General features: G+C 33.0%; 2 protein-coding genes across 2 annotated transcripts; one reads left to right on the plus strand and one right to left on the minus strand.

The window, feature by feature from the left end:
- Positions 1-14780: 14780 nt before the first annotated feature.
- Positions 14781-83635, plus strand: LOC143252379 (hypoxia-inducible factor 1-alpha-like). The gene is given in 15 exon segments (XM_076504387.1): positions 14781-15104; positions 32453-32637; positions 39921-40066; positions 41964-42146; positions 43822-43959; positions 43961-44031; positions 44880-44986; positions 58376-58523; positions 59511-59683; positions 63948-64037; positions 64806-64993; positions 68600-68730; positions 69944-70557; positions 76099-76205; positions 79735-83635. Coding segments are annotated over 15 exon segments (2517 nt in total). The 5' UTR covers positions 14781-15060; the 3' UTR covers positions 79927-83635.
- A 3535-nt stretch (positions 83636-87170) lies between these two features.
- On the minus strand, positions 87171-104528 carry LOC143252380 (homeobox protein unc-42-like). The gene is made up of 3 exons (XM_076504388.1): positions 104378-104528; positions 100800-101047; positions 87171-87637 (listed from the first exon to the last, which is right to left on the minus strand). Exons 1-3 carry the CDS (start codon positions 104487-104489, stop codon positions 87290-87292), a joined length of 708 nt encoding a protein of 235 aa, XP_076360503.1. The 5' UTR covers positions 104490-104528; the 3' UTR covers positions 87171-87289.
- Positions 104529-140378: the final 35850 nt, after the last annotated feature.

The following is a 140378-nucleotide window of genomic DNA, read 5'->3' on the forward strand; positions in this document are numbered from 1 at the left end:
GTCGAAATTTCATCACTCTTTACTGATATCAGATATTCAACGAACCACATAATGTTTTCTTGTGATACAATTTATAGTATTTTAGAAGGCACCTATTACTGCAATCCAATATATTTTCTTACATGATAATAAACCAATTTCAAAATACATAAAAAGAAATTGTGATTATAAAGAGTTTTTGGCAGTAATTATGTCATATCTCAAAACCAATATGGCACAAGAATGTTAAATTGCACAGGGGTATTAAGGATATTATGTGGATATAAAGGCCAAAGTTGTCATATGATGCCATTGAAAGCACTGCTGTGACATAATGTCTCATCAATAATAACAACTGTTCAAAATGTGCTATCCTAGCATCCAGAATGCATTGCATTAATGTAACAATGAATATCATATTAAGTCCACAAATCTTATTTGGTATGCTAGCCACTTCCCAAGAATATTGTATCTTTGAGGCCCCATGATATACGTATTATTTCAGATAGTCCCACAAACAGAAGTTAACTAATGTCAGGCCCACTTAATGAGTTGGCAACTCACAAGAAGAGAAATGTGAAATTATTTTGCCTTGAACAGGTTCTTGCAAGATATGTTCCAACTAGTTACCAATAGGTGGAGAATCACCATTCTGCATGAAAACAATAATTTCCATTGCATTCTGTCATATGAAACTAACATTAGTTATGTTCATTGCACAGCACCCTGCACCATGAAATATACACGTTTGCATTTCACATGTTGATGGGTATTAGAAATGTTATGATCTAGTAATAAAGTCAGCTGTAAAAACCACACTACCCTGTCACCTTCGTATGATGAAGGTGTTTTGGATATGTTATATATGGATTAGTTTCCAACCAGATAATACAGTTGAATGTGTTGACAATTTCAAAATGAGTGAAATGTGCTACATCAGTCAATACTACATTGGCAGGAAAATGTTCAATAACTCCCAGTTCTATAATTAACAATGGTTAAATTCATTTTTTAAAAATCTTTAAACATAATGCAGCATGTCAGGAAACATTTCAAAATTGACTGAAGAGCTCAATAAACAATTGAAGTTGCCAAATCCTGACATAGGGTAACAAAACATCCATTGCTGCATCTATATGTACTTGAGCTGACTTTTTCAGACCTCAGCAACAGCTTCAGCTAACTAAGTGTTGATGAGCTCTATATAATTTATAACAAGTCCAACCTATCTCCTTGTATTTCTTTTGTAATTACACAACAACAACATTGGAATAAAGTCCTCTGCAGATGTTATGCACTGAGTACTGCTTTAATGTTGTAGCCTATAGTGTAATTACACTTTACTAGCTCATCTATCTGCAAACTTGTCAATTTCATGTTGGTTAAATGAACTACACTGCAATCAAAAGAGCCATTTATACCAATCAGAAATAAATCAAAGTGGCCTTCCTTTCACATGATACTCATTAAAACCCTGTACAATTTCAACTTCCTATACCATGATGTTTGTGAGAAATAGTGTGCTGAGCTGTGGAACTTTCTTTGTAATCACCTTGTACTCCAGTGAATGACTTTTACATGCACACTTAGTTTGGATCACTCAGAAAAACTTATAGCATTTTATGTATGGAGCTGCTGCTGTATGCTTCATTAAAACAAAAATAAAAGGAAAACTTAGTTCAAACAAACATGTCACTAAACTATATCAAGATCAAAATGTATTTTAACTGATTTCCAAAAAAAGCTAGGTGTTATATTCTAAGATATTGTTATGCGGTTGCTTAGCAAAATAGAACGTTTGTAACTGTTTTCATGAGTGTGATTTAAACGTAACTACTCTTAGTTATCTAATAGCATGATTACCAGAAAATCAGAAAACTGTTGATAATATCAAAAGCTTTACCAACCTTTTCACGTTTTTAAAAAAACCAAAACCTTTATTAAGTCTAATATTGTCTGTTTTTAATTTAGTGGTTTATTGGGTTTTAAGTTTATGCTGTTCCGGACAATAATTTCCATCGCATTCTGGCATATGAAACTAACATTAGTTATGTTTCCATCGCATTCTGTCATATGAAACTAACATTAGTTATGTTCATTGCACAGCACCCTGCACCATGAAATGTACACGTTTGCATTTCACATGTTGACGGGTATTAGAAATGTTATGATCTAACAGATAAGTGTCATATTCTGTCATATGAAACTAACATTAGTTATGTTCATTGCACAGCACCCTGCACCATGAAATGTACACGTTTGCATTTCACATGTTGACGGGTATTAGAAATGTTATGATCTAACACATAAGTGTTGCAACCAATCAAATTTAGCTAGGAACAAGCAACGCTTTACCAAAACGAAAATAAAAATGAATATACTTTCTAAAATTAACAAATGCTTAAGTTTGTTTTGGAATTTCGCACAAAGCTACTCGAGGGCTACCTGTGCTATCAGTTCCTAATTTACCAGTGAAAGACAAGAGGGAAAGCAACTAGTCATCACCACCCACCGCCAACTCTTGGACTACTCTTTTACCAACAAATAGTGGCACTCACCATCACATTATAACGCCCCCACGGCTGAAAGGGCAAACATGTTTGGTGCGACCGCGATTCGAACCCGCGACCCTCAGATTACGAGTCGAGTGCTTTAATCCACCTGGCCATGCCAGGCAATTATTTAGTTTGAGATATAACTGTGATATTTATAGTATAAGGAAGTTTTTGTATGTACATTTAGCTTATTTTGAATATTTTATATTAAAACAAGTGAAGTGTGTACTGTCCGTTTGATCACCAACAAGTCACAGGCACTTACTATAGAAGGATCTTTAGCCTACCCACATACGCGCCAAGGGGGAGCTTGGGTGGCTTGAGCCCCCCAAATGAGCCAAGCCCCCTCCTCAGCCCCCCAATATTGTTACCTACACATATTTATAAAATATGGAAAACATAATCGTCGTTGTTGCTTGACAATTAACATCAAAGAGACACAGATCTGTAGAATTCAACATCTTCATTATATGGAAGTATGTGTCATGCGTCCCATAGCAACGTACTGAATGCACTGAAACTCATGCACTGTATTGCCGCTCCCTGTGTAATGTCATTCTATCTTGAGCTTTGACGAAGATTAGACAACCACGTTAATTTCAAGTTACAACAGATCATCAGGGATTTTACTTGATAAACCAAAGGTTTCACAAGTATTTACCCATTAATTTCATTTATCTTTTATTGAAAAATAAAGCACAGCATGCATATATAAGTGTATTGTGTATAGGTCAAAACTATGAAGCATTTAGCCGGTGTTGTGTCCTCTGTGAGATCATTTTGCATTGTGTATCAGCCATCCAAAATTGTACTGATGATTGTGGCATACACTTAAAATTGTGACTTGCAATCCAATTAATGTTATACTTATGATTAGATAATAACCTTACATTTCAACTGACCAAATAATATTTCTAAACAATTCTAGAATGAATTTTAAAATTGTAATTGGGCTATTTAGAAGTGCCTAATTTAATGTAATGTAGTAGTTACATTATTGTAACAGGTGCTTGTCACACTTATGATAATAAGAACAATATCACAATCACAGTTTAGCCTGTATGAATCATGTGAACTTATGAAGAAACCAGCCTTTCTGTGAAGGTCAACTGCAATTTAGACATTTTGTTTTGGTGCTACTATGACCATTCAGTATCCAGGCCGCGGGTTTGCTTAGTTCGAGCGCACGATTCCCGCCTTGAACGCCTTAAGCGTATGATCACCGGGCCGCTGACCATGATGTACGCTCTTCGTACAGCTAACGATCGGCTCAGCCCGATCGAGATCCAGATGCCAGCCGCACGCCACCCCACCCCCGCTCACTCCCATTAGCTGCTCACAGTTTTACAACATGCTCTATCAAAGCTGTGTTTGTGTTCCCTAATTAGCCCTGTAATTTGACATTATCACCACCCTCTAATTAAGTACTAGTGCTATATGGTTAAATATAAACACTTTCTCTAACAGTATTTCACGGATATGTTCTGGATGCCAGGAGACACATCTTCTATGCCATCATAGACAGGATACTCAACGAGCTGAATAGAAGATTCTCCTCTGATGCCTGCAGTGTTTTAATTGGTGAAACTGCATTGAATCCCAAACAGTCCACATTTCTGGACAAACAAGCACTCTTAGGAATAACAGCAAACTATGGTGTGCCAATTGCCAGGAAGAAAGTCAAGGGGCAGGAAGTATCCACACCATTGGAGCTTGCAACAATGCTGGAGCCGTACAAGGATGCCTTCATGGATCTCCACAAACTTGTATGCATCGCTGTGACCCTGCCTGTCACTTCAGCTGCCTGTGAGAGAAGTTTCTCATGTCTGAAGCTTCTCAAGACATACTTGCGCAACAGCAATGGTAACAACCGCACCAGCAACCTTGGTGTCATATCAGTAAACTCCAGAAGGGCAAAACAACTCGATATTGATACTGTTATAGACACATTTGCTGCCAATCACCAGAACAGGCGCATTGTTTTGAAGTAATATTGACCATAAACACAACATGATGAAAGATAGTTAGCCTGATAATGACCTTACTTTTCCTCAGAGTGTATTAACTTCACATGGGATAATTCGGTTCTGCTATGTAAACTATGTCTTTATGTTATATTTCTTTTGATTTGTAGCTTTACTCTTAATGGTATATTAAATATTCAATCTAAGATGATCTTGATTTTCATTATTATTATGTATTACTTTGGGTGGAATTTAGGTGAGCTTCCTCTTTTACATACGCATATACACATATTTTCATAAGCAGATCATTTCTAATTTGTAATAATGAATTATTAATCAGAGTATGAGTTTCCAATGAAAACTGCATTGAAAACGCAGTTCAAAATAGCACACCTTTCTGAAACGTACCTTGGTATTTGCATTATTATTATTTACCATCTATACTGCCCACCACTAGTACAGCGGTATGTCTCCGAATTTACAACGCTAAAATCAGGAGTTCGATTCCCGTCGGTGGGCTTAACAGATAGTCCAATGTGGCTTTGCTATAAGAAAACACAAACACCATCTATACTTCATACTGATGGAATTTTGGGAAGCTCCTCCACAGTTTACCTCAGCCCCCCTCCAACGAAAATATCCTGGCGCCGCCACTGTTCCACTATCGTCAGATTGTTATTTATAAAGACTGGACTTTGTGCAGAAGAAAACCTGCAAATTTCTTTTTGTCAAAAAAACTCGTTTCACTGTGTGGTAGTAGCTACACACCTGTCACGTTATCAACAAGGTAACATGCATAATAACAAGAATTAATTGTTTTTTTAATGTGTAGACATTTAGATACACTCTAACATATACTTTATAAGTTTTAGTAGATGATGAAATACCTTCTTCACAGTTTTCATAACAAATAAAATGTGACCTTTTAGAATGAAGGAAATTTCTGTTTTCGGGATTTATCATTTAAAATTAAATAGATGGTGTCTTTTGAATACCGTTATATAAATATCAGTGATCCAGATTAATTTGTGAAAAACACTTTGATTAATTTCACCTTTTATTCCGATTTATGAAGAAAAATCCACATTTATGCTTATGAAGCAAGATTGTAGGTATGGGCATATATTTTTTTTAAATGTTCTTCGGTGATGCATAAATAAAAAAATGGCTATTTAGTTTCAGTGTCGTTATGGTGGGAACACGTGCTTCAGAAAATTCTTAAAATTATCTTGTTGTAGTTACTTCCTTTTTGGTTCTCTATAATAGGTGACATCTCTTCTGTTTGCAGGGACATTGCAATAATACATACAGCATCCGGGTTAAAAAGACTGAAATTGAAATTCCCTTTATTAGCCATTCATGACTGTTATTGACTGAATATAGCAGCTGAGCAATGTTATGTGTGAGAAAACGTTATAAAGTAATGTTATTAACTGGATAACGAAGTTGAGCTCATGTGTTGAATTCGGATGAGATTTAGTAGGATTGATTCTCACATTATAATGTTGCTATGGGTGAAAGGTGATCATTTTTGGTGTGACTGGGATTCGAACCCACGACCTTCAGATTACCAATCAAACGCTCTAACCTCCTGTCATGCTCGGCCACATGTCTTTGGGGTTCCATCAGTAAACGGTACGCCTGATATCGTGAGTGTCTGAGTCGCATGTTGATGAGAAACTGACAGAGGAGTTTTGTTTCCACTGTTGGAAATCGCTGTTTATGAAATTAAACAAAGTACTTTTCTGACATTCAAGGCAATTACTAAAGAGGGCCAAGCTTGCTACATTAACTATTTTAGATAGTTACCTGCCTGAAATAGCTGAGATCAGGTAAAGGTAGTATAAGGCCTGATGCTAAGTAAATTAACCAATTCTTTACTCTGTTAATTTTATTGATAGGGACAGCCCGAAATTGGGGCTCATATCACAGCTAAGATGTGCCAGTATTTCAAACCTGTTGGAAATTGAGCTATATATGAAACAGCTTGAACATTCAAAGCATAAAAGAAACCCACCAAAAAGAGTTTATTTACTTTTGTGGATGATTTGCCTCGCCTATGAAATAAAAGGGCATATAGTACAAAGATTCCAGAGTGTGGAAATATTCTTGTTGATAAATTCACTATAGGTCTCCAAAATTCACAGTGTGACGCCACATGGATTTAAAAATATCTAAGTTCTGACAGAAGGTGCTTGTGTGCAAATAAATTTGAAAAGTAAGCTTTGAGACAGATAGGGGAAAAAAAACTCACAGTGGCAGTTTTAATGGCTCAAACTCGGCAAGAACGAACAATTTTCAAAGGTAGCTATGTCTTAAAGAACTCAGGTTTAGCCCATAGATTCCTTACCAAAAGCAACTGTATACAACCATATTAATTACTAGTGGGTGGTAAGGATTTTTCGTGTTTCCCCTCACAACTGTGCTGCAGCAACAGATACCTTCCTTCAGAGGGCTGTAATGGAAGAGATGCTTAGTTTTATGTATATTGTGTATTGATGTTTGATTGCACTTTTCAGTCTGCTTTTAAAAATCTGGATATGATTCGTCAGTACATAGTAAGATAGGTTTGATAACGAAACCAGGAATGTGTGCACCTATGAGACACATTGTGCAAATAAATGCAATGCTTACTGATCCTGCATAGGTTATGGCAGTCAGAAACTGGACTCTACCAGTGTTACAATAGTTTGCCCTTTGTTAAGCTTTGTGTCATCGTATTGCCATTTTGGTTAATTTCTCCAAAATAGCTGTATCATTGTCTGAATAGACTACTAAACTTGAAACACATACCTTGTTTTAAGCTCTAGTGTTAGCATTTGACTGTCCATTTGTCCTGGATACAGATTCCAGTAATAGCGGAACTGAAAGAGCATTATTATAGAGGGCAAAAATTGCCTCCAATAACCATATAGTAACAACTCATAGTTCGATAACTCTTTGAACGAACTACACCTAAATGTAGCATTGTTTCCTTGTACTGCTATCATTATGTGTATTGCATAAGCTCACTATTTATTTAGATTATATTTCTCTGATATGGCTAGTGAAATCCAAAACCTGGAAAAAATAATTAAATGTTGTATAAAACTTTTTTTATTCGTCTTAGACAAGATCAGTAAGAAATAAACAGACAAACTGCCTTGGCTGATAGAATGAGCTTGTCTTTTAACTGAAGACCCACATTCTGAACACAGTGTAACTGGAAACAGCAACAGCAATGTTTGTTAATCATACATCTGATTTATAGTCGGTGCACAGAGGAAACTTTCACAGGACTTTACGGTGGTTGAGATCTCCTTTATAGTCGGTGCACAGAGGAGACTTCCACAGGACTTTACGGTGGTTGAGATCCGCATTAGCTGACATACATGACCCTCCACACTGTCAGTTGGGTGAGGTCAAGATAAAGCAAAAGAGATCTTACAATATAGAATTAATTAAGAAACAAATGTTCAGGCGTTAAGACTTAGTATGGTGTGACATACTTACATTATCGAAGTAACTCAGCACTGGCTAGACTGTTACAATTTTTATCAAATTGCTAAATTCTTAATACACTTGAACAAAGTCACAAACGAAAGCCATGCCACTGACGAGCCTTCTTTAGCATAAGTAAGTCCGACATAAAGTGTAATAAAAGTTAACGAGTCATAAGACAGTGAGAGTACTTCACTGAAAGACATCTTTTTATCTAAAAAAAAAAAACAGGAGGAGCAACGTGACTACTTTGGTACTTGAACAAAATGTCAGAGTTGGATATTCAAGACTGCTTCACTTAACAGTTATTATTCAGTTTATTTAGTGATTTAATGTTTAATAATTATTTAGTTTTCATAACCAGAGTGTTACAAGTTAATAATTTTAAAAGTAATAATTATGGGAAAATTGTTATGTAATTTAGTACGAGTCATACATTGCCTACGCTGTTTGATTGTTGAGCTAGGCTTTAGTAATACAGAGTGTTCGGAAAGTTACTGTGCACTTAAATATTTATTAACAGACATGTTTCAATATAGAATACAGTAGGTAAATATAAACGACAATTATAAACAATGTTGAAAGTGACTCCCGTTGGCATCAATACAGGTCTGGATCCTTCTTATTTTGTTTCTAAACACCGCTATCAGTTGCTAGCTTGAAATAGACTGAATGAATGCTGTTATCGCTGCTTTCAAGTCATCCAGCGTGCACGGACGATCTCGATACACTGCAGATTTTGCTGCTCCCCAAAGATAAAAGTCTGGTGGATTAAGATCTGGTGAGCGTGGGGGTCACACGTTTTTGGAAATAATGCGGTCTCCAAAACATTCCTTTAATAATCGCATAGATCTGTGAGATGTGTGGGGAATAGCACCATCCTGTTGAAACCACGAGTAATTGATTTCATCACTTGTCATCTGACCGATGAAGGTGTGAAGAATCTCCGAACAATAGCGCTCGCTGTTTATTGTGTTCATAAAGAAAATAGGGCCAATAATTTGACGTCTGGAAATCGCAACCCACACACCAACCTAGACATCATGTAGGAGTGTTTCGTGCAAACTGTGAGGATTATCGAATGACCACAATCTTGAATTTTGTGAATTAACGTAACCCGAGAGATGGAACCATGCTTCGTCGGTGAAAAAAGGTCACATCCAACACGTTAGCTGTATTCTCTTTCATAACTCGGTTAAACCATCTACAACAGCGTAATCATTTTTTCATTATCAGTTGCTTCCAGTTCTTGTACTGCCATTATTTTGTATGGGAAGAGCTTTAATTTCTTTCTGACGGCCTTATGAGCAGTTCCAAGACCAATATCATGCTGCTGAGCTAACTTTCGTAATGATTTTGATGGACTCTGCATCACACTGTCAGAAATATCCAACAATTTCTCCTCCGATAGCTTTGCTAGCCTTCCACAGCGTTTGGCATCATCCACTGATCCTGTTTACCGAAACTTATCAACAAGGTTACGAACTGCATTGCGATGTGGAACACGTGTATCTGAGAATTGTACAGCAAATCGCTGTCGCACCACATCTGTGTATCTACCACCTTCTCGGAATACGTGTTCGACGAGCCATACACGTTCTTCAGTTGTTAAAACCATGTTGGGATCAAAATCTGAAATATAATAAAATATGATTACAAAACTGCACAGTGACTTTCCGAACACCCTGTATTATTCACGTCACCTCACTGCAATCTTCCAAGTGTTTCTATTTATTTGTGATATTGTTGTTGCTAGAGGGTATGCCAGATCTTTCTGTCGATAATTATAAATACGTACAGATACAGCAAATTAAGGAAAGCAAAAACAGTTAGTGAAAGAAAACGTAAAGTTAGCTGGCGCGTGAGTGATTAGCCTTTACGGGTGATATCTATGGTGTTTTTCACAGCTACATTGTAAAACAGAAATAGGAAAAATAATTTACATTATCAATTGGGTTTTAAAGGAACTGAATCATCCTATGTGGACTGTTTATTAAAGGGAGCTGTTGTTTGTTTTTTGCATTTAAGCACAAAGCTACACAGTGGGCTATCTGTGCTCTACCCACCCCGGGTATCGAAATCTCGTTTCTAGCGTTGTAAGTCCATAAATAATAATGATAAACCAGTTGTTTTTAAGAAATATATATATATCCCCTTTTTTTCTTTACATTTTTTATCGCTAATAAATTTAGTTTCTCAAACTGTATTGTATTTTATCGCTAATAAATTTAGTTTCTTGAACTGTATTGTATTTTCTTAAAAGCAAAGAAGAGCACTAATTTATACTTCGCTCAGGACAAGCTAGTTCCTTAAGGTGACACTGATTACACTTGTTATATTACTTTTTATTTTGGCAAGTTTACAAGCAGACAAACGCTTTTTTGACCTATACTAGCACTGCAGTGGTCAGAACTTAATCCCTGTATATTACTTCACACTATTGTGGACAAAATAGAAAAAGAGGAGAGACAAACATTAAATAATCTCACACCTTATACTGTAGAGTAACTTAAAGAAAATCAACTTCTGTTTGAAAAAAATTCTTAATTTTTATATTAAAAATTTAGTTTCGGCTTTGTTGACTAATTAACATGTATTTTCGGTACTGTCAAAGTCGATTTTCTTTCACTGATTTCATTCTCCACAGACAAACAGGTATCAGGGGGCAAAAAATCTCAATTATTTTTTATTATTTCAAACAATTAACTTTAGTTTTTGTATTTTGAATGGTATGCCTTTTTAAATTTTTTATCAATTCTGAGTGTACCACAAACGTTTTTTCTAGTTTTTTTTATTTCGCGCAAAGCTACACGAGGGCTATCTGCGCTAACTGTCCCTAATTTAACAGTGTAAGACTAGAGGGAAGGCAGCTAGTCATCACTACCCACCGTCAACTCTTGGGCTACTCCTTTACCAGCGAATAGTGGGATTGACCGTAACATTATAATGGGTTCGAATTCCCGTCACACCTGCAACACTCATATTACGAGTCGAACGCCTTAACCCACCTGGCAATGCCGGGCTGTACGACAAACATTCATGGTTTTCGGTTAGCAAGATATTTAAGTAGAGTAGAAGTCAATAGTTCGAGAAAGCACAGCTTAATTTTATATATATACAATGGCATGTTTCATGTTTTGGTTCGACCACAGAATTGTCTAATGGTACAATCTAAGACCATGTTCACAAAATACGATGTATAGAACAGATGGAACTATAGCATCGCTACCTATGCATATTATTGATATCAGAAAAGCACGAATGCTCAAAAAATCTTAATACAAAACGACAAAAACATTGTGACTCGAACGCTTTCAAAATGAGGGCCTTACTTCTTCGGGAGCGTTGTCCTTATGTATTATTTGAACACATTTTACCACAGTTGTACTTTATTTTGTGTGTTTACGGATGTTAGTAGATTTCTTCTGTAGATGTCTACATAAAGTGCGAGTTTCTAACTGAGTTCTAGCTGGGTAAACTATTTAATTTTACATTAACAGACGTAACAGTGTTCATAATTTGTCCGCCTGTCTAAGCTTATTGTATAAAATTTAGCCTAGATGATAGGAGCATTAATGTGCAGGCATAAGGACACTCACACTACCAATGAATGAATTATCTATAGACATAGCAAATATTTCTCCATTTTTTATATAAAAGTAAATGTCTTTCCTTCATCACAGTTGGAGGAGAAAATTCAGAATATTCCTACCGCTCATCTAGCAATCACATGCAAGTTTTACAGTGTCACAATACTGTGTATGTGTCGCCATCTGCTGAGGCAGTTTGTAATATGACGCCAAAAGTCTTGGATGCAGTAGAATGTAGTTGGATTTTTCTGTCCTAACAACTTGGCTTGTTGTTACAGGAACGGTTTTGTTAGAGACGTAATCTCTTTTATAACAAATGGGTTCATTAGAAAGTCTCTTCATAAACTTGGCGATGAGAATATATTTTCCTATCAGTTGCCAACATGCTGAAGTACACTTTGCTAAATAAATATTGCAACCACGTTTTCAAGTGCACTACACTTACGAGCCTGGCAAACTGATATATTTTATACTAGATATTATAACTTCTCAGCTAGCTACAGAGTTAACTCAATTCCAAACATTCTATGGACATGGGCGTCGATCTAGCTTGCAGAAAAGGGGGATTATTAAAGGAAAACTTTAGATAACGGCATTAATTATAAAAAGTTAATAACGACCAACAAAGAATAGTGGTTTACATTATTCGGTAATCTTGACAACTATACTTCAGTGTGTGTGTGTGTGTCTGTGTTCTTATGGCAAAGCCACATCGGGCTCTTTGCTGTGTCCGCCGGGAAGGATCGAACGTCCTGATTTTAGCGTTGTAAGCCCGTAAACTTACCGCTGTACCAGCAGGGGACATATTTTATTCCATCTTATTGTTTGCAACACTATAGTAATGTAATTGTTGCAATAATACAACTAATAATAACATTTCAATATATTATTTTTAAAAAATGTCATTTACTTTATTATTTTACAAATAGATGTTGCCAGTACAGCAACATAAAACAATAAAAATTGGACTGCTAATTGGAGAAGTTTGTTTGTTTGAAGTTACGCAAAAATCTACACAATGGGGTAGCTGTGCTCGAGCCACCACGAATGTCGAAACCCAGTTTCTAGTGTTGTAAGTCTGCAGACATGGTGCTGTACCTTTTTTAAATATACTACACATGTCTGTGATGCATTTAATTTATTTTAGCGTGAGTTGGACCAAAATCACAACTTATTTTCTTTTAGCTTTAGGACGTTTTTTTTTTTTTTACACACTTGTATTTAAACAAAAGCATAAAATTATTGTTTTGCACATTTTCAGTCAGTAGCTTTTTAACCATTCGTTTAAAACATATTTTTACGCATCTATTGAAGTTGATTCTATCAAACCAATTAATACTTTTTAATATGCGGCGACTTATGAATTTAAGCACTGAAATCTCTTCTGTAAAGTACATAATGTTTTCTTCACACCTTACTGAAGGAGATACATTTAAGAAGCATCAGGACACCCTAAATTATGGTCGTAAGCAAAAGAAGTAAATTACTTTACATTTCACATCGGGTGTTATTTGGGACACAACTTTGGAAATCACCAGAGGACGAGAGTGAAGTCTAAAGCATCTTCAGACGGGTCACGTTTACAGTTTCTGACTGGTTTCATTTCTGAAAAAGGGCGTCCTTTATGATCCAGTCTGAAAAAAACAACACAAATTATGGAGCATACGTATTTTAAGAAGTCTTTGAAGTAGAAGATAGATACATGTTCCGTCCAACTTTGTCTTCTGAGAGTAAAGAGTACCTGTTTCACTCGTTCTTCCAGGATTAACGTCTAAGCCTAGAGCGTTAAGTACCACATCATATAAGCTATGCTAAAACGATGTTGTGTTGCTTGTATCTGTATCAAAAATTTCAAATGGGATGCTACTGAAAGTACTTCATGAAGTAATCTGAATCTTCCTTTCGTGATCCTTTGAAATGTAAAAGTAAACTCAAGTTTGTTTTGTTAGGTCTAGCAAGATGCAGCAACAGTAACTGTTTATTTCTAGTTTCATCCTTAATAAATGGCAGTAGGACTAGCATCAGTACAAGCATTAGTTCTGATTCTTGATCAGCTGGAATTCTTAACTTCTGCTACTGTGCTACTTTTATACTTGTTTGAGTGACGTTTCGCTATATTAATAGTATAACTGCTTATGGCCGATTGAGCACAAGTTTTATATTTATGTAAGGCATCAATATGGTCTCTCTATTTATAACAAAACTAGTGGTGAGCTCACAAAACATCGAAATGTCGTTTGGGTGTTCACAATGTCTGATGATGGATAGGGTAGTAAAAATCAGTTACACATTGTCATTTTTTCTCTCAGTACTATTAAAGGGTTCACTCAAGGTTAGGTTCCAGAGGTATTAAATGCTAATCTATGAGTTCATTGTTTGTTTGTTTTGAATTTCGCGCAAAGCTACAAGAAGGCTATCTACGCTAGCTCTCCCTAATTTTGCAGTGTAATACTAGAGGTAAGGCAGCTAGTCATCACCACTTATCGCCAACACTTGAGCTACTCTTTTACCAGTGAATAGTGGGATTGACCGTAACGTTATAACTCCTCCACTGGTGAAAGAATGAGCATGTTTGGTGTGACGGGGTGAGTCACTGTAAAGTTTATTTAATTTGGATATTCACAGAAAGCTTCTTAAAGACTACATTTACTAGCTATTCCTTATTTTTAATTGATAAACTAGAAGGAAGTAACAGCACATTCTGCTATTTCTTGACTATAGTAATTGAACAGCTGGATTTGTCCACCACTTTTATAATTTCATCTCAGCCCTAAAATGTGGAATGTAATTTTGTGTATTAACGATATGTTGAAAAACAACTTTGCAGTTACGGTTTGACATGCTAACACAATAAGTCATGTCCAGTCCGTTAAAGATCTTCCCTTGGTCTCCAGTATGCTTGCAATCAGAACTTCTCTGTAATGCTTTCTAATGGTAGTGTTGGATTTTTATGATCTGCATGAAACTTGTGAATTTTTTGCCACATAATAAAGCTTCGACAACACGATATTTCCTCCCATTCTTTTTATTAAATATTACTAAAAACAATATTTGTGAATAGGTTTTAAAGTGGTTCAATCTGTTTGGCTTAGTAAAGTTTCTGAGTTTTCTATTTATTAATTTTTTGTGTCACTGTCAGCTTTGCCTCCAGTTTGAGCCAATGACAGACAGGGGCATATTGACGTCAGAGTACTTGAGACATTCCAGTCAGTAGGTTAAGCCTAGCTACGAATCGAGAAAGTAGACGTAATTTGTTATGCAAATTATTAAACTCGTGGAGTACTAACGTTACAGGTGGTGAATATTTAACAAAGTGCAGGAAAATACTCATTAATTAGCATATTGTTACGTATAGCAGATTTTTAAAACTGCGTTAGCGTTGTTTTTCTAGTAATTTATTTTGGAGTTTATTGTGTTTGTTTTTTTCATCACTGATCTGCCACCGTCAACTTATCCACTATTTAGTGTACGAGTACGAGTTGAACTTGAAGAATGGCATTAATGCCTGGACATGAAGCGAATAAAGAGAAACGCAAGTAGGAAAACAGTCAGCCTGTGTCATCATTATAAATTTAATGTTAGGCTTTACCTAAGCTAACTTATAGTAAAATACTCTTCGTATTGGACTCTGGAATAATAGATATAAATTTAGTCAAGGTGTTTTAAGAGTCAGAGTCAAGGAAATTATTTGGAGGTTAATAACATAATACTTGGTAAAGGTCTAAGGGTGAAATTGAGTGTAAGTTATGTGGTGTAAACTATAATCACAAAAATATAGTTTATGAAATTCCTTGTTTTCATTCTTATGATCTTTCACAAAAACTTGGAACTTGATATCAATTTTAATAAAAAAAAAAGTCTATAGATTGAGATCTTGGGATAATTTTTATTATTATTATTTTAAGTATAATTTTTATAAAATTTAAAAAATATTGTTCTGTTGTAAATATAAATATTGTGGTATTTAATTTAACAATGGGACTATTTTAACTAAATAATAAGTAAGTGTATGATTGGTTTTGTTGTAAAAATGCTTTTAAACTAGTTCAAGTAACAATTATAAATAGTTTGTTTTTTATCAGGGAAGTTAATGTCATTCTTTGAGAGTTGTGAGAAGGTGATAAAACTTGTGTACAGAAAACTTATTTAGCCAAGTTTTTACTTTAACACACTGTCTTTCTAAATTGCCTGATAGTAGAAAAAAATTGTGGAAGGTTATTCAAACCATTTAAAAACTCTCACCTACATTTTTGTTACTTTTATAAAATCAAACCTTATTTATAAACATAAGTTTTTCATATTCATGTACCTATTCAACAACATATTAGGTGCATATATTGCATTATCATTTCAAACAGCATTTGACAAAGAATAAGTCTGCATCAAAGTTTTCAGAGCTTAAGCCTGTTTTATTTCCAAAAGACAACTTGAGTCAGTTTGGCTAAATTAGGTTTTCCCATTTTCTGTTTATCTTAATTGTTATTCCATGCCTTTTCAGGCTTCCATTCAAAAACAAGCTTGCAAGTGGTTTTGATTACTTAAGTTATTGTTAATTCTGTGCTCCAAAGAAAATAAGTTCTAAGTTTGTAGCACAGACTAACTAGATACAAGTTTTTGTCAGGGGCTTGGAGTTACCTCTGACAAAATATTTATTAGTGGTTAAAGGATAAGATTGGGAGTGAAATATTAAGTATTATAGAGAGGGAGTATAAGCTCTAAAACCTGAAGTCCAGGTTTTGTTAAGCAAAATTATTTCCTCACTACTGTCTTTAATTTGAGGAAAATCTAGCCATATGATGTGTTTGTGTGTGTGCTGGGAGTTTGAACTTCTTTTAAGTTCATGTTGAATAATTTTATGAATGTGAAAAATTAAATATAAGTTGGATATGATGTTTTTTGCTGGTAAGTACAATGTTCCAGAGTATCTTTTGTCACCTAATCATATGATCTTGTAGCTTTAAATGACTCATTGTTTTATCTACTATGTTGATGCTCTTCCTTAACAGGGAAACCAAAACTGCATGCAACATTTCAAATCAGGCCAAAGAGTGTATCATCTCATTCAAGGCTATAATAATCTTCTCCTTTAATTTAATAATCTAATAAATACACAAGAGAACTCTCCATTCTTTTTATCAACAGTACTAATACTGCTGTTAGGCAAGAAGCAAGTCATTTTCAGATGTTCCCAGTCCATTCTGATCCATTTACTGAAATTCTGGTTAGTTTGCCAACAGGTATAGAAAACAATTAAAATTACACTTGCTCGAAGGAATACTTGCTCAGGAAGATTACATTTCCTTGTGTAAAGTTGCATCTACTTATGAATTTATTTAATCCATGCAATGTGTTTCCTTTCATTGGTCATAGATTAAGGAATACAGATGGGGCCATACATTTCCAATTGGGAAAGAAACTAAAGAGTTGAAGTTGTTCAAGCAGAGTTCAGTACCTTGAAAGTGTGGGAATGTAATATTTTGACTTTGGCTAAGTGAATTGGTCAGAATAAACACCTCCTAGTTTTATTAATATGATCACTGAATCTAGAGATATTACCACTCAAGAAACTATGCATATAATGGATGTAAATAATGAATGACAGAATTTGAGAAAATGCTTGAAGGACACCAAAAGTCAAATTTTCCTGATCAGAAAATGTCTTTTTGTATGGCATTTTGTATTATATCTTACAACCACATGTTGTAAATTTTTGGAAGTGCATTGTAAGTTCTAGGAATTTGGTATACCCTATTCCTGACTTTGTGTTTGTATGTATACCTATGTCTCATGCATGTTAGGTTATGATTTTTTGGTTAGTTACTGTTAGAACTTGTCGAATAGTTTGGCTCATGAGGTACAATGGTGTGTACTGTTTGATTTGCTTTAAATTTAACTATTAGAATAGTTGCAATTAATTTTATTTTTATAGTTTATGAGTGAGTGATCTTGAGTGTGTTGTATCCTTAAGCAGTTTTTTTTAGTTTTCTTTTGTCACTGTCACTTTTTATCACAATGCTGTTTATTAATATTATTATAAATTAAACTTCATGATGAAAGAGTTTTGGCATTTTGCCAAAAGAAGCATTTAGGTTCAGCATGGGTTTTAATTCAGCTGTTACATTAGCTAATGGATAAGGTGACATTGTAATATTGTACTGTAAAACAGGAAGCACAAAGGTATGCACTCAGAAACTTTCCCATTGATGTTGAAATTTTATGTAAGAGGAAAGATTTCAAGTGTTGTAACTAATAAGTTAAATGCTTTCATTCCCCCCCCCTCCCCAGGTGGCTCAGCTGGAAGTCTGAGGCTTATAATGCTATGAATGGGGTTTTGATACCCGGGGTGGGCACAGCACAAATAGCTTATTGTGTTGGTTTGTGTTTAGTAACAAATGCTTTATTTACTTGTAAATTTCAAATTGTGTATTTTGTGACTGTGTTAACTAAAAATTGTGTGTTCAAGAAGTGACTGGTAAAGGTAGTATGCTTTGTGGGTTAATTGTTTAGTATTAATCTTTTCACTGCAGCTGGCATGTATGTTTCCCAGTGCTCTCACTGTGACCAAAATCAAGTCAAAGTTAACCATTAGTTTTAGGTCCAGGTTTAAATTGAAAATATTGAGTATTTGAATTTGGAGATATTGTGGGCTCAAAAGTTAAATTTGCATTACAATATGTTTAAATAGATTTTTAATATATTTATATGGTATGAAAAAAAAGGGGGGTCATTAATAAATTGGTGTATTAACATTTCCTTTCAAACTATGTTAATAACCTTATTAACATTTATTTCTACATGTGCTAAAGCTTGGATGTCTGTTGGGCTATTATGATGTTTCACACATGTTACAAAGTGCAGAATGGAATTCTAGTAACAATTTTAGGAGAGGTTCATAGGTCCCTGTCTCTGAAACTTGAGTAAACAGCTTTATTAGCATAACTTTGGAACACTATTGATGATGCATGTTAAGATGACTAAAGCTGTGAAAAGCTGTTATCATGTTATACAAGTCATTTTTATCAAACTATTTTATTTGAAATGTAGAATAACTGTTTTGTTACGAGTGTGTGTGTGTGTGTGTAACATCAATAAGCTGATTAATCTGGATCAATCTCACTTTAAACATTAATGGAAGTTCATATCTTACTACCTCATAAGCATAGGTATATTAAACTCATCATACTGTGAAAAGGATAGTTGAGATGCTGTGTATATAAGTTTTAGTTTTTACAAAGTTTTAACAATTTGAATATTGTTATAAAATAACCAGTAGTTTAAAAATTATAATTTTAATAATTCCTGATCAAAAAGAAGTTAAATGTATTGATAAGAACTGTCAAGAAACTAAAAAGTAATTAGTTATGTAACAAATTGACTAGAATTAAACTATTATAAATCTATATTCCTAAAACTGAACACAGAAGCCACAACTCTCCCTGACAATGTTAAAATGTATAATAAATAGGCAAACTGTGAGAACTAGTTGAAAGGATTTCGTAACAAAGACTCACAATTTAATAGCCACATAAAGTAGTTTTTCTAAACAAAATGTGACTGAACTTCTTAATTAAACAAGCATGTGTGTTGTATGTTTTATCCTCTCTCCCCACAAACACATGTACAGAATGTTCAATTTAATCCTGTGTCATTTTGCATGTCTGCCTATTTGTTAAAATTTTTTAGGTATATTTTGACACTTGTTTGTACAGTGATTGTGTGTATGTGTAACATTAGTTATTAAGGTAATTTATAATCCAAACATTTCTCTGGCTGCAGAAAGACTGTTTTGTTTAAATATTTTAAAGAAGTCAGTACAACCAAGCAAGTATTCACTCAAAATCTTTACTGTTTTGGTGCTTAAATGTTCAGTTATATAGTTGTTACCAATTTGAATATTGACAGAATACTTATCACTTTGTGAAAGTATCAAAATATTTTGTTTGTTTTCCAGTAGATATACTAAATACACTAGTAATTGAATTATCTCTTTTTTACTTTTTTAGTTCATTTTTTAAATATTTTCTTTCAGAGTACTAACTTGTAATATGCTATTTGTACTAAGCAGAAACACATTAAAAATGTGTAAAATATCATTCTGGATCTTAAATGATGGTAATTATAGTTGCATTAAGTTTTTGTAAAAGTCATACAGTGGACTAGCTGTAAGTTTATGGACTTGCAATGCTAAAATCTAGGGTATGATTCTCTGTGGCGAGTAGAACATACATACCCCCATTGTGTAGCTTTATGCTAAAACAGCAACAACTTTTGACAGTAACCAAATCCTTTTTTTGACATGACTGAACACAGTTTTGAATTTTCTTGGTTCTTGAGATAGTTTTCAGTGGTTTGTAATGGGTAGTTATAATATTGACTTTTTTTAGTAGTGACTGTGCAGGAATAATTTTTGAAGGTCAAATGGATTCTTCTTGTCATGAAAACAAAGAACCAGAATGTATTTATGTATGTAATCTGAGTACCCATTTGTGATACTTTTAATTTTGAATCTTCTTTTCAGTTGCAAGCACACATAACAAAAAATAGTTGAATTTATAACTGGTATCAGTATTATATACAAGGCTATGCCTTTCACTAAAGTTTCCAACCTGAAATGTTTTAGGCTTATATGAAATAGTTTGGTTACTTATTGTAGAAATTAGAATAACTAAGATATATATTGTGTATATGTGTATTAATTTTTTTTTATAATATTGTTAACATTCTTCTGTGGACAGTGCTGAGGTTACATATTTGTAAAATGCATTTTGTTTATGAAAGTGAGTTGTATCTCTGTAATAACAATAATACACTTTTAACATGAGCCACAAAATTACTGAACTTACAGTAATAAATATGATTGTGTGAATTCTAAAATGTACAAAATTTTCCTTTTATCCCAAACATTAATAAGTGTTTGATAATCTCTGAAGAAATAATTTTTAATATTTAATGCATGTAGCAGTTTTCTTATGTGTATATTCTTCAACTGAACTGTGTTGAAAAAAATTTTTTTTTCCTATAAGTACAATTTATATAGTTCTCAAAATATAACTACTGAAAAACATTGTGCCAACAGCTTTGCACTTGAGCTACATTCTATCATATTTTTTTCCAGATTATATTGTACCTAGAATTAAACTGTAAAAAGCAAACAAACTGTAAGGTTTTATTTCCCTTCTGCTGTCATTTTTCTGTGATTTAATGTTTCAATTGTTAACTTTGTTTGCTGTCCATTCTAAAAGTACAAATATGAAACCCATCACCAAAATGGATACCACCTCCATATGGTAACAAAGACAGGTGTAGAAGTTGATATGATCTCCTTCACACTTCTACAGTAAATCCAGCTATAGCAGTCTAATAAGAATAATTTTGTATCAGACTACTTCCAAAAATCATAAGTGTAAGCTTTTATTATGAGGTGGCATTATACTACAAAATGTAAAACCTATATAAGGAGTTGAATTAAAATGATCTACTTTACCCGTTCTTTCAACTTCTTCGTGTATCTTATTTTCCCAATTATCTATTTTCATAAATAGACCCATAATTATTATTCGTATACTTATCTTTATAATTCATTAGTCTTAAAACTAAGACCACCACCCCTCACACCATTTAAATGTTATAGATTTAAAAATAAACACCTGTAATGTAATTGCACTTTCAAGGACTTGCAGGAAAATAGATTTTTAGATTTATTTGTTTGATTGTTCTAATGGGTGAAAGGAGGGACCTTGATTGGCTAAATTGTCTTTAGTCACTTATATTTGACTGATTACAATATTAAAACAAAATTAATAAATACATGTAAATTTCTATGTCAAATTTTCAAAATAGAAATCTATTTCTATTGCTTTTAAAGTTTTCAAAATGCAATACTATTTTAAAAAGTATAAACACTATTAAAAATTTCTACCATATTTAAAACTAAAGAAAGAAAGAAAAAAGTTGGATTAAAAAGAGAGATTTGTAACGAGACAGCACTAATCAAGTATGTGTATATTTACCCATAATGATACTCCTTGTCAGGAAACAAAATGAAAATGTTTAAGTGTTGTGTTAGCTGTGTACAGACTTAGCTTCATGTGTAACTAACAGACTATTAATGTTTTATAGCATGGTGTCTGTACCATTATTTTTGTGAATGTTTAGAAAGAAATTTGTCTCAAAAGTCAACTGTATCTTGTCTGTTGAAGGTCATTGTTAACAAGGTTGTCTAGACTGTGATAAGTACAAGTATACTGTAAATCACTTGAAACTCAAAGTGCATTGAACATCATATAGTTTTTAGCTATCTTATCACTGTTACAAAAATTGAACTGTTATTTTTTATTTAATAATAAGAAAAGCATTTTTTAAGAAAGCTTGTATTGTACATTTACTCTAGTTTAAATATAATTTGTTGTATTTATTTGTCAGGTATTTTTCACTCAAATCTTAACCTGTACATTGTCAGTAGTCTAATTATTCATCACCAATTCCAAGTAGTCCATTATATTACTGACACTTGTATATGACAGGTTCTGGAAAATTGCACACTTGTAATGGTGCTTGTATCAGACTGGTAATCTCTCCAAGCAATTCAACATGTATATGCATGTTGTACAGATACAAGGATTTATTGAATCAAAGGAAGAGTTCTAGTTTACAATATTTACATCCTGTTTAGTTGTAATATACACCAGTTTAGTACTTTGTATTTGAACAGCAGTGGAGGTCATTGACCCCCCCCCAGCATTTTAAACAACATCAATTCAAGTACCCAAGTATAATTTGCCTTTGAGATTCAAATAATTTATTTCCTAAAATTGGCATTACTATTCATTTGTTATTAAGAATTATTTTCATTTCATATATATATAGCTTGTGGTAGAAAATATTTTCTTTGGAACATTTTATCAAATTGTTAGGTTAAGATTTACAGGCAGTAGCTATTTTGATGTAAACTTTCCATGTTTTCAGAAATGACTGCTGCTTGTATGTGTGCACATATATATATATATATATATATCCAATTAATACAAGTTTTATATTACTTAAAAATTTAGCAAAATTTACATTTTTATTTGTATAACAGAATTTTTATGCTAAAACTGGGAATATATACATATGCTGTTATAAGCATTTTTTTGTATTTTATTAATGATATGTAATCATCTAACACCAAGCAATTTAACCCTCTAAATGAAGATGATGAGTTACCAAGTTCACATACCACAACCTATTAAAATGTCAGTGTCTCCATCAAACATATTTTAGATGAGAGACATTAAGATGTTTCATAGGTGATTTGTACAGATATGTCATAATGGTGTTTGCCAATCAAGACAAAATGTGTTGGATGTTACTATTTTAAGGAGCATTTTACATTATGTGCAAAAAAAGTAGTGTTTTGAAAGCTTGGAATTTGAACATGTTTTACAAATGTTAATTTACTTTGAATCCTTTTGGCATGCACTATTAGGTTCATATGATTATTTTTATAGTATATTTTCGTTTATGGAGTTGATTATTTTTAGATCTAGAGAAATATGTTGTTTTCCAATCAAAATAAACAATTAACCAGAATACTGAATTTCAAATTCTCATTTGTATTTATTTAATTGTATTTTATAAAGAAATGGAATTTCTGCTTATGGTTTGATATGTAACATGCAAGTTAAATCTACAAATATCTTTTATCTGTTCATTAATTTTTGTGCTCATGCTTATGATTGGATACTGGCAAAGTACATCCAGTTCAGCATTACTAAACATTATTTATTGGTTATCTTGTTTCTAAAGTATAAAGTTCACAAATAAGTTACTTGTATAACTAGACAAATACAAGTATACAATGTGTGTAAGAATTAAGCAGGTGGAAAATAATGTACATGCAACTAAGTTTTGTTTTTCACATTTGCTCCATTAAAACACTTGAACATCTGGAAAAATGCAGCCTTTGATATTTTAGTCACTTCACATGGCTAATCTGTTTAGTTCAAGTTAAATTTCAATTCATTTATTGTTTGTTAAATCTTAGCAGCTGCTAGTGTGTTGGATAAATGTTTCCAGTCAGAATTTGGAAATATGGTATTATCCTAAATTTTAAATTATAAGATTTATCCTAAATTTAATGTGTTGTATCACAGCTCAAAATTAATGTTAGCTGACTGATAAATTGTTGTTAACTGTTGCAATTTTGCCAGTAAAACTTAAGTAATAGAAAACATTTACTGGTACAGAATGTTTTCAGATTCTTACTGCCAGCTATTAATATTCTCATAATGTGCATTTTGGTTACTGGTACTACAAGTTTCTAAGTATAGGAGGATAGTATAATTGTAAGTAACAAGAATATTTGTTTCTCTGCCAGTTTTGTGATGCCCATTTGAGTGTATAGCATATCCAGGTTAAGTATCAATAAAAGAGGGAAGTGAGGCTGCAGCTTCAACTTGTTTCATTGGTTGCCAAAGCAATTAGCACATGGGACAACCAACTAGACCCTCACTCTTTGGCCTCTGAACTGTAGTTTTGCCAGCATTATGGTTAGAAATTATTGTGCTGAAGTGGTTGCTAATTGAAGATATTAAAATAGGAATTACAAACTGCTTTTTTTTGTATATTCCTTTTAATTTGCCCCAGATAAACAGAAATGTTAATTAGGCCTATTGGAATTAAATGCTTTATCAACTTTTGCCATTCAGATCATAACTTTTAAAATACTTTTGTTTTTAATACAGGTGCTGCAAAGGTTGTCTTGTGGCCTAGATTCACCAATTTGTCTAAATTATGCAAATTTAACTTTTGTGAAAAGCAATTGCATGTAGTTAAGATTTTTGATTGTTAAAAGAATGTTTGAAAAGAAAACAATGACACAAGATTTATGCATGCAACTCGGACACATACAAATTTATTTACATTTCATACAAGATATAATTAATTATGAAACGGTTTCAGAGAAGAAGAATACTGTTGCTAGGAGCTGTCTAAAATTGCTTTTTCAAAAACAAACAAACACTTGCAATCACTTATTAATGCTAAAGGTGAGGGTTTTAGGCATGTATAATATTATTTTATATTGCTTTAATGATGCATGTGTATAAAGTTCTATTAATTCCAGCATCACATCATAAATTAATTTGCTCTGATTTCACGTAACATTCTGCCAGCTTAGTTGCAGTGTAACCATTCTTGAGCACTGACTCATTTCTAGCAATGTCATCACATATAATAAACACACATTGAAGATCTTGCAAGTTTTATTTTCCTTCCTTCCCAATCAACCTACCATACTCTTAGTACTAATTTTGGCTTGTATGTTCATTATATTGAGATAGATAATTCAACTTTTGTTTTTTTATGGTTTTCTTTAGAAGAAATAATGAACTAATGATATTGTTTAGCTTAGTTATCAGTTTTTAGTTATGTTAAAGTACCAACTCTCTTTCTGTTTAGAGAACATTGATTTTGAGTATGTTGGTTTGTATAATAAAACTTACAAACCATCACCAGGGGTGACTTGCAGATATTAATGTTGTAAAAGATTATGTAGATTTATAGTAATCACCAGTCACATGATATATAACTTTGTGGTGTAACACTGAATAAAAATCCATCCTTGAACCTGAAAACAAGTTAGTTTATGAAATGTGGTTAGAATTATTGCTCAGTGTTCTTGATATTGAAAAATGTAGTTTTGGAACATTGTGTTCTTCTGTGGTGAATTAGGTATTTCTTCTTCTAGTTCTCTTTCCTAATTACTTTGATATTTATTGAAATTAATATTGTTTTTTAATATTCATACCTAGTTCTGGCAGGGTGCAGGTTCACTAATTGGTTTTTGGAAGTGATGAAATATCTATTTCAGTTGTTGGAAAGTTTTATTTTAGATTTCCGTTGTTTTTTTTCAATAAATTGTTGTTTTTTATCTTTGTGCTACTATTTTGTTTAGTCAGCAGTTACAATTACACTAAGGGTCCATAGATTAAATTGGGTATAATCAGTACATTAATAGGTGCTAATATATGATAATTTTACTTTGTTTCTTGAGGAAACATCTTATTCATGTAAAGACAATTGTCTGAAATATGATTAACTGTATCTGAACCCAGCAGTTTTAGAATGCAATTTGACAGCATATTTTACTGTAAAACTAATTTTTTAAAGATGTATAACATTTAAAGGAACAAATAAAACTGAGTAAGAAAGATGTTTTTACAAAAGTGTTATTCCATACCTTTTAAGATTTAGGTATGTTCAGGTCAGATTAAAAAGTATAAGTGAGAATTGGTATAAAATGTTTAGATTCTTAAGATTAACACATCTTTCAGCTAAAGCAACTACATTTATGTACATATATACAGTGAAAGTGTATCATATGTGACCAATGTCAACAGCCTTCTCTGTACTTGTGTAATTAAGTTTTGTGAAGAGGTAAAAGCAAGAAGTGGGATTTATTATGGTTGTGTTCTTTGCCAAAAGTTGCTATTTATGAATTCTGAGTTTTATATCAATATCTTCTGATCAGGGTTAGCTATATGTTTAATACTGAAACTAGAAATCAACCTAGTTAATTAAATACAATTTTCTGTGCTCTTGATTGTAAATATTAGAATGCATTATTTCATCAGATTCCCATACCCTTGCTGCTAACATTATTTTTGGACATAAACCCACTAATATCTTTACAAGTTTTGGCCAGCTTGGGAAATTCAGGTTGGTCCTAAATACAAATCCTAAACCAACAGTGCAAAGCAGATTTAACACAAGTGTAACAATGAATGATACGTGAAATCAAAAAGTAAGGACATTTGAAATAGTAACTAAATTAATGTTATTAATAAAAGCAACAATAAGCAAGCAGTATAGCCCATATTACGTAGGGAACATAAACATTATTTCTTTATAAACTGGAATCATGCTATCTCTAGTATGCCAGTATACTGAAGAAAAGTCAGTATACCACTTCTACTACATGATGTCAGAGGTTACGCCCATATGTGACAATTCAAGACATACGTTTCAGTTTAAACTGTGTTGAGTCAGTGGCATCAACTTTCTTGTAGCACAACTAAAAACCAATGTTTATGAAGTGTAGAAAATTGCATATAAAACTTAAAAACCAAAATAATAATTGACATAACCCTTCCACAAGGTTCCATCCATAGAAGCTTTTTATTTAGGTAAAATCTAAGGCCTGAGTTTATCCAAGTAAGATTGCTTAGTTGGTAAATGCACCTACATTTACTTGTTAGTCAATGATGTAACTTTGAATCTCACTCGTGTGGTTTCAAGTTCCTTACAAAAGGTACAGTGATGTATATTTTTATCAACTTGTGGAATAAAGCATTTGATTATATCTCAGGTGGGTAGTTCAAGTTACTTACTTTCAATCTAATCAGAAGAAAATGTGTGTTATCTTTCCTGCTATAAGATTTGTAACAAAAAAGTATAGAATTATATTATACAAGATGTTTTGTGTTTTAACCCCTTCATAATAAACTTCTTCTGCACTTTGAAATAATGGAGTTTCCTACCTCCAATGTACAAGTGACATACATGTATGTAAAGGCATTTGTTATAGTCAAGGAAAATGGGTATGGTAATCTATTGTGTATTGTATATGTGCAGTCCAGAAAGTTAGGTATTGAGAACCAGCAATGTACAGTAAGCTCATATTTCTTTGTTGCTCCTGAATGGAAGTGGTTCATGTATAATATTTAAAATGTGTAATGTTAGAAACTTCTGATGAAAGTAAAATCTTACAAGTACTCAAATATTTTTTTATAGTACAGTTTACTTGTATAGTAGTTCTTTAACCTCTTTAATTAAATTAAAAGTTAAATGCTGTTAGTTTTTGTAATGTTTTTACAAACGCATGACAGTACTGTACAGTATGTTTATATTATTATAAATACATACTATACCTAGCTGTGTATTTAACAAGATTTTATCAGATATACTTTTCCTTGGTTTGGTGTTTGTCTTTCATCTTGGTGAATCTGATGTATGACTAAGATGGTAGACAAATCAGTTGCATCTACTTTTTGTAATTTCAATCTACGTTGTAGCACATTGGTATTAGATTCAATTGTACATGTATACTGTTTATAAGAATTTGAAGAATATTTTGAACATCACTTGCACATAACTTTGAAATACTTATGTATAGACTTGAAATTATCACTATACTGTATGTATAGTAATTCATCAGGTTATTAGGTTCATGTGTTCAAACTTTGTTATGTGATGACAAGTAATTAATGATTTTGTTTGAGGTTGAAAATAGTTGCTACTGTTTGACCTTGGCATAATTAATTGAGCATTAGAATAGCAGTTTAATTTATGGAGGTTTCTTACATGGTATATCATATGACCACTTTTCTTTTTTATCACAGTCCTGGGTGCACTTTTTTTTATCATGGTCTAAATTATCAAATGGGTGCTAAGTTACTTGGCAAGGTTTATAACAGATGTTCTGACCTGGACTTCATGCAATTTTTACATGCAGTGTACATAAACTTACATTAGCATAAAACTAAAAAGCAAAGCTTTATTTATATTTGATGTTTCAAAATAAAATGTTCTGTAGTTGTTTTTATTCTGCATTGCTCTTTATTATGATAGTGCTTAGGTTACAATGTACAATGTTGAGATCTTGCGTTATTGCTGCCTGATATACATAGTATATACTGAAAATACTTGCACATACAGTCATGTGAAAAAGTTAGGACACCCTATGGAAGCCTGTGTATTTTTGTAACATTTTTGGATATATAGATATTTTACCTCAATTTTAACAATACTGAGAGATTATATGAATATAACTAAACAATTAAAACTGAAGAAAAGACTTTTCAAAATCTTCTGTAAATGTAATTCTACAAAAATGCATATTCTAACTGAGGAAAAAGTTAGGACACCCCCACATTTATTCCCATTTAAAAAGAAATGTCTGAGGCCTTCAGAAAGAAACTTATAGCAGCTTATGAGTCTGGTAAGGGATTTAAAGAGATCCCAAAAGATTTTGAAATCAGCCATTCCACTGTCTGGCAAATAGTCAACAAGTGGAGGGCTTTCAAAACAACTGCCAACATGCCCAGGTCTGGTCATCCAAGCAAGTTCACCCCAAGACCAGACTGCAAGATGCTAAAAGAGGTCTCCAAAAACTCTAACATGTCATCACGGGACCTACAGCAGGCTCTGGCTACTGTTGATGTGAAAGTGCATGCCTCTACAATCAGAAAGAGACTACACAAGTTAAGCTTGCATGGGAGATGTGCAAGGAGGAAACCTTTGCTCTCTAAGAGAAACATCAAGGCCAAACTGAAGTTTGCCAGAGAGAATGTAGACAAAGACCAGGACTTCTGGAATAATGTTCTTTGGACATATGAGTCCAAAATTGAATTATTTGGACACCAGAACAGGGGACATGTTTGGCATAAACCAAATACAGCATTCCAGGAAAAGAACCTCATACCAACTGTGAAGCATGGAGGTGGAAGTATCATGATTTGAAGCTGCTTTGCTGCAGCAGGACCTGGACAGCTCACAATCATAGAATCCACCATGAGTTCTACTGTGTATCAGAGGGTGCTTGAGGATCATGTGAGACAATCTGTACGAAAATTAAAGCTGAAGCGGAACTGGACCCTGCAACACGACAATGACCCAAAACATACCAGTAAATCCACTGGCTGAAAACTAAGAAATGGAGAGTCCTGGAATGGCCGAGTCAAAGCCCAGGTTTTAATCCCATTGAGATGCTGTGGGGTGACTTGAAACGGGCTGTACATGCAAGAAACCCCTCAAACATCTCGCAGCTGACAGAATTTTGCATTGAGGAGTGGGGCAAACTTTCTTCAGACCAATGTCAGAGACTTGTAGATGGCTACAAGAAGCATCTCACTGAAGTTGTTTCAGCCAAAGGGGTAACACTAGCTATTAGTGGGTAGGGTGTTCTAACTTTTTCCTCAGTTAGAATATGCATTTTTTGTAGAATTACATTTACAGAAGATCTTGAAATGTCTTTTCTTCAGTTTTAATTGTTTAGTTGTATTCCTATAATCTCTGTTGTTGAAATTGAGATTAAATATCTATATATTCAAACATGTTATGAAAAAGTTGATATTTTTGCTCAAGTAAAGTGATACAAGACTTGTACATCTAATCCAACAGTGAAACATACCCAAGGTTTCTTGGCATACTTTACTGAAGATTACACCTACAGTTCCTGTTCTGATACTGTCAGACAGGAAGTCCAGTGTTTTTTAGTGGTACATTTATCCAGTCAATCTGCTAATCATTTTCATGTTTACATGTATATTCTGGATTGAAAACTAAAACACATTTCACTAATTTCATCCTTGGCTAGTCTTGTTTGTTGAATTAAATTCTACTTAAATCAGGTAATAAAACAAATGATTTAAGGCACTGCAAGTAGATTTGTAAAATACACTTAGATAAAAGTGCTAAAATATTTTTGTATATAATGTTTGTATAAATTTGACCTTAAATAACAAAGTTTTGTCCATTAATATGCTATGAGCTAGTATACTATAGATACAACTAATTTTTCTTGCTGTTATTAAAAACATAAGCGTTAATGTTGTAAATTTATAGCCCTTTACTTCTACCCCTTTTGCTTTGATAACTGTGTTATTATAACCCTTGTAATGATAGTTTTTTAATATCATGTAACTGTTTTGATATAGCTCACATATAGCTTCATTATATTCAACATGTATTATAACTAACATTGCTCTCTTTAAGATACATCATGTTATACTAACCAGAGAAGTTATTTTTATTTCATCATTTATGTGTATTAGGAGTGTGACTAGAGTTGTGTTATAGGAGTGGATGTGTAAAATACCATTATGTAGATAAGTTATGAAGTAAACAATTTACTTACAGTACGTGACACAATGCCAGTATATACCTGGCTTGTATTGGTTTTTGTCTGTTTTACATTGTATTTTTATATGTATGTATCTAAAAAGAAATACAAGATACTTTTGTACCTTGGTACAAGATTTGCTAAATTTTCTGTTGAACTAAAATGTTTGGATACTCACATTGTAAGCTTCAAATTATAACAAACATTTGGTTCTAATTTGTAAAGAATGTCTGTGGTGAAAATAACCAGTAATCTAATGTAAATTTTCAAACTTGTTTGCAGCCAGCTTCTTTAATTTTACTGTTACAAACTACATTTTTTATATTGCCACTTGTATCCCATTAATTAATTATGGAGTTTCACAAGACATTTCCAGTTTGTTTGTTTTTTTGTAAAGATTGAAAATATTTGCTTAGTCTATTACCTTATCAGAAAACAATGGGTATATAGCCCTGACACAGGAGTTAGCATATCTGTTTTAGGATAAGGTAACAGGCTAAGCAAATAAGACAAATAAGCAAAAATTAAGTTTTGAAGTACAAATTAGTCTCATAATGAAAGATAATTTGTACTTTAAACTTGATATTTGCTTCACCTAAAGTGAAAATTTATGAACTTTTGAATTCCAGATATATATTTTAAACATTCCTACAAATTAACATTATAATGAGTAATTTTGGTATCTACTGTTTAATCCACTTTTTCAGAGCCAATTTAGGTCTTAGTTTTTTTACAATTTGTGTGAATGTTTTTAATGCAAAATTTTCTCATAAGCTTATATTTTGAAAAAAAAAGTGCTTTTAAAAAACATGAAAATATAATGATCTAAGAACCAAATGTTTTTACACACACACATTTGCATGAAAATGAAATTTTCTGATTTTCATAACAGTTATAAAAGTGAACAAATGGAAAACTGTGAATTGATACAAAAAAATGCATGTGATAATGGTACGAGTATATGAAGAATATAAACAGTGGACGTCCAGAGATAAAGTAATTGGTCTAAGGAATATACATGTATGTGCTGTTTTCTTTAAATTTAAGTTTACACTTGCAACAAACATTTCATCCTAAAATACATATTTCTAACTGTTGTATCTTAAATATCATTTTAAATAAATATAAAGATTAGGTTTATCTCTATTATGCAGACTCTTCATTTATGAAATATTTTTCACCCTTTATGAGGTGTAAAATTACAAAGTATGTACTTCACTGTTTTTATTGATATTTTTATTTGTTTGTGTGGGAGAAATGAAAAAAAATTATGAATGGGTTAAGTTTTTGGATGAATTATGAATCTGAAGTATTCATAAAACTGTTGCAAGTTACGAATGTGATCACACGGTACTTACTGTCAGGAAGGAGAGTCAGCTTGTGTGATCATGAACTTTGGTAGCTCAGTTGATAGAACATTGACCTAAGGGCATTAGTTAAGTGTGTAACCTGAGGGCTGAAATTTCAAACTCTATTCAAAGAAGATTGAATCATATTGTGAAGCAGTACATTTATATTGCTGCCCAGCTGGTGTGAATTTTTATGACTGAAGACTGTCTGATCTGTGTTTTTATACGTGTGCTTGGCTCAGTAAGTGCTGAGAAGTGGTTTTTGCATGATATTGATATGGTATATATTATGTTTTCTAGTTTGATGTGTCAGATTGTGTATAATTTTACACGTTGATAACTGAGTAGACATTATGATTGAGACAGTAAAAATAAGTACATGTTTAATTAATAAAAAAAACTAGCCATGAAAATAATGAATGTTTTTAGGAGTTTTAAATATTTTTATTTCCATGTATAAACTATGCACTTTACATCTGTATTCTTTGATGTGCACAATCTCAACAATTTTAAAGTATTTAAGATCTAAACAATTGTATTTTTTCACTGTCTTGTGGAATTTCTAGCAACAGTTTAAAAAATTATGAATTTGAATCTTCCTGTAAATTTATTTGTACATATGTTTTATTAATCAATTTATTTATTTTTTTAGAAATTCTGAGAAACGAAAAGAGAAGTCTCGTGATGCAGCCCGTTCTCGCAGAAATAAAGAAACTGAAATTTTTTGTCAGCTTGCAAGCCACCTGCCCGTTACTTTTTCTCAGCTGGATAAAGCTTCTCTTATGCGTTTAACCATCAGTTACTTGAAAATCAGACAATTTCTTAATCCTGTGACAGGTAAAATTTTGTTTTTAGTATGTACTGCTGATTAAAGTAGCTTGATCACACTTTTTAAATGTGGTTAAATTTTATAGGTTATTTATGGATGTGACTCAACTTTGTTTTAGTTCTAAAATATTTTTCTCTATCAATATAATTTTCTCCTGTGGGTGTGAATAATTAAATTTTTTTAAAGGACTAGAAATAATTTTAAAATCAGTATAACACTTTTTTTTTTTCCTGATAATGCATTATTCTGTACAAACTTTTAGCTCAGGGACTTGCTCATCCATGTTTTTTTGGATGGGCAGTTGTGTCTATGAAGAAATGCAGAACTTTAAAGGTTGGATGAAAAGGCATTCAAAAATGTGAACTTTCAGTTCAATCAGTGTTTGTTTATAACACAAAACAATGTTTAAAAATTAATTAAATAGTTGTTAAACATGCATAAAAGTTGTATCAAGGTGTATCTCAGAGCATCTGTAATTTCAAGTTGTGTATTATATTTTTTCTTTATTTGGATTCAGACATTGTCAATTACTGAGTTAGTTTTAAAAAATATATAAAATTACTTTTTACTCATCATAACGAATAGACAAAAATGTAATCAAGGTAATTTTTTGATATTTTTAAAAGCCATTGCTGATCAAAAATTAAATAATTAATAGTACAGTACCTTAAGTAATGATAACTGTATATGCAGTGCACATGTAAAATTATATTTATAATGATAAAAATTAGTTTGTATCAAGATAAGTATGAATTGCAGAAAAACTGCCAGTTTAACATTTATTTTCAATATTGCATGGCTTACTAAAGTGTATTTTGTTACTATTAATTGGTATTTTGTTGTTTTTTACTAGAATTATAAAAAAAATTGAGCATCATATCACAATGTTTCCTTTGTTTCATCTTTGTATGCACACAGATACCTGTGTGTGTGTGTCTTTGAATTATACATATAAGAAACTGTGACAATAAGCTGGTACCAAACAAGCTACTATGTATCCATAATAATTGGTAGTCTAATACCAGTTTAGTAATGGTTTGGAATCATTTAGGTGTGATTCGATAATTAAACAATCTTTAAAGTATATTTATGTAGCTGTTTTGATTATTCGTTACATTTTTATTTTTTCAAATTAGAGGTAATACATTCCTGGCTAATAATTTTCTTGTTTCCATTAATGTTACATGAGAAACCCATGAAGCCTCTGATATATCAGAGTTTATAAAAGTCAATAGCTACTACAGACAACTTTTTTGGAATACATATTTCACAGACCTTGAAAGAGAGGGAACAACCCACTGCACTCATTACAAGAGTCATGCCACATGTACAGTTTGTTGGTGGGGAATGTTGTAATAAGAATTCAAGCTATAATTAATGCCAAAGGTGGGCTTCTTTGTGTCATTAAAATGGAGATCTGGTACAAACTTTCTTTCTGCTACTCTTCTGTGTATTTAGATCCAAAAGTTTTTGAAAAAATTATGTATAGAGCTTCAGTATCTTTATGCTTGAAAACAAGCTTTTGTTAAATATATAACTATGTATATCTCTAAAACATACTGAAACTATACCAAGTTACCTTTTAAATGTTCTGTGAAATTTGGGAATGAACTATGTTGAATAATGTATAAATTCAAAATCTCAAAAAATATTAGTTTGTATTTATAGGACTTTAATGTGAAGTCCTTTACTAACCATTAACAATCTAAAATATGTAAACAAGTTCAAGAATAGATAAGACATCTGTGTCATTTACAGATTTTGTCACTGATGTTACACGTTTTGGTGAGAAAAAGATAAATTCACAATTTTTTTTTTCAATATGAGCCAATTAAATATAATTTATTAAACTCTTAAACATTAGGATACTCCAATTACAAAATAACTTCAGTATAATTGACAGTTCTTTATTCCTGTATACTTACATTTACACTTACATCAAAATACAATGTGCCTAGGTTCCATATTACAAAGTCAAGCTAGACAAGTTAACTTGTATCTATCATCCACTTTAGCTTCAGTTTATCAACTCGACAGGCCTATTCTTATAAGCTGTTACATCTGTGTAAGATGTGCACATGCAGTTGATTGGACTTAATAAACATCTACAATCTATCGTATAGGGAACCTTATATTATAATAGCTTTAAAAAAAAGTTTTATATTGAATGTATATAATTAGGAGGGAAAAAACCAACAACAAAAAACAATACAGAAAACATGTCTCTCCCTACATCAAATGGAAAAATGTTGTTCAGATATACAGTTACGTACAGATTTATATGAAGCATTAATATAGTTTTACCAATATAAGTTATATTGCTACCACTTCTAATAACAATACACTATCTTAAACTTATCCAATTTAACCTTATTAAATTAATATCTGAAACTGTGTATATGCACTTTAGAAATATTAATTTTGTTCACATAATTGGTGCATTTGCTGGTTTATAGCTTGAACATCCTTTCAGCTCATTAGTATGGTTCATTAAGTGAATTAATATTACTTTAGTTGTATTTATGCACTAAATAAGTAATGTCTATCTTGAGTAAGTAATTTTTAGTAAGTTTCTAAAAATATGCTGCTGTGAGAAGTTTGAATTTATATTAACAAAATCTGTTTCCTGTTTGGAAACTTTTACTGTGATTTTGTTAACAGAAGTTGGTATATTCTTCAAAGGTTAATGAAACATATTTACAGGACCTTTTTAAAAACTGTGTATAAAGTTCAGTAATATCATATAAGTTTGTGACTGAGATAAATTAACTGTAAATCTGTTGTTAATCATTTCATCTTGGTCTCTAAAAAGCTTTTTGTATTTTGAATGTCTGCTACACTAACTCATGTGAAATTGATATAGTCAAAACAAAAATAGAAAACATTATAAGTACTGTCAGATTACAAGTGCACTATATATTTACTTCCTTTAAGAAGGTGGCTTATAGCTACAAGCGTAAAGCAAATAAAAACATGTGACCTCTTTTTTGTTTTTGACATTTCATGGAACCAGTTAGATGGTGTTAGATTTACAGCTGGCTGTTATTCACCAGCATTCTCAGAACTGATGTATTTATTTCAAACTGTTAACTGTAAACTTAGTAACTTCTAAAACCTGAGTGAATTAAATAAGAGTCAAATACAAGTAATATCTGTATTTTTTGTAAGCAGTTGGTATTTTATAAAACATAAAATATTTCTGTATTGTTTTCCTAATGTGTATTATTATAGAGTATAACTGTTTGGTAGTTTAGCAGTACATTTACAAACTATTTGGTTACATAAATATTTAGGCTCATTATTCTTATCCTTGTGTATTCAAGAGAAAGATTATTGGGTATATGATAAACTATAATGTGGAAGGTTTTAATATGTTAAAGAAAGTTGTTTTTACTCTTAAAACTAAGTAAACTCACTATTCCAATTAACTGCCATTTGTCCCTCAATGAGTCAACAGTGCATTTGGGTCTTATAAAACTAAAACTTTGAGTTTGCTTCCCCATGATGGACAGGGTGCAGATAGTCTGTCATGTAACTGACCATTTTGTTTCAATAAATATTTTGTATCGTTCTTCTACAATGACTTATACATACATTTGTTTGAAAACAAGTTTTAAACTATCATTTTATTTTTTTTCTACAAGGAAAGATTGTTGGAGTTGTTTCACTTTATTTCTTACTTCAACTGTTTTCTTTTCTGTAAGATTTTTTTTTCAACTCTGTTTTAATCTGTTTAGCTAAAAACTGTAGAAAGGGCAGATGAACAGATTGTGAAGACCATTTAATTATGTTGTGCTAATTAAAGATGAGGAATCAAGGTTACAGCTTATAGTAATTTTAATTCTGAATGTATTTAATTCTTAAAGCAAATGATAAAGGTTAGTATACAAATTATGTACCAACAAGAGAGAGAAATAAATTGAGGACTGTGTCTTTTTTTCTTCACGATATAATGGATATAGGCTAAATCAAATAGTTAACATTCATTGGCAAAGCTTTAGTGATCTAATAATCTTTGTATTTGAACAAATGTTTACCTTAGCTATTTAATAAAATGAAACTATTTAGCCAACTGTCATCCATATGTTAATTGATTCTGCATTATTAAAATTTACTTAGCTCAAAGATTTTCTCTTTTTCATCACCTTGTGGCTCAACAGAAAGTCTAAATGTTATAGTGCTGAAAAGCACTTTTCCAGCCCCTGTGATGGACACACAACAGATACCCTGTTTTATAGCTTTGTGTTTAACAACAAATGAACAAACCCTATTCTTGCCACACAGTATTAGATGAGGTTTTTATGGGTATCTATATTGTTTAAGCAAAATGTAGTTTGTGTTCAAAATGAATAACAGTGTAATAAAGAGCTTACTAGATTTTCTTTCTTTGTGATTTTTATAATTGGTTTTACCATAAACAAAAAACAAGTTTGTAAACAGAATGATATAGAAAGTGTATTTATTTCTTATTTAAATTAAAATTAGTTACTTTTATAAAATTGTAAGCTTTTGTTTTATGCGTGATTATGGAAGAAAAAGATGATGTGCCTAAGATCTACCATTGCCCACAACTGACTAAACTAGTTACATGTTTATGAAATTCTAAGAGTGTAAAGGAATATGTGTGACTTAGTTACTTAAAAATAGTATTTCATAAAGAGCTGTTTGATATACTCATAATATTCAAATCAAGTGTTTGACCTTGCAGTTGTTGTGACTTTTGTGTTAACAAAATGCTTACCTTTCAGCATGTGCACATACACACACATTTGTTGCTCTGTATAATAAGTGTTTTTGTAAAATATTTGAAATGCATGTAGGTTATACCATTTGTAATTGTGTATCTGAAGAATGCTAGAACTGTATATGATAGTAACAAGAACATGGACTAAATTTAAAATGTGTGCAATTCTTTTCACCCTTTACAGTATGTGCAGTGCTTGTCCTATCAGAAACAAACAGCACAACATTAAATGGTTTTGTTCATGGTATTTTATGATTATAAGTTTTTTCTTTGGTTATAAAATGGCTTAGAAATGTTTTTTTTTTTTATTAATGTAATAGCAACTCTTTTGTGAACTAGTGGTTGAAATTAAGCCTAATTAAGCAACAAAACAGACAATTGGTTCACAGTTTTGAGGTTTCAAATTATTTTAAAACGATGCTCTGAAGCACTTTATGTATGCGGCAGAGTGTGGATCTTGTATTTAATTTAAATTTCCATTTATTTTGTTTTTGTCATGTCTTGTATTCAGAATTAATGAAAATAACATAAACAAGACTTGTCTTAGTATTAGCCCTCTTTATAGTGTTTATAAATGGTGTACATTTTGAAAATAGATGTAATAGTAATGTTTCAAGTGTAAACTTTTATCATCCAATGATGTAGTTTTGTTTCATGATACCATTAGTGAATCAGGTGGTAGTTTAAAACGGAAACAAACCTCCCCACATTTACAGTGCACTAGCATTTTTATACTTAGTCATATATCTGGCTTGTTTAACTTTAAATGAACATTTTGAGATATTTTTAACACAACTAATTGACTTGTCAGGAATCTACAGGATTCCTATAGGAATCAAAAGCAAGGTTTAGGTTATATTACAGTGGAGACATTATAATGTGTTAATACAGGTATAAGTAACTTCATTTGTTAAATTCTTACCTTATTCAGTTTAGAAATATAAGCAGACTTTACTTAAAAAAATTATTTACTAAACATATATATGTAACTAAAATACTGATAAATTTCTGTTGTCTTTTTTTTTACAACTTTGCATATGGTATTTTGTAATTTTTATTTGTGATAATTATTTGGAAAGCCCTTAATATGCAGAGATTAGTCGCATTTTAAGAAACTTGTTATTGTAATGATGTTACTTTTGTTAATAACCAGGTATTATGACACACAAGATTTTTAATAAGCATAATAATATTAGTTATTTTCCACACAAAAAAAGAAACCTTCTCTATTGTACGTACACCAATATTAGTGCTTTCTAAATCCAAAGAAATAATATATCAAATGATGTGTAAGATGTGGTTTCCTTCTGAGTAATTGCCAAGAAAGCAGCTTAAAAAAATGGCTTTCATAAAACTGTATGAGCACAGAGTTCTTAGTTTTGTTTGTATCTAATTAAGTTCCAGTACTTGTAATCAGATTGACATACATATAATAATTTCCAGAAGTATCATTTAAAAAAAGTAAGGAATAGTGACAACTGTTTCACAGGACAACAGAAAAGAATGTAACAAAGAATAAACTTTTTGTTTTGGTAACTAATATATAAGGGTATTACACTGTTGTTGTTTTTTTTCTGTTATGTGCACAACATGTGTTAACATGGCAACATGAGATCTTCAGATACACGCTTCCTATTATTCATAATTATCATAATATTGCTTAACTGTAAGAATGTTACTATCATTGAATGTGCCGTCATATCATATAGCCCTGCTATTATTGTCACCTTATCAGCTTGAAGGCAGGGCATATTTGGGCTTTTATAGCAACATCTCTTTGGAGCGTGGGGCAACCTGTAACCCCATTTAATTTGTTCTGTGTAAACTTAATCTTCTTATAGATCTCACATGATCTAAAATGTGGGTAATAGCAATAAATTTATTTCTCAAATTTGCTTTAAGCTAGTTTTTTAGGGTAGAACAGTAAACAATGTACATGGTTAGCTATACAAAAAATTAGGTTTGTTAGTTTGCAACCCTTGCAAAATTTCTGATGTAAAATATCCATAGTTAAGTATTATGGAACTTGTCTTCAATTTTTGTGTAGAGCATTTAAGTAAGACTGTAAACTCACAAAACTTTATTTTTGTTGTTGCTGCACATTTTTAATTAGAAAGGGGGAGAGAAAACTCAAATTGTCTTGGTAGTTGTTTTTTTTTTAAATTCAAAAATTGATGCTGAGAATAATGAATCTCTCTACAAATACTGTTAAGGCTGGCTTATTTGTGTATTTCATCATAGTATGAAACACAACAATAAAACTGTTTGAAACTTATAAGAACTAATGTATGCTTGATTTACGTGACTGAAACTATTCCATTTAGACGTGCAAATACTCTGTACAAAAGACTTATTTTGTAGTTTCTTATATCATGTATTATTAAGCTGCAATTTCACAAATCCTCCCAAGAATTTACTTAATAAATGAACACGGAGGTATTTTCTGCATTTAGCAATCAGTGTTTCATAGTGATATTCCATCATGTCTGTATTTCAATCCAAAAAATGTATTTAAAATAAAAATGTTACATTTTAAATTATTTGCAGAAATTCAAAAAAGTCTATTACCTAGCCCCAGTAACTGGGATTCTACTTTCCTGAAGGCATTGGAAGGATTCTTGTTAGTATTATCAGAAGAAGGAGATTTTGTGTTTATGTCAGAAAATGTCCATCATTATCTAGGCCTTACTCAGGTATATTTTTTGGTTTTGTACCTTCACTTATATCTAATTTTTAATTCTATAGTGCCCAGCAGTGTTCATTTCTCATACCAACACTAAAAATAAAGCATATGACAATTTTTATATGGACACTTGTATAATGCAGATTACAAGAAACAGTTCAACAAACAACAAACATTATATGCCATAATTAATGAAGTGTGCAGAATTCACTGTTTTTTAATTTTGTTTTTCTTACCTCTTTTATCTAATTGGAACTATTGTGTGAATTATTCATAAATCTGTAGAATGTTTGTTTTATAAGCACTGTTTTTAAAAATACGCTAATGATTACAGAATTTGAGAGGTATATATGTGCATCCAATGCTATTCTCTTCCCAACTTGAACTTGTTGGATCTATAAAGCATTTTTTGTGCTTTGATCTAAGGTCTTAGTTTTATGTAAAATGTAGGCTGCATCATATTACTTCCCCTAAACAATTTTGAATTAGGATTAGAAGAGTACAACTGGGGCTGCCTAATGCTATTAAAAACAGTAGTGAAACTAAGTGCTGTGTTCACAAGAGTTCTGATGTGCAAGTAATGTTAAATTTCAAGGCCTCAAAAGTTGGCTACCCTTTTGAAAAATTAAAAACAAACAAGAACGGTTACAGCCAATCAGAAGAATCTAAGAAAATGTAGAACATGAAAACATTTACATCAGCATGGCCAAAAAAAATGATTAGCATGCTCTGCTATTAAGCTATCAGTAATGCTCAAGAAACTTGATGGAAAGGTGGTGACCAGTAATTAATGTAATTAGTTTAAACTGGCTGAATTAGGTATTTGTCTTAAACATTAAGATGTTTGTAATAGGTTCAATTCAGAACTTGTTTTTCACTTCCCTGTAAACAATAATAAAAAAACAAACTTTAATTGTAATTACCTAGATGTTTTTAAATTGGGTGTGGATTTACTCATGTACATCATCAAATGGATTTTTGTTATTACATATGAATTGTGTGTGCAGATATTGTCCTACATAAAAACTGTTTTTTTTTTGTGTTTTTTTTAAAGTGCCACACTTGTTGCTAACATCAGGAAAACCTTTAAAAATTTATAATAATTCTTGTATATTTGTAATACACAAGAATGTTTTTTCTAAAATAAGACAATGTTCCTTCTTGTAATGACAATATAATACAGGTAAGTACAATCAGAAATAACAAAGTGAAATGTGGAACCTAATCCATGAGAAATCAGGTATGTATAGCAACTAATGTTGGAGGTTTTATACATTTCTCTTGGCTGTGTTTAACTGTTAAATACAGGGAAATTGTACTGAAGAGTTTGTTTGAACACTTTTACTGAGAAACATATTTGTGAAATGTTTGTTTCACAACATCACTATACTATTCATTTTCTTACACTTGTTAATAAACTTACGATAAACAGAAGGTCAGCTTTATGTATAAAAATAACAAATTAATGAGTCATTATTATGTAACATAATTGTTACCAATTTTTATCAGTTTAATACACAGGAAAGTTGAAACCTAATGATTACTATGTGCTGAATTGTCATTTGGATATCCCTTATACCAATGATATTTTTAAGTTATTCAGACAATACCTTGTAAGCTAGTCTAATAGACTAGTAGCATATTTATATACTAAGCAAAAAATGCAAAATCTTGAGAAGCATACAAGGTGTGATAATGAAAATTAGTTTAACTGTTATAATCAATAATGAATGAATAACATTAACTTCAAAGGAAAATGAAGTATATTATTATTTCAAATACATAAAAACCCATTGTTTACTTGTGAGATTCATGCAGCTTACCAGAATATGAAATCTACATATATTTGTTGTTTTAACAATCAGTCCAAAGAACTGCAAATTTTATGCTATAACTTTTGTTCTTAGATTGACCTTCTGGGAAACAATATTTATGACTTCAGCCACCCCTGTGATCATGAAGAAATCAAACAAATTTTGTCGTTTAAAGACAACGAGAAATCAAAGCTTCCTCGATCATTTTTCTTTAGAATGAAATGCACGTTAACCAACAAGGGAAGAAGTGTCAATGTCAGATCTGCCTCTTATAAGGTATGGAGTGTCAAGTTTGTAACAATTCATGGAAATATTGTTTGAACTTGTACATTAGTGGTAGTCATAAGAGTCTTTTGAAAGTCTTTAACCACATCGACATGTAATTCTGATTCAACAAACTGATCAATATTTCGTACTACTTGGTGTTGCAGACCTTAATGCAATTATTAAATGTTTTCATGATCAGTTGTAAAAACTAAAATTTGCTTTTAAAAAGAAAATGCTGTGTGTATAAGAAAGTGTTAAGGATACCTTAAAGTATCACCTGAGTCTAGTTGGTTCAATTCTTTTGAGTCCTACCCTCATGTATAATTTGTATATATATAGTATTCAGACCTCTCCACTTGTCTCTATTATGTGTTATTAATAGTAGATTAATAGTAGACAACTTCATTAGATGCTTTTTTTTGTGTGTGTGTGAAATACTTTGTATAAAATTTAAATATGAAATTGGGTGACAAGTAACTTTTTCTTTGTGATAACAAGAAACCCACTTGAAGTAAAAATGCAATCTCAAGGGGCCCAGCATGACCAGGTGGGATAAGGTGTTCGACTCATAATCCAAGGGTCGCAGGTTCAAATCCCCATCGCACCAAACATGCTTGTCCTTTCAGCTGTGGGGGCATTATAATGTGATTATCACTCCCACTATTCATTGGTGAGAGTAGCCCAAGAGTTGGCGGTGGGTGGTGATGATGAGCTACCTTCCCTCTAGTCTTACACTGTTAAATTAGTGACAGCTAGTGCAGATAGCCCTCATGTAGCTTTGCACAAAAATCAAAAAACAAACAAGGTGGCTGGTATGGGTATTTGCACTTTATAATAAAGGCTTCTTCTGTAGGCTTTCACTTGTATCATGGACCATACTAGTTCTTCCCAGCCACACACTAAACTATAATGTTTTATATCTTCTTTGTTTAAAAACGTCACTTATTAGAAATCAAAGAACATGTAGAACATGTGCATAATTGTTTGTTTTGCTTTTTTTTTTAGGAGCTATGATGATTTTTTTTGTACACACAGGTATATACATTGTACAGGTTCATGCTTTTGGAAGATATTTGGCTTTTTTATTGAATCATTTTGGTCAGTTTTATTGTAAAGTATTCAAGAACCCTTTTCAACAGATTTCTTGTTAAAAATGTAAATTTCGTTTAAGTATTGTTTTCAGGAAATTTTTATTTTGGATGTAAACATTTTATGGTTCCTTCAAGTTTGAAAATTAACAATTTTTGGTGAATGCCTCTAGAAATAAAATTACACAGTTGAAAGGGTTGAGAAAAATCTCTTAAAACTTTTTTTTTTTTCACGATTAATATTGATAAGATCATGTTACATGGATATCAATATTTGTGTAACAGACGAACCTAAACACCGTTTCAAAGGAAAACCTTTTCCATTTAATTTTAATATATTTCAAAATCTTTCTTGCCTCACTTATTTTCAAGTTTTCTTATTTGTATGTGTATGTATATTCAGTGAGAGATCTAGCTTCAGTTTGACTTGTAGCAACTCAAAACTGATTTCCAAATTTTATATATAAATGCTCTAATTTTAATTCCACTTGCTAGACAAGCTGACAAAATAGAGTATTTGGCTATTTGTAAAGATGTTCTCATTTTAAAAATTTCAATTTTTGTTATAATTATCAGTTGTTTACTTAATTTTGTAGGTTATCCACTGTTCTGGATATATAATCAACAATAGCCCTCTTGTAAAAGTTGAAAAAGAATCCTCTAAGGATGTCACCCCTTCAACTAGCTTTTTCATTGCACTTGGTGAACCAATTCCACATCCTTCTAACATCGAAAGTTCCACTTGACAAACAGACCTTTCTGAGTCGACACTCTCTTGACATGAAATTTACGTATGCAGATGAAAGGTAAGAATTTAGGACATCTTTAATAAAGGTTTCTAAAGATTACATCCTACTTAATCACATTTTAAAGGTTACTCATTATCATTAAATTTCAAACTCTGCAATGACCAGAACTTCAAGTTACTTATGTAAACAATAGCACTTCTGGGATGTTACCTACTTAGAGATTTAAGTACAGTAGCACAAATATGTTTCATATGGTTAACTACAAAGTTCAAGTCAACAGGCACTTTTAATGATGTTTTTTTTAAAATACAATTTCTTTTTGTGTGTGTGTGTGTGTGTGTGTGTGTGTGTGTAAACATGCATACAAAAGTTTATATTTGTAAAGATTTTATACATACTTGGGTATAATTATGTTGAATTTGATGAGTTGTATTTTGTGTTTAATTCTATGTTTAGTTTAGGAGCCAGGTCATTGCATGGCATACTCTAACATGCTAACAAGTAGCTGAGTAGTCACGTGATGTAACAGTTGTGGACAACTGATTAATGTCTGAGTCATCTGATTTCAGAACCATGTATGAAAGTGTTTTAGTGTGTAATTCAACCTATTTTTTTCGTAAAGATGAATATGCAATGAACATTTATAATTATGGTATGAATGCCTTTGCTGCAAATCATTAATTATCAGAAATTACTTTTGTCATAAAACTATAGTATTAAGCTTATTTTATTTTTATAAACTACATTCTCGATTTGACCTGTCATGATTTTTCTGAGATGATTATACAGCACTTTCATCTTATGAAATATTTCATTGGTTACATTTAAAAAAAGAACTAAGTACTGTAGCCAAAATTTTGTGTTGTATGAAATAATATAAGAGTGGGAAATTTGTTCATTTGAAGGATTCAAGAATTACTGGAGTACAGACCAGAAGAGCTTCTGGGAAAGTCAGTGTATCAATATCACCATGCTCTAGATACTCAATTAGTGAAGAAGAATTACAAAATTTGTAAGTCATAGTTTTGATTTCTTGAAATGACAATTACTTACCATGAATACATAAATGGCTTCCTTATTTGATCACAGAGTAACATGTTTCTGTTCAAACTATTTTTGGACAAGTATTACAAAAGTAGAAATGATCTAATAAGTGCATAAAAGAAATTAGTGTATTACTTCAATGTACAGATACAAAATATGCAGCATATTGTGCCTAATTTAATAGAACATTTATATAACACACTGGTTATATTATCTTATTTGTGTAAACACTCAAGGTCATCTCATTTCATTATAAAGTAAACTGATTCTAATGATATTTAAGTTATATCTGAAAATACAAATATGTATTTATGTGTTCAAATTCTTTCATGTATGTCTTCTCTATATTTAAGTTTTAATGGTTACAATTACCTCACAGTGAAAGTAGCTAAAGTTGCAAAACTAACAGTATTGAAATGAGTGCCAATTCTGTTTCAATTTGATCTTCCATAAGCTAGATTAGTTTAATGGTTCAATAACAATTAAAATGTGCAATTATTGTAAAGGTTATTGTTACACGTAATAAAAGGATTTAACCTTACACAAGCTTGTGTATGTGTGTATATAGTATTTAAAAATTTTATTTGGGTGTTAACAGTTTTGAATGTTTGATCTGCTGAATGTTAATTTTTTGCCATGAAGTATTGTACAATTTTCTCAGTAATCTGTTTTGTACCTATGTTATTGTTTCCATGCCAGTCTTTTTTTTTTAATTAGTTGAAACACATTGTTTTTGTTTTTTTTATATCCCATACTTACATTAATGAAACAAAAATTTCTTTGATTTATTACATTTCTGCACAAAATATACTCAGTAAATGAATGTTACGTATCTGGATTTATGTGATATATAGTAAATAACAGAAATGATTTTCTCCAGTGTTTTAGTAGAGCTCAGTGTAAACAGCATTTCCAGTGGCCATCTAACAAACTAACTATGACCAAATAATTGAAAATATGTTAAGATGTGGTTTGCTTCAGCTAATATTGGCAGATACTTATTATGAAATGTGGAGTGCACCTGAGTCGTCTCAAGCTAGTCTTAAAGTCATTTTTAATGTCTTCTAAATAGTATTACTGTATATTATAGATCTTTAACCATTGAAATATGTTGCACGAAGCAATCCTATCATTAACCTGTCAATAGTAGGTGAGAATGTGTGTGTGTGTGTGTGTGTGTGTATCTTGGTGAGGAAAATAATGTCTTTTTATTCTTGAATTACAAATATCCAGCTTTAGTTGAATAGAACTTGTTTTGAAGAAAGTCAGATTGATAGAAAAATTTGATGGCACTTTAACGAGCAATGCCTTACTCATTGTTGGTTAAAAAAATTTAGATTTTGGCAAGAAATGCTTAACCTAATGAAAAATTCTTTGTTGGAACTTCATCAGTTCTACAAGGATGCCTATTTTATTTTAAAAGATCACTACACAGTTTTTTAGGTGGTGCATTGGTAACATTGTGGCATTCTAAAATTGTAAATAGAAAATTATAATTCTGTTTGTCTGTTACTTGTACACTTGTTCTTTTTTAATGAAAAATGTTGCTTAATTGTAAATAATATTAATATAGAAAATTTTACTACTGTTAAATTTCTGTATCTGTATACTAAATTGTAATGTCCCTGTGGACTAGTTTTCTGCCAATATTACAAACTTACTTTAATTATCAACATCTTATGTTTTATTTGGGCTTTATGGTTTTGTTCACTGGCTCTATGCCAGTAATGGCAATTAATTTCAAGTAAGTTTTTAACACTTGGTGGTTTAAAAAAAATATATAGATTGCAAAAATTTGACAAGATTTGTACTGTACATTCATGTCCTAATAACTTATCACATCTTATTTGTTCTGTCTGTGTGTGTCAGTTGCATTTCAAAAGACCCAAAAATTCGAGCTTATTTCAGATGGTTGACTTCACCTTCTGGAGTGAAAATAATAAACTATTTGAAAGTAAGCTTAAGTTTCTGGGTCTTTTGAAATTTACTTGAATTTATTGTTCATCCTTTGACACTTCTTTCATTGTGGCATGTGTTTGTTTAAATTGAAAACACAGTTTGAAGTCAACATGATGAATCACATCTGCCCTCTATAGGCAATCAAAATAAACTACTTTTGAAAATGCAGAAGCTTTAGATTTATTCCAGAGAACAAAAGGTATATTTTAAGTAAGATAAATTCCACATTCATGAGTGGTTGTCATGCTTCATTAATAGTTAAACCAGTGTTTCAGCCTGTGGAACTGGTAAATATATCAATCTAATCTTTCAGGCAAATGATTAATTATGTTTATTGAAACTGCTGTGTTTTGTAGTTAAGAAATCTATTGTTATGTAGACTCATTAAAAAGGGAGGAAGTAAAAGCATAAGGATGTATTGTCAGTACTGCAAGTACACCATAAACTTTCAAAAACTGTATGCCATGCATTAATAATATTTTGTTTTCCTTAATCCGGTACTGTGCTATTGCTTGAATGCTTCCTCAGTTGACTTGTGGTTATGAAAGTTTTCTGTATGTTTCTACTAGTTGTATTCTTCTTGAAATTGTTATTAGCTGGAGAAGTTTATCTACAAATTTGACCAATTGAGGAACTTATTGTCACTCTCAAACATTTTCTTCCTGAAGCAGTGACTTACTAAATGACCCAGTGCAAGGTATAATGTAGTGAGAAAGTTGGTCTTTTGTATCAGTTGTTTCATCTGTTGTCATAAAGTGAAATTGTATCACTTAGGACATTTTAATATTCTACATTCAGGCAAGACATCTGATTTTTATGACATTTGTGGGATCACTCAGTATTTTGTATGTATGAGGTATTGAACTCAAATGAGCATCAATTTATTTTTGTATGTTTTCAGAAAGGGTGAATTTTTGTTGTTGTTTAGACTGAGAAAAAGTTTAGTCTTTTGTCTAAAAGACTTTGTTTCTTACTCTGTGCTTGTTTTGCTTTTAGTACTTAATAATCTATAATATATATTGATAAAGATATTATTCTGATTTGAACATATTTTCAGTCAACAAGAGCATCAGATTTCATTTTAGAACATCTTAAAAACCATTCAGGTTTTATAACCCAAGCAGTCCTTGAACTTCTGCTTATTTTATCCCATTGTTGGTTCAGCTGATTTTGTAGTGCACCAGCAACCTAGGGAGCCACTCTGTACCCTTGAATGTAACAAATCTGTAGCACTTGAGTAAGGAAGCATATTATACTAATATAATAATAGGTAGGCAGATAATGATTTATAAGCATAAGGAAAAGTTTGATGGTGGAACATACAACTTGTTTCAACAGAACATTTGTCTGTCTTCAGGTATGATCAGTACTAAGCAGTCAGATTTACATATTACAAAAACAGTAGGGATTAAAAACAATGGATATAGTGTCAGCAGGTGACCTCTACCTATATTCTATCATATTTTATCCCTATTGTTTATGTAATGATATATAAACCTTGTATTGTTGAGTGCTGATCATATCCAAAGAAGGCAGACCAATGTTCCATCAAAACAAGTTGTATGTTTCATCATTAATAAAACTTTTCCTTATGCTTATAAATCATTGTTTGCCTTTCTATTATTAAGTCTCTGATAATTACTGCACAACATTTGGATAGTGTGGTAATAGAAAATTACAATAACTCCATTCTTTTAAGTTTGACAGTTTCTCATACATATGTTATTTCAGTGTGTTTGCAGAACATGCTACTTACAAACATTGAATATTTTTGGGCTGTCTTATAGATAATGAGGTTGGACCTTTCCAAAGAGTTTTAGATACATATATATACTTTAGGTACATTTGAAGACTTTCAAACATAGGAAACCTTACTTATGCAGCAGGGACTTTCTATTGTGTAATACTTAAATGCTGACCTTTTTCGTGTTCCACTTGCACATGGTCAAGGTGGGCAACCCACTTGAACATTTTTTTGGCTTTTTAGTTGATGATGAATTTGGAGACTCAATTTTGGTCTTTTATCTACTTTCTCCAGCAATATTGCATGTATTTTAGTGGGCACATATTTTGAAGCTGTATCTTTCTTGTTTTCATAATGGGACAATCAGTGATGTGTCAAGCATATTCTCTGAGAGTAATCACATTATTGTTTGATTATGTGACATCACACTCCCTTAGCCTTCGTGTGGAATTCTTTCTAGTAAGCACTCTCAACCATAAGGGAGATTTGTTATAAATTGTCTTTGATACATGTTATGAGTTTCACCAGTTATGTGTCTTTACTGTTTATTTTTAGGTGTAATCATATTTCACAAGGTTTGACCAATTTATGAGAATTAGATTAATTTAAAATACCTGCATCAAGCTAATAATGCTAAAAATATCTAGAATAAAAGTTTAATAATAAAAAAGTTAAAATGTAATAAAATTAGATATATTAAACATTCTAAACAATATTGTTGATGAAAATAACAAAATAAATATCAGAGTATGCTTTACATACAGAACACAACAACACAACTCTAGCTTCAAGTACTGAAGTATATTGCCTTATGTGTTAGCTTATATTAGTTTATATGTATCTTGTGGACTGTTTTGTACTAAGTTATGTGCATGAACTTAAATTATAAAATGGTCAATTTGTCATTGACAAAGAATTTGATGCTGAATAATGAGATTTTTGTATGTTTTAAGATAGACTGCATTAAGAGCAAAATACTGTTTTGTATTAACTTGGTGTTAGAAGGTTTAACTGGTAACAAACTGGGATATTAATAAAGATGACAGATTGTTGGGTTAATCTCAGTTGCACAAATGAAAGACAACTTGTGCCCATTGTTTTCTTGTTGTTTTGGCTAAGAAACAGCAAGAATCAAACAATATCATGATTGTGGACTATTTCTGGACTTTATGGATTTACTGAATATCCATTTTCTTTATTCTTTTTTATTGTGTTAGTTGTTGTACACAAATTTTGTTACAACTGTTATTTGTGGTAATATGACATTTTTCTGCTGACACATGAATTCAACTCTGGACTTATTTATGTATTTAGAGATGAACTAACTTATTATGTAAATTGTATTTAACTTTTTTCACCATGAAAATTGAATAAACTTGTTAGAATTTTCAATAATAGAAACATTTACACTGCTCATAAATTAGTGGAAGTAATTGCACTAATCAGTGTATAAAACCACTTTACAGTTCTTACTGCCTCCTGTACCCATGTAACTAGATCTCTGGATTAGCAACCAAACATCATTTCAGTCAAAGGTCTGACCAATGTAGCCTGATGTGTAAATGTTCTATATCAAAATGTTGTGGACTTAATATTTACAGATATTTAGAACTTTACATTCATCTTTCCTACTATAAAAAAAATAGTTTTCTGCATTCACATTAGCAACATTTTCTGAGTAGAAGAGATCAGTTGTGGCATTATTGGCTGGACATTTATGTTAATCACTTATCGGATTTCCAATATGTCGGAGGCTGAGCTCACTGATAAGCAATATTTAGAATTGAGGTTTTTAATTCTAAATTTGGTAAGAAATTTCTAATCTTGATTTTTTTTGTCTTTGGTGAAGCTTTATATCTAGAGCATCATGAAAGAAGATTAAGAAAAATGTTGGTACTGTCTGTAGTCTCAGGAGCACATCCTCAGCAATGGTGAAGAATCTCACCATGTTCACAGCCATAAATGACCCTGGCAACCAACGGGAATAAGGCTCAAATACCCAATTGGTAGCATTGCAGAGCAGCCTAATGGTCCAGCAAGATTGAAAGTGTAAAAATACCACTAAAAAAAACTGGTAGTGTACATCAGCACGTTACCTTAATGCTGAAGCACATAAAAAAAAAATTCATTCTGTGCATAGATTTAAAATATTAGAGGAAGCATTGCTCAGGAATGAACTTGGATTTCCTATTGAGTTCAGGCTTGTTAGAGAAGACTAGGCAATGATGGAAGTTGCCTTACCATGAGAAACAATGCCTTTGAACTGTTGTTGTCAAACACAGTTTCAGAAGACCATTCAACTATTTTCTTGTGGTATGGGACATTGAGTGAGCTGGCCTTCTTCAGCTGTGTGAGTACAGTAAAATCATTAAAGACTTTTGCATAATATTTTGGAATATCTGACATTACCATGTCTTGCAGAGAAAATGTAGGGACACGTCTTCTATAAAAACACCAGATTCTGCTCAGAAATATCCATTTGGAGCTGAAGCACTCTTAACAGGTTAAAACATTTTTTTTTTTAATCTAAGCTGCAGAAGAGGAATCATTATCTCAAGTTATCATAACAAGAATCATTTGTTGGCCACTACATGTTCAGCACAGACACTTCACCTCTAACAGTTTCTGCAATAAAAGGAGTTTTTTTTTTAGATCTTTCTTATTTGCAGAACTGTTAAGAAAGGTAGAAACACTATATCCAGGAGTAAATAGCTCAATATAAGGTAAAAACATTACAGCCAGAACTAGGTTGCCTGATGTAAGGTAGGAACTCTAGAGCCAAGTCTAGTCTAAGTAACCCAATAAACATGCTTGAATTCATTTTATTTTGTGGTTATAAACAATGGTTAAAAGTAATATTATGAAGGGACATCTTAAAATCTGTGATAGTTTGGTAATAAAATTGATAATTTAACCTAATATTTTTAATATCTTAGATTTGTTAACAAAATATTGCTCATTACATGTGAATAAATTATGTTTGTTCTAAAATAATAAAATATACTGGAAGAAAAATTATTGGTGTATTTGTTTTATAAATATTGCTTATCATGCAGTAAAAAAGTTTATAAATTTGTTACAAAAATGGTAAAATAGTGAAAGCAAAAATTTCTGATGTGAAGAATTTATTAATTTGAAGAAGCTGATAAAAAAAAAAAAAAAGATAGCTGGATACTTCATGTTATTTGGTTTTTAAAGTTCTAGAAATATCACAAGTAAAGAAAAAATTAGAATGTATTAAAGATAAACAATGACAACAACTGACATTACGTATAGACTGCATCATTCACAGAAATGGTGGCAAACGGCACATGTACTTGAAGTCAAAGTATGAATTGTCACTTCCTTCACTCTTAAAAATGTTAAGATATTGTATTTTATTAGAAAATTTAACTTTTGAAGCATGTAAATTGTGATAAATGAGAAACTTTCTGGGTTGGTCGTTGGTTAAAAAAAATTTAGTATTCAACAAAAAGAAAACTTATTACTAGGTAAGTTATTTGTAGTTTTATATTTCATTTTGGTAATAAGAATATTCTATATTTTTCAACATTTGAATGCCTTTGTTATATAAAATTTAACGTATGTGCCTAAATGTTATGCATTTTAAAACTGGTTCACACTGAATTATTTGAAAAACACAACTTTGTTATGTGAGATAAAAAAAATTTCTTTAAATACCTTTACCCATTTCTGAAGTAAATAGAAAATTCCTTTGTTTTATAGTATTAAAAATATATTATTTCAAAGCAGTCATGAATCAGGCTTTGTATATTCTTAGGATGATTGGCAAGTCACTGAGTCTCCCACTTATGTTTTGACCAATCAAAAACTGGAAAATAATCTAAAACTTGTGTTAAATATCAGCATATTATCTGCATTTTTTTTCAACTAATTTTTAAGGTTCTTTATGTAAGGACAAGTCTTGAAATTGTTATTGATTAGTGTTCAGTCTAAACAATAAAAAAAAAAAAAAACTTATTGTGTCATTGCCTAATATATCTTGTGAATATATCTATAAATAGTGGTATAATGTAATGCATAAGTTGAGTCCTTACTCTGTAATTTCTGAAACTTTTACAGATATGATGTAATAATATCTTCTACTGTTATGCAGCCAGTTGCTTTGAGGTTTATAAACTTACAATGTAACTTTATAGTTATGCCGTGTTATGAATAATATGTATGATACACAGTCTTTAGTGTGGTGGTGCTGCTTAAACATTGCTTGGTTTTAGTAAGGCTGAAATTGAACTATGTTTTTGGCATTATGTGATTAAATACTAAACTGATTTATAACCATATTTGATCTTTAGCTTGTGTCATGAGTAGTTTTTCCTCATAACTTAAGTATCATGATTAGGATAATAAATGTATAGTATATTATAAATATTATACTAACACACATTACAAATTTTTTATGTAAATTGAACGACAAATAAACTGTTTATAAACAAATAACCAAATATAGGGGGGTCAGAAAGTGTTTGTGCATCTACTTTAATGGTTAGTTGTGTAGCCTTTCAGGTGAATTTACTTGGTGAAATCTCTCCTCATAGCCCTCCATGATTGTTTGACAGTACTCGACTGGTATTTTCTTCCATTCTTCTTTACAGAAGGTCTCCAACTCTTGCAAGTTTTTTGGATGATGCTGACGAACCCTGGTCTTCAACTTATGCCAAACGATTTCAATTGGGTTGAGATCGGGTGACTACGATGGCCACTCCAGAATGCTTATATGATTCCTCTGCAACTGATGTGTGCTTAGGGTTATTGTCATGTTGGAAGATCCAATGACCCCAAAGTCGCAAGCTCCGAACATCATTCTTGATATAAGTGCCTAATATATCAATGTACTCTTCTTTTTTCATGATTCTGTTGATGCAGTGAAAGCTGCCTACACCAAAAGAGCTGAAGGAATCCCATAGCATGATTGAGCCACCTCTGTGTTTAACTCTAGGGACAGTATTCTTTGGAAGATTTCATTCCCCCTTCTTACAGAAAATATTACGAAAAGCCAGATTTTAGTCTCGTCTGACCAAAGAACACTCTTCCAATAGGTAAAGGGTTTATCTGTATGCTTTCTACGAGGACGGCATGCTATGAATCCAGAAGAGCATGACAAGTTCGTAACTGTAGGGGTGCTTACTTCAACCCCAATTTCCCTTACCAGTTTCTGTATGTCATTATGTGTTAAACGAGGGCTCCTACTAACTTCTCTGAGAACCTTTCTCTTGGTTCTCTCTGGAATTTTGGTGGAGCATCTGGAACAAGGGAGGTTAGCAGTTGATTCTGTAAGCTTAGACTTGGCAATTATACTTTGAACAATAGATTTCAGCACATTAAGTTGTATAGCAATACCGGAAAGAGAGACACGTGACTTGTATTTTACAATAATTCGGTTTTTTAAATCACCAGACAGTTGTTTCCTGTTCACCACAATGACCAAGCAAATAATGATGGAGATGGAGCTAAATTGCTGGAAGTACATTTTTTGCTGGCTAAATTCCAATAATTATGAACCCAGTGTCTAGTTCTGGAATGGTATAATGTAATTTATTTGCCAAACTAAACAAAATTTTTACGGGAATATCAGTTTTTTCACACGTTCTAAACTGTATGAGCACTTTCTGCCCCTCCTATTTTTGGTTATTTGTTTATAAACAGTTTATTTGTCATTTAATTTACATAATTAAAAAAAAAAGCTAAAAAAGCACTTGGGATGCAGGGGTACGAACACTTTCTCTCCTAACTGTATAAAATTATGATTATATTTTCTTTAAAGTATTTAATGGATTTTGGCAAAAACATAATAGTAGGGGCTGAACTTTAATATTACTGATTTCCCATAGCTGCAATTTCTGTGTTGATATGAGCATGGCAAAATCTCAAGTGTAAAAATCAGCATCAATAAATAAAGTCCATGCTCAGTAATGGTGAACAATTACCCATCTTACAGAGCAAAATAGGAAGGTGACAACAATCAAAATAAGCTGACAGTTCATTGTTAGAGGCCAGTAACAATTGTCAGAGATCTGTATAAAGCAAACTCTGTCATTTACAATGTCATGTTACAGTAGTGATATACAAGTCATTTACTACTTTCAACTGTGTCTTAAGGATTAGCAGCTAAAGGCACTCTTGCTGGGCAAGTCAGTATTCTTTTTTTGTTTCAAATGAATGTGTATATCATTAAAGACAGTTCAAGGAAGTGTAGCACCTTATTTGAACTGTATTAGGTTCAGGCAGTTTAGTTACGTTGTAGTGATTGGTATTTACTTGGTTTAATAATTGCATTTAAAGGTAAAATAACTTCTTTGCAAAAACAGTGTACTGTAGGAGATCAGGTTTATTTAATGATGTAACACTTTTTTTACCCACTAGAATTTTACAAGGTGAAAATTCACCTATTGATTCTCTAAGGATTGTTTCCAATTAGAATATATAATATCAGCAAACATTTAGAAATCACTGTTTCTGCTAATCACCATACCATTATGTAGTTCTCTTGAAACTACAGTTCAACATGTTTTTCTTGTTCCTCTGTCTTGGTCTGCCAGTTGCCATGCCAATATGTGGTACTCTTCAAACCATAGTTCAATATAGCTTTCTGGTGATGACAGTTCTGAATGAATTGGAGACACTTCTTATTTAGGGGTGGTGTAATATGGTGACTAAAATCAACCCAGTTTTCTGCTTTTCTACTATTGAACCCAGTCAATTGTTTAAATGTACATACTTAACAGTCAGACAGATACTTAATGTTGTAAGTATTACACTCTTCTCAGTTTTCAACTCTTGGACTTTTAACTGTAATAGACAAAGACGTGATTAGTAGATCATAGTTCTTTCGTTTCCAATCATATTTGTGCATGCAAGTTTTACACTGGAACATCTTTAATCTGTTCAGTGCCGTAGACGAGATAACTCGTCCAAACTGATTGGTAACACAGTGCCACGGACGAGTTAATTCACTCTCAATAATACCTAACTTCAACGCTAGACGTCAGCACCATACATGCATTTGACCTACATACAAATTGTTTCACTGTCAATCCAAAATGGCGTCACTGAAAAAGTTACAAAATGAAGAAGCATTAGAGTTGTATTGTACCAGCTGAAATACTTGGCAGTAAACAGGTTAAATAAGCAAATGAGTGGACATTTTTTAAAACTTGCCTTAATTTACAACCATGCCAAAAAAAGAAAAAAATGAATTAAAAAAAAAACAAACCTAGGCACCCTTCCAAATCATTTAAAAAAATTAATGCTATTTATTTAGTTTTCAGTAAACTTGCAAACGTCGATTTCATTTAATTATCCTTACGAAGGAACGTTTATTAATTCATGTTGATGATAATTTCCATGTTGTATCGTTGCTTAAAAACATTTCGTTTCTGCCGCCGTTTAAGGTATCGGAAATGAACACTTAGATTTTACTACACGTATTATATGTGTGTGTGTGTGTGTGTGTGTATATATAATCTTGGCGTGGCTATATAAAGAAACAGTTGTTTAACAGTGAACAAATGATGCAAATCTTCTAAGATAAATGACTATAATTATAAAAGCTTTTTTATTGATTAGGTAATTATAAAGAGCTTCAAAAGCAAAGTTATTCCTTTTTTCTCTCTCTTTTTCCATCTCTCCCAGATTATTTTTGTCATGTAGAGGGTGGAAAAAAAAATAGCTTGACGCAGTCATTTTAAATTCTGCTGTACAATGAGAGATGACATTGCATTAAAAACTGTTTCCCCATTTTTACTAGAACTTTGCTCTTTAAGCGCGAGGTGTTGCAATTTAAGATCGCTCCACTACCCGACGAAATTAAGTCGTACGTGCAACGCGCCAGATTTAGTAACGAGCTTTGGGAGACTTCAAGGCCTACACAGTTGTACTCGGTCTCCCGGGCCACTTTTCTAGGTAAGAATGCCATCGGCAGTAAAATGTCACAGTCTTAATCCACCGTTCATAAGCTCGGTGAACGATAATTGTGTTACCCGCGGTGTATGTAGTGGTTGGTCTAGGCTCATGGTCTGAGGTAGGAAGTTGTTTTTTAATTTTAAACACTGCTTGGGGATAGTTACGAATACGTAACCTACTACTCCAAAATAAAAATATTTAAAATCTTTATGAAATTTGCGGGCACTTGCTGCTTTTGTTGTATAACAAAGTTTGAACAAATTAGCTGTAATTAAAAAATTGAAATGTGCTAAAATAATAAGACACTACGTAACGGGTAATATGGGAAGCAAAATAATGTTGGGGTTTCAGATGTGTGACGAACTCCAGCTACTAAGGCTAAAGGGTACTATATACTTAAAAAAAAAAAAAAAAAGCATTTAAAATCCACTTGTAGCTACTACTAATAAAATAGTTCCAACTTAACGTTGAATTTATTTATTTTTCTGAGTGTATGAAATAGTTTAGAAAAAGTATGTTTAGAAGTACATTAATAGTAAGGGGTTTGTTTAAAAAGGATTTTGAATTTGAAACGCGTATTATTGAATTTGCTTTTGTTATTCATAAAGTGAATATTTTACTGTACTCGTTATAAAATAATTATGAAACGTAATCTCATTTGTGAAAAACGTTTTAAAACCTACATTCATGAATGTGTATCTGTCTTTTCTTTTTGCCGCTTTTAGTTTTTAAGAAAACTTCCTACAGTTGTACGTTTTCTTGTACATCTATTTCAGCCACATGACTTCTGCAGCTTACGTGCAAGGTTGAAGGTTATAAAAACTGTTAACTATTGAACAAGAGTTGCGTTGATTTGTACATTCTAGTGATTTTGAGATGTCTTTTTTTTTTCCTCCTAGTATATTTAGTTGATGTAATTTTTAAAAAATAATTTTTGATTTTATAACAAATTGAGAAGCACTGTTAAAATAATTCTGCTATAGTTTTGAGTAAAAAACATTGTTTTCAAAATTAAATGAACTGGTGGTAATGTTTTTGTTTTTATTTGGTAGACGTTTTTTGCTAAAAAAAATTAATTTTTAAAGTGAAATACTAACACATTTTATTACAACTGTACATAATAATAGTAATAGTATACACTTTATTTTAATAATATTGTGATGTATTATAGTTTTAAATATAGGCACAAGAGATGGAGGGGGAGGGGCTGTTGCCCACCTACTTTTTAAAAATGCTGTGACTATGTATTTTTGTTTGTTTCATCTGTTAACGAGTTGTCTCTACCTGGCAGGCAGGGTATTTATATCCTGAATCTGAATAAACATTCATTCAAATAGAGGCAAAAAATCAGTTAGGAAAAAAATGTAGATTTTTTCATTATTTAATTATATCAAAAGAAAACTAAATCTCAGTTCATGTATAATTTCACTTTGGAGAACATTTATAAAGATATGTTGCACCATTTTTCAGAAGCTGGTCATAATTTCTTGCATTATTTTGCAATTCGAACACCATATGATCATGTGATGGACACCTGAGAATTAGTTTTGGTGTTTAGCTGCCACCCCACCCCACTTTTGTAGTTTTTTTGCTGTTTCTGGAAATAGTAACATATAAGTTCTTTGGAGGAAAATAAGTTGTGGATTTCATTGTGGTCTGTCATTGTCAAATAAAGGCACAGAAATATATGGATACATTTGTGTGTATGATATGATACGATTTTCCCTCTAGTATTTTCAAAAGGACAGTGTGAAACTGGACCTTATCGTTTCCTTGCTAAACACGGAGGTTTTGTATGGATTCTAACACAAGGAACTGTGATTTATGAAGGCAATTCATCAAAGCCACAGTGTGTTGTGTGTGTCAACTATGTTCTTAGGTATGTCTTTAAAATAAATAACATTTTAAGAAGGACAGTAAAATGAGTTAGACTAAAAGTTTTTGTTTCAGTTACCTGGATCTCTTTACTGAGCTTGACTAGACCTAACCTAACATTAACCAAAATAAATGCTTCTGATATATGCATGTACACATTTCTAACTTGCAAATAATTTTTGTTATTACTTATTATTTTTGCTATAATATAAGACTGGTTTTTACAATATATTTGTAAATGAGGTATTTTCATTAAATTTTATTCAAAAACTTCTCATTTCTATACTGAAGGAATTTTTTTACAAGTTTGAAGCTTTAAGTTTTAGTTCATTTATATGTGAAATTAAAAAAATTAAATACCAAACTTTCATTACATAAGTTTGATTGTTATGTTTTGAAAATGTTATGTAATGAATGTTTGTATATCATTTTTACGCACAGATAATCTTTGTTGATAGAAAAAAGAATAAAATTCAATTATTACAGTTTGCTGATTAAGGAAAATAACTTGTATATTATGTGTTTTTAACTGTTTAGAAAAAATTGAACAAAATTTAACGTGGAATTATTACAGATTTGTCTTTATAACTAAAAAATAACTAATGGAGAAAGCTTACATTTGTTTGTGTGCATTACTGTGTTGCACAGTAGTATTGTCCTGTTATGAACTAATAAAATTTTGTGTACATATTTGGGTTGTATTTGAGAATTATAATATGGTACTAATTATCAATAGAAAGCTGCTTGCTAATATTAAGAACTGTCACATTTGACCATACAGTCTTTACTAACCAGTCTTGCTAATGATCAGCTGATTTAAGGTTAAGGTGATCTTGTCCAACATTGCATAGTGGAAGAAAAACTGATTTTCTTATGTCTGAACACATTTTCAACTAAGGACAAATTCATTAACTTTTAACAACTTTAGATTCAGTGTAAAAATATTCAAATTTCATTTTTCTACAAAAATATTTTTTTTTCTGAAATATAGTGGGATAGAAAATTCAGGTGAAGTAGTGTCAGAAGAACAAGTGGACAAGCAGCAAAAAACTCTGGTAGAAGTACCACCTTTAACAACTTCCACAGATAAACTTTTTTGTGTACGCACTGAAGATATGACTAAAGGCTTCCTGATGTTTTCAGATGAAAATGCTGGTTTGACAGGTAGAGTACTGCAGATGATTTTCAGTTAATTATGTGTACTGTTTTGTGTAAGAAGTATGAAATATTTCCTTGTAGTAGTAGCTTTTGTTTATTTATGGTTGTGGATAACATTTAAAAAACACATTTATTTGAATTTTCAAGAATTCATTCTACCTGTCTAAATGTTCAAGTTCTGAATAATCAATTATTTAATGTAATCTTTGATACAGAAATTATGAACTTTTTAATTCATTTTCTAGAATAGATGCATAGTTTCAAAAGCAACTGCTCAGTCACTAAATCTGTTGTATATTGGCTCTAAATAGAGTGATTCCATGAACATCAGCAATTTAAAAGTATCTCAAGTTTCCTAATACACTGAAAACAGGATTAGTTATCTAAGGTTCTTCTTGCAAGATCAAGAAATCTCTTTATTGAGACCATTTATAGCCTAAACAGTTGTACATTCCTATTTAGAAAAATTATATCCATGTCAGTAAAAATACTGGATTTTTTTTTTCTGTATCTTACTTCTATGTGCATATATAGCTGTTCTCATGGGGTGCTGCCCATTGTATGCCACAAGCCTTGAAACTTTCACTTAACCAACAATCCACATGGTACACGACATGCTCACATGTTAATAATCATGTCACAACCCTCCACCAATAGGAGCATACTACACAGTTTCCTGATGCATCTGGATCCCTGTATTTTATTCTGCCTAACTTCTCATTAGGCATTTATTGAGTGCAGACATGGTTCACTTTGTTTTTTTGTGGGTTTTTTTTCATGTGTTATTTTTTAATTTTGAGAAGTAGTACTTTAACTTTTTGTTGTTCAGTTTCTACAGTTTGTTCATTGTAGTTTTTTAACAAGTCTATTTTCATTCCAGGTATCCAAAATCTGTCACAATTTCTATGTACTATTATTAGCACTTTGTGGGTATTTTTTTTTCCCCTTTTTATATTTATTTTATCAGTTTGTGTGTCCTAGAGATTAAATTTGTGATCTGGCTCATGTGGTCCTACCCAGGGATGTTTTTGCACATCCTTCCATCAGGAGTTACACTTCTGTATGGTGAGAAATTGAGGTTGTTTGCACATGTTCTTTAGCTCCTGTGCAGACAACACTGTTGTGTATCTTTTCAACATGCATTACACGTGTACACTGTGTCTCGGAAGTTAAGGTTGTGCACATGTGTTGCAGCTTCTGTGCAGTTATATTTGGAGGATGATGTTGCATGTGTCAAATGTTGTCCCTCTAGCACTCCACTTCAGAGATGTTTATTACCTGAGGCTGATGTTGCACTGTGTGGAGCAAATCTGACTGCTTTGGATTTGACATGAACCACCACACTGGCACATCCCTTCTTACCATCATTCAGACAGTGGGTTCCCAGATGACTGATTATGGATTTGCATACATGTTCCCTGTTTTGCAAATAGATATGAAAATTGTCTCCTTCCATTTTTCTCAAATTGAGATATAAAAATGATATGGACAGAAGTATCTTACCATTGTTGTATGATATATGCTTGATGTTGTCTGGTTTTTTACTGTAGTTGATATGCCCTAGCTACTCTACACTATGGGGCACATCCATTTTAGCTTTCCTCACCTTCCCATTAGTGGATAGAGACTATGCAATTTGGGTTTGCAGTTGCCTAGTTTTCTCTCCTTCTTTTGATGTGCTTTTCTCATTTTCTATCTGTGTATGCAACACCTATATCACCACACTATAAATGTTTCTTTCCAATGAGGTTCACACTTTGTCAGTGTTCTTCAGATGCTTTCAAAGAATACTTGTCTGTATTCCTCATACTGGTCACTTCACAGTATCAATTTGAGATTCTAGTTTTATATATATGTGAGAAGAGGTTAGATCCTTTATCAGAAGCTATAATCTTCCTACATTGAAAATTTATTTCAGTTAGGTATTTACCTGCTCTCATCCTACCTTCACACTTAAAACTGGTACTTGTTTCCTGCCTAGTCTCATAGAGGGAGTCACATGCATCAAGAAGCTGTTTTTTTGCTTTTATTGATGGAGGGTTATTGCATGTGGGTAGATGGGAGTTTTAAGGATTGTGGCATGCAGAAAAATTGTGCATACAGAGAGCAGAATTAAGCAAGAATAGCTATATTTGTGAGTAGAAGTAAGTACTTGTTGGAAGTAAATTTTCAGTATAGGAAAATTATAATTTTTAGGACTTAAATCTATATATATATGTAAAAACGGCTGGTGTGAGTAGAGAAAAACTCTATGTGGAGGAGCGAACAACGTTTCGACCATCTTCAGTCATTGTGAACCTAATGAGGACCGAAGTAGGTCGAAACATTGTTTGCTCCTCTACGTAGAGTTTTTCTCTATCCATACCAGCTGTTTTTACATATATTTTTCTCTACAAGTGGATTTTCTCATCATCAAGGACTTAGATCTTTTTTTTTAATTAATAAAAATTTGGGTGATTTGTTTACAATAAAAAATACAATTACAATCAAAGATAATGTAATAAAAAATATAAAACTTACATTTTCAAATTTATATTAAATATAACATGATTAATTATTACTACATTTTTTCATTAGCTGAGGAAAGTCCACCCCCAATCCAATAGTTCAGCAATAGGTCTGAAAATGTATAATGCCAAAAACTGGATATTGATATATGGGGTTGGCATAACACAGATAGCGCATTGTGTAGCTTTATAGTTAATAACACAGAAGCAAACAAACTATTGACAGGCATATTTTCATTATTAATGAAAATTAATAGTCAAATGCTTGAAAATAAGTAAAACTACTACTATCAGGTCATCCCATAAGTAATGTCCAAAAATTTAATACAGAAAGTGCATCATTATTTCTGTCTTTGTAGAAGGCTTTAATGATTAAAATATGTAGTAGAAAGTGTATAAAAATGTTCAGACAAATGAAAAAAACTAACCCAACTCCACTTTTTGAGATCATTAATAAAATAAACCCTTATGAAGCTGGATGTGTCTGAAGAGCACATTAGGCATATAATTCTTTATAAGTTTTAAAAAAGGCAGTAGTGCAGCAGAAACTGTGAAACATTCAATGTGTTTATGGTGCAGTCTCTCAATGAAAGAAAATATCAAAGGTGACTTCAAAAGTTCAGATCAAAGTTGTCCTGTTGAGTTTAATGATGACTTGCTGCTAGCTGCACTTGATGAAGAATTGTGCTGTAACAGTTGAAGAACTAGCACAAAAGCATAATTCAACCCATTCAACAGTTCACCATCATCTACAACATCTTGGAAAGACAAGCCTTAGAGCAAGAGTGGACAGTTGCACTCCTCTGCACTTTTGCAAACATAAATCACCTTTTTTTGGACAAGTTTTTGACTGGAGATGAAAAATAGATATTTTATAAAAATGTTAAGTACCACAGACAATGGCTTAGTGCAGGTAAACTGGCTTAAAGCACAGCTCAAATTGGACTTCCCCTCTAGGAAAGTCTTGTTAAGCGTTTTGTGGGATATTGTTGGCATGATCCACTTTGAGTTGCTGTCACTCAATGTAATGATTACATCAGAATTCTGTTGTCAACAGTTAGAGTGCTTGAATGTTGCACTGAAGGAAAAGAGGCCTGCTTTGATCAGTTGTAAAAATGTGTTACACCAGGATAATGCACGGCCCCATACAACAAGGATCACATCTGCAAAGATTGAAGAGCTAGACTGGGAAAACTTCCATATCCTCCTTATTCTCCAGATCTTACCCCATCTTATTATCATCTATTCTGAAGTGTGCAGAACTATCTTGATGGAAAAGAGCTTGGAACACACTGTCAAAACTGCCCTCTCTACGTTCTATTCCTCCAAACCTCAAGAATTTTATGGAAGTGGCATTCAGAAGCTTGTGAATCATTGGCAGGAAGTAATTTATAATAATGGAACATACATTATTGATTAAATAACATTTAAAAGCATTTGAAATCCTTTCTTTTTCTGGACCTGAAAGCAGACATTACCTAAGAGATGACCTGATACATTAAAAATATGTTACAGGGGTATTATATTTGTGAATGTGTTTTAAGTGAATAGTGTGTTTGGCCATAACGAACTATGAAAATAAATGTTGTTTATCTCTTGCTTTCACCCAAGGGATATTGTTTAATGTAGATTATGCAATATGCTTTACTGTTCAGCTGTAATCCAAAATTTGTTATGGGTTTAAGGTCTGAATTCATCATGTTACTTTTTTCTGTTGTTTAGAAAAATGCAACCTTGTAATGTTACTTTAATTGTCCTTCCAGAATGTCAGGATGAACCTGAGGACCTGACACATCTGGCACCAAAAGTGGCAGATTTATGTATCCCTCTTGAATGCAGTCCTTACTCATCAGGTATGTTATATTAATAACTCAAAGCCTCTATTTAGAAACATTTAAAGTCTGCTGCAATTTTCAGAGAAAATGTACTGTGCTAATAATAACTTTGAAAAATATTGGTGTAATTAGCAGTTTATCTTCATGCATGGTAATCCTAAACATATATAATTAATTGTTTTCTGTAATTATGTTAAAAAATTAATGTCCAAGGATTTATTGTGTAAAGTTTGTAATGAAATGTTCATTGAAGTTTTAACTTACTAGAAGATGTTTGTTTCATGTATTTGAGACAAAAGTAAAATATTAGTAAATTAAATACTTTATGAAAATACTTGAACCTTCACATAGTTTAATATAGAAAAGCATACATTTTATAAGAGTGACTTGTTAAATAAGTTTTTAGTAATCAGGTTAACATGTTTTAATTTTTGGGGGCAAATGTTCTGGCTTTGATTACTGACTGCATTTTCCTTGACTTTTAATGAAGATGATATTTCTGGCATTGATCAAGGTTTAGTCAATAATTTACAACATTTCAGTGGAGATGTAATAACATAACCTTTAGTTCTATTAAGATAAAACAGAGAAATACGTATTGTAAGTGAAGTGTATTTGAAATCAACATGTACAAGTAGTGGTAACATGTAACTTTTAATGGATACATGTACATGTGTGTATGTTTAAGTACTTAATTCTACTTTTTCTGTATTGGTTTATTTCACTTTGTTTTTTATTGTGTTTTCTAAGGTATTATAAAAACGAGTTTATGGTTTTCTTGGACAGATTTATTTGGTGATGTGTTAATTGTGGGAGACAACAAGTTTCTACCAGAAGAGAATTTAGCATCTGAAGAATCCTCGTCTTTAAGTGGCCGTAGCAGTCCCCTTAACCGTGATCCATTTCTCAGATGCAAGGAAGCCTCTTTGAGTTCTCCATTTTCTACAGACAATGAAAGTTCTTCTCTTAGCAAGGTACTTTACTTGGTAACAAGGTTCTTTATTTAGTAGCTAGGTTCTTTACTTAGCAGGAAGGTGCTTTACTTAGTAACAAAGTACTTTTAGAACATGGTATTTCTTCCTTGCTTTACAAGATAAACTATATAAAGGAAAACTTTTAGGTCCAAAGATAAGAAAATGAGGGTATGTAATGAAAAGTAAAATATAATCAGTTTCTCTATTTAAAAAAAAAAAACTACATTTTTAAATCTGTTCCATCATGACTGACATTTTTATATGCTTATTGCCATTTGAAAAAAGTGATTCAATTCATTATGGAAGTTTTTAAAGCAATCTGATTAATTAATCCTTGGTTATTATTTAAGTAATCATGTAGAGATAATATCCAGTTTGAAATTAAATGTTAGCATGTGTGAAAAAACACAATTCCTGCTCTTTAAATATACGTGTTTAATCCTTAGGTACATTTCAAATGTAAATACACCTGTTCATAATTTATAACTTTTATTGGTATGTTTATTTACTTTATCACATTTATTCAAACATCAAACCCATATATATATTTATTTCACAGATCTTGCCTAGATCAAACAGAAACAATGTCTTCAAGTTAATTTGATAATATAAAAAAAATGCAAATAAATGCAAGATATTGTGTGTGTGAGTAATGTGTGTGTACTTGTGTGAAGGACAAAATAAGTGGTTAGTGAATGGTACTTTTTAAATCAGTGAAATTAAAATTTTATTTTTGTTATTAGTTTTCAAACAAATGAAGAGTTATCTAATTGTACTGCTATCCTGTTGACCATATGTGTTTTAATGAAAGAAAAGCAGGATAAATTCTGAATAATCTTTTTCTCTACAGATGCAGAGTTCACATTAACTCAACTACCATGCTTACACATTCTAATGACAATATTAAAAATCTCTTTTCTCTTACCTTTCTATCTTTAAGAAATGGACAACATAAGGCAGAAAATGGACTAGTGTATTCCCAGTGATAAGATAGTATTAAGAGTAGAACATAACTTTTATTATAGTTTGGAAGACATGTAATGTTTTGCTTCACAGAAACAATTTTTCCATACCTGATCTCAGAGATTTCCAAGTTTGATTTAACAAGTGCACATTTTAAATATTTTTAGCAGCACACAGTTTCCTTCTAATACTGGTCCTGTAATTGTAGGTTTTAGATTCGTGGTTAATGCATGTTACAGCAATATATCGAATGCTTCAAATGAAGAGAATCGTTTGAAATGCATTAATATAATACTTAAGTAAATTCGTAAACAATCGGTTTGACTTGAACACTCTTGGTCAAAGATACTTATTAAACCAAATTATAAATTAAATAATGGAAAGTTGATACACTGGTAGAGGTTTTTGATGATAATAATGATAGGTACTTTTCTACAGTACATTTTCTAACTTTACTGATTTTTGCTAGTACCATGTGACTGACTGATCGTCAAACTTTTGATGTACTTTTCCTTTCCCTGTAATGTTATAAGCATATGTGAGTGAGGTTAAAACTAATACAAACTTTTAAGTTACAAATAGACAAATGAGATTGAGGACTGAAACTAAATAATCACTAAAGTTGATCTTGGTATATAGGAGTAAGCATTCTTAACTGATAATGTGGATAGTTTTTAACTTTTTACAAAAGAGTGAAAGTATTTAAAAAAATGAAATTTAGCTTGTTAATCCTTATAGAAAAGAAAAAAAAATTGAACTTGCAGTATTAGGACTTGACCATCAGTACTTTCAAGCTTGATGTGTTAGTTTGTTATAACCTAAAAACAAGCTGAAACAAAAATAAATTAAAAATACTTAACAACAGACAAGTATACATAATCCTGAAATAATGTTATCAACCCTATTTATCCAGGACAATTGGAAATTGAAAATAATTCAATATGTAATACAGAAACATGTTAGTTAGATTTAGAAATTACAATAATTGATAAAGATATTGTTGTAAATATTTTTGATAAAAGAAAATATTTTGACTTTCCAATTTGTAGTTTACCATCTTTTAATAAGTTATCCCTGCTGGTACAGCAGTAAGTCTACAAATTTACAGTGCTATCAGGGGTTTGATTCAGGGTGAACTCAACAGATAGCCTGTTGTTGCTTTAGTATAAGAAAACACACACCCTTCTGTTATAAGCATTATAATTTTGCAATAATTCATATTGTAAAATTTGTAATTATAATATTTTATCATTAATGTTCAAATACTGATACGAAAAATTAATAGTTAATGGATTTAATAAAGAAACTTTAAATAAAATTATTAAACTATTGTGTAACAAATATAAGAATGTGTTAAATAAATGTAAAGAAATTAAAATTAGAGAAAATTTACTAAAAATTTCTAAACATTTTAGTTATGAATAAGGTCACTTAAATACTAGGCACTATTATGTCAATTCACACCTTGCCACATATAAAGGCTTGTTTAGAGCATGATAGTTGCAGTAGACTTAGCAAATGGGTGGTTGTTGAGTGCTATACTATACTATTCAAATAACTGGATGGGACTCTTCATACAAGTATAATTTGTTTACTGGGCTACCAATTGGTGCCTTTCTGCCATAATGGGGGTTGGAATACTACTAACTTCAAAAGGTAAGTTTTTAAGTTACTTACCCTCAAATGGTAATACCTTATTTTTCTTATTTTTATTTTTCAATTAAGTTTTTTTTATTTACTTTGGATAGCAGATACCTTCCCACAAGTGTCTGCAGGCAATGAAGGGTGATATAGATGTGGGACATTGTGGGCTAAGCACCCACATCTTGCCCTCTTAATATCTATTTCTACATCAGTTGCTATTCTTTTATTTTATTTCATTATGTGAGATTTGGCAAATGGAGGTTAAGAGTGATAAAAGGTGTATCCCTACCACAATATGGGTCCCTACTTCTTAAGCCACCTCCAAAACCTAGGGTACATTTTATATTCCACATTATAGCTTGTATCCTGAAATCTTTTTAATTAGTGCAGCATTTTTTGTTTATTATTTCTTAATTTACTTTTGTTTTGGGTTGTTTTTAAGTTATAGCAAACTAATATAATTAGTCAGAGGTTTGGATTTTCTGTGTTTAATGCAGTCCTTTCTTTTGTTGATTGTGGTTACTTAACTTTATCAGTATTCTCTGTAATAATAATAATACTCTCTCTCTCTTAGCACACTAGTGCTAATTTGAAATGTGTAATTGTGATACACATGTACCGTTATCAGTTGTAACAAATCGCTACTTCATAGCCTTGAATGTCATTGTTGCAATGTAAGTTTAACTTTAAGAAGTCGTAGATTGATGATCTAAATAAAAGTTATTATGATTGATGTTGTTTCTTAGATTATAAGTCCTTCAGTGGTACGTGTATAGTATAAATGAACCACATTCTAATGAAAAAATGATTTCTTGCATTGCCAATCAAAGTAAACTCTATGAAACACATTGCTAAAATTTGTCCACACCAGTTTCTCACCTTATGCAGTTACAAAGTTTAATTGATACAAAAGTTGACATACTATTGTTAAGTTTGTAGCATAGATTGTAAGTTATAACACTAAATTTTAACATTTCTTATCCTTTTTGCTTTTTTTAGGATGAAAACTTAGTGGAAAGAGCTCCATTTATCCCCATGTCTAATGGAGATGATTGTCCACTTCTGAGTCCCCCTGATACTGTAATGTGGGGTCCTCAAGAATATCCCCGTAGGAGATCATTGAGTCATAGGTAATGAAATCTTAACATGTTTTCAAAGAATGTTATTGATCTTCTGCTTACATGTCTATTAACAAGAATAAGCTGTTAAAAAAGCCCATCTTTGTGTTAAATTGTCCAGATATGCCCAGGGCTGATAACTTTATCATAAATGTATACTGTTGTATTTGTCGTTATTTTCTCATGAAAATAACAATATTTAAACATAAATGGCCTTCAAGAAGTGTAACCTAGAGAATTTAAGTTCAAATGTAAAAATCTTCTTGAGTGAAATTCATGACCTGCTAACTATTCAGCTGTTGTCTTTATAGACTGTATTTTTTAATATGTTTAAAAAAGGAAGTTACTGATATTATGGAAGTAGCAGTAAAGACAGTACTTTTTTATAGTGTTACTTAAAGGAAACCAACAGTTGAAGCTCATCACTAGAGTGCATGAAAATAAAACTTTGGATCTGTGGAGTATTAAAACCGAATATGCCACAACCTTTTACAGAGTGCCATTTAACACATTACAAATTATATTAGTTATGAACTTTTCATTTTACCCTACAGTACTAATATCTTGACAATTCATGTTAAGATACAGAAAGTATCAGACACAATACTGAATACTGAGAACTGTAGATACCTGTTTAGAAGTCTCTAGGGATTATTCTTATGCAATATCTAACTAACTGGTAAAAAAATGTTTTTTTCATTCTTCAGATGGCCATCTTGCACTCTGTCTGATCAAAGTCCGAGTCATACTGGTCACAGACATATCTTTAGTGTAAATATTTTAATACCTCAGCTTTCTGTGTACAACAGAGATGACTGTTTATCAAAAACTAATCATAGTTTGTAAAGATAAACGAAGTAAATTCAGAACTCTAGTGAAGATAACTTCTCCAGAAATGGCTATTTCATTGGTCTGACCCTGTGCATGTTTGGTTAATTTATTATTTTCAAAGCCTGGTTGGTCAGTAGTAAGTTTTCAAGACTTAATGCTAAAATTGAAGTTTGTTTCTCCATTGTGGACAGAATGAAGATAGCCCATTGTGTAACTTTATCTTTTTGGCAGATAAACTTAGCTTTGCCTTAAATACAAGTTATTTTTTAAGTACAGACTTTCATTTTCATAAAAAGTATTTTATATATGTAATTATCTTGTTGAACAAAGTTCATTATACACAGTTCTGTGAACCACATTTTTTTGACTTACAATAATTGTTGTAATGTTACAGTCCTTCTCGACCTATTATTGACTTGGAAGATTCCTCATCTTCAGGACTCTCACCACCCACTAGTGTATCTTCTTCATCTTATGTGCCACTGTCCTCCAGCTTTAAACAGTATTCTCGAAGTCGTAGAGACAGGTCAACTTTACAGGTTGATCGGAAACATCTAAACATACGAGCTTTGACAAGTCGAAGCTTGTCGCCAACTCTTACTGATCATGGAGGAGGGACTAAACGAGTTGCAGTGACTGTTCACAAACATATTACTAATGGTGGTAAAGTTATTGTACTAGAAAATGTGGCTAAGCCACGAGTAATAGCCAGCAAAAGCAAAAGTGATTGTGTTAGCAGCAGTGGTGAGCAGTTGACTCTATTAGAACATGTTTCTAAGCCTTCAGTGGTAGCAAGCAAAGGCAGGAGTCCAAGTTTTGGTGGAAAGGGAAAACACTTGACTGTGCCCAAAGTTTGTGTTACTTTAGCTAATGGGTTACCTGTTTTGGAAGAGCCCAAAGAGCAAATTTTTGTACCAAAAGACATTTGCTATAAAAGAACTGGTGATGTTGATCAAACACACATGATCAATGAGAAGAAAATGAGACTTGAAAGTGGACAAGAAATAAGTAAGTTGTTGATATGAGTTACAAACAAGTTTGGTTTACACAACTTCTTAATAATAAAGATTTGATGGCAAGTAAGATATGATTTAAATGTGGCACTAAAAATTATAACTAATTGCTTCAATATAGAATATTTACACTTCAAATCTGTGGCTGTTTGTCAGTTTCCTGATTGTTTTCATATAAATCTTATTAGCATAAGTTTCTTTTAACTAAATTATTCATGTTCTTATTGCCATTAGCTTAGTCTAACCTAAATCAAAGTTCTGCAAAAATGTATGGCAACATGTTAGTCCTCTATTGAAAGTCAGTTTTCAGATACATTCTTTCAAATATTGAAGACGTATATTTGTTTTGTAAGATCTTGGTTTGTTTCTCTTTGTTGATATTTTAAGTTTTCATTATGATAATGTGTATTAATTTTACAGAATTATTTAGATCAATAGGAAATATTGTATCACCAAATTCTGTAGAACACTTCAGAAAATTATTTTATTCTGTTACTAGTTTTAATAGTAGGGAAGAACAAACATAAAATAATCCTATATTTGTATTTGAAACTTGACGTGTTCCATATTATTATTTTTGGAACAGTACTAGAAATAAAGTATTTGAGTTAATGAAGATGGTGTACTTGGTATTAGCAGAAGTATGAAATGCTCTGTTTTTTTTGTAGTAGAAATTACATGAAATTAATCTTTTTTTTGCAGCATTTTGCAATTGTAAAACCAAATTTTTATCACATTACAAGTTTTAATAAAATTAATGTAGTGAGCTAAGATTACTGCATAACACACATTTAAGTGTGTGTTTGTGTAACTGGAAGTTTTGGATGTATTTGTAGATGGGAGTTGATGGAATGAATTGAACTTTTAAATTGTACTTCAAAGAAAAGTGAGTTTTTGATGTAGTTTTAATGAATCATACACGAGTAGATGCAGTCAACTTGATAGATAAAATCATAAGTGTCAGCTTTAATAAAGCAATAATTCTTCAAGTTCATACAACCAATTGATGCTGAAAACAATTTGTAGAGAATGAAACATTCAGATAATGTATAATTAGTTTCTGTGGATTGTAGCAACTGATACTTCATGACTATGTCTGTCTAGAACAGTAATTTCTAACTGCTGGTCTGCAAGACAAATGTTAAAATATGTATTAAAATATAGTTACTGAAGTATTTTTTTCTACAATATAATATAAAATATTTTAAAAAGTTAATATTTTTCAAAGCTGTCTATGAAACTTTGGTATCAGAACTAATTGGTCCTCAGTTGGAAGAAAGTTGAACTTCCAATTTAGAACACAAATCGCTGTTCTTCCAACAAAACATTTAGTGCAAAATCACTATGGTTTGTATTCAGATGCAACCAATAGTCACTACAAATTTGTGTTTTGCTAAGACTGGAGGCAAGGTTGAATGTGTAATGGCAATTGTTTAAAAAACAAGATATAGATAGTAACAATAGAATTAAAATAAAGATATGAAAGTGATTTAGTCAATGTATGTCTGATGAGGCTTCAGATGAGATGTATAGATGTTAGCTGTTGAGTGACATTTTTGTACTGCTTATCATTTCTATCTTGACCTAAGCCTATAGGTTATCTTTTTTCTGAAAGGAAAAATTATGTTGATTAAAAAAAAAAAAATGGTGAAATAGCTGGATATGCCTGATACAAAAAAAAAAAAAAAAAAGTCTAGACATTCATAACATAACTCTTAGATAAGTCAAATGGAGCCTTGAAAAAGCTGTTTGTCTTAAAAAATGTCATGGAATGTCTGAATTTGTAAAACAGTTATTGCATATCATAACCTAGGTATTTATTCATGTGTAGACCCTTTTCACCCCATTTTTACAGTCACTTGCATCTTAGTGGTCATGGTTTACATATAATGAAAAACATGACTTAAATTAGGTATGAAGAACCTGTCAAGGATGAGGATTTATTTATGATAAGAAATCTCAAGAAATGTGTGTGTGTGTGTGTGTAAATATGAATGTTTCAAGATTTTTTTCTGTAAACTGTAGTTAATTACAAATAATGAATTTTAACTTATGATTGGATCCTGTGTATATTGTGCTATTGAATTTTGCAATGTATATTTAATATTATCAACCAGTTATATGGTATTTATATTCTTTCATTGGCTAATTAAAATTCCAGTTTTACTTGAAAATGAAAGTTCTAATATTATACACCAAGGGAAGAGAACCTCTCTCCCAGTCAGAAAATACAACTTGAAGGACAGATGTGTTAAAAGAAGTTTCAGACACAGATTTTTCTTGTGAATGTTATGTGAAAGTGTAACATTCACTACTTCTACTAGTAAAAATCTGGCTTTAAAGATGAAAATAACCTTAATTGAAAAAAAATACACAATGATATTGCATGTTCCCATTGAGAATCTTTGTGGCAAAAGTATGACAGTAATTATAGCTTGTTGCCAAAAATATATTTTTTGAGATAAAAATGACCTAATAGAATAAGGATATTCAATAGCATCCATTGCTTCTTAGATTTGTGTTGGATAAGAAGTAACATTTTAGTTTTTATTTATACAGTGTTAACAAAGATGTAAGGCCAGGCTTTAAATTATTTTTTCTGTAACCATAAATTGATTTTTAATGTTGGTAGGTAGGTAATTTTTTCTTAAATTGGTTAGCAAAAACACTTTTAGAAATGCCACTAGTTTCATTATGGCCTAAAATATAACACATTAAACCATAAATGCAATTAATATCAACATTTATATTTATGAAGAAAGTTACAGATATTTTAAATTATTTTGCATTGCCCAACATTTGCCAACAGTTTTAAGTTCTGTTTCATCTTATTCTCCAAGTAAATGTGCAAATACTTCCCTCCACTTGGATACTTTTCTAATTAGAATTAATTTATTCTGATTTTGTTCCTCGATCTGTGAGAACATTGTTCAGACTAAGATACATTGAATATATTGTATTTGCCATGTTGTTGATGTATGCTTGTCAATAGTGTTTCTCTACTATATTTAATGTGAATGGTCCTGGTGATACGATAAACCATTTGTTCAACCATTAATGCATTGGGTAGTCAGCATAGAGCTGTCCACTGGTAATCAGGTGAAGCCCTCCAACATCATCATGGGCTACGTGAATGTTTGAGAAAAAATATTTCAAACCATAATATGGCAATAAACAAATTATGAAGGTAGCAAATTTTATTTTATTGGTCAATATATTGGTGAAAATAGAGTTCCCAGGTCATAATATCAAACAAATCTTTCAGGTGGCCCAATTTCAGATGGTTGGTTGAGTTAAAACCAATATTTTTAAGCCTGTCTTGTTATCTAGTATTGGTGTTATTCAAGAATTGTTTTTAGGCAAATATTAAGATTTGCATTAACATAAGAATTAGACTAATAACTGCAGTAACAACTGCTAGCAGTTAGTTAAATATCTCTAAAGCTCAATTTTTTAATGTAAAATTAGGAATTGGATATAAGTTTTTGTTTTGTTTCGAAGCTTGTGTATGTGTGTTTATGTATAATAATGGCATATTTCAATAGCCTTAGTTATACTTAATATAATGTCATTAATATATTTATGATGATGATGTAGTATTATGGGATTTTGTATGAAAACATTTCATTGTTTTAGGGCTAGGCAATTATTGAAACTTGTTAAATAATCAGGGTGTAAAATGATTATTGTCGTGAGGTGGCTTAAAGAAAATTCTTTCTTACATGAGCTGGCAAAAAAACACATTAATAACCTGGTTTTGATACCCATTGTTAGAAGCACAAGATTAGCCCATTATTTAGCATTGTGCTTAACAACAATAAAAACATAAGGGAAATGTTTCCATTATTTGGATATCTGAAACAACCAAAAATCCTAATTTTGATATGTTTGTTTTTTTGAGTCTCAACCCTAGTTATTTAAGTTGAACTAACTTTATGATTCTTTATCATTTTCAATTTATTATTGGCAACTTTTGATTGCTGCATAATTGTACTAATTGAGAACTAATTTCAGTTTGTTGATTATTTTCATGATATGAATCTGTTTAATTGTAATTTGAATTGCAGGATAGATGGAATAATTGAAAACACTAAGATATTTTTTGTGGCATTAATCAGTTTAATCATAATTTCAGTTAACAATTATTTTACATAACACTAACCAATGTAATTGAGTTAGTTTCTGAGCTATGCATTGTTTGTGTATTTATATATGCATTCTATAAGGTTTAGATTTTATTAAAGATCTCACTCATGTAGCATATTATCAGTAAGGAGCCCCAGAGAATTATAGTTACCAGCCACAGGAGTGTTGGATTGTAAAGTTGCAGTTGTAAATATATGAATTTCCCATAATCAAAATACTAAATTATTGTACATCAAACACCAATTGAAAGATGTCGACAGTACTAAAACATGTTCAATTTGCACTGTTTATTTCAAGGCAAAGGTACTCCCACTAGTTATAAATCAACTATAAAAAGGTTGCCATGATTACTAAATATTCCTGTCATTTAGCAGTAATCAGTGAGAAGCTGGTAGCACAAAGAACAGAGCATCAGCAAGCAGGTGCTTGGCCAACATGAGTCAGTGATGTATCATAGCTCTCCTCATGCTCTTCATTGTTCAGTTTGTTTGTGTTTTATGTAAGAAGGATTTTCAATTTGAAATCATCCAAACAAATCTGTGATACTGTTAATAAGTACTTGTTATTCATTGAATTTGAAAAAACAAAGCCATACAATAAAGTGTGTGATCTGTATTACATAATTCATAAACTTGTCAGTAGTTTGCTTTATTTCATACAAGGTATGCATCTGTAAATCATAAAACCAGTTGAATACAAACTTTCTTCTTTAATTTAATAGTTAAATATCTAAGCTCGTACTTGATTTTTGTCATTTGATTGCTATCAATTTTCAATTCATTTGTCACTTTAATGTAAATTTGCATTATAGATTTTTAAACTGAAGTATTTTGTTAGGGTTACATTTTATCTTGCCTTGTTATAAGTTTCACACAGTCTGAGGTTACCAGGTAAAGCAGTTATTTTATTTGTAATTTTTTTTCATTAGAAGTTGTTTGATGCAAAAGGCCAATTTACGGGTATGATTATTAGTTCTTTAATTATTAAATAAATAATTCAAATTTCAAAGTAAATGTACTAACATTTTACTGTGGATTCCAGTGGTACGTAATTGTTTTTCTTATGTTCATTATTTAAATTCATACAAAACTTCCTGTTATCAGACAGTGTTTTATCTAACTTGCTATATTTCCACAGATCATTTATATACCAACTAATGATGTAAAGAAGAGTGTTAGCTTGAATATTGCCAAAACAGACTGTAAAGCATGTTTTACTCTCTGAACAGTTAACAAGCTTTGTGCCACTAATTGGTTTGTTTTATTTTGGTTATGCTGCAAAAAAAAAAGGTATAGTTGAATGGCAAAGACATTAACTCTTGCCATGCTAAAGTAATAATGTAGTTGATGAATGCTACCCTGGTCATAACTTGTACTTTGATTTGTTTTAGCAGGTGAAGGTCATATTACTCATGCTAGTGTACTTCTTAACTTGTTGGTGAGTGGAGAAGATGCCAGCCATGGATATATGTGTGCTAATACTAAAACTGATAGCAAGGTAATTCTTTGAGAAATATTGAATTTCAGTAGGTAAGGCTATCTTCAATAGGTGGTGTAAACAAATGAGTTACAAAATCAATTTCAATGGCTTCAACTTTTTGTTTACAGTAAGGTGGTACAAGAAAAAATGTATGAAAGTACTAGATGCTCAAGATGACTGAAACCGTTCAAACCTTTTACAAGAGTTGCAGCAACATTGGTTTATTTTCTAATTTGTAATTAAGTAGTTTGGGGTTTGTAATTTAAGTAATACAGCACAGTTCATCAAGGTAATTTTGTATCTGATGTTTTTGTTTTCTTGTATGTTACTAGTACAGTTTATGGTTAATTTATTTCCTTACTACCTTTATTATACTCATAATTTTGCAAGAGCTATCAAACACAGCTGAGTAACTACAGTTGTTAATTTCCACTATATCAACATCTGAATGTGTAACTTAACTTTTACCTTAAGTTGTTTTTAGTATTATGATAGTGTGGCATGTAATGCTTTTGGAAAGTCTAGGAAATCATATATACAAGTAAAGTAAAGAATGACGTTACTTTGTTGACATTCCTTTTAAATAACATTTATATTCCTCCTGTAAAAGTTAGGATATATAAGAACAGAGGATATAATGATTGACTTAAATTGTACAGTTACCTGTCAGTCAGCTTGCAGTGAAAAAAATATAGGTAAAACATTGCATCGTTCACTTTAGGTATAATTTCACAATATTATGAGAGTTTTTATGATAAAAGTTTCAATTTTTGTACTGTTTGCCTTTTTGAGATGAGCAACAGAGAAGAATACTCTAGAGCTATTAACACTGTCCTAACTGTGATGGGCTATTCAGGTGTAGAGTGCACACCCACACATAAAATTGCATAATAAGTAAAAATAATTGTTTCAACAGTTTTGAACTTAATATTATATTGTTTTGTGACATTTATTTATAGTAATTCTAAAATAAAAAAGAAACAAATGTCCAGGCTTTAATTTCTGTGTTGCTTCAAGGAAGTCATGACCATAACAGTGCACTCCATGGTTTTGTTTTAGAATTTTTCTGCCCATTCAGTATGTAGTTATGTATATGCTGTCCTTCTCTTCTCTGGTTTTATTACTTAAGTTAGTCATTTCTTGCCTTTTTAAGATATTTCAGCATGTGATCTGAAACCTACTCATGGAGTTATTTTTAAAAAACAAACAGTTGGACGTACCTTATAAACTAGTTACATTGTGTTAGATGGAAGAGTATTCTGACAAGACAATTCCTTATTCCTGTATGTGGTGAGGGGACCTCCCAGGGAAAGTTCTTCTCTTTCAGTTTATTTCATCTGGGATCTAAACATCCACCCAATACTTTTCAATACTGGTTCTTCTACTTATTTTCATGCATCTAGTCAGTCCTTTACTGTTATTGATCTCTCAATTTCTTTCCCTTCACTATTCTCCCATTTTTCATGGAGGGTTGACAATAATCCACAAGGCAGTGATCATTTTCCTATAATCTTGAGAGAGATTGGCCGTGGTCGATGCCACTCGGCCCGTGTGCTCCGGTGGAAGCTGGATCAGGCAAACTGATCCTCTTTCACTGCTCTCGCAGAACTTGATCTTGCCATCATCTGTAAGCCATCAGTAGACGACTGTGTGGCAGTAGTAACTGACTGTATTATACAAACAGCTGCTTAATGTATTCCTAAAACCTCAACATGTTTTCCACTATATCCTCATTCGTGGTGGACTCCTACCTGCCATATGACATGGAAAACTCAAAAACAGGCCTGGGATACTTTTTATAGATATCTCACACTCTTGAACCACATTACTTTCCAGCAGGCCTGTGTACATGCTATGTGGGTAAGACATCAAAGCCAGAAGGAATCTTGGATTAAGTTCACAACCAGCATATCTCCTACCACTAGTTCCAAAGTCATGTGAGACAAGATTCGAAAGTCTAGTGTGCAAATATATTTCTGTCCCCCTCTCGATCTTGCTTTCTGATGACCAGGAAGTAGCTGATGTCTGGAGTATCGTGAATACTCTAGATGAAAGTTTTTGCTGGGTATATAGCACTCCTGCTTCTTCCTTCACCTTCTCAGCCATCAAGATTTGGGCAGATTTGACTCAAAACATCAATCAGAGAAGCCTATCTCAAACAACATCTTGTATCAATATTCTTTAACATTGAGAAGGCTTATGATACAACCTAGAGGTTTGGCATTTTGTGAGACCTCCACATATATGGGTTGCATGGCCATTTGCCCATTTTTATTAATTTTTAATGGACAGGAGGTTCCAAATTCATTTGGTGTTCAACACTTTCCCATTTTTTTCTACAGGAACTTGGAGTCTGTCCTTCAGGGCTATATTTTGAGTGTCACATGAAAGTAGGGAAGAAAACTTGTGTCCAGATTCCAAAAAATGTTTGCAGTTATTATTATTATTACAATTAAAGAGCTTTTGTTACATGCGAAAGCTTTAAAAATTGACTAAATGGTCAGAAATTTTGAACTTGTTTTCAGTCTCGCAAGTTTCTGATCACTTTGCATTGATCCATAGTATCCAACCATATATAACAATTTGTGATGGATCCCTCAGTATTATATACATTTAAAATTTTTCTTGTTTAGCATAAATAATTAAGCAAGAAACTTTCTCCTAAAACTTCTAAAAATTGTTTTATTTTAGTTAAATTTATGAAGTAGTAAGATATGTCTCTCAATGCAAGCAATAAATTCTGTCTAGCCAGTGTCACAAAATAATAATAATAAAAAAAAAGGTAATGAATTTTTTAGTTGTACTAAATGACCTAAAACATAATTTGCTGTTATGTCATCATGTCCCTTTATTAGTCAAAATTTGCCAAAGATTGTCACAGTGCATACAAATTCCAGCATACATCAGTTTGCTTTAGAATTTACAAAAAAGAAAAGAAAGAAGCCTAGTAAGATATGCAGAGGTTTATGCATCAACATACAAATTATGTCAGATATGCCTTTTATGATGATAATTTTGTAAACAGTCATTCAGTAATTTTCATATATGGATCTGATTTGTACAGATATTGTCTTAATATTTCATGAAATGACCAGTTTGTAGTGAACTGGTCTATTCTTCAAAATTATGAACATTTGTTTGTAGTATCTATTGAAATATTTCATGAGGTATATCCAGTTTATATGTTAACTGATCATTTTGGTTACTGAAATACAAGTTACCATAGCAAAAGTTCAAAGTTCACAATCATCTTATCAGTAAAAAATATCAATATTTTGTGCCCAAAGATGACTTAAAAACTATTCTTGGTCTTTATGAAACAAAGTTTTGTTTGATATTCTTATCATTGTATATAGTAAGCTTATTCTGAGTTTTATGCACTGTTACATTTTACATTTTGAAATTCATAAAATCCTAGAGTTGAAGAACTGTCAATAGTGGAGAAATCTATTTCTCTAAGATGAATGAAAATATGTTTATTTTTTAAGGCTACTTAACATTTGTAGAATATTAGACTAACTTTTTGAAACCTTTTTTTTCCCAACAGTCCTCTCCACAGTCCCTCAAATGTTACTGTGTGGAAGTCAACCACTTCCCCATGCTTCTCTTTCCGCACTTCTTGATCCAGAAGGCTCGGCCATTCCATCTTTGGCTGACATTACCCATCATGATGCTGAAGTTAATGCTCCCATTCAATCAGCCAGTTTATTGCATGGGGAAGAACTGTTGCATGCACTAGACCAGACTGTGAAGGATGTAGCTTCTCTGGTATAGCTCAGACTATCCTGAGAGAAATGATTGATAATACATGTCAATTTTCACAGACTGATAGTACACTTCTGTATTCACCCATTAATATCTGCTGCCCAGTAAAAAAATTTCTTTTTAACTTTGTGCTGAATGTTCAATGTTGATATGTCATCAGATTTTTTTTTCTGTTCTTTATAAGGGTTGCTGAACTATTCTCTGCATCTGTTGCAGGCTTTATTTTTTTGTCACTTGGTAGAACATTTTACGATGCTGAAAATCATTAAGTTATGTTATAAAGAGGAACTTGTTTGTAAAAAAAGAAAAGTTATTATAATAAAAATGAAAGAATATGCCTTATTGTTACCAAAATAACATGAACAGTACTTTGGTTTTTAGTTAGACTAAAGAAATGAAAATATTTGGTTGAGCATGTATTTAATAAATAAATAGTAAATAGAATAAGACATTTTAGATTTAAACATTATAAGAATACTCACATAAATTCAGTACTTTTAAGATCTTCAATATTTTTCTGGAAAATGTTTTAGTATTTGTTACCTTCAGTTTCTGTGAATTTTATCAGTGTATTAGAGTATTCTTAGATACTAATCATTAAAATATAAGAAATCTGTGCAAAGTGGGTTCTTTAACCAGAGAACTGACATAATGATTTGGAACTAGTTAAAAACAAATATATAATGAGCTTTCTAAATTACTTTTCCTCAGATATTTTATCAAGAATGGTATCTTGAAGCTTGTAAGAACCTGTGAAAAAGAACATGGCCACATAAATTGTATATTTAAGTGGGACCATTAAGCTAACCAATAATTAATACATCTAGAAGAGTAATTTTAAGAAAGATAATATTGGTATTCCAGTACACATGATAATATGGTGATTTCTGTTAAATGGTTACAAGTGATTAAATACAATATTTGTTGCCCTTTGAACTTTAACCCTAACTTAATAGATAGAATCAACTAAATACCCCTAAGCATCTGCATTTTTGTGAAGCACAATAACATAACTATCAAGGTTTAGTTCAGGAAATAAATGTTTCAATAGTTTTAGGGTTATTTCAAAAATTAGAACTTGAAGAGTAAGTGATATGTTGGTTTAATTGACCACCAGCTAAAGAATAAAATTTAGTCATTAAATTGCTGTTAGTACCCAGTATCACTGTGATCTGTGGATTAGGTGAAATGTAACATTCTCTTTTAGTTTTTATTAAATGAGCAAATAGCTTACATTATGATAAATCTGTCAGTTTTAAATGTCCTGGATATCAAAGTTGAATACTACTGAAATTGTTTAGTGTGTTATGTTGTAACTCTATACTTTTTTCTTTCAGAATAACAAAGTTTTAACATAGCTTCCTTAGGTACAGTGTTTATAATGGTGAAGTATTATTTTATTGTGTCATGATGATTTTCATAATATTTATTTAGTTCTTGTCTCTTGGTGGCATTGTTACACATTATAACCCTCCCACTGAAACCTAGTACTTTTCGTACATCATTCTGTCAAAGCCTTTGTTTCCACTTGATAATATGAATACTAAGTACATGTTAAGTTTATGGAATAGTTAATGAAAGAAGTAAATTTGTTTTTTCTTTTAATTACTATATTGAAAAGTAGTGATGTGTTTGTACAAATATAAAATTTAAGGTTCATTTCAGTATTAAATGTATAAGTTTTTTGTAAAAAAATTTTTTTTTAAATTGTTTATTATTGTATGATAAAGATCTTGGCTTTTAGACTTGGGTGAGGCACTTTTGTACAGTCTGATGATGATGATGTAATTGCATTGTTTTCTATCAAAACACTGTACATATGAAAAGATGAAAGCAATACAGAAAATGAGAAGACTAAATAAATAAAAATTATTTTTAAACGTTTCTTCATGGTCGTTCAACACTCTTTACAATAACAGGATCTACAAGGTGTTGGTATTTCTTTTGTGCGACCAAATTTCAGCTTTAGCAGATACATCTGAAATGTTTCCACAAAAGTTCAAACATTTTCATTTTTTTTTTTTAAGGTTTGTTTGTTTTTTTTCTATAAATTCATCTTCACCTTTTATGTTTATAAGTAACACTTTGTACCTTAAAATGTATCTTGAATAAAAGTAGTAACTCCTTAAATTCTTTATAGTAAACTTTATTTGAGCTGTTTAGGAAGTGAATTAGTTAGTTGGATTTTTAATTGTTGTTACACCATTATCTTAAAACAAGTTTCTCTGCTTTTAAATAAAGTTTAGAAGTAGGATATTTATGAAAAAGAAGACACTGGGTGAGGTTTCTGGTTTACAAGTTCCTAAGAAATTTATAATGATAGATATGGCACAATTTTCATTATGAAAAGGTTGTGCATTGAACCTGGTGAAATAGTTTGTATGCTGAACTTCAAAGTTAGTATTTTCTGTATAAATAACATTTTTTTAAAAAGCAATGGATAATTTTTTTTATACTGTGTTGGCAAAGTGGAAAAAGATAATTAGTTTTTGTTTTGTTTTAAAGACAGCAGTATCTAAAGTTCAGTTTAAAGGTGAACAGCTTTTGTTCTTTTTTTTTTTCCTTCTCAACAGAAAATGTATGTGTGGTTTTTTCTTTCAAGGAAAGGTGGTGAGGTTCACAACAATTTCTTCTTACTGCATATGATTTTAAAGTTTTTACCTAGAGAATGACAGTGAAGAAATTTTTGTTTGGAGCTAGAAAATAGTGAAACAGTTAATAACACACTTTTATAATTTACCATCAGGAATGGTAACTGTTTTAAAGCCTTACCCCTGATTAGCCATGAAGATAAAGTGTAGAATAATAAAGGAATTGTTGAAGTACTTGTAAGTTTCTTATTGATAAATACTAGTTATTTGCGAGATATTTGGTCAGAATAAAGTTATAATAAAGAAATTAAAACGTGCTGAAAGTGTGCATTCTCAAAAACTGCATTCTAATTGTTACAGGATGTTAATTATAGCTCAGAGCTCAATATTAAGAAGCTTCAATTACAAGCTGAGCCTGTTTTTGAACTCCTGAGCTCTTTTTGCTAATATATCTTGTGTCATTCTGTTACTGATGCAATGTTTTTTCTGGTAATGCTGCTAATACCCTGTTGACGATAACTTGTTTTAAACAATTGAGGCTAATAATTCTTATGTTCTTATTAACTCTGAAACAATATTTTACAAATATCATAGGTAAAGAAGTATGTATCCATATCAAGCTAAATGTTTTTGTAAGTGATTTTTAATGCCTAAAGTGAGATAAAAATGTTAAATATATATTGAAAAAATAAAAAATATGAACATGAATATGAGGGTGTTCCTAACCAGTTGTTTGTTATGTGTGTAGGTTTTGTTGGCTTTTGTTGTTTTAGATTTATTTTTTACATTTGTGTCACATAACACAATTCAAAGGAAATCTTTTAGATGTTTTTTTTACAGAGGTTAAAGTTTTAAAGAAGTTCTGTAACAAAAGATGCACTTGAAGAAATTAAGCTGCAGATGATATGTATTTCACTGCCAATTTAATCTTTGTAAAACTCGTAAGCATCCCATAAGTTTTGTTATGTGATATGTGCAGGTCATCCACATTAAGGGTACTGTTCCCCCTTTTTTTGGCTGATCTTTGCCAGCTAGTGAAGTAGTGTAGTCCCCAGTATATTTTAATATCAAATAAACAGTTAACCAAATAAATTTCGTTTCACTCATTTAAAACATTACTTTTTTAATAACAGAAGATGAAAAAATACACTTATCATAGAGCATGGACACATTTTAATTTTACCTTATGAATGTTATAAAGAACACTGAAATATATAAGAAGTTGCCAAATATAAATAGCATCAACCACAAAAATATATATATTAGGACATTAAAGGAAAACGACCTTGGACATTTATTAACATGTATATCTAGTTGAAATAAATACTAGTTTATAAATGTGATTATTACAGTTTTACAGCATCCGCAGGTACTGAGTCGAGCACGACGGCCAGAATATATGGGACTAGGATAAAGTACTCTGTTGAATACCGCACATAAAAAATATCTGAAATTATCTCACCATGTATTATAACACTAATTATTGAGAAAGAGTACCGAGATTAGAGTAACGTAGATAACTGTGCTGATCATACATCGTAGGTGTAAAAACGACGCTGACATAGAACAACGTACTGTTCTTTTAATAATTAACAAACTCCAGGTAACATAATATTGTGGTATGTATATTGCAAGGATTGTTTATTACGAAAGAATAACCTGCTTGTAGGCCGTACGCTTCTAATATATCCACAAAGTTTACCAGAGCGAGTCCATCATTTTTAGAAAAAGAAAAACATTAAATTATGTTTTTATGAGGTACCTTTATTATAGTGTTTCTTATTTAACAACAACCCCTGAGAATAATTGATAAAGATATTATATAGATGCTTAATAACAGGAAGGTTTCCAGTTGTTTTTCATTGGGGGAGTAAATAGTAATATCTAATTCTGCGATAATGATTAACTGCATTTAATTGGTGGCCCTGGTTTATCAACTACGACTATCGGTAAAGGACAAAAACAATCTGACACAAGCGCTTCTTGTAAGTGGCCTGGCATGGCCAAGCGCGTAAGGCGCGCGACTCGTAATCCGAGGTTCGCGCCAAACATGCTCGCCCTCCCAGCCGGGGGGCGTTATAATGTTACGGTCAATCCCACTATTCGTTGGTAAAAGAGTAGCCCAAGAGTTGGCGGTGGGTGGTGATGACTAGCTGCCTTCCCTCTAGTCTTGCACTGCAAAATTAGGGACGGCTAGCACAGATAGCCCTCGAGTAGCTTTGTGCGAAATTCCAAAAACCAAAACCAAGCTTCTTGTAAGAAAGGAATGAAAAACCAGGAGGACATCAACTTATTAAAAAGGGGGAACTGATTGCTGAAAATTTAGATGTTAAAGAGAAGTTGATGGAATGTTATTTAGCTTTGATAGGAACTTTTAAAATGTGTTTATATATATATATAAATGTAAGAGTTTTAAAAAAAATCGTTTACAAATCTAACATAACACACCACTTAAACCACCAATGGCTGATATGTTTTGAATTATTTCTGAAGTACTTGGTGTAAAGATATCATCATATTAACATGAGTATTTGAAAAAAATCTTTTTTTTTTCCTTTTATACGATTTGTTTAAAAAAAAAGTACTAAACAGCAACTATTTCTCATTAAGTCATTCGTGGGTCCTCCAGTGACTCGACGGTAAGTCTGAGGGCTTAATGTGTTGAAAATCATTTTTTTGTAAAGATAATCGTTTACGTAACTTTGCGCTTTAGAATGAACCTTCACAAATACTTCTAATTAATGTTACTTGATAATAGTAAGATATATTATTTTCCCCAAAACAAGTACAGTGTTGAGTACGTTATATCAAAACAATTCTACAGATAGCCCTCAAGTAGCTTTGTGCGAAATTCCAAACATCAAAACAATTCTGATTATACAAATCAGCCAGTTACAGTCGATGTAAAGTAAACATGGAAAGTATCAGAACTACGTTTTGTCGATTTTTATTCTTGTTAACAGAGTGATGCCACACAAAATTTATAGCTTTGGGTCTGAAACAGCCCTCTCCGACGCAAAATATTCATACATTCAGATCATAAAGATGTGTTCATGTCGGTGATTTATAATTTTCAAGACGGTTATAGCTCTTGTACTTGATTATAAAAACTTATGAATGAAAAGGAAAAAAAATATATCAAATTTATTATATCTGCCATACCCAGTCCTATAGTTACTGTAACTGCTTTAGAAAACAAAAGGATACCTACAAGAAATCGTACCAAAGATGTGGTAAGCAAAATGTGATATAACAGGGTAGAATCCATGAACACAAAGGTTGATGGCACTTCCACGTGTTCCAGACAACAGTACGTAACATAATTTAAACATCGCATGCGTCAAGCAGCTGGAGAATAGAATGAACATTCACTGTTCCATATCGTCTGTGAATCGAAATATTAAGCGAGTGCTGAGAAACTGTCGTCCTAATATGTTAGATAGCTTATGAAAAGCATGCAAGGAAAATGGACGTACTTCAAGCATAAAAGTATTCAGACAGAATCTTTTGCAAAGGAAATTACTTTAAAGATGTGCGGTCGTCGTATAGACGTAGTGATACTGTAATGACGTTGTGAGGCTCCAAAATCGTCGTAATATAACGTACTCATCTTTTGTAATCAACACGTTCACAGACTAACTTCTAGTAGGTTATTTAGTTCAATTATTGAGTAGTATAGTTCTCCATTAAATAAAAATGCTATATTCATTCATTAATTTACTTTTATATTCAATTAGAATGTAATTAGTCCACACTAAAACTATTTATTAGATACAAACATATCTGTATTGTACCTTGTAGAACTTAGTGCCATTTAGTTAATTGGCGAATTATGTGATATATAAATAAATATAATATTCACAAATAAACCGGTACTATATGATTTGATCACAGTTTATCTCATTCGATACAAACATTCTCCTAATCTAATTTATTCTCGAACAAGCTGTTCGATTAGTAAATACTGATACACTTCAATAATGTTTGGTTTGCTAAGTGACTTATGCTAATTAGTGACAGATGTCTTGTATTGAGAGGGTATATTACAGTGATAGTGCCGTTTTATTAATAAGCAGAAACGCTTCTCGTTAATTATTCGTTGTCCAACATGCACTCCCACTTTAACGTCGTGTGTGATTGAATAAACGTAATATTTCTCATCTGATACAAAATATTACATTCAAAGCCTTAATTATATTCCTATTTAATGAAGCTAGTTTTTTATTATTGTTTCTATTGGCTTCAAATACATTATTTTGCCACTAATATTTAACAACACGTTCTTTACTGGAGGGCTAGGTGGTTAAGGCGCTCCACTCGCAATCTGGTCGCAATTTGAATTCTCGTCACCCCAGGGGGGCATTATATGACCAGTGGGTGGTACTGACTAGTTCCCTTCCCTATAGTCTTACACGGGTAAATTAGGGACAGCTAGCGCAGATAGCCCTGTTTAGCTTTGCGCGAGATTCAAAACAAACAAACTTTATTAGAGACAATTATATAATATTTTCTTAGGAAGGTCCAAATCAGTGATGACTTTATTGCATCTGATGAGAAATAGTTAGCTGAACTATATTTTAATACGTTTATAAGCATAATATGACAGGTATGTTTTTTTTGAGCCACACGTGTTTGAAAAGTAAAATTTACACACAACTTATTTGAAAATAAAAATTTAAAGTTCTTATAATAAGCTCGGGTTTCCATACGAAAAAAAAAAAAAAGACAGTCTTCGATTTCGCTGTTTTATGTCTGGTACTGCAGCACCGGAACTGATACATTTGACTGCGTCCCAGTACTCACGTAAAGAGGGGAAAGCCCTTTGTTATTCAACTCATCCTCCAGATCCTGACGAAATCCAGCAATGTTGACTGCTTGTGCCATCGCTAAAGAATGAGCAGTCATCTGAGAATAGGAAGGTGACGTTATTTGTTGAAAAGAGTTAGGAGATGGATAATGGTATGTTCGCGGATTAGGTGAAACTGAGTAAATGCAACCTATTGGTGATCCTGGAAACATGGAAGGGGCCGAAAATAGCGTTTGTAGTTGTTTTTCCTGTTTACGATACTTGGCTCTTCTGTTTTGAAACCACACCTGCAAAATGAAATTCAGATTAATATACATACGTGAAAAATAAAAACTTTAACTCAGTCTCATTGGATGGAAAGTATACTAAACGACAGAGAGTAAAGTGTCACAACAAAGCTAATGTCACTTTTAACTCCTATCAACTACCTATTCCTCTCTACCTACAGTGACTTGTCGTCGTTTGTAGGTTTATGTGCCAAATATCACGCTTCGCGCTAAAATAAAATAGACATCAGCATATTTATAGGCAACAGTCCTTTACTACTACTGAACATTAAATTTATAGTATTTAAGTTAAACTAACATGGTTCCTCTAACATTTAATATTGTCTCCCGGAGAGCGGTAAGTCTTCGGACTTGCAACAGCAGATAACCCGACGTGGTTTTGCTATAAGAAAAGCACACACACGCACATTTAATATTTTTTGTACAAATGTACGTCACAATTCGAAAAAGTCAATACTTACACTGAAATTTGTGAAGCTAGGGGAATATTTAAGAAGAATCTGAGATAATTGGATCGAATCCAATCTTCCTTCTAAGTAAAAACATTCAAAAATTGTACTAATTTTTTTAATAATTACTGTTGAATTGCAAACTTTAGTTTGATTACAAATTAAATAATAAAATAGTAGTTTAATAACATTTTGAATGTAGGTCCATAATACATATGTATGTTTGTTTGTCTTGAATTTCGCGCAAAGCTACACGAGGGCTACCTGTGCTAGCCGTCCCTAATTTATTTAGTAGTGTAAGACTAGAGGGAATGCAGCTAGTCATCACCACCCACCGCCAACTCTTCGGTTACTCTTTTACCAACGAATAATGGGATTGACCGTACCGTTATAAAGGGCAAGCATGTTTGGTGCGACCAGGCTTCGAACCCGTGACCCTCAAATTACGACTCGGACGCCTCAACCCACCTGGCCATGACGGGCCAGCACAATTTTTGTACTATAACTTTTAGTATATTTTGTGCATCTTGACGAAATTTGTCAGTTATCGTATTCTTAATGGCAGCTCGCTAAAGAATTTCATTAATTGTTATTCATTGGATATTTACGTGTATAATCATGAAATAAATGAATATTTATTACATTTGCTATGTAAAATACATACGAAAGCACAATTGAGATTAATAACATTGATTACAGACCCGACATGGTCAGGTGGGTTAGGGTGTTCGACTCGTAATCCGACGGTCGCGGGTTCGATCTCCATCACACCAAACATGCTCGCCCTTTCAGTCATGGGAACGTTATAATGTGACGGTCAATCACCCTATTCTTTAGTAAAAGAGTAGCCCAAATATAGCTGCCTTCCCCCTAGTCTTATACTGCTAAATTAGAGACGGTTAGCGCAGATAGCCCTCGTGTAGCTTTGCGCAAAATTCAAAAAACAAACAAACAAAACATTGATTGCAATACTATTGTAAGATAGATACGGAGACACAATAGTGATTAGTGGTATTGATTACCGTGTAACTAACAATAACTAGAAATTCTGTAACCGACAAAGTCATGAATATACAGGCAGTTTATATAGAACTAGTTGTCTGTTTGTTTTTAAATATTGTTTTAAGAAAGTAATGGGGTCTATAAAACACGTTAGCAAGTATCCGGTTAAATTCAGAGCTGGTTTCAGCAAAAGCGAGATTCCAAGTCGCACAGTAACCAGACCATACAGTGCTATCAGAGTAACCAGATCAAATGATACTTTATACGCAAATAGACGATTCAGAGAAATTCCCCCTCTTCTATTAATAATAACAAAAAAACAAACAAACTGAAGTGGATATATTGATGTTATTTTACCAGAGAAACAACTTCGATAGCAAATTAAATATATAAATAACTTGAAAGAATATCCTTCTCCTATTTGTTTATTATTGAGGCTGGCATTGTTAAACTGGAACCAGGTCTCTATTTTTGCTTAACGGTGGCATTGTTAAACTGGAATTTGGCCAATCCTTTATGGATTTAATACTGATATTGTTAAACTAGAACCAGGTCTCTATTTTTTGGACTTAAGGGTGGCATTGTTGAACAGGAACTAAGCCTATCCTTTTTGGATTTAATAATGGTATTGTTAAAGTGGAACAAGGTCTGGCTCACAATTAATAGTGTCAAAATTAAGTCCAAAACGTAGAGACCTGGTTCCAGTTTAACAATACCATTGGTTAATAATTGTTTTGAAATTTATTTTAACTTAGTACACTTGGAAAAAAATCAACAGACACTATAATTTAGTTTCACTTAAAAAAAAAAAAAATTGAATAAATCGTATGAAACAGTATGTCACATTGTTTGTTTGTTTTTGAATTTCGCGCAAAGCCACACGAGGGCTATCTGCGATAGCTGTCCCAAATTTGGCAGTGTAAGGCTAGAGAAAAGGCAGCTAGTCATCTCTTGGGCTACTCTTTTACCAACAAATAGTGGGTTTGACCGTCACATTATAATGCCCCCACGACTGAAAGGACGAGCATGTTTGGTGCGACTGGGATTCGAACCCGCGACCCTCAGATTACGAGTCGAACACCTTAACCCACCGGCCATGCCGGGCTTGCTATAAATATACAAGTTTGTTTTACTTGGTTTTAGAAGCAGACCAACAATGAGACATTGAAATCTAGCACAGCTCTGAGAGCGTCACTTCTCGAATGGTTATAACTAAACTGTATAAAACCACTCTCTGATCATTTTAGTCTTTTATAATTTTGGCGATATAAGGAAGGTTTACATGGTCATCATCCAAACATAATTTGTTAATAAAAGTAGATGGCATCAATTCAGACATAAGCGACAAAATGGTTATTGTTAAAATGGTTATTATTAGTAGTAAAGTTTCGTCCAATTCCATTTTATTTTTTGTGTGCAAATATGGTTTCTTTACAACGCTACCTAGAGGTCTATGAACGCAGCATTTAGAGTATAAAATGTTTTTGTCCCTCCTCTCTCTAGTCGCTCAACGGTAACTTGGAGGCTTATAGGACTAAAGTTATGGGTTTGATATCGTAGTGGTAAGTTGTGGCTTTTCGCTTAACAACATACAAACGAAACCTTTTCTTTCTTATTTTTAATAACATTATCGTTTACTCTTCTTATTTCATTTTTTTTTCAGTTGCACACACACACAAGAACAAGAAACCGAACTTGATTGAGAAAGCAACTCTTGTTCGAAATCACAAAGGATTGTGTTCAAGGTTCATGAAAGTTATTTTTTAAATCATAAAGAAGAGCAGGAATACATCGAACAACAGAAAGCAATGCTCAATAAATACTACATATATTTTTTTTTAATTTTCAAATATGTATTGCTTAAAAAAGTAAGAAACCCTCGTTACTTTCAGTACAGACAAAAAGAAAAGTGCGACAGCGTTCGACAGACTAATGCGAAATTATCAAAGTAGAGACTCGCTAGCCTTCACTAGATGGTGACGCCGCAGGCTCTGAAGGAAATGGGGAGATTCGGTGGTTTCTTTATATCCCTTCAAGCGGAATATTCTTGATTCCATACTTAGAGAAGATGGGGGATAAAGCGAGGGTTGAAATGAAGATTGGCAGATGGGCTGATGGACTGGGCTTGTCAGGAGCTGACTTCCTACCGAGCATCATCACTCAGTGCTCTCTGCCGATGTTCTCAAATTCAATTTGCCATCATAGGCGAAACGTAATGGACTTGTAGCGTCGAGTACGATAAGCACGCAAGGCATGGAGTCCCACGTGCAATTTAAGCGTTGTAGATCAGTGAATTCGTCAACCTTTCATTGCTGTGCGAATTAGATTTAGTGATAAAAAAAAGCCGCTACTCTATCATAAAATTGCCTTTACCTTGTATATGAATGGACAGAAGGACAAAAGAAATGCTAGCTTGGTGACATTCTCACATCCTGAAGCCTGAGCGAGTCACAAGTTCTTGTGTGCTCATGATCTTACAGAAACTATTTTGAGACAGCCGAGTCATAGTTTTTGTTTTTTTCAAATTCCCGTATTTGTACAGAAACAATAAATGATAAAAAACGATTATTTCTAAAGTGTCGACTTGTGGTTCCCAAACTCTTTTAGTTTGAGGCTCTCCTAATGTGAATAAAAAAGTTTAAGTCACCCCCTAACTATAATGTGATTAGCATGGTGATTGAAAAACAATACCATAGTAAAAACAATAACATCTTCTATCGACATACTGTATCATTTAATTTATTCAACACAATCTTTAATTGAAATTTAAATGGATTCAACATTTTTGTTCTCGGTCCATATTTTGGCGGCTCCCAGAAAAAAACATCATGCCTCCCCCCCACTTTGGGAAACACTGGTGTAGATATTCAAAGAAACAAGCTGAGACTTGTACCGAATTCATTTGCTATTAATGTTAATCGTCCACAAAGTTCATGTGATTTTTCAAACTAGACCGAGTTTCTGTTATGTTCTTAAATTAACTACGTCAGACATAAACTATGAACTGCACAATCTCATAAAATAACTACTACTGAAGTTTTGTATACATATAATTATAATTGCGCATTTTCAACCGCTTTTCAGTTGGAAGACTTATTGATACGATCACTCCAAAAACTGATTTCATCTTTTTCAAAAGTCCACATAAAATAAAAATTATTAATTTATAATAGACTGTTCAAGGTTATGAAATAACGTATCTCACGCAAACTCATCATCTCTAAATAAATACACGCGTATTGTTTATTTGTTTCTAATTAAACACAAAGTTGTATTATTTGTCTCTGCTGTGCCAACTCCAAGCATCAGTTTCCTACTTTTAGCGTTTTAGACCCTCAGACATACTTCTCAACCAATGGGAGAGTGAGAGTATTTGTCTATCGAAGGTTGAATATCCGTGTATATCCTGCTGTAGTTGTTCGTGAAGATTAAAGCTATTTTTAGTTCAATGTATCGCAACTCGTAGGTTTAAGTTTTAATTGTGGAAATATAATTATTTCGATAGCGTACTGACGTTTTTAGAGCCAAATAGAAATAAAAACTTCAACCAAGTTCTCAGTTTTTATGAGCGTAATATCTAAGACTGTTTTACATCTTCTGTTATTTCCCCCTCTCACCCATGGCTCAGGGGTAAGCCTGAAGCCTTATAGCGTTAATAACGGGTTTTTATATCTATGGTGGACACAGCGCAGGTAGCCCATTGTGTAGCTTTCTGCAAACCAACCAACAAAGTTTTGTAGATGGTAGTTTCACAAACAGATGGTAACAAAACAACAGTATAAGGGTTAATATTAACTTCCGAACAATTTACCTACTTAGATCAGAACTAAAAACAATGTGGTAATGATTATAGCCAGTTAAGTATAACCTTCTTACTTGTTTTCTCTTATCCTGAATACACACCCGTTGTTACAGTATTCAAACATTTTGTATGTTTGTTTATTTTGAATTTCGCACAAAGCTACACGAAGGCTATCCGTGTTAGCCATCCCTAATTTAGTAGTGTAAGACTAGAGGGAAGGCAGCTAGTCATCACCACCCACCGCCAACTCTTGGGCTACTCTTTTACTAACGTATAGTGGGATTGTCCGTAACAATATAACATTTCCACGGCTGAAGGGGCGAGCATGTTTGGTGTGACGGGGATTCGAACCCGCGACCCTCAGATTACGAGTCGAGTGCTCTAACTATATTATATTTGTTAATAGTTTTAGATCAAAATAGCTTCCTACGGTAGGTTTGCACAGCTATGGTGCTAAAACCTCGTTTCGATACCGGGGTTGACCAGAACGTTACTAAATGTAAAATGTTTTAAAATTAATCAATCCAGAAAGATTTGTTTAAATGAACAGTTTTCATTTAATTAATTGCATTAACATGTACGACTTTTTCTCCCGACATTTTTCTACTCGACCTGATTTTCCAATCACGATTCACTATTTTGCTTTTGGCCTTCAGTTGTTATTTGCTAGCTAGATCCCATCGCACCTCCAATTTATTGCGTTTGTAATTTCCCAGCAATTCGCTGTCTTCTTAGAAATACATCAGAGTTAGCTATAAAGATCAAGACTTCAGAGGATAAAGTGACAACTTGCTCTTTCTTATCCGTTTATTACATAGCACCCTGCGGATCTTTTTTTTTATTTTGCTCTTCATGGTATGGCCCTCATGCAGTGCCAGATAAACGGACTTACACAAACACTGGGTACCATGCACGCTGATCATGTGAGATCAAGTTGGGAAAGCTCAATACCTCTCATGCGCAGTTTCTTCTGAGTTACAGCTAGCACTTTAAGTCACGACTTCTTCTGAGCTGCAGCTAGCACTTTAAGTCACGACTTCTTCTGTGTTACAGCTAGCACTTTAAGTCGCAGTTTCTTTTCAGTTGCAGCCAGCACATTTAAGTCACAACTTATTCTAAGTTACAGTAGCACTTTAAGTCACGACTTTTTCTGAGTTACAGCTAGCACTTTTAGTCACGACTTCTGAGTTACAGATAGCAATTTAATTCACGACTTCTTCTGTGTTACAGCTAGCACTTTAAGTCGCAGTTTCTTTTCAGTTGCAGCCAGCACTTTGAGTGTTGATACTCCAGCCATCATAGATGAGGTCGTTTCGATTCAACAGGCTGCCTGTGTTGGTAGGGTTCAGATAAGCAGCTATAGTTGCAATGATGAAGTTTCCCAGTGATGTAAGTCTAGCTGTGGAGATGCTGCCCCAAAGGTCTTGTTTGTGTCCAGGCAATAGTTAACTGGGCTGAAATTACAGACTGCCCTCAAGATGTAGGAGAGAAATAGAAGCATGTAGCCAGCCAGGCAGCAGCTTGTGCTCTAAGGATGTAAACCCACTTATTTAGGGACGTATTTTGGAAAAAAACTTAGTGTAACTCGATTAACTCGTACTCTCTACTATTACAATCCAGTTTGTTCGCAATGAATAATAAAATAAATAATAAAATCCCACAACAAAACAATATCGTGGAACATCGACACGAGTTACCACATTACAGTTCTTTCTATAAAACTATTTTTATATTTTCAGTTATCCTTAGCACATTAGCAACCTATATGCTTAGTGAGTAGGCCTTTTAGTCAGTACAATAAACAAATAACCGTGGTTCCCAAATTACTGTAAAGTATAATATTTAATTTCAGCTGACTGGAGAGCCTTGCACATAATCGCTTGTAAACAGCCCAGTTCCCTTAGACGCAATGATTTTATTACTTATAAATTCAGCTGTAAATTAACACTTGCGTTTACTTTAATCGATAAATGAGTAAATGATCTGTGAAGCGAATTACATTAAACAGACAGGTAATAGTCGAAACTAAAGAGTAATGCAATAGTACCATAGATCAGTGTTCGAATATGGTTTCACTATTCAAATGCATAGAAATACTAATATTTTTTTCTAATTATTGTTAAATTTGTGCTTAGCTTTAATTTTATATATGAGTTGCCTTTTTCCCATGGCTTATAACTTTAAAAATCGAGTTTCGATACCCTCGGTATATAGCTCTGTTATTTACGACAAAGAAACAAATTTATGACTTGTCAATGACTTTTATATATAAGTTTAGAATTTGAAAATGGGTAAGTTAGACTTCCCATGTCTTCTCTGAGTTGCTGGCACCACTCTGTCTACCATCGATGGCGCTATTTAAACCAATATGAGCTCACAAAACTACTGGGTAGTTTAGTCAGCATTCTAGTAACTTCTCAAACTAAAATTAAAATTTACGGCTATTTGAAATCACAAGGTGTAACGTACGTAACAGTAATGAGAGCTAACCTAAGGGTGATACTAAGGATGTTATAAACTTAAGCCTGAAACAGGAGGTATCCTACGTGATCCTATACAAGTGCATATAACTGCTAAACTCCAAAAATTCTATTTTGATAGAGACAACTGTGGAAGAGTAAGAAGGACCGTCTACTAAATTATTCTGGAGTCTGCATCTCCCACATCTCTGCAGCAGCCACCGGTAGAAAGTTCAGACCAATATAACTATGACGCTTACACATTGAAGCACGTTGTTTTCCTTTAGATGGACAGAAAAGCGGTATGCCTTACAGGTAAGCAGATGGATCAGTAGTCAATAAACATGATACAAACCATCTCTACTGTAGGCACATCAATAACACTAACCATCGGAGCCTCCCAAAGACCTCAGGGGTTGTGGATTACGTCACTGGAGAAAATTCTAACATATTTCAGCTTCCAAAACTAAGCGAGGTTATTGATATTGAATTACTGTCAGTCTACTGTATCTAGGTAGATAGATAACTGTGTAATATTGCTGAGAGAAACTGGAAGTAAGGATAGAGTTAGAAAGGTCAATATGAGATCTCACCAAAGCCATGCAAGATCTCAAATATACTAAGAAAGATCTGCATCAGGTTTCCTAGTTTACCATCTTGAAAATTCTCCTGGCCTTGTTTGGGGAAAGTGTAACATGGTAACTTTAAATTATTGTAATTTAGTCGTTTTTCTTGCTTCAAGCAACACAGTATATTTTTGTTTGTTGAACTGAGCACAAAGCTACCCAAGGTCTAGCTATGCAGCCGTTCTTATTTTTGAAGTGATGGACCACAGGGAAGAAAACGAGCCAACATCACTTAACAATATGTAGTGAGCTATTCTAATCTACTAATGGGATTTAAGAATCACTCTTATAATACACCCACGGCTCAAATGTGCATAGGTCGATTTTTTTCTATATTAACGGGGAGCGAACCACGAAACCTTGAATTTAAAGTGTGGTACGTTAACCCCTGAGCCACACTTTTCTAGTGTGTTTATTAATTGCTATATTTATTTTCCATAATTAAACATTATTTAACTCAATGTTATATTCTATACAAGAACACTTCGGTGTCTGTTATATATTACCTCTCTGGAATATTTTCCTTTTTATCGCTGTGATTATGATGTATTTTACTTCAACGCAACAATAATTATATTGTAATAAGTAAGGAAACTAAAAACTAAAATATTAAGATTGTTGCTATTATAGTATTTCTCATATGAAAACCAGAACAACACATCAAAAATAATTTCTTGTGGATTTTTTAGTTCGAAAATAGGAGCCCAATAACCAAGAACATATGGAAGGCAAAGTTGCATTGATGAATTATTTCCGTAACGCTTTTAAATTTTTACATATTACACATCTTTAATGACGCTCGTGTAACGTAAATGTTTAAAATTTTAGTTTACATTCAGGTCATAACATTTCTGGTTCTAATACTGTTGTTCGTGATGTCCTATAATCTATATCGTTTAGAACTCTTACGAACTTCTAATAAACATCTGAATTTGAAAAAAACATGACAAATTTAAATTGATGTCTATTTATTCTAATTAAATGCTATTAAGCTCCCTCAGTGATTTGGTAAACAGTATGAAAAAGCTAATATCACATTTCTAACTTTGAGCTATTTTTTCCTTTAATAACTCAATTTACCACAACAATATGGGTTAAAGTGTAACCACAACCTCGACAGCTTTTGTAGATTTCTCTGTTTCTTCTTTCGCCCTTGCAGCCTTGAGGGCGTTATAATGTTACGGTCAATCCCACTATTCGTTGATAAAACAGTAGCCCAAGAGTTGGCGGTGGGTGGTGATGACTAGCTGCCTTCCCTCTAGTCTTACATTACTAAATTAGTGATGGCTAACACAGATAGGCCTCGAGTAGCTTTGTACATTACTAAATTAGTGATGGCTAACACAGATAGGCCTCGAGTAGCTTTGTACATTACTAAATTAGTGACGGCTAACACAGATAGGCCTCGAGTAGCTTTGTACATTACTAAATTAGTGACGGCTAACACAGATAGGCCTCGAGTAGCTTTGCGCGAAATTCAAAACAAAACAAACTGTTTCTTCTTTTATTTTTTGTTTTGATCTTTAACATCCTAGGTTTTTGTTTTACTTTTTAAAAAAAACACTGACACATAAACTTTCAGTTCGAAAAACAAACACACATTATAATACTTCCTTATTTATAAATCTGACCTTTGTTTTATTAATAAAAGTGAAGAAAATTTGTCAAGTTTTTAAACCATAAAAGTCAAACATTTTATTATTCACGTTAAGGGTTAACACCTTATTTTGTATCATTAGTTTGCACAATGTTTACGCAAAAACAAAATGGAGGTAGAGGTTCGTGTTTTCTTTCTAGTTCAGAAATTATTAAACATTTACTAAATCGTACATCTAGAGTAGTAGGGCCTTTAATTATTCATATGAAATATGAATATGAAATATGAATAATTAGAATTCCTTAATCTATGAATCAGTTAGAATCTTCTGAGTTAAGTATAATGGATGATCTGGTTACAGTCGCTGTTAAGCGCATGAAAAATTAGATTTCAAAATTCGAAACAGCGTGAGAAGAATTATTGTATTTTGACAATGAACTTAGAATAAGGTTATCTTAATACCACATTTAATGATAAAAGGCTCGTATTTCGCCTGCCGTTTAGTCATACCAGTCCTAATGAAGCTACAATGAGAAAAAGTTGACTGAAATATTTCATTATTATTATCTATAATACAAAGGATATCTTTTCTGTGTTGTCAAAGAATTTAGTTCCCTGGTGGGACAGAGATAGATTTATAAACTTACAACGCTGAATTCCATGGTTTGATTCCCGCTGTGAATACATTAAATAACCCACCGCATGTTTGCTCTTATTCCAAACAAACAAAATGCTAGAATCCATATAATACACGCTACAAGTTCTGAAAAACAACGAATTATATTACAGTCGTTCATTACTTATACTTCTGTAACTTCCCTGTTCATTCTTCCAGGTCATGTAACATTTAACGCACCAATCATCTGCATTTTATAACTTAAAGAGACTATTCCAACTTCTTTAGGGTGGTAGGGGAAGCTAATGACTTACCTTTTTTTATATATATAATATCAAGCATAACGTATTGCAAGGAATGTACACCTATTAACACCTCACAATAATAAGTACACGAGTGTACACCTATTAACACCTCACAATAATAAGTTCACGAGTGTACACCTATTAACACCTCACAATAATAAGTTCACGAGTGTACACCTATTAACACCTCACAATAATAAGTACACGAGTGTACACCTATTAACACCTCACAATAATAAGTTCACGAGTGTACACCTATTAAACCTCACAATAATAAGTACACGAGTGTACACCTATTAACACCTCACAATAATAAGTTCACGAGTGTACACCTATTAACACCTCACAATAATAAGCACACGAGTGTACACCTATTAACACCTCACAATAATAAGTACACGAGTATACACCTATTAACACCTCACAGTAATAAGTACACGAGTGTACACCTACACCTATTAATACCTCACACTAATAAGTACAAAAGTATACACCTATTAACACCTCACAATAATAAGTTCACGAGTGTACACCTATTAACACCTCACAATAATAAGTACACGAGTGTACACCTATTAACACCACAATAATAAGTTCACGAGTGTACACCTATTAACACCTCACAATAATAAGTACACGAGTGTACACCTATTAACACCTCACAATAATAAGTACACGAGTATACACCTATTAACACCTCACAGTAATAAGTACACGAGTGTACACCTACACCTATTAATACCTCACACTAATAAGTACAAAAGTATACACCTATTAACACCTCACAATAATAAGTACACGAGTGTACACCTACACCTATAAATACCTCACAGTAATAAGTACAAAAGTATACACCAATTAACTCATCACAGTGATAAATACAAAGTATACACCTATTAACACCTCACAATAATAGTACAAAAGTGTACACTGATTAACTCCTCACAATAATAAGTACACGAGTGTACACCTATTAACACCTCACAATAATAAGTTCACGAGTGTACACCTATTAACACCTCACAATAATAAGTTCACGAGTGTACACCTATTAACACCTCACAATAATAAGTACACGAGTGTACACCTATTAACACCTCACAGTAATAAGTACACGAGTGTACACCTACACCTATTAATACCTCACAGTAATAAGTACAAAAGTATACACCTATTAACATCTCACAATAATAAGTACAAAAGTATACACCTATTAACACCTCACAATAATAAGTACACGAGTATACACCTATTAACATCTCACAGTAATAAGTACACGAGTGTACACCTACACCTATTAATACCTCACACTAATAAGTACAAAAGTATACACCTATTAACACCTCACAATAATAAGTTCACGAGTGTACACCTATTAACACCTCACAATAATAAGTACACGAGTGTACACCTATTAACACCTCACAATAATAAGTTCACGAGTGTACACCTATTAACACCTCACAATAATAAGTACACGAGTGTACACCTATTAACACCTCACAATAATAAGTACACGAGTATACACCTATTAACACCTCACAGTAATAAGTACACGAGTGTACACCTACACCTATTAATACCTCACACTAATAAGTACAAAAGTATACACCTATTAACACCTCACAATAATAAGTACACGAGTGTACACCTACACCTATAAATACCTCACAGTAATAAGTACAAAAGTATACACCAATTAACTCATCACAGTGATAAATACAAAAGTATACACCTATTAACACCTCACAATAATAGTACAAAAGTGTACACTGATTAACTCCTCACAATAATAAGTACACGAGTGTACACCTATTAACACCTCACAATAATAAGTTCACGAGTGTACACCTATTAACACCTCACAATAATAAGTTCACGAGTGTACACCTATTAACACCTCACAATAATAAGTACACGAGTGTACACCTATTAACACCTCACAGTAATAAGTACACGAGTGTACACCTACACCTATTAATACCTCACAGTAATAAGTACAAAAGTATACACCTATTAACATCTCACAATAATAAGTACAAAAGTATACACCTATTAACACCTCACAATAATAAGTACACGAGTATACACCTATTAACATCTCACAGTAATAAGTACACGAGTGTACACCTACACCTATTAATACCTCACAGTAATAAGTACAAAAGTATACACCAATTAACTCATCACAGTAATAAATACAAAAGTATACACCTATTAACACCTCACAATAATAGTACAAAAGTGTACACTGATTAACTCCTAACAATAATAAGTACAAAAGTTAACACTGATTAACACCTCACCTGAATTCTTGCTTCGTTCAGCTTGGTGACACGAGCCAGTTCTTCACGAGAGAAAATATCTGGGTAGTGACCTTTGGAGAATGCTGCCTCTAGTTCTCGTAACTGATCCTGGGTAAACGTGGTTCGGTTTCTCCGTCGATTTGAAGTCAAGACACACGTACTCGTCCCTGACACAGGGGTCGCTGTTAAGGCCACGTTTTCCACGCTGTTGTTTTCCAGCTTCAGTTTTTTGAGAAAACTGTGTTGTCCTAAAGAAATACAGTATTTAAAAACAAGTTTATAAATCAATCGAACCGACACTGACGTATGACTGAAACAAAACCTTCGAAATAAAACTTCTGAATTCTACTTTTGTTTTCAAGCTGAAGGAAGTAAGTCACTAAGTTTAAACAAATTTTATATTTTATTCCCCAAAGTAGAATAGTAAAAACTCGTTTATATTCGCATAACGTAACTGCAGTTCTTGCAGAAACGAATAAGACGTGCAACTTTACAATAACAAACAACGAAATACAAATGTTTATCTCTGTGCAATCGGAGAGAGAGAGAACACACAGCGTAAGTAAATGCTGAAAGTTCAAACGTGAGGAAACAATGCAAGGAAAGCGTCCTTTTTTTTTCCATTCTTTATCTGAATATAAGTACCTATTCTAACTCATTTTCAATTTATAGAGTTTAAACCCATCTGTCAAAAAAATGCATATTTTCAATACATTATTAACTTGACTATGTAATGCTGAAAACTGTTTAATTGAAAACACAGAAAGTAAAATTAACAGTGTGAGAATAGTCTAGAAATTTCTTGTTTTAGCATTTCAGCTCACTCAGGTTATTATATTCATTTTTACTGTGAAGTATTCTAACTGCATTTCGATTTCTAATTCCCTCGGTATTTGGCTCGGCATGGCCAGGTGGGTTAAGGCGTGCGACTCATAATCTGAGAGTCGCGGGTTCGCATCCCCGTCGCACCAAATATGCTCGCCTTTTCAGTCGTGAGGGCTATATAATGTGATGGTCAATCGCACTGTTCGTTGGTAAAAGAGTAGCCCAAGAGTTGATGGTGGGTAGTGATGATTAGCTGCCTTCCCTCTAGTCTTACACTGCTAAATTAGGGACGGCTAGCGCAGATAGCCCTCGAGTAGCTTTGCGCGAAATTCTAAAACAAAACCATATGTATTTAATACACAACATCTCAGCTATATTTTAAGTTCACCATACGCTTCAAGTTTACGTTGTAATTTCACTATTATCTAGAGAATTAAATACATTATATCAAATAATGAGTAAATCAGTGTCACAGTGACACGGAATATACCATAACTACATTTTCAGGTGGTTTGGCGTTATGTAGATATCGCGATCCCACTGAAGAGTAATCGATTACCGAAAGGGCATTAATAACCTTTACTAAAGTGAAATATTCATATACTGATCATAAAGGTGTGCTTAGATCGGGAATTTGTCATTTCCAAAACGAGGCTATATTTAATAGCAGTGGAAAACAAAGGAATATGAGTTAACTCTGAATATCAGGGTTAACCAGAAACATACACCAAGCAGCTGGAGAATAAAGCGGGTGTTCATGTCATTCGTTATGAAGACATAATGGTGGAGTTGTCTGATGCAACGCCTATTGATTGTTGTGAAATCTGAGTGTTGAAACTCACTCTGGGAACCGTCGTCCACCTACACTAGATGGAGTATGGAAAGACGCAAGGAGGAGTGGCGTACTTTGAACATTAAATTTTTATGGTGGAGCCTTTTGCAATGATAGCTACGCTGCAATACCATTGTCAAGATGCACGTACGTCAGACAGAGCTCGACTGGACGCCGCGACAAGGAATGTAAGAACATAACGTACTCAACGCCTGAATCTATATCATTTTCCACACAACAGCATTAGCGGACAAAGTTACAATGAAATAAAAGCACCGTCTAAGTTCGAAATTAATCAAAGCAGTAATTGAGAAGGCCCATAAATTATGGTGGCAGAAATGTAAGTAATCGTGTATTTTGTGAAGGTCATTACCTAGAGTCAACCACTTCTTTACTCGAAACTAAAAACAAAACCAAAAGAGTAGTTGTAGTATCTTTACATTTCTCAGATATGTTGATTTTCACTAAAGAAATCCAAGGATTAGCAGAATATATCTTTCGATTTTGTTCGTTTGAAGTTTGAAGCTGCACTATGAGCTACCTGTGCTCTGCCTGCCGCGGGTATCGAAACCCGGTATTAGCGGTGTGAGTCCGCAGACATAAAACTCTACGACTAGGGGGCGTATCTTTCGAACGAACAATGAAAGACTGAAGGATAACCCCGTTAGAACTGATCCTCTTTATGTACTCATGGCAAAGAATTGGGGGTGTGGGTGGATTTGTGATGATATTTGTATTTTTGCGTCAGCTGGCGAACATGGGTGTGAATCCCAGAAATATAATATTCTCTGTATTTTGCATTTTAAGTTAGAGATGTGCTATACATATGCGTGCGAAAAGCATAATTTTGGGGATATGGACCAATTTCTTAACCACAGTTAGTGCAGATATACTTTATCCAGGTTTCAAACAAAGACACAGACAATTTTTGTCTTTTGTTCAGTTTTTCAGCGTAAAAAGCACAATTTGGGGGTTTTCAAAGATGTCATTTTGCAGGTCCCAAGGAACAATGCAGACAGTTTTCGATTTTGTGATTCCAAAATTGGCCATGATGGGATTACGTGGCGGAGATAGGTTGGATTAGCCCGCGAATGTTGGTCTCTTTTAATTGAAATTTGATTCTGATAAGTTTTGCATCATGTTTATGAAGAAAACAAAATCACTTTTATCGTATGCTAACATCAGGAAGAACAGATATAGCTCATATAGTTCGACATCAACAAGTTATTTTGGGCAGTGGTGTATTTAAGGTTGTGTGGGCCCAGGGGCTAATAATTTTTGTGGGCCCTACATTCCATGTAATTTTACATAGAATAAAATTATCATTGGGTCCAAATTAAGACCATGGGCCCTGGAGCTGAGTCCCCTCTAGCCCCTACCTAAATACGCTACTGATTTTGAAGAATTATAAGAAAGAAGAAGAAAAAACTTTTAAATTAAAAAAAACATTTTAAGTAGAATTTTGACTGTCATATATATACAAACCTGATACCGTGCCATGAAGCGTTCTATTCTCAAATCTGAAAAAAATATATAAAATTCTTCTAATATTTTAATTCATCGATAAGTTCATTAAAGGTGTTCATAATAGGTAACTAATCAGAAAGATGCACTTATGCATCTCAACACGAAATATAAAATTCATACATTAGTTTGATAACATATAATACCATGTAAAATATAACGTAAATAATAACTGACTACCTGTAAGCTAAGCAATAAATTTAAATATTCTCTCTAAATCTAAAATTTCAGAAACCTTGTCATCTTACAAACACGATTTAATTAGCTGTTTCCTTTAAAATGTATGCGCTACGGCACTCTAGCCTTGTCAGATGTTATTAATTCAATCGTAACTTGATTCTGTTAGTCACGTTACGTTGATTTATTTAACACATTACGAGAATATTTAGCTTCTAACCTGCGAGTTCTTGGATTGAGTTGTTGTTCAGGTTGTATAAAGCGCTTAAGCTATCACACTTCCGTTTCTGGGAGCATCCTTCGTCGCCTAAAGTGATTTTGATGTCTGTCATGGCCAAGGCTCTGGATCTGTTTTCAATGTTCGAAACGATCTTCTCGACATCTAACCTGAAGTGACTACCCAACGTTACACTAGACACAGCTTTTTAAGTCATACATCTTGACAAGAACGTCTAGGAAGTCTAGACCAATAATACTCCTGTGTTATCGTACAGCGAGAACACCTGCTTGACAAAAGCTACGATTGGCTATCTTACCACCATAGTAGGTGGAGTCGTGAGTTTCACGCCTCACTGACGTAACTCGAAGGCGTTGAGATATGATTCCTTATCGTGTGAAAACATGTCAAAACATTTTAACTTTCCTATTACATCACAACTAAAGAGTTTTCGACGTAATTTGATAACTCCACCATGCATATATTTATAGCTGTCATTATTTCTATACTGATGAAGGCGAATTCGTACATCTGTCACTTATTAGCTGCATATTAAACCGTAAATAAGTTAAGCTACCGTACTAACCCACTTATATATCCAATGAACCTTGGTACTCGATAAGAATTCAACACCATACACTAAATCACCGAATGAAGGCTGTATAGTGACCAACATACAGGAATTATGTTTTAAATTCTCAAAAGACAGGTGGTTTATTAACGGAAATTCAGTCGATATTGACGAAAGTGTTGAGAGATACTAGAATTGTGGTATTTTATCTTAATTGTGGGCAGACGTTTCTGTTTTCTTATTCGTGTTATTTATCATATAAAGATTCCATATTGTATGTTCGTGTTCATAAAACGACTCCATTCTTGTTCATGCAGGACAGTTTTAGGTTCGTTACTTTTGTTTAAATATTCTCGTCCTGAATAAAAACGTATATGAACAGGAAACTTGGCATACACGATAAAAGGTCTTAGTGTTGGTGTGAGGGACAAGTTATTTATGGTTATCCAGTTTTTAAAAAGATGAGAGCAGACCGGTATTAATCGTGAACTATTTAACTTTAATATTTTGAGTCATGCGTTATTTGAAACAAGGTTGTAACTGACGTAAATCACCATGCAAGATGATAAACAAATAGCAGTATCATATGTGATTTTACTGTTAAACACACAACACTACACCATATGATTTGACTGTTAAACCCATAGCACAACACTATGTGATTTTACTGTTAAAATCATAGCACTACACCATGTGATTTGACTGTTAAAATCATAGCACTACACCATGTGATTTGACTGTTAAACACACAGCATTACACCATGTGATTTGACTGTTAAAATCATAGCACTACACCATGTGATTTGACTGTTAGACACATAGCACTACACCATGTGATTTGACTGTTAGACACATAGCACTATGCCATGTGATTTGACTGTTAAACACATAGCACTACACCATGTGATTTGACTAGGACCTCTGGAAGATTGCTGTCAAGCGAAGTCTTCATCGAAACTCGCATTTCTTTGGTTGCCTCTTTTTTACACGTTTAATTTTATTCGGTTAACATGCTGTAATTTACTGTTAACGTGTCAGAGTAAAGAAGCATATTATGTTAATATAATAACAAGATGACAAACAAGTACATAAAAACATGATGAAGTGATTTTTGTTTTGGGGAACACATTAAATGAATCCACAAAACATTGGACTGTTTTCTTCTTCAGGTATGTTCTGTAGAGACACGTAAGTCCTTCCTCTCCAGTAAAATAACTTAATTATGGTTCTACATCGTTGTTTGCCATCTTGTTATTAATGTTAACGAACTTACCTTCCTGGCGTGTAGTAGTTTTAGTTTCAGTTAGACTGGATGAGTGCATAATGCATAGTTTTAACATGTTAACAGGAATTTTCAGTTTTCCACAGAACATCTTAAATTCACGGCTTTAAACACAGTTAAAAATAAAATAACTTAGCAGGTAAGAGTTTTATACATCCCAGTGACACAAATTATTTATCCAATTTCTTCTGGTATTATTAACTAATATTATGTTTCAAGTATGGTTTTACTTGTGTTACAATGATTTTGTTGTTTGTTTGATTTGTTATTATGCACAAAACTACCTAAAGGGCTATTTGTGTTCTGCCACCACGGGTATCGAAACCCGGTTTCTAGCAGTACAAGTCTGCAGACATACCACTAGGGGATGGATGATGTAATGAAGCTATGCTATTAAAATCCTGATAGTGTGATGAGTGGATGGATCGTTGATTAGTTTTATATATATATGCACCAAAAAAGTCCATTTTAATGGGAGGTGATATAAACAGAATTTAGTCTTAGACAGAGTATTTCATAAATTTAATGTTTCCTTAACTGAACCGGTTTCAAAGATCATAAGAGTCTATCGGAACTCTATACCTGTGGGATCCGGCTATAGAAATAATGTCACTGTCAATAAACTTAGGGTAATTTGATGGTCGTGGGCTCGAATCCCCGTCACACCAAATATGCTCGTCTTTTCAACCGTGTGGGCGTTATAATGTTATAGTCAATCCCAATATTTGTTGGTAAAAGAGTAGCCCAAGAGTTGGCAATGGGTGATGATGACTAGCTGCCTTCCCTCTTGTCTTACACTGCTAAAGTTAGGACGGTTAGCGCAGATAGCCCTCGTGTAGCTTTGAGTGAAATTCAGAAATAAACAAACAACTAGTAGACATAACCGCATGTGTCTGAAAAACAAAACAAAATCACTTCCTATATTTTGAATTCGTAAATGACAGTATGTAAATTGTAGGCATGTTAATGCTATTACATAAAGTTAAAAGATATTAAGGGAAGGTGGGGTAAGACGGTCACCATAACTTTGAATGCGTTTTTCACCATATAAATTAAACGTTATGAAAAGCAAAATATTTTTAAAACAACTTTTTGTAGCTATAAATTTCAGAGAACAAATTAAAGACATTGAAAAATTCACGTCTTGTAACTGAAGGTTTTTTACGTTTAAGTTTGGAAAGAAAGGACCCCTCCCCAAGATGGGGTTAAATGGCCACTATATGTAACTGATGAAATTGCAATTAAAAATAAATGCAGCCAAACCCGGATTAAGACATGGGCTTGCCGGGCTGAAGCCCAGGGCCTCACACTAATTAGAGGGCCTCTAGCTATGACTATAAACGTATTGCATAAAGAGGTTGTGTCTTGAAAGGGCTTCTATAAGTTGAAAAATCCAGTACCAATAAAACCTTTAATCCGACCTTAAATGCAGCATTTAACAACTACATTTAAATCTTTTGAGTTATTATTTAAATGCTACCGATTGGACCAGAAAGGTCATGAGCTACATGCATTATGTAAGAAAATGGTATAAAAGAACGAGAAAATTTGTTATGATGAAAATAATTAGTTGCTAATTTAAATGCAGTCACCGTGTTTCTCTTTTTGGCATGTTTTGTTACCTGTAATTATCAATTGTTTGAAATAAAAAAACTCCTCTGAAATATTTATTTCGTAATCGTAAAAACTACAAAGTGCTTACCTCAGACCAAAGTTGTTTAAAACAAAATTTTTAAGTCGCACATTGATTTTTCACATTAGCATTAGTCCACCAGTTCATTTATGAACAGGGTCTCGTAAAAAAATAGTTATATGTACATTACTCTCGATGGCAGCAAGTAATAACAGACAATATACAGAGGTAGCTGTTTTACTAAAGGGGCCATGTTATTTCACTTTCCCGGCATGGTCAGGTGGTTAAGGCATTCGACTCGTAATCCGAGGGTCGCAGGTTCGGATCCCCGTCACATCAAACATGCTCGCCCTTTCATGACGGTCAATCCCCTTATTCGTTGGTAAAAAAGTAGCCCAAGAGTTGGCAGTGGGTGGTGATGACTAGGTGCCTTCCCTCTAGTCTTACACTGCTAAATTTGGGAAGGCTAACGCAGATAGCCCTCGTGTAGCTTTGCGCGAAATTCAAAAACAAACCAAACCTTACTTCACTTTTCCCTATCAACAGTATTTTGGCAAAAGATCTGTACTTACTTTTTATCTTATAATTTTAATCATGTACTGTAAGCAATGTACAAAGACTAAGGGCCGAACATGGATAGGTACTTCGGGCGTTTGACTCCTAAGCTCTTTCAGCCGCGGGGACGTTATAATGTCACGATTAATCACACTATTCGTTGGTCAAAGAGTAGCCTAAAGATTGGCGGAGGTGGTGGTGACTATCTGCCTTACCTCTGATATATTAGGGACGGTAGCCCTCGTGTAGCCTTGCGCGAAATTCAAAAAACAAAGAAATAACATAAGTTCTAGGTCCATACTTCCTAGATCTATTGGTCTCGTGTAACAAATTAGGAGATTCAGCTATTAACTTACTGCACTTTAATAAATTTACTTTTATATAATAGATATAGTAACTAGCACAGTGTTTTAACTGTAGTCCTGCAAATGTAAATTATTTTATTTCATACTTCCAAGTTAGTTCCATGGTCATTGAGCTGATGTCGTAAATCAATTGAAGCGAATACTGTACAGGACTAACAAGTGACTACAGCGATTTAATGACAATTTATATGTTTAAAAATTATCTATCACTGTGAAATTGTGAAAATGGAATAAAATATATGAATAATAAAACAAAAATAAAATTATGCAAGAAATAAATATCATTAAGCCTAAATGTTATGCTAAATGACCAATTAAACTGTTCGATCAATGTCATGTTTGTTTATTTGTTGTTAAACACAAAGCTACACAATTGGCTGTCTGTATTGTGCCCACCAAGAGTATTAAAACATGGCATGTTTCGAAGTTTGTCGAAAATTTTTAGTCCACTAAAAACTGCCCAGGAATTCGGAGTTTCAAAACAACTCACACTATTTAACGTCCGGGATTATATAATCCCCGTTTGCCTCTTCGGTGTTTAGCGAAGCGAGGTTATTTAAGTATCATTGTTTTTTGATATGTGTTAGGCTACACAACTGTTGACTTGCCACGAGAGAGAGAGAGAGAGTGTGTGTTTGTGTGGGAAGTGGAAGTGGGAGGGGCATGAGTATAGTTGAGCATCTGTCAATCTTTCATCCTAAAAATACGTTAAATAAATGTTTCACGATTTGAATATCAAACACCTACTATTTACATTTAACTGTGTCTCTTTTTCTTGGTGGGAGAAGAATTGTGTGCTCATTGAGTTGTTATAGTAGTCTGCTACAGCCTACCTTACAGCCAAGTTCCGAAGACACAGGCAAGGCTATGTTGAGTCATTCCTAGATGTGTGACAGTTCACTTATTCATTTAAAAAAAAAATTGTGTTTTTTTTTTAACGATTGTCAGAGGCTCGAGGTATTAAATACAAAATTTTAAAAAAAAAGTGAATGATTCTATCAAATATGAAAACCAAGATATAAACCGTAATGATCTATCGAGACACAGAGACAACATTTCAAAAACCTGGACTGACTCAGCGAAAATCGACCGATACATGAAGTCGCCCTACCTTACCCTCTCCGTTTATAATAGCTTCAATGCATGGTTACGCCTTCGGGTGTTTTACAAACTCTCAGACTGTTTTGCATGTTTAACTTCTTGCAAAATAAGGTTCCCCATAATTATAATTTCCACTTTAAACCACTGTTAAGACTAACATTATAATGCTTAAAATTTTCTTTCACCGATTCTCTAAGATGTTTGTTTTTGAATTTCGCGCAAAGCTACACGAGGGCTATCTGCGCTAGCCGTCCCTAATTTAGCAGATAAGAGTAGAGGGAAGGCATCTAGTCATCTTTGGGTACCCTTTTACCAATGAATAGTGGGATTGACTATCACATTATAAAGCCCTCACCGTTGAAAGGACGATCATGTTTGGTATGACGGGGATTCAAACCCGCGCCTCTGGGATTACCAGTGGAGTGTCTTAAACACCTGGTCATGCCGGGCCAACTTCTCTAACATAATAAGGTATTTATGAAGTTGGATTTACTTCAGAAATAGTTAAATACAAACATAAAATGTGCGTAATTTTTCGTAATGTTTATTTTTCACGAGATTCCTAATTTTCCATTGAAATGTTGAAAAAAAATGACTGTGTAAATTTTATCGTCAGTTCTAACCCCGTTACCGAATATGCTCATCCCTTTTTGCCGTTCAACCATGGAAATATTATAATGTACAGTCAATCACACTTTTCGTTGGTAAAAGAGTAGTTCGAGAATTGACGCTGTGCGGTGATGACTACCTGCTCTGGTTTATTATAACTGTTAAATTTGGAAGCTAGCGCAGATAGCCCTTTAGTAGCTTTGCGCGAATTTCGAAACAAACAAAGATCCGATCCTTATACACATGAACTTGTGAAATCAATGTCCTCTTTTATGTTGTGTTCAATATTTAACAGTTGCCAGCCAAACATAAAACCATAAATGAAGGAGGAAGAGGTCAAGATTGTGCCTGATCCTCCCAGGTCCACCCACAGGGCCTAAATACTAATAATTAGAAACGGCCTTTAGGAGGAAACATAAGATGTCATGCATGAGTGAAATGATTTCTAAACAAGTGACAGGTTTTTAAATAATAGTCCAAAGATACAGCTTTTGAGTGCATTGTTTATTATCATTTAATTTTTTGACCATTCAGTTACCTGATGATAGCCACACGGGTGGTCAAAACATTGTAAAAAACAATATACAATCAAAAACTGTATCGTTAGACTTTTATTTAAAGCGTATAGTAGATTATCTCTCCTCACAACAAGTAATGTATTTATAAATATAATGTTACAAATTATAATAATATAATATTCATTTCTTTGAACATAATTCACGAAACGCTATAAACTTTTCATCGAACTTTATGTTTACTTGAGGTAATATAAACAGAATAACATGTACATGATAAACCAACTTTCTACAATGTATTTCTTCTGTCATTTTATCTCTCTCTCTTTTTATTAATCGGTGTTATAGTGGCATGTAGAAACAGAACGACAGTTTACCTCTCCCACTCAGTGGCACAACGGTATGGCTGCGGACTTCTAACACTAGAAAGCAGCTTTCGATACCCATGGTGGGCAGAGCACAGATACTCCATTTCGTAGCTTCTTTCTCAACTTTAAACAAATAATAGCTCCACCTACCTGAAAGAAAGGTAACACTCCTTAACCTAAAATATATTTCATTTGGTAAACTATAAGTATTTTAGGATAAAAATTAACTGCTTTACTGTCGTTTGCTCTAAAACATTGTACTTCTTTGATGGCCATCCGTTAGGTAATGGTAGTTACGAACTGAAATTAAGTTATACATTCCTTTGGAAAATACAACAACAAACAGTTAAAGGAACTAAGAGCAGAAATCCTGTCTATTCTCCGGTTCTGGTTATATAGCACGGAAGAAATAAAGTGAAACATAAAAACACAACCTGATGGGATAGTAGTAAGTCTTCGGATTTCCAAAGCTAAAATCATGGGTTCGATTCCATTCGGCGAACACAGCATATAGCCCGATGCGGCTGTGCTGTAAGAAAACACACACATGTGCATAAAACACATATTAAAGCTGGTACTAGAAAATGATGGCTCTTATGTTTTGATTGGAATAGCAACAAAGCTCCAAAAATGGATGTCTGTGCTTTGCCCACCACGAATATCGAAACCAAAATGTTAACGTTAATATGTTCCTGTACATAACGCTGACCATAGGGGCTCGAATTCTTTAATATTAGTTTAATAAATTTCAACGTTAAATCGAAAGAGATATTATTTGTGCCCCAGACACTTTTTTATATCCCTCTACAAATATTGAAAAAATAATAATAGTTTATTTGTACAAAGGTAAAATAACTATAATTTCATTTTTATGGTAAAACATGAAATTTTACGACACCCCTTTAAAGAATTTGTTCCAACCACCCGTGTTGTCTTTCTAGCAGAAAATACTTGGTTAATACATTTCGTCCTTCAAGACTTAGCTCAGAAAATACGTCTATAAATATCATATACACGTCCTGAACCGAGTAAAACGGACAAAACGACAAGCATACAATAAAACTAAAAAACAAACAAACCCTTCTAAAGCCACCAAGATTTAACCGTTTTTCTTGCCATTACGCGCACAAAAAGAAGCGGAAACTGATAGGTTTGTTCTGAGTCACGTGATAATTAATAGGAATAATATACTTAGTACCTATTTCCTGTCTACGAAGGATGTTCGAGATACCAGAAGAGGGTATCATTCGTAATCTTTCTATCAGTGAAAATACTTGAGCAGAAATAACAAAGTATTAACTTTTATAAGTTAAATTACACTTTAAGAATGTAAAGAGCGCTGGTGCTCTCAGAAATTACACCTTCCTTCACCGAGAATAAAACTGAAAGTTCGATACTCCTGTTTTAAACCTTTGAGGTGCACTTATAGTCATTTTGTACGACACATGATATTGTCATGTCGTTGCGAGAACAAAGTACATTCTGCTCAGCCCTGCGCAGATGAACGTACAGCCTATTTATAATCTGCTTTGAAGTACAGAGCTAATTTCTCTAACAAGCGGCGCGTGCTTGTCACGAGAGCTATTTGCAAGTTTTAAGAATATTCAAAGCATAGCCGACCTATCTATTAACGAGAACCAAACTCTGCCCTGTGTAGCAGGCAATATATATTGGAACCCTGTAGAGCACGCACGATGCACGTTTAGCTCTCGTCTTAGGTGAAGGCGGCGGGAACCCCGTCGAGTACGGCTGTTGCAGAAAACACAGTGTTTATACTTGACCACGTGTGCCTGTATCGCCTTAAGGTGGATTTAGGTACGAACCTTCTTTCTGATCATAGCTTAAAACTATGATAAGCAGTAGTGAGTAGCTGAAGCTGAGCAATAGGTAATTTAAACGACTTGTTTCTAAGCCTTTTCTTCTTTGGAAATAACGGGATTTTCTTGAACCCGCAAAATTTTAAACCATATGGTCGGTCTACAGATGGCGATAGATACAATAATGTGAATAATCCGTTAATAGCAGAGCCGATATGTGTAAGTTTATCTTTTGCTCTTTACGAAGACTAGCCAGTTTCTATAAAGGTGAAGTTTCAGATTGACCTAAGATGTAAAAATGTTTCAGCTGTCTGTATAGAATAGATCAATAACATATCAAGGCCATGAAACGTCTTTAGTGGATATCATCAAGCTAATACATGTCATGAGTAAATTATGTAAATGTTTGTCTAATTTTTCACTCGATAAACTGCAGAACTTGAACTCATTATTTGTTGGTGGATTTAATCTCTTTCTTTACAGCATAAAATCCATCATCACTAACTATTTTATGTAATACCTTACTTTAAGGTTCACAGGTATTTACATAAAAATCACTGCTGGTATATTAATTGATTGGACCCGGCATGGCCGGGTGGGTTAAGGCGTGCGACTCGTAATCTAAGGGTTATGGGTTCGAATCCTCGTGGCACCAAACATGCTCGCCCTTTCAGCCGTGGGGGCGTTATAATGTTACGGTCAATCCCACTATTCGTTAGTAAAAGAGTAGCCGAAGAGTGGACGGTGATGACTAGCTCCTTCACTCTAGTCTTACATTGCTAAATTAGGGACGGCTAGCACAGATAGCCCACGGGTAGCTTTGGTGCGACCGGGATACGAACCTGCGACCTTCAGATTACGAGTCAAACGTCTTAACCCACCTGGGCATTAAAGGCTGCTTTTTAGATTGTTTAAACTATAGTGAATATTGTGTTGGGAAAACAGATAATTTGAGATTAAAGACTCGTGAGATTTCTTGGAGAAAACCCACTGTATGCTAGTATACATTGTAATTAAAATACTGAATGTACCCTATTATTACACTCCCATTTTTTGTACGTGTAATTAAAAAATAAAAGACTATTTAAAAAAATTCATAATTACATATTTTGGTGCAAGCAAGTTGACAGAAGTTTGTTTTTGAGCGGAAAAGTACGCAACGGGATGTCTGCGCTCTGGTATCACTGGGATCGAAGCCCGATTTTTAGAGTCATAAGCCTTCAGACTTATTGCTTAGCTATTGATGGGAAGAGGACAGACCTAATTAGTTGTATGATAAAGATTTATGAATAATTATTTATCTGTTCGATTTGAATTTCGAGCAAAACTACGCGAGAGCTATCTGCGTTAGCCGTCCCTAGTTTAACAGTTTTTTGTTTTTTTGGAATTAAGCACGAAGCGACACATTGGGTTCTCTGCCCACCACGGGTATCAAAAAACAGTATCCACATTGGTTCTCTGCCCACCACGGGTATCAAAAAACAGTACCTTGTGTTATAAGTCCGCAGACATGCCGCTGTACCACTGGGGGAGGGGGGCAATTTAGCAGTGAAAGTCTAGAGAGGAAACAGTCATCACCACCCACCGCCAACTCACGGGCCACATTTTTTATTATGACTCATGTAACACCTGCAGATATTACTTGGAATTACAGAAAGGGCCTAAAATGATTTACAGAAGTGTTAATTAAATTATTTTCAAAATTATGGAAATATGTTTTATTACTAGGGGGAAAAAGATTTACTAAGGCAAAGTTTTTTAGAAAAAAATATGAAAATATAAAAAAGGTGAAATAGAAAAGAAGAGAAGGTATATTTTAAGACCTCAAATTATTTCATACTTAAATATACAGGGTGTCCCAAAGGTCTGGAACCCCAGGGAAAGAAACACACTATTTATTATTTATTGATTTACTATTCAAATTATATTGAATTAACAGCCCTACTTATATCAATTCTTGGTATACTTTGCCGTCAGGGTATTTTCTTTACCGAAATATATACAGCTGACATTGGAAATGTATTTATTTAACTTTAAGAATATACTGCCTATTTTACCAATGGGTTCAGTCTCCTTGGACAACCTGTATTTAAAGGTGTTTAATTTTTATAAAGATTTTATTTTATATATGTATATTTCTTAAAATTTGCAGTTAGTTCATGTTCTTCACCCTAGTTGGTAAAGTTATATCTAAAAATGTTTTTCTGTACTTTATCTTTAAAATGCCATCCTGAGGAATGACATTCAATGTCATAAAATAAACAATAAATACAGTCTGATAGCCCTCGTTTAGCTTTGCGGGCAGAACAAACCAATGCAAAGGCCGAACTTTGTATATGTATTTTGGTTATATTATGTATTCTTTTCTGGACCCATTGTTTAGTTCATTGTTGTATTGTTGTCTGGACTGTTTTTCTTTCTTTACTTTTATATTTCTCTCTGAACTGTTAAGATAAAGCTTTATACAAATTAAATACATTAAAATATATGCCAAAATAAATTATTATTATTAATTTCTTTTTCCGCTTTAGTGACGTCAAAGCAAACTGTTCAGGCTACAATTTTACATAATATACATATATATGGTCCGTTTGTTGACCTCTATATTAGTCTATCTATGTAAATGTTTACGTTAATATTTTGATGTTTACTTGTATCTCAGACTCTGTAATAGTGACACCTGTGCACCTTTGTCAGTGTTTGGACAGACTATTTATTCGTGTATTTGTATCAGTACTTATTTATTATTCCTGAAATACTTTTATAAGCATAACTCTTTTATGGATAACGTTTACGTTTACCTCGTAATTACTACCGGAATATTTTTCACTATGTTATAGATTATTATATAGACTCTTTTTAGGTTTGTCCACTTCATTATTCCACAAACTTTTTTACTCATATGTTTGTGTTGCTCGGACATTTTTATCCCTGTATCAGTAACCGGATAATTAGTTCACACTTATTTCTGTGTTACTATTTAAACTATTTCTTTACCCTTACATTTGAATAGTGTTTGTCCACTTTGTTTACTCATACCTTTGTATTACCATCTAGACTGTGTTATTAATCTTTATTTCTCGATTAATATCTGAACTGGTTGTTTGTCTTCACCTCTTTGCTATCTTCTGAAATGGTTTTTACCTTCAACTCTCTCTATTTGTTATCTAAACTCGTCGGTTGTTTATTTTTACTTCTGAACTGCCTTTTCATCATTGTCTTGGTTGACATAATAATGTAATTATCATAAACGTATTCGTTGATATAACAATGTAATAATCAACTTTGGTTGGGTTGATATAACAATGTAACAATCATCTTTGGCTGGGTTGATATAACAATGTAACTATCATAATTGTCTGGGTTGATATAACAATGTAACTCTCACAATTGTATTTGTTGATATAACAATGTAACTATCATGATTGTATTCATTGATATAACAATATAGCTCTTATCATTGTATTCGTTGATATAACAATGTAACAATCATCTTTGGCTGGGTTGATATAACAATGTAACTCTCACCATTGTATTTGTTAGTATAACAATGTAACTATCATAATTGTATTCACTGATGTAACAATGTAGCTCTTATCATTGTATTCGTTGATGTTACAATGTAACTATCATCTTTAGTCAACAATTCAAGTATATCTACCACTAATTGTTGACCCTAACATTGATTAAATTATCTTTTACAAATATAAAACATGTCCGTTTGTATAACATGTGTTCTTACACCATATAAAAACTAGATATGATCAGTTTTAATGGACAAGACTGTTACGATGTTAAAGACTGAACGTATGTTTACCCTTGCATCTTTATATTAGTATTTGAGCTGCTAGTTTGTGTACAGGACCGAAATGTGTACATGTAACTTTATTTAGACTAATGCTGGTGTTACTTCAAAGCGCGAGTTTAACTCCGTTTGTTTTTCACAAGTGGTAGTGTAAATTTTTCTGGAAGTTCTCTTGTATGTATATGCGAGTACATTACAACTACACACACACATATATACATTAAATGTCTTTTTTCTCATGCAGTGATGATTCAGTCATTCTTGAAATCTTGACGAATTAAAGTTTTTTTAGGTTTTGTACGGTTGTTATGAACTTATCTAGATATGTTTGTGAAGTAAGAAGTAATATGTCGGTAAAATAAAATGTTATGTCTCTTTTCTTTGTTACAAACGTTTTATTGTACAATTTTGGAGCTTTTAAAGCATTATGATACGTATTGTTGTTGGTTTTTTTATGCTGTTCACATGCGAAATTGCTCTGACGAATCAGAATCGGTTTGTTTAAAATGCACACACAAACATATATATGTTTGTAGTGTACCCATATATTCCCGAATAACTCCCTCAGGATTATTTTTAAAAACCTGATAATACTTTAGTTTGAAACAGAAGGTCCAAAAGAAGTGTATTAGAATAACTCCCTCAGGATTATTTTAAAAAACCTGATAATACTTTAGTTTCAAACAGAAGGTTCTAATACAATTCTTTTAAACCTTCTGTTTAAAACTAAAGTATTACCAGGTTTTTAAAAATAATCCTGAGGGAGTTATTCGGGAATGTTCGCTATATATGGGTACACTACAAATATATATATGTTTGTGTGTGCGTTTTAAACAAACCCTTTCTGACTCGTCAGAGCAATTTCGCATGTGAACAGCATAAAAAAACAACAACAATACGTATCATAATGCTTTAAAAGCTCCGAAATTCTACATTTCATTTTCTCCATGTTGTGTGTTTGTGTGTGTGTATATATATATATGTAAGTTCTCTCTCTCTAAAAAGTATCTAACACGCTAATTTTATTCCATGTGGAAAGTAACTAATCTATATACAAAAGCATATGGACATTCCATTCCACTCATCAGATTACTGATGTGAATATTGAACTTATGGACTTCTTTATAATTCATCTATGTGGGTGCTTCACCCTGACGTCAAATACTTTTTACCTCCTCAGGGACGGAAAACGCTTTCAATTACTGTGTTATTATCATGTAGGCTCAACTGGGCACGTTAAAGCAAACGGTAGGTACTTAGTGGGAATTACACTAGCAACCCTGAGGGCAACATGGTTGACAAATCCATTTCCAAGAGTAGGTAGTGCCTCGCTAGTGAGTGTTGGTCGTTCGGGAGCACGTGTTTCTTCCGCCTTGATAGAATACGTAAACCATGTACGACCTAAAAAAACTGTCATGTTTTATAACCTTCAACGTTCTTTTGTATCCTGATCCCCAGTAGGCTGTGAACGTAAAGAAAAAAATTTTTTACGAACAACAAGAAACGAAAAATCGGTATTTTTACTTGTTATTTTGTCTGAAGTTTTATCCTTCCAAGGACTCTGATTTCCGCCCTTAAATCCGTATTATTCACACAAACATTTATCCTTGCAGAGGACACTAATTCCCCGTGTTATTGAAACATACACTTTAGTTTGTCTGCTTTAGAGCAGTCACATTTGGGCTATTTGCTGTGTTCATCGCAGCAAATCGAACCCCGGATTTTATCATTGTAAGTCCGTAAACTTAGGTTGTCCCACCGAGGGACCAAACACTTTAGAACTATGTATTAAAAAAATTTTTTTTAAATTCCACTTTTAAGTCTCTCATTTATTGTTATTTAACAAAACTCTTTAATATCACGTGCGGAGAATCTCTCATAAACGATTCGATCGTTTTTAGCAAATATCACTTGGAAACCAATATGAGAACAAAACTTTTTCTTCGCTTTGGGCAAAATAAGTAAATAAAAATAGCAATAACTCGCAATTTTCTAGTTGCGTCCCTGGAAACGTAAAACTGTATATATAAAAAAAGGCTATGCGCTTGTTCAGTGATAGCATTTAAAATATATGATGTCAGAAATACTGGGTGGAACAAGTCACTCTGAACAAACGTGTGTGTGTTTCTTATAGCAAAACCACATCGAGCTATCTGCTGAGTCCACCGAGAGGGATCGAATCCCTGATTTTAGCGTTGTAACTCCGAAGACTTACCACTGTACCAGCGGGGGACTGGAAAATCATAATTATAAAGTTGTTTAAAAGTTATTTTAACAGAAGTGCTGCTTAACACATTGTTCCGTTAAACGTTGTTCATGATACTGTTATGTGTAAGATCAACCTAGTGGATGGTGCTTTTTAACACAGATACAAGTTCCTATCCAAAAATATTTCTTTCTTCGGTCTTGAGGGCTTTTTATTTTAATTTTAGAATATAATTAATTTGAAGAATACTTGTTGATGGAGTTTGAGTAGCTTAAGACTATTTCTTGTTACACACGTAAAAATAGTAAGTTTGTAAGTGCAATATTTTCGTCATTATTGGACACCATTTTTTACTGTTATGATTTGTATATTGTGCGTTAACGCATTCCCCGCGAGCTGTTTTTCTTTTTATCATCATTAAATATTAAAATTTGTAATAGTTTCGGGCGTTGTTCCAGGTTTCTGTAGGTTTAACGAAAAACCTGTTGTCTTCCAAATTTTCTTACTTTTCACTTTTTGTCATACGCGAGAACATGCCAAAATTCATTAGTCTAATGTAGCTTTCACTAAGTGAAGTCACCATTGTTAACACTTTCAATAAAATGCACTGATTAACTTTTATATTTAACACCTTATAGTGAAAAGTAGTTTCAAGGAAAGGGGGGATTCCAAAATGACATACGAAGGGCGCTAACGAGAAAAAATTATTATTTTTCAAGCCAATATACGTCTCTAACCTCTAAGCTTATATTCTATGAACATAAATAATTGCTACTCTAGTAGTCATAAGATATTTTAATATAGATGTCAGCCATTATACTGCCACAACAAAATCAAACCTCTGTAGTTTTTGCCGTGTAAAGTCAGTAGGATTTGTGAAACTGTGAAAACTATTACTAGGTCTCACAGAAAAGACAAATAAGTCAGTAAGAGCATGAAATTATGAATTAAAGTTTGTTTCTATAATAGCAAGAAAAAGTATAATAAGAAAAATAATATAATTTAAAAAAGAAGTTAAGTTGGATAAACTTTAACTAACTTTATTTATTTCAGTTCATTTCCAATTTATTGTTTGCTTGTTGAATTTGGGCAAAGCTACGCTAGGGTTATCTGCACTAGCCGTCCCTAATTTAGCAGTGTAAGAGTAGAGGGAAGGCAGCTAGTCATCACCACCCACCGCCAACTTTTGGGCTACTCTTTTACCGGCGAATAGTGGGATTCACCGTCACATTATAACACCCTCACGGCTGTAAGGACGAACATGTTTAGTTTGCCTGGGATTCTAACCTACGACCCTCATATTGTGAGTCGAGCGTCCTTAACCGCCTGGTCATACTGGGCCCACTTCGTATGACAAATGAGATAAATTCGCCATATGTTATCTTCAAGAAATAGGTGTAGCCCCACTTAATTCATCTATGGAGTGTATTACGTGTTTATATATTTTGAAAACATATATTTAATTTAGATTATTTGTGCTTAGTTGAAAAACGGTATTTTTATGTTTTTGTTGTAGATTCTCAGTAAAACTACATCTTGAAAAGTGACCTTTAGAGTCACGAAACAAGTTGAAAAAAGTAATAAAAAAGACTTATATTGCAATGTATAGCTTTGCTGTGAATCAGTGGTTTATAGAGTTAATAATTACTGAATTATTAATTATTTTACTTACATGTTTTTCATTAGCTGCGAAGTCGAGCGTTGCCTAATGATTAGGGTGATCGAACTGTTATGCTGCAAAAACGTGGGTCCAGGTTTTAAACTCCATTTTTTTCGCAAGACAAGAGTAACTCAGGAGTTGATGAGGGACTAGCTACCTTCTATCTAGCCTGTTAACTCAAAATTAGGGACAACTATGTAGAGTAAGTCTTCTGTGTAGATTTGGACGAAACTAGAACAAAGGTTTAACTGAGTTGACAAATGATGTTTCACAGTACAATACCACGTCATCACGACATTATGTGTTAAATACTATAGTCGAATAGTTACTGAATATTTGTCTTGAAGTTTGATCATGACATTATGTGTTAAATACTATAGTCGAATTGTTACTGAGTAGTCGTCTTGAAGTTTGATCATGACATTATGTGTTAAATACTATAGTCGAACAGTTACTGAGTGTTTATCTTGAAGTTTGATCATGACCTTATGTGTTAAATACTATAGTCGAACAGTTACTGAGTGTTTATCTTGAAGTTTGATCATGACCTTATGTGTTAAATACTATAGTCGAACAGTTACTGAGTGTTTATCTTGAAGTTTGATCATGACCTTATGTGTTAAATACTATAGTCGAACAGTTACTGAGTGTTTATCTTGAAGTTTGATCATGACATTAAGTGTTAATACTACATTATAATAGTTATTGAATATTTATTTTGAAGTTTGTCAGAGCATTTGAAAATTTAACCTCCACTAACAGATCCTGTATCAATAAGTATAAATACATATTAGTACTCTTCAAGCTTGAAATGAAACCTCTGAGAGTCCAGCTTGTTATTAAAATATTGCCTAACACGAGTTACTTTGACTATACCTCAGATAAAATTATTGTATTTCATTTCTCTCCGTTCGATTAAAACTGAAATGCAGAAAGACATGAAAAGGGTTAGCAATAAGTGACAGCTAATTTTATCTCCTTAAAATGAGAATGAGAATAGCAAAACCTCTGTTTTGCACGTGCTAACAAATCCAGGTATTATATCAGGGGAATAAACTAATATATTATAAGATTAACACTCCTACGAAAAGTGGGGCCTAATAGACCCCAGAGCAACTTGAAAGGTTATTAATATTAGGCTAATAATTTTGTATTTAAATGAAATTGCCATTTAAATCCATTAATGAATGGATTAACGAGATTCCCACTGTCCCTATCTACTATCTAGCGAAACCACAGCCAGGGGAACGGGCTTGGAGAAATCAGGACTAGAAACGTCTTTTCTTAGGAGTGTTAAGATTGTAATATATGAATGGCATTTTGGACGATGTATTATGTATTGTACACACATTACTTTACAAAGTCATTATAAAGTTAATAATAAAGACATATATAACGTCTGGGTAAAAAATCTTAATTTCTTTCTTTCCTCTATGAAACAATCCACTGGTCAGGTGGTTATGACACTCGACTCGTAATCCGAGGTTTGCGAGTTCGAATCCCCGTCACATCAAACATGCTCGCTCTTTCAGCTGTAAGGGCGTTATAAGGTGAAGGTCAATCCCACTATTTGTTGATAAAATGGTAGCCCAAGTGTTGGCGGTGGGTGGTGATGAGTAACTGCCTTCTCTCTAGTTTTACACTGCTAAATTAGGGACGGCTAGCACAGATAGCCTTCGTGTAGCTTTGCGCGAAATTCAAAAAACAAACAAACAAAACAATAAGCGTCTTCTGTTCCTTGGCCCGGCATGGCCAAGCGTGTTAAGGCGTGCGACTCGTAATCTGAGGGTCGCGGGTTCGCATCCCGGTCGCGCCAAACATGCTCGCCCTTTCAGCCGTGGGGGCGTTAAAATGTGACGGTCAATCCCACTATTCGTTGGTAAAAGAGTAGCCCAAGAGTTGGCGGTGTGAGATGATGATTAGCTGTCTTTCCTCTAGTCTTACACTGCTAAATTAGAGATAGCTAGTGCAGATAGCCCTCGAGTAGCTTTGCGCGAAATTAAAAAACAAACAAACAATCTTCTGTTCCTTTATTGCCTAAAATTAACTTTCCCAATATGTGGTTCGTACGTACACTCTCACGTGAAGAATAAAACTTTTTGTGTACAGAGTATTAGGTTTCTTTGGTATAAGTATATATATGCTTCAATCTCAAAAATTTCATGTAAAATAAACTGAACAATGACGAAAGTGTGGGTATTTGAAAAAAAAAATTTGTATGGGACAATAATTATTCATTTTGTTAATAAAGGTTTGAGAAAAAAACGCTTTTTTCGTTAGGAACCTCTATTAAAAGTTATTTACAAGGTTTGCAGCCTCATTGTTTTAGTGTCCCACGCTGGGACAAGGGTGAGTCTACGGATTTACAACTCTTAACTCAGGGGTTCGATTCTCCTCGTTGGACACAGCAGATAGCCCGATGTGGCTTTGCTATAATAAAAATTTATTTTATTTTATTATTATTTTCTCATCATTATATTTTTGTTTTCCGTTAGCTCACCTTAGCAGTGGAAGGTTCTATTTACAAACTCTATTACCACAGGGTTCGGATCATCGTCACACCAAACGTGCTCACTCTTTCAGCCGTGAAGACGTTATAGTATGACGGTTAATCTCACTATTCGTTGGTGAAAGAGTAGCCCAAGAGTTGGCGGTGTGTGATGATGATTAGCTGTCTTCCCTCTAGTCTTACACTGCTAAATTAGTGACGACTAGCGCAGATAGCCCTCGTGTAGCTTTGTGCGAAATTCAAAACAAACCAAACCAAACTATTTCCACAATCCAAACCAATATCACATCAAATGATATAACCATCAAATGATATAACTTGTATTTAAATATATATGGATGAATTCTAGGACAATTGTTAATGTTGTATGTTTTTACAACGATGACGCTTTGTTAGAGCCATTGGACCCTTTATATAACTTTTGAAGCTAGTGAAATTATGATGTAATGGAATCAAATATTAAATACGATATATCTCAGTAAGGTTATATGTGAAAGTATGGGGACAGGGGTTGAACACGAAAGTTATCTGATCTGTTAATTGACGAGTATTTGTAATTTAGAGAAGTTAGGCTTTTTTATCTTGATATGCAAAATAAAAAGTAGACACTGCCCTAATCGGTGTGTTTTAGTATATAACATTCCAGTGAATTGAAATAGTGCTATAAGTGTTACTACATAGTGGGATTATTGTAAATTTATTTTAAAAACGGGTTCAATCAGGCATGTATATTTTACATGTTATTATGAATAACATACTAGTTGAGCTTTTGTGCATATTATTTTACACTTGCTTGTTATTTATAAAACAGAATCAGTTACATTATCCATGACTACTTAACCACAGGTATCGTACCTCAAAAATGTCGATCGTCATATTCACACAAAGTTATTTAAATAAACTTATTGGCAACAAAGTATCATGGTTTATATAAAACTGGCGGTAGAGACACAATATTTTTTGTTGTTAAGGACAACGCTACGCAATGGGCTATCTGTGCTTTATCCACCACCGTTTTTAGTATTATAAGGCTTCCCACTTACCATTATGCAATTGGGAGGCTGAGTGCAATCATATCAAACAATAGGCTTATTACAAGTAACTAAGATATATAGCATGGTGAAGAAACGTCAGTAATCTCTAGAACAAAGTTATATTTATTTCGCTCAACGTTTTATTTTTACAGATTTTTATGAAGCTCTACTTACTCTACTAGACTAACAAACAATACACTTTTAAATTTGTTATAAGAACAAACAAAACTTTTAGGCTTGTTGGTTGGTAATACGTAGTTCGCTAGATTTAACGTTTTCCCCGTTACTTGTAAAGTATGATGTTATACATTTAAATAACGTTTCAGAAATTCTTCTGTCTCTTTATCGTTCAACTTAACTAACAAGTTCTGGTATTGAACTAAAGCTTTTTGGGTAGACTTCTGAGAGACAAAAGATAGACCTGAAATTTCAGTTTTACATACCCTTAGTTTTAAACCCGAAATCGATGAATCTAGAAAAAAATATCTACAGCTTATGTGATTTTTATTACAAATTTTAAGCCTAAGTATTTGCATCGGTAACATATTCCAAATGGACACCAAAAGCATCTAAAAATGTTCATTGTAGGCAATGCAGTGAAAAGGTTATAGAAGTGTACGTTTTATTCCAAAGCCACATGTGGTTATCTGACATGTTCTCCGAGGGGAATTGAACCCCTGATTTTAGAGTTGTAAATCCACAGACTTACAGTTGCAACCCAACAATAGAGCAAATGATACTAAGAGGTTTGTTTATCCTAATTTCAGTAACTCTTTGAGTTAGAAGGTCGTGTTTTACAACCATAGTATATTTTATGGATTAACTTCGAATGTGGTTTTGTAAACCTCTGATGTCACAAGTGCTCTACGGTACAAGTTTTTTTACTTTCATGGAACAAAATGGCTTCAAAAACTTATATCATAAATATTTTACACCAAACTAGTAGTACTATGTTATGTAAAAATTGCATTCATGGAAACCTGGTTATCGTATTTCTAAGTTTGAGACGAAATTTCATATCAATACAGAAAAAGAGAAAAAAATGTGAATGTAAGGAGGATTTATACCCTCAAGTTAAAACTTACAAAGTGTGAAATAATAAATTAATGTCATGCAATTACTTAACATAAGTAGTGTATATGATATTCCAGTAAAATCCAAAGCTTTATCATAGGACAAACTTGCGTCCCAACTTTCGTAAAGGACATGCTCTTATCACTGATGGCCCGCATGGCCAAGCGTGTTAAAGCGTGCGACTCGTAATCTGAGGGTCGCGGGTTCGCATCCTCGTCGCGCCAAACATGCTCGCCCTTTCAGCCATGGGGGCGTTATAATGTCACGGTCAATCCCACTATTCGTTGATAAAAGAGTAGCCAAAGAGTTGGCGGTGGGTGGTGATGATTAGCTGCCTTCCCTCTAGTCTTACACTGCTAAATTAGGAACGACGAGTGCAGATAGCCCTCGTGTAGCTTTGTGCGAAATTCAAAAACAAACAAACTTTTCTTTGTGAAAACGTGTAACAATTAAAGATTACTTTGGTGATATTCTTAGGTACAGAACCAACTAGCAAGCAATAAGACCATAGTACCACTGAATTCAGAAGAAGTGTAAACAGATTCAATAGAAAGAAAAAAAGCAGGCACATTTTTAGAGATTTGAAATAAAGAAACAGATTTATACACAATCTTTTTTCCCCTAAACTTGATGGCTAGTTTCTCTATGGTTGTTTGATTCACAATCAGTGCGTTATATTTGTCCTTAACTTGATGGCTAGTTTCTCTGTGGTTGTTTGATTCACAATCAGTGCGTTATATTTATCCTTAACTTGATGGCTAGTTTCTCTGTGGTTGTTTGATTCACAATCAGTGCGTTATATTTATCCTTAACTTGATGGCTAGTTTCTCTATGGTTGTTTGATTCACAATCAGTGCGTTATATTTATCCTTAACTTGATGGCTAGTTTCTCTGTGGTTGTTTGATTCACAATCAGTGCGTTATATTTATCCTTACCTTGATGGCTAATTTCTCTGTGGTTGTTTGATTCACAATCAGTGCGTTATATTCATCCTTAACTTGATGGCTAGTTTCTCTGTGGTTGTTTGATTCACAATCAGTGCGTTATATTTATCCTTAACTTGATGGCTAGTTTCTCTGTGGTTGTTTGATTCACAATCAGTGCGTTATATTTATCCTTAACTTGATGGCTAGTTTCTCTATGGTTGTTTGATTCACAATCAGTGCGTTATATTTATCCTTAACTTGATGGCTAGTTTCTCTGTGGTTGTTTGATTCACAATCAGTGCGTTATATTTATCCTTAACTTGATGGCTAGTTTCTCTGTGGTTGTTTGATTCACAATTAGTGCGTTATATTTATCCTTAACTTGATGGCTAGTTTCTCTGTGGTTGTTTGATTCACAATCAGTGCGTTATATTTATCTTTAACTTGATGGCTAGTTTTTCTGTGGTTGTTTGATTCACAATCAGTGCGTTATATTTATCCTTAACTTGATGGCTAGTTTCTCTGTGGTTGTTTGATTCACAATCAGTGCGTTATATTTATCTTTAACTTGATGGCTAGTTTCTCTGTGGTTGTTTGATTCACAATCAGTGCGTTATATTTATCCTTAACTTGATGGCTAGTTTCTCTGTGGTTGTTTGATTCACAATCAGTGCGTTATATTTATCTTTAACTTGATGGCTAGTTTCTCTGTGGTTGTTTGATTCACAATCAGTCCGTTATATTTATCCTTGACTTAATGGCTAGTTTCTCTGTGGTTGTTTGATTCACAATCAATGTGTTACATTTCTCCTTAGCCTGATGACCAGTTTCCCTGTGATTATTTAGACAGCAACTGAAGGAAGCATTTTGGTATTTAAAATGCTTCGAATGTCGAATATTTGTGGAAGATGTGAAACGTGTGTACAGAGATATAAAAGTAGCCGTATAGCAAGGCTTGTTAGAAGAACATGTTAGGACAGTGTCTACTGGAATGTTTATACGAGCTGATACCAATCAAGGTCAGAAGAGGTGTGAGAAACTTTAAAGGCCTCATTAGCACGACGGGACTGTGAAATTCCTCGACAGCTCGGAGACGTCATAAAATGGGCGGAAGCTGCAGTTGATTAGTGTCTATCAGACATAAAACTGTCAAAGAATGATGGGAATCTGTTCTTTGATGAAGGATCATTGACAAGAATGTGTGCATAGATACATGAGAAGAGGCTGCCGATTCACCGACTCCATCTACAGCCAATAAATGACTGGTTTTGTTTTTTGCTGCTGGTCATTGCATCATGATTGCGGAAGAAATAACCAATTAAGTGTTGGAACTACTTGAGGATAGTTGTATAAACTATTTGACAGATCGTATGAACATGGAAGACAAGTCAAATGAAAATTCCTGTAACCTGTGTAAAACAGAGTTCTGCTCTGAAAGAAGAGGCTGAAAAATCCACGCCAGCGTTACTGCCACTTTTTATAACATTGGGTAGCATATTAGAGGAAGATAAAGTTGGAAATGTAAGGAATCTTTGATCTTAGAAGTGTTCATTAAGTAAACTAAGAGCATACTTATAAACTTTTGGGATTGGATAAAGTCATTAAAAAGTGTTTATTTTTGAGATCTTGGTCTTGGAGTCCAATCCTTTGCTGTAACTGTAAAACCTCTAGTTAGTGCCTGTGTGCTCCATTCGTCTTCTGCATCCCCAATAAAATAAATAGCAGTGTACCAGGTAGTATTAGTCGAAGCTCAAACGACTAAGCCGACCCTCCCAACTCGGCCTGCATGCGCTACACAAAAGCAAGTGTAACTCGAGCAGGCACAGATGTTTCTGGACCTACCAGAAACATGGACGAAACTCGTGTGAAAGAACAGAAGGAAAAAATGACAATCTGAAAGTCTTAGCATCCATTTACTTGTAATTGTGTTCACACTGAGGTTAATTTCCAACAAAACTTCACCACCATGTCAGGAGCTCAAACTCACTACTAAAGGGGAACAATCTTCTACACACATCAAACATGCTAGGCTATGTGGCCAAAGTGTTAATTAATGTTTTAACTAGGTTACTGTTTGTATACAAAATCAGATACGTTTGTGTTGACTCTGACCACATGTGATAACCTAAGGACGAAATCACTGTCTTTGATAAGTTGGATACGTTGCTATAAAGAAGGCGTAACCAATTATAGATAATCTAAATGAAATGTTGACAAATTTGCTTACATATACCTAATTAAAATCGTTCCATTTTTTTTCTGTTATTGGAAGGTAATGACTAGTAATATCTCTGCACATTACAGCTTCCTTCAGCCAGGATTATTATTGGTCTAATTTTAATATCTATCCTAGACGAGCCCCCTATTGTGTTACGTAGTACAATTTCAAATAACCTAAAACTTAGTTAAATTGTAATTTATATTTGTATGTTAAATAAAAATTGATATGCATCCAATTTGTGACACTTGTCAACTAGATTGATACACGCAGTTTATTTTTTAATACAACTATATTTTAACATACAAACAATAATATAACTTACACTAACTGTTATTATAAATAATTATCTATTTCAAAACTTACAAATAGTATCAGGTCTTCTTTATGTTCTGGAGCTTTCTTGATGTATCGATCTAAGCTTAATTTTAATTGTGATCCAGTTTTGGAGCAACAAATGTCATGTTCTTAATATCAGTCAAATACGTAGCGTCATGGCTGCCAAACAGTTTAATTTTAAACATTTAGTTTTAAGGTTATTTTAAATATATCAACTACAGTTTAACAATAGCTTGTAACTTGCAAAATACACCAGTTCGTTTTATATATTTTAGTTCAAAGAGTCATATTGGAATATCTGCGTTCCTTCCATCACGGGGATCGAACCGTGTATTGTAGTGTTGTAACTCTGTAAACTTACCACTGACTCTCCGAGGGCGAAGTACGAGAAAGCAAGACATAATTAGACTCCTTCACAAAAATGTACTTAAAATATTATATGCAAAATACTCTTTTAATACAGTAATAAGAAAATGCAATCGCAGTTACATTTAAAACAAACAAGACTAGAAAACATTTTGGTTGTTTATCTGTAATGTGTACATCGTCAAGATTGTGAGTTTAGTGATAGCCCTTACGTATTTTTGCATTTTAAAAATAAATAACTCGCTTTTATGTTTTTAAGCATTTTATGGACATTTTAAATTATAAACTTTGTATCTATGTACTTTTATATACTTAAGTATATACTTATATAGTTAAACGTTTTAGTTTTTTACTCATTCTAGAGCGCCTTAGTAGTACGTCTGGTGGGCACAGCACATGTAGCTCATTATAGAGGTTTGTGTTTAACAATAAACAACAGTAACGAGCAGAAGATCTTAAAAGAAGCACTTTCAGGGATTGTACGGTAAGACGTTTTTGGATGGGAGTGTTAGAGATTTCATCTGGTAGATAGTTTTATCTGTGAGAAACACCTTCTTTCACTTCTATTCAACTGATATTACAAACCATTCTTTAGTCCAAAACGAAACAATGAACTCCCAGCAAGCAAAGTGTGAATTACACCTTCTTTCACTTCTATTCAACTGATATTACAAACCATTCTTTAGTCCAAAACGAAACAATGAACTCCCAGCAAGCAGAGTGTGAATTACTTGTGGATGTTTCTTTTTTTTATAATTGAAAAAAGGGGTACTTTAGGGGTGTAATAGAAGGAAGACAGTGGTTGAGTCCACCTAGCCACCTCTACGTAGAAATATTTACCCATTTAAGACTCTGTTTTACAGTTTAGTCATAAAAGAGCAAAACTTCTAAATGTTGCAAACCTTTATATTTCAAACAAAATAATCTGAAGGAAAAATTAATTTCACATGTGTCAGTTCAAGTAAACAAACTTAGAGTTACAGTCACCCTGTGTTGTCAGCAGTATTAATTTGTTTTAGATTTCGCACAAAGCTGCATAAAGGTTATCTACGCTAGCTGTCCCTAATTTAGCAGTAATAGGCTGGAAGAGAGGCAACTAATTAACACTATACACTGCTAACTCTTGAGATACTCTCTTACCAACGAATTGGGATTTGACCATCACATTATATCATTGCCATGGCTAAAAAGGTGAACATGTTCAGTGATAAGACCTCTGACCCGAGACCTCCAGATTGCGGATCAGGGCCAGATATAAGATTACGCATTTATAACTCTAAAATCCGAGGTTCAATTCTTCGAGGTGGACACAGCAATGATAGCTGTAACTTTGCTCTAAAACAAAAAAATCTTTATATATACTTCAAACATATGAGTTTTCTGACCTTTCATTGAGTTTCAAATTTTTAGGTTTTCTATCAGAGTCAATTTCAGTTGCCCCCCAGTGGCTCCGGTATATCTGCGGACTTACAACACTAAAAACTGGCTTTCGATACTCGTGGTGGGCAGAGCACAGATAACCCATTGTGCAGCTTTGTGCTTAATTAAAAAAACAACAACAAAACAACAATTTCAACTTTATGTACTGTATTTTAAGTTGGAAACATTTGAACTTCAGTTTTATGTTTGAAACATAAGAAAAACCTAATTTATTCTCTATATTTTAAATATGGGAATTCTCCTTTTAATTCTTTAACGTTCACCTAGAAATTTTACTTCTAAGTTCATTATTTCTATATCATTTTAATTATACAAAAACAAACAAATTTTTATATTCTAAACAATTGTTTTAAATGATGAAAATTTTCTTAGTAAAAACCTTATATTTTAAGAACAGATTCTCAAAAGCTCACATCAGGTTTTCTTAAAGGACCATTTATTTGTAGGGTAAAATCAAGGTGGTTTTCAAATCTTGTGAAGTGTTGATGTTCTCGAACCGCCTATAATTTAATCGCAGAAATCCTCTAAAATCACAACAGAGCAGCATAACAGGTTTATCTGATTAATCAGAATAAAGATTGAAGATAATTAATGGTCAAAAACAGGGCCTTTTTTAACAAAAGCCAGTTGCAACTGCTCAATCTATCAAACTTCTGATGAATCAGAAGCTCAGAAGCAACAGTGAATTAAAAATGATACAACTGATCACCTCAGGATCCTGTTTAGAAAGAGGTTCTAACTGGTTGTATCACAGATTTCATGCAATTTCTTAAAACCGTGTATATATATACATACACGTACATCTGACTGAAAGGAAACATTCGTTACATCATTGAAGATGTAGTCCAATTAGATTCTTAAGGGATTTACATACAAAGACCAATGCCACACTCTTTTTCCATGCTACTTTGTAGGCAATGTTCTGGTTCAGTTGCGATTGTTCATCATTCTCTGATTGTCACAGCAGAGCCTGTGGCTGAATGGATAGATGAAATGAAAAACTTGCAAGATTTTAGGTGTTTAAACCTAAACAGCAGCTTCACAAGTATAATTACTTCTTGAAACTAAGTTGCTTTCTATTAAAAGATAAAATACATCTCTGCTGACACAAAGTAACTCCAAGTGTGCAATCTAACTACACTTGTGCTGAACAAATATCGATAAAAATATACACACAGTTCAACAACAGATTTATCCTATAAATCAAACATATTTTAACTCAAATCTACTGGAATACATTAAGTGAATTCTTTTACACCATTATGAAACAAGCCAATAATTCATGAATACCTTAGCTAATGCCAACTAGTACATATTTATTTACCATCACCAATGAAAACAGAGAGAACTTCATGTTGCTCTCTTGTTGTGGTGTACTTTAAACAGCAGTGTAATCTTATGAAAAAACAACAAATACTTATAAACGTTATTGTAAAAACAAAATGAAATAAAACATATTATTTACCACCATTAAACCGCTAATTCTTGATGGAATAATATAAACATTTTAGTGTTCTGGCCACTTGCTTTGTTGTATTTAAAAACTGATTTCTCTGTATTTTCACATTTAAAATCCCTATGTACCGTACAACACATGTGCGTTACTATACACATCTCACATTAATTAAATGTATATACTAATATTATACAAAACACCAATAACGGCACGTAAAACATGATAACAAACAGGACGTCCAATTTCATGGCAGTCTGCCAACACCTGTATCACATTGTATGCTACTTTTCTGCCATGTATGAACTGCGAAACGTTAGTTTGGTACGACACAAACATAGTAAAATCTTAGGTGAAATTTAATGAAATTGGCTTTAATATGGCATTTTTTTTTTCTTTGCAGACAAATTGATGTAGAGCAAAAGACAAAATACAAAAGCGGTGAACATAGATAGGTTCCTTCACCTATGGCAATGCAGTCTGCTATAGTGTCGCCATCTATGAGTTATAAAGTCATTAAAGTTGTATCATGAAGAAATTCATTCGCATAAAATCCATCAGAACAAGTGTTTTTCACCACATTTTATCAAAATTCAACTTATGTTATTACTACAGCTAGTAATTTGATGGATCAATATATTTAACGACGAGATAAAAAAGATCCGAATCAACAATGAATCGCTTATACAGTGTTAACACATGCTGAAGACATTCAGCCACCTGGTTTGAATTTACTCTTTTGTAATTACACATGTTTTAAAGTATAGGCACTCTACTTTCTGCTATAGGACAGATTGTTTTGCATTAACTGATGCAAACCTTAATGATTGCGTGTAATTTTGCAGATACTGTGGTACTTCTCCACTGAGAAGTGGACCATACATCATATCCACACGATGATGTACTTTATTCCTGTACATTAGAAAACTTGCTAAACAACCAATTCACTATCATTTGCTGCCTTATATACCGTCAATGCATTTGGAAGGTGTTTGTTGAAGTTATTTTTGTGAACATTTTACAAAATGTGCAATTATCTGACTTTGTTAGATAATCTATTCAGTCATATTATTAGATTGTGGATAGTATGACAAACTGTGCATAATCAATGCATTTAACACCTTAAGGATCTGCTGGCAATAGGCAGTTATAAGAACTTTTTCCAGCATCGGTTTCTTCATATGTTTTATTTGTGCTATCTACTATCCAGCGTATTTGCCAGTGATGAAATGATTCAAATATCACCCAATGGACATGTTTTCGTTCACTTGACGAGGTTACAGATCATTAGAAAAAGAGCAGTGTTATCCATGGCTATTCTCAGCAAAGAAGAATCTAGAAATCTCTGAGAGTGTGTACCTTGTAATGTTCAGCATTTTTTCTTAGACTATTAACTGTATCACAGACCGTGTACCATGCTTGCAGGGTTCATAACAGGTGTATAGCACAATATCCAGCACACAAAGTGCTCAGATAAATACCACAGGTTTTGTGCAGCTGCATTTCACTCATCAATCATGATTAACTTTTCTCTGTAGTAGTTTTCAAGCTAGTTATGGGTACTTCATTTGCCCATCCTGTACTTCCCGATTTATCACCATAAATATGCAGTCAAACACAGAAATGTCTTGCACATAGATAAGACATATATCCAATTACAGCCATTTTAATTTAAGCTTCATTAGCCTCTTGAAGGTAACTGGTGCATTATATAGGTAGAATGAAATTACATATTTATATAATCCATTTTGAGGGTTAGGAGCAATATTAGGTTTGTTTTCATTGTCCAAATAAATTTTCTAGTAATCATACACCAGATTTGTTGTGTCAACCAATGGGTTATTTCCAAAAATTTCTCTTTTCACTTATCTAAAATTTATACAGACCTTTGGTATAGTTTCCTTCTTCACAATCATTATTGGAAACTGCCAAGCACTCTCTAAAAGTTGCATTGCTCTGTTAAAAACATACACTCTATTTCAACAGCGATAGCACCTCAGCGCTTCACATAGTTTGTATAATGTTTGTTTTGTGAGATGTTTGTCATCTGTGTTTAAGAAATGATGGAGGACTGCTGTTTACCCAGTTGGCTGACTGATGTTGCACACTTTACTGGAAATCTACTGAATTCCACTCTCCAGGTTTATACCAGACAGTTAAACATTCCTCAGTTAGTGATTTCAGGTGCTTGAATAAATGTTCTTTCATTGTTGGATACAGTAGTTAAAGTAATATTAACTGTACAGCCAACTGTTATCATTTCTGTCTCGCTTACGGTGCAATAACCATTTCAATTGAAAAGTGAATAGTGATGTTTTCATAAATACAAAATATTATTGACACAAAGCCAGTACTGAGATTAATAAACAGTCGAGAATGTGCTACTTTGATTCTGGGTAGAAAACACTGAGCTCTGTATAAACATTCTGTCACCACAAAAGAAGATAACAAAACAGTATATCGAGTGTATAACTCCATGGAAAGCTAATAATCAACAACATACCGGCGTATTTTTTCTCAATGAAGAACTTAAGTTAGAGTAAACTTTAAGACTTCGAAAGATGGTACGATATGTGGAGTGACAAAATCAATGAATTAAAATGTGTTGGTTGCTGATGCACATGATATAAGGGACCTTGTTGGGCTAGTTATCAGGCTAGTCCTGAAGTCATAAGTGGCTGGACTACCTTTGTTGATCTATACTGGCCAGAGGAAGCTAAACCCACCTTGGAAGTACAGATGCAGAAGTAAATTCAGCAAATTCAACCACAATGGAAGAACCAACTTTTAAGTAGCACAAAACCAGATAATATGACAGATGATGCCTTCCTCAGCCTTTATTAAGAAATATACCGATGGCTCTTAAACAAATGAGAGATGCTTATTAATTGTCCAGTTAAGGGGGGGGAACTATGAATAATCTTGCGAAATCACTAAATCCCAAAGCCAAAAATAAATGTTTATGTAGCTGAGGTCAATTCAAGAGGGTTCCAGGAAAGTGATTCAAAACCAAGAGCAATGGGCCAAACCACAATCTCAGAGACTTTGATAGTTCCACCAACACCACCTAGAAGAAATGAAACATGTTTAAAAAACGTCTACACGAAATAAGAAAGCAGGAAATGCATTACGCATTATTATTTATAATATTCTGCATATTTTAGAGGTTTTAATACTTGCTTCACTGTTAAAATGTTTCCAATTGTGTTTTAAAGTGATTTTAAAGAATATGTTTAGTTTATATTTTTAATATATTTTAAAAATGTTTTTTTTTATTTTTCATTCTTTAAATTAATGCTAAATGTCTTATTATTATACCGCTTTCTTCTTCAGAGTTTAATTTGTAATCTTGTATTTATATCTTATCTTTATTACTGTAATTTCAGTTGTTCTGTATTGAAGGGAACGTATTCTGTATGGAGTATACTAATTAAACCATTGTCAAAGATAAATTTTTATATATTGTGTTGTAATTTTGAAATACATATAATATTTGCTAAAAAGTACTTTTATACCAGTGGTTCCCAACCTTTTTTATGCCCCGCACCCCTAAAAAATGTTAATATATTGTCATACCCCTCACAGTAATTATTTATTTAAGAATAAAGGTGAAGGTGGCCAAAACAAATTTTTATTATAGTTTTTAATGATATATAAACAAAAACGAAACAATTGGAAAATAAAAAATATTACAACAAACAAAAAGTTGCATAAACCCTACAAAAAAAAAATGTTATCTCGCAACCCTGGTTGGAAACCACTGTTTTATGCTATTAGTGAACTGTATCTCATTGCTTAATCATTGTTTAACGACTTGTATGGTGATATCTTCTATCTTAAAATGTCATTTTGTATTTTCTATTATGCTGTTAAATGTTTTTACACTGTATGTGCAGCATCTCTGTTAAATAGTTTTGATAATGTGTTGGTTTTCTTTACGTAGTTGGTGTGATGTCTGTGTTGTGGGTAAGTGTTTACAGAAGAAAGAGAATATTACAGGACTCACTGATCGGTGTGCGTAGATTCATTTAGTGTCAAAGTTAGCATTATATAGTGGTTTGAGAGAAAAGTCTCAAACAGGGGTAGGAGAGGTGTTATGCATTTTCTGTTTCTTTATATTGTAATACAGAATTTTTCAGGTTGTTGCAGTTATTTTGTTTATATGTGCATTTTCACATAACACGTGGTAATGGCAGTCATAAAGTTGCTTTGATTTTATATATTTCTTATGTTATTCCCGTAGAGTATATGAATGCAAAGCTGCACTTTGTGCAGAAATATTGACAGCAGTTACTGCAATGATAGGTGATGCTTCAAAGATACAGCATTCCTTAAGTTTGAATTGGAATGACCAATCACATGAGAAACACTAGTTGCTCTGGAACATCATCTTGAGTGAATTAATTAGCTTGGTAATACGTCTTGAGGGACTTTAGTCAGCTTAATCAATTCACAAGTCCATAAAAGCCAAATATTTATTATCCATAAGGGGGAGAGCGCACTTTGTTAATTTATGTTAAGGAAAGATTGCTTCAATGTGTATCAAACTTTGGTCCAGTTCATTTATTTCTCCAAACAGAATCAGTGGAAATCAATACTGCTTTACAGTATATTTTGCTGAACTTCCTCTTATATCTAGTGGACCTATCCAGCTTAAACTATTAAGGAATTAGATTTGGTTGGAAGGAGTACATTTTGATGCAATGACACAAGATATCATTGCAGTGTTTCTGCTTTCTGATAACTTGTGTATTGCCATTACATGAACTGTTACGCAACTGGATTTAAATAAATGCTTTTTCCAGAAGGAATACTTTTTTTTTTTTTTGCAAGTAGTGGTATTCATTGCTAAGAATGAAAGTTAGTCACTGAAGAAATAATTGTCCTTTGTTGGACGTAAGAAAATTGCTGATGTTGCAAAGTATAATAAATTTGATTTCTCTACAGTAAATGTCTAGTTTACCTATAACAGTAGATCGAGGAGTACTTTTGAAAAAAGCGCACAGATGACTAAGAGTTCTCTGAAAGGAATGGCATTAGTGATGAGTCTAGAATCGCATGGTGTAACTTCTATAGGACTATCACATTGTCACCAGTCAGAGTGAAAGAGTCCCAGGTCTGGTTTAAAGTCATTCAAGACAAGCCAAGAAGGATTGAAAGTGCTACTAATAAACAAAGTCTGCAAGTCAGAAATGTTTTTTTGGCAAGTGAAACTGTACACCAACTAATGAAGCCTAAGAAACAAGAGGCAATATGGTATCTTGTCAGAGTGAAATGGTTTGAAAAAACTTGGAGTCCTAGAGAATTGATAGATGAATTTCCTATGACATATCACTATGACACTCTAGATTAATAAACCAGATTTTTGTCTGACAGTCAAAGTACCTGAGTATGTTGACTGCATTGTACACATGATGTTGGAAGTGTTTCTGCCAGGTATTGCTTGAGAACATACAAGGGTGAGATTATTGGCCACAGCTACAGGTCTCTGCGCATGAAGTAGGCCAGATTTTCTCACCAATGTTGAAAAGACTGAGAAAATAAGACCTAGGACATTTTCTGAAAAGTTTCAGGTAGCAATGGTTACATGGCTGGTCTCAGGAAAAGTTAGTCCAGCAAATAATCCTAAGTTTGCCTGGTCCATCCATAGACTCTATCATTCCAAAATGAGGCACAACTGGAAGACTGGGATATAGTTATGACTGAGTTGTACCGATAGTTATACCTACTGGAAATTTAAGCAATCTATCGGACCGAATTCACGTGTCAGAAGAAAGGTACCACTGACGGCCTGGCCACTTACACCGGCATTTTGTGCTATCTGCAGATCGCAAAGACAACTTCATGGATAGGTTCACAGAGGGAGTTCCAGATAAAACAATTTGTTGTGAGAGATATTCTCCTCTTACATATGCAAGTTCTGTCATTATAAGATATGAAGTATTGGTTTCGAGCCAACTAAAAATGACGAAACGTTCTTCCATAATGAACACTGATACCAAAAATATCTTCAAGTCGGTTCATGTATGACATGAAATTGAAACATTAACAAATTTAATTTTCTCCAAAGTTGGTCATTAAATATAACTGAAAATCAAAGATTATTCAATGCTTTATTTTGATTTGAGAAAATTCAATAAATACAAATTATCATATAAGTTATTTTCATTTAGTAAAAATTGATTTTTTAAATAATGGATGCAAATAAATAATTCAGTATTACCAAATAAGTCCCACATGAAGTGTTCGAGCTGAACTGATTCATGAAAATAACGTTAAAATTGCTTACTGCATGCAGTAGTCACCTACTGATTTTTTTCTTACGATATTTTCAGATCTAAACATAAAAAGCTCAATATTTTCTGAGTATAATTAATTATATTAAACACATCCTAGCGCTGTTAAGAGAAATATGGCAGATTAAAAAGTGTAGTACTCAGGTATACTAACTTACAAAAATTATGGATAATCAAATATGTGCTTGTTTGTTTGTTTTGGAATTTCGCACAAAGCTACTCGAGGGCTATCTGTGCTTGCCGTCCCTAATTTAGCAGTGTAAGACTAGAGGGAAGGCAGCTAGTCATCACCACCCACCGCCAACTCTTGAGCTACTCTTTTACCAACGAATAGTGGGATTGACCATCACATTATAACGCCCCCACAGCTGAAAGGGCGAGCATGTTTGGCGCGACCGGGATGCGAACCCGCGACCCTCAGATTACGAGTCGCACACCTTAACACGCTTGGCCATGCCGGGCCCAAATATGTGCAAAAGACAAATGAAGGACTAAAGTAAAATTAATTAATCTTCAAATTTTCAAGTCAGATGAAGGTTCTAGTGCAGTAATCCGCAATTTTCAGATTACTTGTGTCAACGACCATTTCAAATAAACTTACTCAAACTAAACTAACAATTCTACTACTTTGTAGAAAGTTTCTGTATTACCACTTGTAATGAGCATGATTTTATTGCAGCAGGACATGACATATGAATAAATACACATAATATACTTGTTATGAAAGAATAAAATTAGCAGTTTTTTTTCAAGTGCAACAATGGTAAACAATTCATTTTTATTATTAATACACTATATATTTGGCACTTATCAGTTATGAGTGTAGTATACAGCAAATATATCCTTTGATTGTTGACCTAAAATATATAAATATATAAAAAGTAAACCATTTGTTATGTTTTAGTTCTGGAGAGGAGTAACAAGCATGTATGTATCATGTATAATGTTTGTTTCTACACGAGGGCTATCTACGCTAGACGTCCCCAAATTAGCAGTGTAAGACTAGAGGAAAGGCAATTAGTTATCACCACCCACCGCCAACTCTTGAGCTACTTTTTTACCAGCGAATAGTGGGATTGACCTTCATATTGTGACGTCTCCAGAGTTGAAAAGACAAGCATGTTTAGAGTGACGGGCATGCGAACCCATGATCCTCAGGTTAGGACCAGAGCGTCTTAACCACCTAGCTATGTGGGGCCGTTTTGTTCTCATCCAAATAATATCTAGTGACGTGTAGTCAGTTTAGGAGTGTTAAATTATGACTAATCGAATCAGTAATCAGTGACAACATGTTCGAAAATTCTAGAATTAAGTATTGTAATTGTACTTGTTGAAGTTTTAAATGGATAGGTAGTCTAATTTTTTCTCTATTAATTAATTAATAGACATTGCTAGAACAATTTAATAATGATAATATTAATGTCACCTCAATTACAGTCAACACAAGTGTCCACGTGTGAGGCAGCGGTAAGTCTATGAACTTTCAACACTAAATCCTTGGTTCGATTCCCTGTGATCAACATAACAGATAGTCCATTTTGGCTTTGCTTTGCAACAAGCAAACAGTCATAATCAGCACAAATTTCAGTTTATTCTCAAGACGGCTGGTATGGGTATTAAAGGGAAGGCAGTTTGTCATCATCAACCACGGCCAACTCTTGGGCTACTTCTTTTTTTACCAACGATTAGTAGGATTGACTGTATTTACAACGTCCCAGCGGTTGAAAGGGTGAGTATTAGGGTGCGTCAAAAAACCAAAAGTTGTGACACTCAGTCGCTCGCTTATAATTTGATTCCATTCAATGAAAAAAATATGTTAGCGTAAAATCAATCCAATACATTAATATTTAGGGGTTGCGCA

The sequence above is a fragment of the Tachypleus tridentatus genome, chromosome 6 (assembly GCF_004210375.1).
Source record: "Tachypleus tridentatus isolate NWPU-2018 chromosome 6, ASM421037v1, whole genome shotgun sequence".
Taxonomy (NCBI): Eukaryota; Metazoa; Arthropoda; class Merostomata; order Xiphosura; family Limulidae; genus Tachypleus; species Tachypleus tridentatus.

Excerpts from the sequence above, each read along its gene's own strand:
- LOC143252380 (XM_076504388.1), bottom strand. The coding sequence starts at position 104,489 with ATGACAGACATCAAAATCACTTTAGGCGACGAAGGATGCTCCCAGAAA. Across the intron at positions 101,048-104,377 it reads CTCAATCCAAGAACTCGCAG|GACAACACAGTTTTCTCAAA; the intron begins GTTAGAAGCTAA and ends GTATTTCTTTAG. Across the intron at positions 87,638-100,799 it reads TGAACGAAGCAAGAATTCAG|GTGTGGTTTCAAAACAGAAG; the intron begins GTGAGGTGTTAA and ends TTCATTTTGCAG.